The 144,179-nt window shown below is 33.8% G+C and overlaps 1 protein-coding gene across 3 annotated transcripts; it reads right to left on the bottom strand.

Annotated features, from left to right (window-relative positions):
* Positions 1–56,511: 56,511 nt before the first annotated feature.
* On the bottom strand, positions 56,512–129,765 carry HGF (hepatocyte growth factor). Of its 3 annotated transcripts, XM_012779509.3 has the most exons (19): positions 129,596–129,765; positions 129,204–129,365; positions 122,316–122,481; positions 119,002–119,114; positions 117,049–117,163; positions 111,301–111,443; positions 104,879–104,999; positions 103,218–103,336; positions 88,103–88,277; positions 84,432–84,559; positions 77,066–77,168; positions 74,309–74,442; positions 69,174–69,212; positions 67,863–67,959; positions 65,293–65,367; positions 64,293–64,439; positions 63,670–63,776; positions 63,399–63,544; positions 56,512–60,314 (listed from the first exon to the last, which is right to left on the bottom strand). In XM_012779509.3, the coding sequence occupies exons 2-19, from the start codon at positions 129,289–129,291 to the stop codon at positions 60,138–60,140; spliced, it is 2,193 nt and encodes a 730-aa protein (XP_012634963.1). In that variant the 5' UTR covers positions 129,292–129,365; positions 129,596–129,765; the 3' UTR covers positions 56,512–60,137. The 3 variants fall into 3 exon arrangements, with proteins under 3 accessions (XP_012634963.1, XP_012634960.1, XP_012634962.1); XM_012779506.3 differs by lacking the exon at positions 129,596–129,765 and having other exon boundaries at positions 129,204–129,497; XM_012779508.2 differs by lacking the exon at positions 129,596–129,765 and having other exon boundaries at positions 111,301–111,428; positions 129,204–129,497.
* Positions 129,766–144,179: the final 14,414 nt, after the last annotated feature.

Raw genomic sequence — 144,179 nt, 5'->3', positions numbered from 1 at the left:
GGTCATGGTGGGAACCCTAGCCTTCCAACTTGCTACACACATTGAATGCTGAACAATAGTAAGTACTCATGTAGAGCCCTCAGATGTGCTCCTGTAAAGAACAAGCCTATTGCAGAAATTTACCTAAATCAAAGCAGAAGAAATCTGCACAATGATCTACATAATTATCCCAGCTCTTCATCTAAGAATATAAACAAAGAGCCAAGGATTATCAGACTTTTTTTTTTTTGAAAAAAGAAGAAAATGCCTAAATCAAACAGATCCAGATAAACTGAACTGGAAAACAAAAATAGTTCAAGGAAAAAAAGAAATTTGTTTCAAATTTTCAATTAGTATAACCACAGATTATTAAAATAATATTAACATTAATTGTGGGCTTACTATGTGAAGGCCACAGTGTTAAAGTGATTTTTCAGTATTAATACATGTAATCCTCATTAAAACCTTATCAAAATAGAGCTAGGCGCTATTACTATTCATATTTCACACAAGGGCTACAACTTCTTATGTTTTACAGTTTGGATTTGATTATTTGATAAGTGAGTCTCTTAACCTATATTTATGTCACATCTCTTAAATAAAAACAGACTACTATGGAAAAATAATGCATCAAATAACTAGAAATATTACTAGAAATTAGAAGTATGACTACTAAAATTAAAGAGAAATAATGATGAATTGTATAACTGAATGAATCAAGTTGTTGATACACAAGATAAAATCTAGCAATCCTTCCAAACAAATCAAAGAGACAGATATGTAATATATTTAAGAAAATTTGGAAGAAGTAGAGGATAGATCAAGGAATTTCAGAAGTTCAGAGTGTCAGGTCTGATCTCTTGGCAGACTGTCGTCCTGGTTCCCTTGCTTGGAAAAATCACAAGCAGGTCCGACACAATGCAATAAATGCAGGTAGAAAGCAATTCCACACAAATAGCTTTTATTGCAGAAAAGAAGGAAGCTACACAAAGCAAAAATATGTTCCAGAAACAGGAACAGCTCAGTCTCCACAAGTAGAGAAAGAAGTTAAGGACTCCCAAGTGGTTTCCTTTCATTGGCCTGGTCCAGGGGAAGGCTTATGGGAGATGTGGGATGTTACCAGATGATTGTTATACATGATTGTCAGGTGTTCTGTGTTTTCCTGCAGTCCCTTCCCCTGACTGGTACCCTCCCCAACACTCCACCCTCCTACCTCCAGGGAACCTCCCAGCTTCTCCTTAGGAACATCCTTCTTGCCTGTATCTGCCACCTGACTAACAAGAGATAATGTAGGGGAGAAAATATTCAAATAAACATTGTACTACTGAATGAGATTGTCTACAGTAAAATGAATTAAAATAACCCACATCAGATGATTAGAAAAGTACCTCTCCCAGCCCACTTAACACTCCTACTCATATTCCCCCAAATTGTTTCTTTTTGAATTGCTTTTCAAATATAGTATATACATAAAGTGATCACCTTAAATATAAATAATTAGTTAAATATCTTGTGAAAGACATTTAATGTCACCTTTGAAATTAATAAAAGATTAAGTCAGTTAAACATACAGAAAAAGCCAAGGAATCATAGTAATATTCTTATCAATATATAACATATCCAAAAAATAACAGTGAGATCATTTTGAATTCAAGGAACAGCCAGTAACAAAAGAGCAGCATGAGTGAGAACTTCATTATGCAATATTTTGTTTGGAAACATCAAATCTCAAAAGATAAAGATTAAATGATTTATAAGAAATTCTCCATAAATAGCTAATTTTATACAGGAATCCTTCCATGCATACAAAATTATATGTTCTTCTGTAAATTCAAAGCAAATTTTTTGATGTAAATAGTATTCAAGTTTATTTTCAAGCTAAAATAATACATGGTTTAAAAGGGATTAGATGTAGCTAGGGAAAAATAGTTTCTTCCAAATAAAATATAAACATCAGTTATAAAGGGATCATTCAGATGGATCAATTTAAACATATGAGATACATTTTTATTACAAGAAAATTTCAGATGTGAGCAACATATAATGAGATTAGAAAAATTTCATTGAATTATAGATTTGGTGTCCCCTTAAAATTTGAATGAAATCAATGAATAGGAAAGGAAAATATTCCTAACCTCTTATGAGAATTGCTTTTAAATAGCATTTTTAGATCTATGATACTTAAGTTTACTACTTGGAGTAGTAGAACATGAAGCAGGCAGTGATATAAAGATGGCACATTGTCCTAGAGTGCTTTTTTTTTTTTTTTGCAATGCATGGGTGGGTGCAAAACTATATTTTCTGTTACATCTCATCAAAAGGCATATATCATCAAGTTGTTCCCATTTTAATGATGTTAAGATTGATCAAGGGAACTGTGAAAATTCTTGAGACCCAAGTGCAAGCAATATCAATTAAATCTGAATGTCCAGGGTTGGCTGCCAGGCATCAGTATTTTTTAAAGGAACTGAGGTGATAACAATATGTGTGTGGCAAAGTTTAGAAACCATTGTGTTAAGGTGATTCTAGGCTAATCCATCCATCTATATAATTCCCCATTAAACTTTTAGTTAATAGTTTTAGTATAATGATGATTGCTTAAATCCATTATTTCATTAGGTGTGTACATGATGACTTATCAAAATTCTGTCATTTCTGAGCTCATTAGCTGGGCTTCTATAAATAAATTTTTGTTATTAATTATTTAGTGAGCCTACATATAATTTTTACAAGAAATACAAGATAAAATTGTTTTATTCACCTTCACTTTATTTTAAAAGTTATATTAAATAATAGTCCAGGTATGGCCCAAGGCCTCTTTTTGTATGGCCCACAAGCACAGGAGGAGGAGAAGGAGGAAGCCATAGAGTCTGACATGGACCCCAAAGCCTAAAATATTTCCTATGTGGTCTTTCACAAAAAGTTTGCCAGTCCCTGGTTTAGCACAAAGAGATTGTGTCCTAGCAAATTTTCAAAGGTAAAGATAACTAGTAAGTGTTTTTAAGCAAATAATCATAAATTTTAACATAACTTATGGTTTCAATCATTGCAGTTATTATTTTATTTTGATGCTGTAGTTCTCACATATATTTTAGATATGATTTAATGTCGTTTTTTAAATTTTGTGTAGTTTTATTTTGTATTTTCAATTGCACCCCAGAAATACTTGATAGCTTTCTTTGTTTCTGGCACAAGAAGTTCCAGGACCATCTTACACTTTTCCTGCCCCAGACTTGAAACCAGACATTTCTTAAAGGAGTCCTGGTTCCCTTTTATGAGAAATCGTATTTAGAAACCATAATCTGAGTGATAGAGGTACTAATTGCTAATGAGTTGTTTTTCCTTATAGGTTAGATTTTTATTATTCCTATGCCTTTAAACTATTAAATCTTCCTGATATTTCTAAATCACATTTAAGATTATAGAGGGTTCTCTTATCTCATTTGATTTTATATCTCTTTTATGTTAAAATCTTAATTTTAACAACATTAACATAACTTACTTGATTTATTCTATAATATATTACAATAAAAATAACATTATTAATGAATTCAGTTTCAAATTACATAACTTTGTTTTATATAAATCTGTTTAAAAACAGATTAAATTATATTATATTATTTAATATATATTGTTGGTTCATTATGTAGGGACCCAAGGTCCTTTGCCCTCTGAATATTCACCAAAAAACTGCTAACATGAGACAGATTGATTAGTAGGAGAAACGGCATACAAATTTATTTGAGCATAGTTTTACATGACACAGGAGGCTTCAGAATGAAAACACAAAGATGCCGGAGAAATTGTCCATTTTTATGTTTAGGTTCAATAAGTATAGACAGCCATGTAGAAATATGATTGGATAAAAAATATATGATCTAATGTTAATAGACTGAGTTGGGGGACTCAGCAAGGCCTGTGTGCCTAGATTCTTCTTGACCTCTCTGAGCATACATTCCTTCCTTCTGGGTATGGGGCAGGGCACTCCCTGGAATGGGGGTCCTATGACCTGCAGTCAATAAAGGTACATCAGATAATTTCTTTAAGGCTAGTTTTTACACAGAATATTTTTAAGCTTTTGCTGGCTTGGGGAAATGGCTTCTGGTTTCTATTGACCTGCCTTGGTGAAGAGAGATTCTAGTTTCTATGGCTACCTTAGGGAGAATGGGACTAAGAGACAGGAGCACAGGAGGTCAGAGAAAAACTTTTGCTTCTGAGGCTGTTTCCTAGGCCTTCATTTTGGGGTACTGTTTTCTGGGCCCAACAATTAACATTGAGCCCATGGCCAATAGCACTGTAACTCATGCCTGAGGGAAGCTTACCTAACACATGTATATTTTCTCTCATGGCATATCACAGCCATCTTGCCCTTAGGAACCCTAGACAGCACTGCAGCACCATGCTTGAAAGCGATTTTAAACAGTGAAATTACCACACAAACCCACAAGAATGTGAAAAATATGGTATTAAATAGACCACAAAAATGATACTGTTTACAGTATGAGTATTGAAACAAGAAAGCAGAGTCCCTTCTTGTTTAACATCTGCTGGGAACTAGCACCTTGGGCAACTCAATTTTTCTGCCACTCTGTGAAAGTCTGCAAATGACTGTGAGAGCTTTGTGAATATTGATTTGGGGGTTACAAATAAATTTTGGTGGATTCTCAAATATGGAATCGGTGAATTATGAGGATTGGCCATATGTGAAAGATTCATAGGTAACATATATAGAGAGAAAAGATATGATGCTGGAAGACTAAGGAAGGGTTATGTCAGGCTGACTTCTTAGCTTAACAGTTTTAACTTAGAGGAATTTGGGCATAAGATAGGGGCATTCAAGGATTTTAAGCTGAATATTAATAGTGTATATATGTTTTATAATGCTTTCTCTGTTTATGTGCTGTGGACAGAGGGGAGTGTTGTGTGAGGGAGAAGTTGGAGACTTATCACCGGGCTATAGCAATAATTCTGGTAAGAAGTTATGAGGCCTGTCCTGAGGAAGAGGCAATGGGCCAGATATGAGGGGGCTGGGCATGGTGGCTGATGCAGCGTAAAGGATAAATGAAGGGGAATCAATGTTGACTTTCTGGGTAATGGAGGTGTCATGTACTGGGATGAGAATTAAAGGAGACAGAACCAGTTTCAAGAGGAAAATAAATGAAGAATTAAGTTTAGCTGGGTTGAGTTTTAATTGCCTGTAGGATATCTAGGTGTAAATTTCCAGAAAGTATTTAGATATAGGAATAAGATTGTAGATGAAATTTAAGCCATCACAAGAGAGCTGAGAATTGAATTAAAACAAAATAAAACAAAACCAAGGTAAAACTATGAGGTTGAAGGAGGTAGAAGAATATATGAAAAAAAAAAAATTTAAAAAGTAGCCAGAATGGTAAGAAAGAAATGAAGAGTAAAAAATTTTCATGGAAGCTAAGCAAGAGAGAGTTTCAACAAGGAAGTGGATAATAATCTTAATTATGGCAAAGAAGTAAAACAAGATAAACTCAGAAAGACATCCAAGAGATTTGTCAATTAAGAAGGACTGGATGACCCTCACAAAGAGAGTTTCACTATAATAAAAGCCAGATTGGTTTACATTGAGAGGGAAACAGATGGCAAGAAAGTCTAGACACTCCATTTGTGATTAAGCAAATGGATCCAGGCTTGTAGTTGTTTCACATTTCAATTCCGCCACTGGAAAGCTGTGGTAACTTCTGGCAATTTACTCAGTGTCTTTCTGTTTTTGTTTTGTCATCTGCAAAGTAGGTTTGATAATAGTACTCAAATAATATATTTGGTCGTTTTTTAAGAAGAAATGAGTTAATGCATGTGAGATTTAAAATTAGAAACTTTAAAAATGTTTCAAGCCTAAGTAAAACTAAGATGTGAAATATCATAGTGTATGGTATGGTATAGAATTCATTTTAAAATAATAATGCTAAAGTAGAATAAATAAAAGAAATGTTATAAAGGCTCTTCAAAAGGAACAGGATTTCAAAGTTAAAAATAGATATTTCTTTTCTGAAATTGAATTATATAACATAAACATAAATTAATATAAAATTTAGTAAGATAAAGTTCTAGAGGCAATTACCTCGCACAAAGTAACAATAAACATTAAAAGAGCTACACTCTGATAGTATATTTTTATGACAAATTTACTATAAAAGATACACAACAATAAAAAGAGTATGTTAGCATATCTATAATTTTGGATCTATTCACTGGAGAAGAAGGAAGGCATATAATCTCTATTAACATCTTTTGGAGGTAGTCCCTCTACATACCTATTAAAATAGCCAACACACGGAACACTGACAACACCAAATGCTGGTGAGGATGCAGAGCAAGAGGAACTCTCATTCATTATTGCTGGGAATGCAAAATGGCACAACTACTTTGGAAGACAGTTTGAAGACTTTTTAGAAAACATCCTACTACTTGATCCATCAATTGTACTCCTTGTGCTTTTACCCCCCCAAAATTGAAAATGTGTCAACGCCAAAATATGCACACACTATTTATGCAGCTTTGTTCATAATAAGCAGCCAATACTTAGGAACAAATAAGATGTCCTTCAGTAGGCGAATGAATAAACTATGATACATTCAGACAGTGAAATATTATTCAGCTCTGAAAAGAAATGAGCTATCGTGCAGTGAAAAGATATGGAAGAAACTCAAATGCATAATACTAAGTAAAAGAAGCCAATCTGAAAAGGTTACTGTATGATTCCAATTATATGACATTATAAAAAAAAGAAACCATGGAGACAACAAAAAGATCAGTGATCACCAGGGATTGGGTAGGTGGGGAGAATGAATAGGCAGAACACAGAGGATTTTTAGGACAGTGAAAATGCTCTGTATGACTATAATGGTGGATATATGTCATCATAAGTTTGTCAAAGCCATACAACCTACAACACCTACAGTGAACCCTAATGTAAACTATGGATTTTGGGTGATTACAATGTGTTGATGTGGGTTCATCAATTGTAACAAATGTAATCCTCTGGGTAGGCTGCACACAGGGCAAGGGGTGTATGGAAAGTCTCTATAATTTCCTCTCAATTTAGCTGTGAACCTAAAACTCCTCTAAAAAATAAAGTCTTTAATAAAATAAAATTTAAAAATTAAGGTAGTCCTTGTTTACTATTAAGCAAAAACAAACTGTAGAATGCTTAATTGTATTATATACTTGAATTTCACAAAACCAATGTTTATTTTTAACTTTGAAATCATATTCCCTTCAAAAAGGCTTTATAATATTTCTTATATATTCTCAACTTTAGCATTACCATCTTAAAATGAATTCTATATCATACATTATGATATTTCACATCTTTTTTTTACTTAGGCTTAAAATGTTTTTAAAAGTTCTGAATTTAAAAAATTAGTAAGATGATAAATTGTACCTTTATTTTATGTGATTTCTACTTTAATAAAAATGTTATGTTTCATTTATTTATCCTTTAACAACATGAAGTGTTGAAATTTTTTTTAATGCTGTGGTTTTTCTGGATGCTGCATTACTGTGAAACTGCAATGTTTTAAGTGTGAAAGTATTAAAGTTTCAAGTTTGGTTTGGCATGAATATTTTTCTTTGGCAAACCTTCAGCCTTAAAGACATACATGCCTATTTGTGGTCTCTTATGATTTTGAGCCTCTTTGGGGGGAAAAGAGATTGGCTTAATATGGTTAAAACTATCTCTGTGGGGTGCTGGCAGGTAGAAAGAAAACACGCAAGAAAAGACTGACTAAATGAAGGATACTCCAATGATGTCCCAGGAGGGAAAAAAGTCATTCTTTTAACCATGTTAAACAAAATATCCATATTAGGTATAGTTCATACTTGACAAAATTATGCTGGATATTTATTTTAGCTAGATTTGCCTTGGTATTAATCCAAGCTATTCAGTTTTCTATTTTTGGAACTTACTGTTAGATTGGCCTTACATTAAAAAATATGTCATCTCTCCTGAGCAATCCACAGTTGTCCCACCAGAACCTCAAGCTTAGTTGACCCAAATATATAATTATCATCTCTCTTCTACCATTCCACATCCTCTTACATATATGTATTGTCATCATTACGGGGGCTCAGGATCTTTTTTATTCTTTCAGCATAATAATTAACAAAAAATATTGGGCAGTTAATATGTACTGCACATTTTCTATAGGTACTGATGACAGAAATGAAGAAAATCTATTCAAAGATCCCATTACAGGACATTCAATCTAGAGAGAAGTCTAAGAAAGAATAACTATTTGAAATAATGATAATCACACCTTTTCAATGAGGCATGATGAGAGTAATTCATAAGCATACCTAACTTTCCTGAAATTAGACAGCAAAGTTAATTCTGGAAGTAAAAGCAGAAATAGTAGGTGCAAAGACCATATGGTATAATGATCTCAAGGTGTTCAGGAAGCTATTACAAGGCTAGTAAGACTAGAGCTAAAGCATGGTTGGCAGGTGGGGAGTTGGGATGATTTGTTGAGGTAAATATGGAGATAAAGGTAGGGGTTATATCATACTAAACTTAAATAATTAAATATTAAGATATTTATTGAACTTTCTAGGCACTGTTTTAAATCTATTATTTAAACTCATTTAATCTTCACAATAATCCCATAATGCAGATACATTTTTATCCCCATTGTACAGAGGAAGAAACTTGGCACAGAGAGTTAAATAACTTGCCCAAAATTACATAGTTAGCAAGCAGGAGATCTAGGATTTGAAGTGACTCCAGAGGATGTTTTCTTAGCCAAAGAGTTTTATAGTCTCACTAGCTGGACTGTGGGCAATGCTAAGGATTTAACATTATTTTAAATTTACGTTATTCTAAAAGCACTATAAAAAATGGTGTGAGAAGCTACTGTAAAGTTTCAAGGAGAGACGTAAGCAACGTGATAGTTTGGTATGAAAACCACTCTGATGGTTTGTTGGTGAGTGGATCCAAGAAGCTCAATTGTCTTTGAGTGTCTTTTACAGTTTTCTAGAGGTGCAATAGTGCTGGCTTAAACTTGGGTTATGACACCAGAGATGTAGAAAAGTGGATAGCTCTGAGAGCTACTCAGGATTTAAAATTTAAAATTGTTGGTGATTTTGGTGATGGAGATATCATGAAAGACTCCTAGGTTGCTTTGATAAATAATTTTTATTTCTAGATTATAGAAAATACAGGCTCTTTGCTCCCCAAAAAGTAAATATTCTAACACATGGATATTGTTTTCAGACTTTATGGGACTAAGAACTACATAAAGCACATGTAATGAAGCTCAAGAGTTCATGGATCTCAACTTCAGAAGTGTTGCCCTATATATTCTCTGTATCACAGATTACATGATAGTTACAGACTTCTTGAAATGAAAACAGAGCCAAGTTTCAATGCTTAAAGAATACAGTAAAGAACTGTATACAACTATATTGTGTACAGTTCTTGACTGCATTTTTTAATTTCTGTAATCACGAGAAATTTTTCCAAATAGTGAAAGCAGAATTGAAGGAGAGTTGAAGTATGGATCTGATTCAATAGCAGAAAACACCTAGTCTAAGCAGAATAAATCCAAAAAGCAAATTCCATATTTAAGCCTACAAGAAAAATTTAGAAATCAAATACTGTGATTCCAGAAGTTGTATGATTGCTGTGGCAGATACCCGTGAAAGTACATGTTTGGGTGCTCATAGGTTTTCTTCAATTCTTATAGACAACTTATTTATTCTAGTATCATAAATTTATAATCAGTTTATAAAATTCTTCTAAAAAGTTACTAAAAATTTAACTCTCTTTTCTATCTCTACTGTGACTGTCCTTTTTTACTATATTATAAGCTTCATGTTAGCAGAGATGATAATCTGTTCCTAGCACCAGACCAACTAAATACTTGAGACAACAGCACCCCATGCATCAGTGTTATGACTATTCAAATAGACTAAATTATATCTACCTTCACTTTCAGCATTTCCTACTTTCCACATGAGACACCCATTGGTCTCCCTTGAAGAAGACCAACTAAAGGCTCATGTCAGAATTATCCCACAGTGTGGTGAGTAGAGGTGACATGGGATGGTTTATTGGTTACAGGAATTAGGCATCTAGTAGCTTTGTACTGTCTGCCTTTGGTGTAGGGCATGGTAACAAAGTATTTCAGATTTTAATGGATGAAAACAACTACTGCTTGTTTATGTTGTTGAAGATCAGCTGTCTGATATGGAGCAAGCACTCAGACTGAATATTTGGCTAAAACTTGGCCACTTAAAGGATAGACATCACCTTCATTGGCCAACCTGTCTCTGGAGTTCTGGTCAATATTGAGGTATCTTATTATATTATTATTAATATTATTAATAGATGTTTTATTAGCAGAAATGATGTTGTTCTGAGAGAATCTGCCTAGTTTGAATATGCAGATTGCCCAGTCCTGATTCAGTAAAGCTGACAAATGTGGAATATCAATTAGTCTCTGTATTTGATCAGCATTTTGATCCAGCTTTATAATTCTTATGTAAGAAGGTACAAGATAGCTTTGCACTGTGAAGATTTATCACATAGTTACACTTAGCACTCAGTATACTTAGCAGTTTTTCTCAGCCTCCCAAGGAAGTCATGTGGAAATTTCCGTAATGTCTCTGTGCCTGATATGAATCTCATTAGTATGTTGCTGGAAGAAAATGATCCTGACACAATATTTTCAAAGGTACAAACATTTTGTTGAGATGGGGCCTCTTTCAATGATGCAGGCCGGATACTCTTGTGATCAGCATAGAATGATCAGTACTAGTGAGCTATTCTTGGTTTAGATATCAGCTACTACTTCACAAGTTCCAACCAGGCTAGAACTCCATGTTTTTCAAGGAACATATCAGGGAGATAATAAGAACACTTTGGGAATTTCAGAAACATGGAACTCTTATGTCTGTATGTTCACGAAGCCACACCAATTGCCACCAGGAAGCCAGAACTCCTTCAATACTTTCTCAGGACCCTCAAAGGAATAGAAGTTCCCACTATCACCAGAATGGTTTCTTGGGACCATTCAGGTAGCTGACACTGAAGAGAATTCTTAAGGTTGTGCTCAGCTTTGGATCTACAAAAGGAAGCTATAGATACCTCTATTATTGAGATGAAAATTCTGTGCCATCCACTATGGTTTGAACAGAAGATACTATCTAATGTCTGATTTTCATAGAAAAATATAACATTACACCCACTGCTATTTGGACCAATTACTGATAAGAATATAAAAATCTTGTGTTAGTTTATTTTCACTAGAAACTAAAGACTGGGAAAAATTTCGAACCTGTATATGTTTGATTGCTAGTGTAACAAGCACTATTTCAAGATGTTATATGAGATCTGGAAAAAATAATAGAGGAAGTTGTTTCTCTGGTTTATTTTGTTTTGGGGTAAGACCTGATAAGTGTGAAATGCCCTCTAATCAAGGTTTTCCTTGGTAGAAATCCTCAGTCTGGCATACTTGTTGATAGCATCTGTTAGGAAGAATTTAAGTCAAAAGTTCAATTGTGTAAACTGAGTAATATACTTTTAACCTCAGCTGTAAGTATGGTTTTTTTGTGTATAACAGATTAAATGAAAGTTAAGTATATTTTAGATTCAATGTGTCTTGCATGAAACAGGCTACAATTTTGATTTGGGCCTTTATGAGCAAGTACCATCAAACTATGTGAAAACTTTTTATCCCCAGAATCTATGATTTTGTTCACAGTAATATTATGCAATGCTGTTCCTAAGAAATATGATGAAATATCTGTATATAATATAAAGGACAGGGCTGGGTGTGGTGGCTCATGCCCGTAATCCTAGTTCTTTGGGAGGCTGAGGTAGGAGGATTGCTTGAGCTTAGGAGTTTGAGCCCAGCCTGATCAAGAGCAAGACCCTGTCTCTACTGAAAATAGAAAAATTAGCCAGGTGTTGTGGTGCACCCCTGTAGTATCAGCCACACGAGAGGCTGAGGCAGGAGGATTGCTTGAGTCCAGGAGTTTGAGGTTGCTGTGAGCTAGGCTGATGCCATGACACTGTACTCAGGGCAACAGAGAGAGACTCTTGTCTCAAAAAAAAAAGAAAGAAAGAAAAGAAAATATAGAGACCAGTTTTGTTGTTTATACCTGAATATAGTTTTCTTTTTTGATTTCAGTAGAGGAATCAGATGATAATTTTCTTCCAATGGAGGAATAGCAAGTATTTTAGCAATAGGATTTAATCTTTTATTTTTAGCAATTAAGTATGTAAGGTTTCATGGAAATGTTCCAGGAATGGATAGTGTTTTTCAAAGTGGGCAGATCAGCTTTAAAATAGGATATTTGTAACTAAAAGAAAAAAATACATGTAAAAATTTATTGTAGATGTTTTTATGTGTTTGCAAAGTTATCCATCTCATACCCTGTGTTATTAAAAAATTACCCTTGTGATAAAATGATGAAGGCAAAGTTATAATGTTTCAGGCCAAAACAAAGACAAAATCCCAGAAAATTTGGTTAAGCAGACATCTTCTAAAGGAGCACTCAGGGGAAAAATTACCTTTGATGGAAGCATAATAACTCAAGGAGGCATAAGAAATATACAAAAGGGAGAATAGATAGGCAAATCAGAATTAACATTAATCATATAAAACAATAATAATCTAAGTATCACTTTATCTGACAAAGAAGCACAAAAGAGAAAAGAGAAGTAAAAGGAAATCTAAGTGATCCAAGGCCCTTATATTGTCTTGGAAATGATGAAAACACCAAATGATGAAAACACCAATAAACCACATTGCAGTAAGTCAGGGATATATATTGCTATCCCTAAGGTAACTATTAAAAATTGAAAGAGTATATAATCAATAGCTATCATAGGAGAGAGAAACAGGATAATTAAAAGAAAACCAATTCTTAATGCAAGATGAAGTACAAAAAAAGAAAAACAGTTGCAAGAAAAACATGATGCAAGGAGATGAAAACACTAAAATGCTATCTGGAAGACTAACTTGTAATTGCTTTTCAATAAAATAGATTAAAAACTCCAATGCAAAGTCAGATTGCATTAACCAATCAACAACTACATGGTGCTTATAAGAAATAAACATTAAATCTAAGAACACAAGCATTTAAAATTTTAAAAATACTTTAAAATTTCTCATGCAAACACTAGCAACAGCTACTGAAGCTTGAGTAGCTATCCTAATACTAGACAAAGACTTTATGGTGAAAAAGATACTAGAGTTGGCTATGGATATAGAAAAATGGTAAAATTGATCAATCCACCAGAAGATATGAAATTCTAAATTTGTTGACAACTAATAATATAGTCACAAAATATATAAAACACAAAACAAAGTAATTATAAACAGAAAAATCAATAATTTTGTCAGAAATTATAATACATATTTCAAATAACTGATAGAACATGTAGAAAAAAATCAACCTGTGAAGATATGGGAGACTTAAATGACAACATTAACAAACTAGCCCTAATTGACATGTATAGAATTCCATGTCCAATAATAGTAGCAAAATCATAATTTTCAAATGCAGATGGAATATTTACCAAAATGCTAGAAGCAAGTCTCAAGAAATTTCTAAGTAGACAAATAATACAGAGTATGTTTGAAACCAATTAAATTAAACAAGAAAATAATAGTAATAAAAATATGAACTAAGCAAACTTTTGAAATATCATATTAGAGGGAATTTAGAACTTTATAGGCATACTTTTAAAAAAAAGTACAAGGATCTAAGTATTAGTCTAATAAATTAAAGATGAGCAACCATGTTAAGGAAGTGGAAAGAAAAATAATAAATTATAAAAAGAAATTATTGAAATGATAAATAACTATATAATAGAAAAAGCAATAAGCCAGATTTACTTTATTGGAAAGATGAATTAATGTGATAATTGCTTGAAGACCCAATTTAACAAAAAGAGAGAAGGCACATATTAATAACAGGAATGTAAATCTGGACATATCTAAGCTCCTACTAATATAAATTCAATGGACAAATTCCTAGTAGAAAAAATGTATGTATATACACCAAAATGATACAAGAAGAAAAATAAAATCCAAATTGTAAATAAAAACTTTTCTACATAGAAAATTTCAGATCCAGACACCTTCTTTGGTTAACTTTTCCAAATATTTGAAAAAGAAATAACACAAATATTATGTAAATTTTTCAAAAACTATAAAAAGGAGGGTCCAACATTCTTTATGAGATCAGTATAACCATGATACCAAAGCCTGACAAAAACATCACAAGAAAGGAAAATTATGAGTCAACCTTTCAAATCTTTCAAAGAATTGTCACAAAAATTCAAAACTAATATTCACTAATTGAATTCAGTAGGTATATGTATGTATACATATTCAGCTATCTATATACAAGCACACACATATACATATGTATTCAGAAACAAGCAGTTAAAGAGTATATTTTTAATCTGAGATTGGGCATACAAAAAACCTATGAAAACATACATACAAGGGCTGTCTGCAAAGTATCCAGCCATTGCTAATATAAGGAGAATGGGTTACGTGACATCGATGTAACTGGCAGCCAAGGAGAGTGGACTGGAATGCGCATGTGTGAGCAATGACGTCATCACTGTACTACTCAGTGGGGCGCTAGTCTGTTGCGTGAGCACGTGTACCGTGTGGCCCTCACAGTCAAAATGACTGAGCCAGTAGAGCAAGGAATCTGCACCAAATTTTGTGCTAAGCGTGAACATTCCTCCACGGACACTACTCGGATAACTCAGAAGGCTTCTGGGGAAGACGCAATCAGTGCAGCACAAATAAAAATGTGGCACAAATGTTTCAAAGATGGTTGAGAATCTGTTGAAAATGATCCATGTTCTTGGAAGGCCTACAACAAGCAGAATACCTGAGAATGTCGAACATGTACAGGTTAGGTTAAGAGACGCTGGGAGAACTGTGTGAAGTTTCCAGATGCCTACTTTGAAGGGGACTGAGGCATCATTGTCCTGTGTACAATGTTTCTTGTATCTTCTTTAATAAATGTCTCTATTTTTCATATTACGTGGCTGGATACTTTCCGGACAGGTCTCGCACTTATGCCTGTTTTCAAAAACATACATATACACTTATGAGATGTTGAAAGTGTCCCCCACACCTCAAGTTTAGAAATGAGACAATTTCACCCATTATCACCATTTATATTTATCACTGCACTGAATATCTCAGCTAGTAAAATAAAATACAGAAGGGAAAAAATAAAATGTTCATTATTTATAGTTAACATGACTGTGTAAGTAAAACAATTAAAAGAATCTACAGAGTATACTATTATACCACTTTTCTACAATTACAATTTTATTATTAGAATTACTATATTAGAAAGACTGATGATACAGGACTAATGAAAATCAAATATTCTATGGTATATTTGTAAACAATTAGAGCACAAACTTTAAAAAATGATACCATTTAAATCATATCAATACAATATCAAAACCTCTACATTAAACACTATATTATTGAGAAAAATTAATTACTCTGGATTTATAGTGCTAATAGATATATTTAATAAGTAACAGAATGGTCATATTTGTTTCCTTGCCTGTGAATTAAGGACTATTATGATAGGAAACAAAAACTGGCATCCCCTGAAACTATTCCCACTCCAACTCCAGCCAACACTAAGTCAAAAAACAAGAGCAACACCACATCTCTGGATTGTGCACGCCAGCATTTAGATTGTATTCAATTCCCACATGAGCTATAGGGCACTGTGATTGAAGTTTTATTTTCAATTATTAGTGCCAGACTTGGCAGGCAGTGTGAGACTAACCACTCCAAATTCCATTCTGTGTTTTAATCCAAAGAGAAATGCAGGAACTAAAACCTTAGATTCAAGTGACTTGGATTCAATGAACTTAGATTCAAGTCCATTGGATTTTAAGGTTCACCTTCTACCTTATGGTATCTAGTGGGCCCTCGGTTTATTAATTACAAAAATTCTCAAAGCATTCTGGAAATCAGAGACCTAAATTTCAACTTCACCCAGAGAAACATGGTAGTTTTTATCAATGAACAAATGAAAGGAAATGCAAGCCTATATTATAAAGATACATTTTCTTGGGTTAAAATAGGACTAAGAGAAATTATCCAACTCAAATATAAGAAAGTAAATAAGCAGGACTTTGATGAAAACATTGTACCTAAAAATTAAGTTTCTTTAAAGAGAAAATGTGGTGTTTGTAAAACGTGTTTTGATATAAAAAGAGTGGCTAATAAAAACTTGAAAAAGAAATAATAATAATTAAAAGAAGACAAGGTGATTCTAATGTAAGGATAAAGCAGAAAACGAAGATCAAGGTCAAAAGTGCCTACGTGCAGCCATTTCGACCTATGCAGACCCTAACCATCCTGGACAAGGAAATCACCAGCAAGTTGCTGGCCCATAGTCCCCTAAAGATGGATGAATTATTAAACCAGATGCTTACAAACTGTTTGCACTTATGTTTCTGTGACAGCACTTTATGATTCATCTTTATGGCCTGACCTTAAGACAATGCTGGTCATGTATGGGGTTTTTGAACATTTAAAAACATTACTATTGCCCCATAAGGGGTCCCCCTCTTACTCGGGAAATGACCCCTACTCTGTCTGTGGAGTAGGATCTGTTGTCTGTCTCTGTCTCAAAAAAACTTCCTGTAGCTAGTTGGCCTCCTCTTGAATTCATTCCTGCATGAAACCAAGAACCCACTTGGTGAGTTCAGGAGGCCTTCCTCCCTTCATTTGGGCACCTCCTGCATCAAATGCATAGGAAAAGAGAAGAGATACCATTTGGAAAAAAAAGATTGACATACAAAGTTTAGACTAGAGATATAAACTGGAAAAATGGTATGTTGAAGGAAAAGTTGATGTTTCTAGATCTAACTACTCTTAAAGAGATAAATAAAAGAGGAAAAATGTGTTAGCTGTTACCAGATCATACATACTGTTGTTAAAGAACAGATTGGAATCATTTCCCCAGAGCAAGCTAAATACGATCCAGGAAATGATGGAGAATGTTTCTTGAATTTTCATGGTAAGAGCAATTAGGAAACTATCTCTTTAAAGTCTGAGACATGTAGGCCACATGATTACAGAAAATAGCTCACTGATTTGAGATGGGAAGACCATGAACATTGGAGTAAAATATTCAAGGGATTAGAAGGATTTTCAAGATGACATAATAAATATAGGTACAGATACAGACATTCTCTATACCTAAGAGATGTGTAAAATCAGGCCTCTAGGGGGAGGTTCCAGAAAAAAGAGATATGTTGAAGCTCAGAGGACAGAGAAGGAAAGACAAAGACAGATTGACTCCAGGCCTTGATGATGTTCCGATGGGAAGACACCTCTAGATGTGATTCTTCCAAATTAAAAACTTGAAGATGGATAAGATTCATTTAAAGAGGGGGTGGTTTTGGAAGTCCCTGAACTAATTTTCACTATTTATCCTGTGGGAGACAACACAAGACAACACATAGAAGATTATGAGGGTCAAGGGGAGGACAGATATTGGGGCAAGAAAGAAGTGGAAAGGGAATGAAACAAAGCATTCCCTGTTCCAAAAATCAATCTGAGCCCAAGCCCAGTAAAGATGAAAAGGAAACAACCGAACCTTGTAGGCATTCAGCTGAGCCTTCCTAAAAGAGATGAAAAGTTCAGAGGAATCAAATACTAGAGGCATAACCCACTACTGCTAAAAATGATGTAGCAGACAGAATACAGCTCAGGACCATAAAGCTACACAAGCCCTTCAAAACTGAAGAAATATACATACATTGTGGAATGACTAAATCTGAAACCAAGCAGTACCCCTCTGAGGGGCCTGCCAGTACTCCCAAGCATGGAAATAAAGGCAAATCTTGAATTCCTTAAGAAGTTCTGGATACCTGGTGAGTCTTGAAAGGTGATGGACAACCTGATGAGAACAATGGCCCTTTAAGAAAGCCAGAGTCAGGAGGTGTTTTGATTACATAAACTAAAACATGACATCTTAAAATATGTTCTTGGGTTGTTTTTCAGAAACCCTCACCAGACAAAAAATGAAGATAAGAGGGAACTGAGGAATTGAATTCTGACCATCTTTTTTTGTTCTAAATTCCCCCCCGGGGTAACTGTCATACTCATCTTAACATTCAAAGAATCTCTGAATCCACCTACAGCCCTACCCCCAACTTCAGGATATCTCACCTTTTGTGGCCAGACCAATGTGTTAATATAACCTCCATGTATTGGTTTGAAATTAAATTTACCTGAAATGTACCCCTGCCATTAAAACCCCCGACTTGTAAGACATTGGGAGTTTGAGTTTTAAGCATTAGCTGCTCCTTCTCCTTGCATGGTGCCCTGCAAATAAAGCCCCCTTCTGCTGCTGCTACTCACTCTCAGCTTCAGTGTTTGGCGTGGCTGTGCTGAAAGAGAGAACTGCAGTTTGGTTCAGTAACAATCTAGCTAGCTAATATATGCATTACCTCATATAGTAGCTCCTATGGTTAACATCCACTCTCATCATTTTTTGCACAGGATAAATACACAAAATTTAATCTGTCAATTAAAAAATAAGTGAATAAAATAATAAAAATAAATAAAATATCAGTGTAAAAAAAAAGCTGAAGAAATGCAATGCCTTGGGAAGCACACATTCTGACTTGATGTTTTGACTTGACGTCTTCTTACATTCAGACCTTACTCACTCATTCTGACTTGAACAATGGGGCCCAAGTTCCAGAGCATGAGCTACAGCCTCGATTCAGAAATCTCCTGAGAACAAACATACATCTGAAACAAATATGGAAATGAGAGAGAGACTTTCCCTAGGAGGCAGGTATTAGCTGAAAGCCCGTGGAAGCTGTGTCATCCCTGGAGGCCATAATCAGCACAGGAGGGGCATATTATGTAGAAGAATTTGAATGTGCTAGGCAGGTGCATTTAGTGCAGGCTGGGCCAAAATGCCAATCTCTGAGAAAGGAGGGGATATAAATCAATGACTTTTTCCCCATCAGAAAAATGCACAATGTCAAATAGACCACTTGAAAGGAGAGTCTTCTGAGTCTTAAGTCTAAAGCTGTGAACTCTGGACAACTGGTACAGACACAATGACATCTTTTGAGGCAAAAACAGATTTTTCCCTGTCTACTCTCTTTTTCTGAGATGCTACTGAGTCTCTATATTTTGCAATCATTTTGGAGTCCCATGTGTGCCTGAAATAACTGCTGGATGGACTTTTTGTTTAAAAATAAAAAGATTAGAACCTTTTTGTTTTTATTTATTTGTTTATTTTTCAATTCGGTGGGTGATGAGCCAGTGCTGTGCTCATCTTATTTACCCTACTAACTCTTCAGCTCCTTTAAAAGGAGATACATGAGAGACTAATTAGGACTCTAAGGTACTGGAAAAACCACAGTGATTTCCATGGAAGAAAGCCCAGGCTACAGATGCTTAAAGATGCTCACATTTACCCAGGAATTGAGAATGTCTTTGGCTGAGGCTGAGCAGAATAAAAAATCAGAGAGATGAGTTTTAGATTTTAATTTCTTTGAATCTTACCTCATGTGGTCAAAAGCATTTCATTTTGTTCTTTAGTCATTTCTACTCTTTGAACAAGCAATTGGAAACTTGGCCAAAGTCAGCCACCTAGGGCTCCAGAAAAATTGGCCAAAAATAAGTTTTACTCTTGCATGTTTGTGATAGAAAAAGTTTGATAAAGCATTAATAACCAAAATTAGGACATTAGTTAGAAGAATAATATTCAACAACTGAGTGACACATACACACACACACACATATATATATATATGTAGGTTTATATAACTATACACATAATATATTTTTATAAAGAAGATAGATAGTGTTTAGGGCACAGAGAATGATACACCAAAGTATGGTGCTTTGCCATGCAAAGCATGTTGAATTAAAATAAATTGGATGGACTTAGAAGCTGCCTCAGAACCATGGACATTCTGATCTCTTATGTCCCCATTCCCCCAAACTTAGGGTAGAACTCTCTGGAATTTCCTTATCTGACTAAGGGAACTTCTTTCCAAAAAATATGCAATTGTCTTAAGACCTCCTCCCCAAGAATCTTGTTAAATAACCAGGAAATATTAACCGCTGGATAAGAGAAAAAACTAAAAGTATTTCTAAAAGAGTAAGAGAAAAGATTAAAAGTCATCATTCCAAGGCAGAGTTTTCATCTATTCTTCTGAGGGCAGCCTGGAGAGATTACCTGGGAAACTGTATTTATTGGCATAAAAAGAGGACCTTTGTTTACTGTCAAGTTCCAACCCTGCCTTATCAAAACTTACCTCCATTTTCCCCAGAGCTCAGAGGAACATTTCCCCAGGCCAGTCGTCTGTTCTTTGGACTCATGCATTTATTTCCCTGAAAATAATTTACAACCTACTCATAATTACCTACATCCCCTGTTTTCCATTTCCCTTATGAAGATGGCATTCAAGCTTCCATCATCTGGCCCTTCTTTAAGTCTCATATTTGCAGACTATTGTGTTCATGTGTGTGCAAATAAACGTGTATTGCCTTTTTCTCCTGCTTATCTGTTGTCATGAAAGTTTTCCCTCTGCCCCTACAATACACAGATACATACATTAATCAGTCATAGTGATTGTCAGGTTTTTGTCTGAAACGTCAGTTCTTAGTGTGCTCAGGGCCAAAGAATGACCAGACATGCCAAAGTAAGGCAAGCACAAAAATGAGGTTTACTGGGGAGAGAAAGATAACATAAGAGGGCAAGAGCAAGATACACTGTGTTTCCCCGAAAATAAGACCTACCCATAAAATAAGCCCTAGCAAGATTTCTAAGCATTTGCGCAATGTAAGCCCTACCCCGAAAATAAGACCTAGTGATGGGCGTGACTATGCAGTGTATCTGCACAACCCATGCATTTCCTCTCAGAGTGGTAAAGAAGAGGAGCAGCCCTTCTTATCTGCCCCATCATGACAGCTACTATCCCAGAGGTGACTGGAAAGGTGCGGGCAGCCCCACCAACAAGGTTGGCTCCCCCTGTCAGTCCTGGCCATCCTGTGTGTGCTGCAAACTGAGGCTTTGAGGGGAAAGTCTCCTCAGTGAAGTGAGGAGCAGGATGCTCTGCTTTAGGTATTGTGTGTCCCCAGGCGGAAAGAAGGAAAGCTGTGGCTGCCGTTTTACTATGATGATGTTCCAGAAGAAGATGAGTTAACTATATTTGAATAAATGTAGATTGTTGTACCGTACTTAAAAATAAAATAACACATCCCGTGAAAATAAGCCGTAGGGTGTCTTCTTGAGAAAAACTAAATATAAGACACTGTCTTATTTTCGGGGAAACATGGTATGTTTACAGAGCCTGATATATACGCCACAGATGACGACCAAACCCACTGTTGCAGCAAAAGGAGAGCAAAAGAAAGGGCACAAAAAGGGAACTGATTATGGTCTGCATCTTGTTTTATAGTGCCCAGATTGGGACCTTCCTTGTGGTTCGGATGTCACCATGGAACCACTTTGATTAGACAGTTGGGAGTTGCATTACTATGCATGTGGTTCATTCTAGGTCAATTTCCAGATTCTATGGTACTTATGCTGCTTGGCCTGTGGGCTACAGAGTCTTCTGCATTCTTTTGCAGCTGGCATGCTAAGTTATGATTGGCAGATTCATAGGGTATTCCTTCCTTCCCAGATATGGCATTCCCTCAGGAGATTACGGTGGGACAGGACCAAGATGAGGGAGTTTTTCCCAGATAGGGCAATTGCATCAAAGCAACAGCACCCATTTTTGTCCCTAGGAGACCTGGACCCCTACCTAACACTGATTATATCATAATATGTTAATAAAAGTTACCTCTAGGTGAGAAATATTACCAATAGAAATTGTGACTTATTTTTTGATTTCTGATAATTTAAGATATACAGAAACATGAGCAAGAATTAGGGCAGACATGCGCTGTTTTGGGAGGATTCGATTTTTTTCTGCTAAAAAATAGTTTAAAAATCAATTGCGTCTCTTATTTCTGCTTTTCTTACCTATTTTTGATATATATGAACAGAACAAACCAAATTTGTTCACTTCTAAAAGATTACCAACTGGACATACTATATTTTCAGTGCTTCCCTAACACTAACTTGGAAAAAGAAATATAGCTGACTGGAATTTAATAAAATAATAAATATTTAATAAAATAATACTGAAAATAAGGGCTAAGATTTTTAAGCACATTAATTTATTATACACCAGATGCTGCACTAAGATCTTTATAAATCCTAACTATTTAATCCTCATCATACCAATATGAAGTTTACTCTATTATATGAGATTAAGCATCTTGCCCAAAGCCATGCAGGTGTTTCTGAGAAAATAATTGTTAGAGTTGGGACATCACTTTTGCTTTGCAGAGAACTTGATAAAAGACATTTCAATTTTCAGAACCTGGCTGGGCATTTCTGACAACATTTTTTTTTATGTTTCTTAACTTTTTAATAGATTGTCACAATAAGGGAAAATCATCCAAAGTGATTTCATTTGCACCTGGTCTAACAAATTACTAGTTATGGAATCTTAGCAGACTCATGAATTTGATATTCATTTCATTAATAAATACTTATATACAAGAAGGTGTTCTAGGCACTGAGGCTATAGTTGTGAAAAGACAGAGAAAGGTCTCTCTTCCTGGAGACTACGTTCTAGCCAGGGAGATGTATAATAGTCATGCAAACATAATACTAAGTAAAGTCATTTTAGGTGGTTAATACTGCTTAGCTTCAATTTTCTTTTCTATGAATTAAGAAAAATATTACCTATTTCAGGGCTGTTGCTGAGATTTAGTAAGATAATATGTGGAAAGCATTTCATATAGCAACGTTTGCAGCTCTACGGTGGCTACTATAGTAACACATATTTAACTTTTCTTTGGATCTCTCTCTGTACATAGTTCTTTTCTGCTTATAAAACAACACATGTATATTTTAACAACGTTTAAACAATATAAGCAATTTTACTAAGTATTACACAATAGGATCTCAGTTTATTCTTGAAAATCTAGGCCCTCCTGTGTCCCCATTGTGAGCAATATACTGTTCTCTGTTCAAAATCTTTGCCTTTATTAGTAGCTTTAAGGAATTTAAGATAAATATTTGCATAAGAAAGAGTTTTTATTGAAATGATCCCAAATCAACATATGCTTTGTCATTTGCAATATTCTCCTTAGGGAGTAGAATGAATAATAAATGGCCAGCCAGATGTAGGATTTATTTAAGTACTTAATAGAGAGTTTATATTTGAGGCATTTAGCCATGACCATACTTCAGCTGTGTTTTTTTGTCTTAAGACATATTTTTTCTGACTCTGTGAATACAGAGAGCTTCAAACATCTACTTTGACTCTCTCTCTTTTGGCTCAGAGTTGGGTAGTAAGAGTGTACATAGTTAAAGCATACTAAAGAAAATTCAATTAAAATTATTTTAATTTGACATGATAAATGGCATTGCTCACAGGAAACTACCTATAGTTCAATGGTTGATGTATTATAAATATGAAAGCATAGTGAATTGTAAGATATGCCTCAAGGCACTTTATCCTGGTCAGAATTATACTAAGGACTATAAATTTATACATTATAAATACGCAGATAATTTTACTGTACATTTTTAAAAAACAAATGTACTGAAGGTTTTATTTATTAATTTAACAGCTACTTTATGGTACTTAGTGTGTGTTAAACCCTGTTTTAAGCAATTTACAAACATTGGTTTAATATATTATAAGAATCTAATGAAGAAGGTTTTAATATAGCCCCTATTTTACAGATAAGGAAACTGAAGTCAGAGAAATAAACAAATTTCCCAGGATTGTGTAGCTAGTTGGTGGCTCCAATACAGATTCAGCCCTAGCAAATGAACTACTGAGTTAAAGATCTTAACCATAGTTAGTCTTCGGCTGCCTCTCATTTGAAAAGCATATAGATAGAGTAACTTATGCATAGGAAAAGAGAAGTCAAAGCTGGTTTTATTTAATATCATAAATCCCTGAACTTTTGCTAGCCCTTATTAAAAATATTATTTCCAATAATAAGTAATAGTATTCTATGATAATTCTTGTATTTTTCAATGACTATCATATGATCTATTCAATTACTGAACTCGGCATGATGGTGCAAAGTAGAATGAATTGTAATTTTCTAGGGAGCATAGATACAGCCACACTAATTAGAATGTCCAGAAATGACTTTTTTACATTCTTAAAGGTAAGACGAAGAGTTTCATACATAACACCAAAAACAAACGCATTTTGTAAGACTTGGCAAACAATATCACACAGTGTACAAATAATATTTACATAATATGCAGAAATTTTCCAAAGATTGTATATACTTGGATATTGACCTTTAAAGTTCAGGTCTATCTTTTTTTTTTTTTTCAATCTTATGGTTCGTCACAGTTTCCTAGCAGACTTCAGCTATGATGTGTAACTATCAGCAATAACCTTACGAGAACAATTATTTATATTAGACACTGGAGAGTTTTGTAGCCCTGGTCCACATATTAATTAATTAAAATCTCTGGAAAAGAAGAAAAGAAAAATGTCATAGAAAAGAAAGGAGGCATATTTCAGCTAACTAATAAAGAAAGGAAAAGCCGAGGATCACCAAATAAATTACATTTCACATGAACTCTGCATAATTTTGCCATTTTATAAATCAGAATGAAATTGCTAATAACTATTAGTATCTTTGCATCCTTAACATAGTAATCTAGATACAACCATTAATTATATGTCACTATTTTTCCCTTTGGGCCATTCATGCTCTGCTCTATCACAATTATGTAATATATGCTTGTCCCTCTTTCCAGGTCAACTGCTTATCAGAGCACAAAGTCTTCAGACTTGACCAATAAAACTAATTAACTCTAGATAGGGACTTAGAAGTTTAATCTTGAGTTCCTCTTGATGTTTATCAAAAATTTAGGCCAGGCGCGGTGGCTCACGCCTGTAATCCTAGTACTCTGGGAGGCCAAGGTGGGCGGATTGCACAAGGTCAGGAGTTCAAAACCAGCCTGAGCAAGAGCAAGACCCCATCTCTACTATAAATAGAAAGAAATTAATTGGCCAACTAATAAATATAGAAAAAATTAGCTGGGCATGGTGGCGCATGCCTGTAGTCGCAGTTACTCGGGAGGCTGAGGCTGTAGGATTGCTTGAGCCCAGGAGTTTGAGGTTGCTGTGAGCTAGGCTGATGCCATGGCACTCACTCTAGCCTGGGCAACACAGTGAGACTCTGTCTCAAAAAAACAAAACAAAACAAAAAAACAAAAAGAGTTCATTAATATGGGACAGTAGCTGATGAATCTATATCCAATTCCCTTTTCTAAGTCTGTCCCTGAGTTAATCTAGAGTCTAGTTGATCAAAGAACAGCCTACTGAACATCATTAGGAGCATGTTCCCTCTTGGAAAAGTTTCCTGAAACATTTCTTATGCAATGGTATTAGTTTCGGTTTTAAAATATTGTAAAAAATAGGCCCATGAAACATCATCAGTACAAGGACTTTGAGAAAGACATTGTTCATTACTTTATGTCTTTTCTAACAGCATACTTAAAACAAATTTATTTCTGGTCTTGACATCAAAAAGAGTTGTGCCTCTTCTGATTAATTTTTGACATTGTAAACTGTGTGGCTACCTATATATCCCTTTTTGATGTGTTTGTTAAGAAGTTTAAAAAATAGCTGCCTCCTTGCATCGAACTAGGATGACTTGAGGCAGAGTTTTGTAGGCTACCCTCATCTTTGCTCACTGTTACATTCTTATCATTGCTTTCTTTTGGAATTCTCTCTCTTATCCACTTCTAATTTATGTCATTGTGATGGTCCTGGGCTATCACACACATTTATTATCATATTCCCCCGTTCTGCTTTTCACAGGGGGACCTACCCTGCAAGCTGCATTTCCCAGCTCCTTTCATCCAATTTTCCACTGTGTTCTGACAGCGAGAGGCCCTGTTGAAAGGCTGGTGTGCAGAGGATGGGAGAAGACAGAGTACTTCTCCCCATCCTTCTCTTTCTCTCTCTAGATATATAGTCAGCAACTTCATCTTCCCTGAGGCCCTGGCTATCGCCAGATAGGCATGCAATGGTTCTAGCTTCCATGGGGAAACTTCAGTCCTAAGATCCGATCCACTAACACAGCCTTATCACTTTGTTCCTTCAGCTGAGGGATGGCAGCTGCCTCCTGCTGTTACTAATTTCTGTGTTGCTTCACTGTCCCCTATTTGCCCTCAGCCCTAGTTTATCACCCATGTAAACAATTTTTTTCTATTAAATTCTCTCTATTAAACATGATTGGAGCAGTTTCTGTTTTTCTGGTTAGACCCTGACAGTTATCTTGCTAAATTTCATGTATTTCCATATAAGCTATCTTAAATCCTTTTGGAACAGAGCAGGGAGTCTGGATAGATAGGGAGAGAGGGGAGGGGAAGACAGAGGGAAAGCGGGAGACAGAGAGAGAGAGAGGAGAGAGAGATAATGTAAATAATGTGAGTTTTTAATGATTGTAAATAGATTTCAAAGGCATAATTGCTTTCAAAGTTGCATCTCTCAGACTGTCTCTTTGCACTTCATTCAGGGTTTCAAATTCACTTTTGCTTTCTTCATGTTCTTTATAAGATTTTTGTGAAAGAATGTTAAGGAATCTAATGTATGAAAAGAAACGATTAGCTATTTTTTTTTATGACTGTGAAAGTAGCAGCAATCTTTTAATACTTTTCATTTCTCACTTGGATTTATTTTAAGCATTCTTACAGTCTTGCCTAAAATAACATTTCTTACTTAAAGGCTCTTACATTTTAAGTCAATTCAAAAATTATGTGCAAAATCTCATTTTTTTCAGAGAAAGACACACTTGTTTTCTTTTTAATGTCATTAATATTAATCACTCCTAGAAGGCCCTGACATTAACATGTGGGAAGTATAATGTAGATATTATAAATCTGCTTAACCTTACAACAACCTAACAGCTATCTTAGTCCATATGTGCTCCAGATATTTTTCCAGAATCCTTTAATGGGACATACTTGTATTATTATGTACACACACAATTTTAATGTGTTTGTTAAGAGTTTACATTTTTAAATTTTTTATTTTTTTTAAATGTTCCTTCCTGACATACCATATGTCAAGAAAAAGACCCATAAGTTGTAGCTCTTCGGTAGCAGCTGCATGTTCATGGGAGACCTCGGGTTTCCTTTTGTTAAATATTTATGTGACATTCACACCACAGAGCTAAGATCTCAACAAGCAGCACTGATGTTTCCTCTATACAAACCTTTATTTAATAAATATATTGGCAAAGGTAGTTTTTCCTCATTATGCCAAATATAAATTATTAACATAAAAATCAGTTATTATTACTAATTATAATTTAAACCTTTAAGACAAAGAATCTCTCCTCCCTCAAAAAGACGGCTAACATTTCACAGATTGGTAATTATTATTTCTGTTAATAGTTATAGTATGTATAACATTATAACATTTATTTCTTTTTTCACAATTAATTAACTTCTCCCATCTTAATTTACTTATGATATCATGCTCCACTCACCTCCAATAAGATTTTTGCAGGAATAAAATCAAGTATGAAATAAAAGGTTAAAACATTATAAAATGTAAAAATAAATTTAAGGTTACAGTTAAAGCAGTTGCCAAAGCTTGGATAAACTAATTATCAATATTAAGTGATAAATATGCTTATGGATTTCCTAAAAATTAAGGCCAAAGAAGGCAAATGAATATTGTCACTCATAGACAAAAGTTGCCAATTCACATGTAAAGATACATTTCTCCTCAGAATTCAACTACAAATTTACTCACCTTGGCATTTAACAATTGTGTAGACAATATTCTTAACTACCACAAAGTTATCTTAAAATTGATTTTAATTATTTCAGTAACACCTGTTTAAGTAAAAATTTCCAGAAGATGTGAGGAGACAATATTTATATGGTTAATTTTTAAAGCATCCTTCTATGCAGTGGAAAATATGGTATTAAGTCAATATAGAAGACTGAGACGTAAAGTTCAACACTTTGTTTTTTTAACCTATTAGTTAATTTTGAAATAGAACTTGGAAAATGTATTCAAATGGATTGTAAAAATGTCCATTATGCTATGCTGAAACATCAGTGTCTTAGAAGAGCCTGGCAGGTGCTGGATGGCAGTCAAGACATGATGGAATCCTCTATTTCACTTAGATATGTTGGTTAATTGAAATTCATATGCTGTATCTAGCAGCAACAAGGAAGACAAAGTCCTTATTATACTTTACATTTTGAAGAAGTACATATTTAGTCTCAAAGGCAATTCAAAATTCATACAGGCATTAGGCATCAGCAGTTAAACCTAAGTTTGTACTCAGGAAAAAGTTTTGGATCTTTTCAAGTTCTTTGAGAGTATGTCAAAAGTATGAACTTTAATACCATAGGAGATATGACAGTATGAAAACAAAAAATCAGGGAAGCAACTAAGTCCTATAAAGAATTGTACCAGGCCATGGTGAATTAAACCATAAAGCCGAAAGAAAGATTTGATGTTATTATTTAAATTTACTGGTTTGAATGTTGGAGAACACATATGGCATGTGATCATTTTTGATTAATCAGAATTGATATTGAGATGCCTTTCTAGGTGTTCATCAGTCACCAAGCCCTAACTCCACTATCAAAATGCATCAGTGATGCTTTGTTTTTGTCTTTTTATAGAGGAAAAATATTTATCTAATCCTCTAGAAGATTAACGAGTGATTGTAGAATAAATAACAAAAAGATATGAGAAAATAGCCATTTGACAACATATAAGGTTGAAATCATATGTGTGTATACCTGACATGAGAATATACAATGTAAAGATAACTATTAAATAGTAAAGGTTAAAGAATGAATTAAAATTCGTGCAGAAAGAGAGGAATGAGAAAATTAGAATCAATGTTTAAAGAATCATCTTGATAAATTTTCATCTGTTGGTTAATCCAGGAGATTAGTTCAAGGGATTTTGAGGCATCATAAGAAGGCAGAAGATAATAACTAGCTCGTGGTGTTTCCAAAATTAAGTTTGGTTTAAACTTGAGGCTTTACATGATAACTACCAAAAAGTGCCTTATTTATTAAGCCCTACTCCTAATTGGTTTGAAGGCCTAAGAGAAAGCAGACCAATCCGTTCATTAAATTGGATAAAACTTCTGAAACTATACTTACTTATTCACAATTTTTCTCTATTTTGTGATGAAGTAATTTTTGTATAATTAATACCTACTAAGAATATAATAATTCAAATTATGGAGGCAGATTTTTAAGAAAAATTAAATCCTTTTGTTGTTAGTTTGTTTTTTTGATGCCAGAATTTAAAAAAAAAACAATTCTTTTAACAGCTTAAATGGTTGCTATTATTTGGATGTGATTTGTCCCCACTAAAATTCATGTTGAAATTTGATCCTCAGTGTGGCAATGTTTGGAGGTGGGGTCTAGTGGGAGGTGTTGGGTCTTAGGGGCAAATCCCTCATGGACAAATTAATGCCCTCCAGTGGGGGTGAGTGAGCTCTTACTCTCATGGGAATGTATTAGTTCCTGTGGGTTTTTAAAAAGGAATCTGGCTTCTTTTGTTTCTTTCTCTTGATTCCTCTCTTGCCATGTGATCTATTTACACACACCCACTCCCCTTCTGCTTCTGCTGTGGTGAGGCAATCTGAGGCCCTAACCAGATATACAAACTTTCCAGCCACCAGAATTATGAGCAAAATAAACCTCTTTTCTTTATTATTAAATAGTTACCCAGCCTCAGGTATTCTGTTATAGCAACACTAAATGGACTAAACAATGATGGTGATGGTAAATTTCAAAGACTTCCTTTTGAGACTTATACTTTACTTTTTCTCACTTAAATTTAATTATTTTGCAGTCAACTTCCAATTATCTCCACCCAATCCTACTGATTCCAAAGTGCCCTACCACTTCACTGCCATCTGTTGTCACTAATAATTCTAGTTGGACAAATCATAACTATGCAATGAATGGTTGTGCCAAGAAAAATATTTTATGATATTAAATTCATACTATTACTTTAATTCATCTATTATATATTTTTATCCTATGCAAACTAGGACCACAACTAATACGTGATAGCAAACACAAACTCTTATTCAAAGGTTGTAGTCTCCCAAAGGACAAGGGAAGGCAAATTGACAACTTTAGTCATGACATCAACTATGAAGAAGATTAAAAAATAAATAAGAAACAGCTACATTAACCCACAAAAATACAAAGTAGAAGTTAGTCCTTCACATGTACATGCAGAATCTTCACATTTCAAATGCCTAACAAAATATAACTTTTATTTTAAAGTAAACTTTGAAGTTAATTGAAGATAAAATGTGTGTCTTTAAGCCAAAGTTGAAAGAGTTAGAATGTGCTACAGGACCTTAAAAGTCAAACTTGGTGACTTCCTTTCTCTGAAAGGACTGAAAAATGATTCTTTAGTACTTGGATTCACAGAAGTATATTCTCTAGTTTTAGGTACCTTAGTTTGAATTAACACTTACCTAATGATTTGTTTTAATATATAAAAAAGTATATTTTAAATCAATTTCTTTGTAAAGGGAGATAATTTTTGTTCAACCATGGTAATGCTCTCTTCTACTCTGAATAAAAAATCGAAGAAAGGAAAAGAGGGAGGAAAGAAATTTAAAGTTCTGCTAATGAAACAACTTGAAAATATAACATATTTTATTATAAATACTATATGACAGCCTAGTATTTGTACAGGGGAAAAATTGTTGCTAAAATATCCCAAAAGATAAGCATTAAAGAAAGAAAAAGACTCAATTTGTGTCCGCAATTCAACTAAAAAAGTCAGAGCAACAAGAGGGTTACATCAGGCTGACAATTTTCAAATTTAAAATGTAAACTTCTACCCCTCATAATACAGAGACACTGACTTCTTCACTGCTAGCACTGACTTCTTTACTGCTAATATTTATCTTCTCTCTTTCTTTCATTTTCCCCCCCTGTAGTCCCTTGTAATAAGGGAACAGGAACTCTGCTCTGGAATTGCCTTCCTCCATTAGGAGCCAAGAATCCATCCTAAGAACTTTCTAGGGAACTCCCAGTTGCTGGACCATAAATTAAAATCTAGCAAATGGACTTATCGATTGTTAAAAAAATAATATAGAGATGTTTATAAGCTTAATAGCCTGTACTACAACATTACTGCTACTTCCTTGATCATACTAATGGAATAGACTGGACACTATTTCAATAACCAACCTTAGTTCTAAAGCCAAAAGAACTTAATTTTTAAATGGTCTTATAACAGATAAAAGTACACTACAGCTGCATTTGTACTTTATTGAAAGCTACATGGACTGTATGTCATTCTTTAGAGAGAATTTTACTTTTAGATTTATTTTTTAGAAAAAACAAAACAGCTGCTTTTAGTTTAAATAGTTTACTGTTGCTAAAAGCGATGGCAGGCCAGAGACATTTTTCTATCAAGGTTTATCTCCACTTGTTAAAGTTTAGATAAGGGACTGCCAGATTTTCTGCTTCAAAAGAGATAAGAACAAATGTAACCACAGACTCTGCTCATTTATCATTAACATGTATGGCTTTACAGAACAAAGTAAAAATGCATCTATCTTTGCTTAGAGAGAGGATACATTTAAATTAGACCAAAGAGGAAACATCAGATATTTAATTTGGAAAGATAGTGGTACAGGTTTTGTACAAGAGGAAAAAATAATTCATATCTAATGCAATAATGAAATTTTAGAGATAAAGTTAATAAATTAGTTTTGAACTTCACTAGACTCAGGTGTTTTTAAGGGTTTTTGGAAAAGACTTATGTTTTAAAAGTCACCCATGATTATTCTAATGCTTACAATTAAAACATGGTGATTTTTCTATCCAGGAAGGTTTGCAAATATTTTTGATACCTACATGGTATCTTTTTTAAATTTAGTAACTAACATTAATATGTACTTAAACAAGTATTGGACAAAATAACTATTGGGAATTATAGTGCAGATAGTATAATCTAGGCATGCTAAGCACAGAGTATTAATAGGCAACAAAAATAGAATTCCAGAGGGGGAAGACATGCAAAGATACAAGTAATCCAAATGCAAAATGATAGGAATTATGGGAAAAAATGAATGAGCAATTTATGGACAAGGCAAGATTCATGGAATAAGGATATTGGATCTGAAGAAGAATTATTGTAGAAGAATAATCAGGATTATTTCAAGTAAATGATGAGAAAGGGAAAAGACATTCTATATAAAGGGCAGATATAAAGACACCGAATCATAAAAGAATATTAGGAATTTGAGAACAAATATAGCATGACTTGGTCATATATCATCAGTTGTTGAAATAATGTGGAAGGAAATAATGCAGGAAATACAGGTTTGGCCCAGGTTAATGAAGATGATTTAATTGAAACTTCGGCAAAATTGCATGATACAGGTCTATCATGGCAAATAGGTAACTATGGCTAAAATATGCGGTATCTTTGGATAGCCAAGGAAAAACAGAGGCAGATAAAATGACTGGAGAGATGTGTATATAACAAGTTGAGAAGGGTCTTGCATATTGTGCTAAAATGCTTGTATTTTAGCTGTAATCAAATGAGGGGTCACTGGAGTCATTTAAACTTGGAAATGATGTTATGAGTTCTGTCACTTGTGGTAGCAGCGATAATACTGTATGGCATGAGAATGTGAAGGAACTGATTTGTGTAAGACCTAGGTCATGTTAATTTTGCCTTCCCATAGCTCTTCCTCTCCCTTCTGGTGAAAACACTTTCTTTCCCTTCTTTCTCTTTTTTGGTTCTAGGAGCAAGGAGCACCCTATCACACCTCAGCTGGGTTAATCATGTGGATTACTTATAGCTGTGGTCCCCAACCATGGCTGCAGACTGTTACCGGTCTGTGGCCTGTTAGGAACTGAGCTGCACAGCAGGGGGTGAGTGGCAGTGAAGCATCATTTGTATTTACAGAGCAAGGGTAGCTTCACCTGTATTTACAGCTGCTCCCATTGCTCACATCACAGGCTGAGCTCCGCCTCCTATCAGATCAACAATGGTATTAGATTCTCATAGAAGCACAAACCCTACTCTGAAGTGCCCATGCCAGAGATCTAGGTTGGACACTCCTTACGAGGATCTAATGACTCATGATCTGAGGTGGAGCCAAAGCAGTGATGCTAGTGCTGGGGAGCAGCTGCAAATTAAGATTATCATTAGTAGAAAGGTTTGACTGCACAGTGACCATAATAAAGCAATTGCTTGCAGACTCATATCACAACCCTATCAGTGAGTGGCAAGTTGGCAAGTGACAATTAAGCTAGACTCTATTTGCAGGAAAAAAAAAGCTCAGGGCTCCCACTGACTCTGCATTATGGTGAGTTATATAATTATTTCATTACATATTATATGTAATACATATTATATATAATAATTTAGTAATTATTACATATTATATGTAATAATAATAGAAATAAAGTGCACAACAAATGTATGTACTTGAATCATTTTGAAACCATACCCCTGCCCCATGCCCTATCCATGAAAAAATTGTCTTCCAGGAAACTAGTCCCTGGTGCTAAAAATGTTGGGGACCGTTGACTTTATCCCTGGCTACAGGGAAAGAACAAGAGATAGGTATGTATGCCTAGCAGGGTTTCCCCTAGATATTTTTTTCAGAGTTGCTGCTGGGAAAGAACTTAGTTTCATTGTAAGCACTGATTCACTTGCCTTTTTAGAACCAGCCTAGTGGGAATAACCGGCCTGAAAATTATAGATTAGAACTGAAGAGAGGAAGAGAGACAGTGACTGATTGCTGATAAATTGTTTTCCCCTATTCACTCTTCTGCAAGACCAGCTCCACCTCATTTCTAAATTTTATTTATGTGATTACAGTACTTTGAGTATAAAAATGGTCCCCATTCTTCCCCACCCTTTACTTGTGCCCTTTGCAATGTGAGTTTTCAGCTATTCCCATCAAGAAGTATAGTATATTCTCTGTCCTTTGAATCCAGGATAGCCAACGGAATGAGGTGCAAGTGACCATGGACCCCCTCTGAGCCTGGGTCCCAAGAGGCCTAGGGCCAATTTGTTCTCTTGAAACCCCGCCAGTGCCATAAGAACAAACCCAAGCTAGCTCTCTGGAATTTGAGAGACTTTGTGAAGGCGAGTTGAGTCATCCTAGCCAGATGGTAGCTGACCTGCCAGCCTACCTCAAATAATGATGCTAGCCCAGTGAAGTTTATCCAAATCCAGTTCATATTAGCAGATGTGCTCACCTAACCAATAGACTTACAGAGCAAAATAAATTTTTAGAGTTATATTCCACTGAGATTTCGTAGCTATTTCTGACATTGTTTGTTGTGACATATACTTGACAATATATAATGGTGATAGTATATAATCTATAAATATAAAACAAAGAATTTTCCCTTTTTTGAATAAATTAGGTGAATTTGTGATTCTGACATAAAATTAATCCTCATATAACCAGTCAAGAAGGCATTTCAATAGTCTAGGTGAGAGTTTATACCCTGAAATACCATGGGATGCACAAGCATTTAACATTAAAAGCAAATTAGGAAATCTAAAATTATTAAAATAGATCTTAAAAATAAGTCTTTTAAAAAACAACAAATTAGATGGGTAATGCGCAAAACTTGTTATACAATTGGATGTAGTTTGGAAGTAAGGGAGCTTTATTGACTAAAGCTTAATATGTTAAGCTTTCTGTCTAAAAAAATTGGGTGCTTGGTAACTAAAATGTGGAATAAAGAAGCAGAACAAGAGACCAGGAAAACAATAAGCAGAAGTTGTCCTAGGAGACATCAAGACAGAAGTCAGGGGAAGAGTGGACTTAAAAAGGAGTTAGCATTTAATGTTTTGAATTGTTATGGAAAGGTCAAAACGATGGAATCTAAAATTAAGACATTGGATTTGATAATTAGCACGGCATGGTTGAATTTCCCAAGGCAATTTCAGTGAAAAAATAAAGTGAAATATAAGAGAAAATACAATCTTCTCAAATCATTAACAACTTATTTTTTTATGTATCTATTTTAAAGTATATCTGTGTATATATATTTTGAAAGGTAAGGATACATATGCATTTACTCATTCATTCATTCAACATTTACTTATTGCCTGCTTTTTGCCATGTTTATTGCTAGGGTTGGGGATAGAGTCTTTGATTATAATCCAGTGAAGGAGATAACATGTAGATATATATATGAAATACATAAAAAATAAGATGATAGACATTTAATAATATAAACCACAACTTTATTATAGAAAGAGAAATAATCAACTCTACCTTTCAGAAGACTTTCTGAAAGATAACATATGAATTTAGTTTTGAAGCATGAATCTAAATTCTCCATATGGTTTAACAAATATATGACCATCTAGGTAAAGGAAATAATTTGCTAGAATGCACAAAGTTGTAAAATATATAGGGTATGATCAAGGAAATTTCAACAAGTTGATGAAGCACATAGTGTGCTGGGGAAGTGGTGATCCTTGAGGTTGGGGACAAAGGCAGGGGTCAGATCATGACGAGATTTGTGCATTCTTAAGATTGGGATCTGTACTGCAGAGAAGCCCGAGAGTTGAAGACACCTAAAGCAAGGAGGCTCCAGGATCAGATTTTTGTTTAGAGAGATAACTCAGAAGAAATAAGAAATTGGAAAGAATCAGAGAGTGAGGCTAGGGTAATAAGATGGTCCAGATAACATATTTTCCAAACATCAGTCATTCCCATAAAAAGTCATCATAATTTTTTGCATATCAATGTATTACCTATATATGTTTTTACTTCTTGCTTTATTTTATATCAACTTGCTTTATAATTCGAGACTATTCATTCAGAACAAAACTAACTTTACTATCTTAAAATAGAATAAATAACTTTATTTTTATGGTTTATTCTTACATGGCATCTAAAATAATCAAAAACAGCGCCTCTGTCATCTATGGTAAGGAAAAGGAGAGGATAGAGTTGAGAGACTCTGAGAGGTATTCACCAAGGCCTGGAGTTTGATTGGGTGATGGTAATAATACCAGATAACTTTATATTAAACATTTCAAATGTGCCGAACACTACTGTAAGCACTTCACCCTATAAGAATACAGTGAATTGTCTCTATTTTATGGAATTATCCATACTTATAGATGGGAAATGGGGCATAGAGTCTAGTAGGGTGGTTCTCAGGTTTCTCATCCCATTGTTTTTTTCCTAAAGATTCAGCTGGATGGGATAAAGATTCACTATCATTATAAATAAGCATTTACTGGACACTAATGTATCATTATTAGATGTTATAATAGAACTTAGATGGTGCTTGGTAATATTAAGTCCAGGGACAAAAAAAATCACCATATTCTCTCCCCTGCTCATCAAAACTAACCTCCCATTGGCACATAAATTTTCCTGTGGAATTATTCTTAAAGAATGTCAGCAAATTGAGGATTAAAGTGCCAGTTAATTAAAAGCTAAGGTAGTCTTCCAGATCCCAATGGAGAACTCTGGTGCAAATGAGTTGGAATGTATGTACCTTCTGCACATCTATCTGATTTTTTTTAAGTTATTTGGTAAATATATGTTGAGTACCTACTCTGTGTAAACTACTGGGGTTACAGGATTGAACAAACACCTCTCTACCCTCTTGGAGTTTATATCCCCTTGAGGAAAGAGAGATAATTAACAAGCAGATTAGATATTTAGTATGTTAGACGCTCATAGGTAGCTTGAGGAAGCAAATAAAGCAGTGAAAAATGACAGCGAGAGCCAGGTTGGGAGTGCAATTTGTAACGGAGTGGACAAGAAAAGGTTTCATTGAGAGCTTTGCACTTTTGACAAAGATCTGAAGGAAGTAAACCATGAGATAACTCAAGTGAAAGCATTCTACACAAAGGGAACAGCAACAGAAAAAAGCCCTTTAATCTGGACAGGCACAGGGAAGATATGCTCAGCTGGGTGAGATAGAGAGAGAGCTAGAAGGCTTTGCAGGGTTTTATCCACCCAGCTGCCTAAGAAGAGAAAGTGGAAGAAAAAGAAACAGACAATGGCAACTACCTTTTAGGTTACAGTGACTCCATTTGCCAGTTACTGTGGATTATTATAGACTTGAGCTCTGATCAGGCAAATTGGCAACTAGTTCCTCCTTGCGGAAAAGCTAGGAATGGGTTTAACAGAAGCAGGAATGGCATGAAAAAAGGGCAAAAGTGTTCTCCCCAATGGTAGTGTTAGATTATAGATAGGTAATAGAGTATCTTTCTTCAAATAACTCCATTCCATGCTAGCTTGTGTTCAAACCATTGCTTTTCCAAACTAGATTCCTTGTGTTATCATCATGTATGAATCCACATCATTTTTATTCATTGCTGACATAAAGTCAATACTATGCTTAAATACAATAGCTGTTTTCTAATATCTTATGGAATGATTGAAGGTACAAAGTTTAAACATCATAATGCAATTAATAATCATGTGTCTAGAGTTCTCTCACTTAAATGTAATCATATTTGTAGTAAACTATTGAATTTCAGTATATAGAAATCAATACCTCATTTGAAATGATTTTTATAACAGTATAAATGTGCATGTAACTAGTACAGTTGCTCCTGAGAAGAGAATGACTTCCAAATATAGGATATTATTGAAATGGAAAGATTGTTTCTAACATTGTAAGAAGAGAAGGCTTATAAAAATAAATTGAAAGCAGCCCAAATGTCAGCAAAATCCAATAAAAGAGCCACTAGAATGACTTTCCAATGTTGACTTTACTAGAGCTAGGAAATTATAAATGGAGAAGACATAGATATCATGAAGTCACAGAAGGCTCTGGCGCCTTAAAAATGAGGCCAGGGAACTTTTCCCTAGGTTTTCTTCTTGTGCCCAACAAAACAATATGCATGATTTAGACCTAAGATCATAACTTTGGCAATATCTGTTAGATTCTTTGAATTGTTCAGTAATGAAGAGAGACATTTGTCCTATACTCTCACCTTTTTCATATCAAACCTAGAGTAAAATAGGCCACAGTAGTGGATAAAGTTTAGGACAGAATTAGTATCATCCATAGCTACAAAAATATCCACCCTCAAAAATGCAGATTTAGATTAAGGCTGATCAATATCTTTTTCTACAAAATTACATTTTGTACGTTTTTTACATTTTCTACATTAATTACATTTTAAGTGATTTAGTAATTTCTCATTCTGTGGTCAGAGTAGGAATGTAACTTCAAGTTAAGTATTCTGTGGTCTTTATTAACTCTCACTTTTTCAGCACTATTTACCAGCCAAAGAGCTAGACTTGTTGGGAAGATAAACAGAATCCCAAGCACGATCTTACTGTCCAAAAGTTTGTGTTCCAGTGGAAATAGAACCATAATTGTACTATATTGTGATATGATATGTACTATGGTAAAGGCATGTCTAAATTGCTATAGCAACTCATAGAAGGAAGTGATTATTCCTCCTGAGGAAGTCTAAGAGGGCTTCTCAGAGATGGTGATAATTTAATTAGATGTAAAATATGAATATAAGTTTGTCACATATAGAAGGGAGGTGTAGAAGCATTTGAGAAAGCATATGAAAAGTAGTGAAAACATGTTTGGAGAATGAAAATTAGCTTTGTATGATGATAATATCAGGATGCAGGGGATAAAAGCATTTCAATGGCTTTTAAACATTGTCAAGGATTTAATACTACATCCTTTAGAGAATTGGAAGTGATTGGAAGTTTGTTAGTAGGTTATTAAATTTTATTTTTAGAAAGATAAATTGTGAAACAATATAAAACAAATATTAGTCATTAAAACACTTAAATTAGTTCTGTATTGATACAGACATGTTCAAATACCATCAGAGCCATTTATCACCTTTAGTTTTTAACCTCTTGGAGTCAGTTTTTCCTTTCTTCTAGAAGATGGTCATAATATATCTAACTTGCATGATAGCTAGACAAAATTCACACAACATTAGGCATAGGGTAGGTGCTCAATAAATATTTTACCAGCAAGGGATTTTATTCATAGGGTTGTTAAAAGATAAAAATTAATTTAAACATTTTAAGTTTCTACTATAAATCCTACCATATATTAAGCACAATGTTTCATTTCCCTTTCTTTTTAATTGAAACAAATGGGTTTTTGATATTTATTTTTATGAGAAATGAAAAACATTACTCATTTAAAAAATGCCATAAGAAAACCTTAGGCAGTATGCAGTATATTGGGGAAAAAATAGCAATAATAAAGTTATATGATATCCATTCACACACACAAAATAACAGCTTTCAAGTGGAATGCTGACCTATATATATACTACTAAAGTATAGAATCATTTCAGATATAGAGGATGAAAATGGTCTATAAATGTGATCATGGAAAGATATATGTGATACAGTGTTAAGTATAAAAATAAAACCATAACCAAACCCATATCTATAGGCTGATCACATTTTAGAAAAGAAAGTATATATTACCTTATAAATAGAATAGTATTTAAATAATATATGCCAAACTATTAATGTCATCTCTGTGATGATGTGTTATTTTCAATTTTACCTTATATTCTGCATTTTTTGCATTTTTCACAGTAATAGGCATGTATTACATTTTTATTATAAATACAAAATGGTAATAAACATGCATACCTCTCACTAAGCTTTTATTTTGCACTAAGATAATACACACAAGGTAGCATTAAAGAACAAAACACTAGCTCCTTTTACACAGGGACCCAGCACACAGAAATGCAGAGGGGAAGTGGTAGCTTTGCCTTAATGAAGCTAAAGCCGACAGTGAGAAAGCGCAGGGGAGGGTAATTGAAGAGCCGTGCAGAGGTATGCCTCCACTCGCAGTTACTGACTATCAACACTGCTGTTGTGCGTGGACAGTCGAAGCTATCTCTGAGGCTTAGAATTAAGTAAATAAAGATAAATCTCTCCCGTTATTCCACACAGAATTGGAAGCAAAACGGATCAGGGACTGTGGCGATAAACAGCATAAAACTAAACCTCAGCATATGGCACCTACCACCATACAGGATATGTTTTCTGAGACTCCAGCTAGAGTTAAGAACAAAAGTTTGTGTCATTTTTAAATGACACATTGAACATGTAGAATTATGAAATGAATTAATATGGAGTCATAAGGAGGCTCATTCTACATTGCACAAAGAAAAGTTAGCAAGGGGGGAAAATGTTATTTTTCATGTGCATGAGAACTCAGATTATCTCTTTTAAATACTTTAGGAATATTTTGTATTTGTATATATTATGTTTTCTGCTTAGATAATCCCAAGGCTGAGAGGGAACATTTGGAGAAACATAAACTAAAATTACCTGCTAATCCAATACATCATGTTTAATTTTTTTCTCCCTCAATTAAATCATGTTTTCCTAAGATCAACCATAGAACCCTGACTGCCAAATACTGTTGGCCATAATTTTTCCTATATTAAATGGATGTGTACATACACTATTGAGTGATAAAATTTAGTAAAGTGTAGAAAAAAATAATTTAAAATCACTCATTTGTCCATCATCTTATGGCTATAAATGTCACATTTTGATTTCCTGCTATTCAGCAATTTTCTTTCACTTTTATTTTTACTATATTTTTCATATATATACATACACACTACACATACATACGTTTACATACTCACAAATGTATAACAGAATTATAAGTATTTCTGCTCAACAATATAAAATTTTAATAGCAGCAAAATATATTCACGAGTTTGTACTACATATTAAACCATTCTAAAGTTGGATATTTAGGTTGTTTCAGGGTTTGAGTATTATAAAAATGCTATGATAAACATGTCTGCATATTTTTTCCTTTCTATATATGATTATTTTCTTAGGCTTGATGAGTTTACCTCCTCAGCCTTGCTCCCAAGGCTCAATAATAATACTTATAATGATAAATAAGTCCCCAACATCACTCAGTCTGGCCCAAACCAGAGTTGCCAGTGGCAGGGCAACTCTAAATCAACACCTTTTCATTTGGAGTTTCTCTCTGTTTAAATTTTAATCTTGGCCTCATAAAAGAAACCATGATTTGTTTTCACATTCCATAGAATCTTAATGCTTATTGTGTGCTGTTACTGATTGACCGTCATGTAGGGGTCTTGGTGTGCCTTAGTTTCAATCTTCTGAAGTGTAATTATAACAGTCAAGATAGCATAGGTTATGCCATGGTGATAAACAACATGAATATCCTAGTGGTTTTCAAGATAAAAAGTTTATTTCTTTGTACACCATATATGCATTATAGGTAGAGAGGGCATGAAAAATAGCTGTCTTCAGAGGTAGACAAACACATTCAATTTCTAGCTCATCTTGGAAGCTTATGCACTAGAAAGCATGGTCTATTATTGTATATTAAGAAACTAAAATACAAATCACGAAACAAACTACTAGTGATGCTCCCTCCAATGATGCCTAAATTCTCATATATTGTTGATGGGAGCTTACACTGATGCAACCTTGTTTTGGAAGCAATTTGGTTATATGTGTAAAGAACTTTAGAAATAATCATCTCCTTTACTTTAGTGATTATTTTCCTGTACCTTTAAATAAATAAAAGGAGATTTTGACCTGTTCGGCTGATCTGTTTGTTTCAATGAAATAGCTAATTTTTTTTTTTTTTTTTGCAAAAATTGAGAAAATGTGTTTTAAATAGTATGATATAAATTTTGTTATGTAGAGTATATAAAATTCATTTGGGTGTCCCAGAGAACCCTCGGAGTAACAGACAGTTACTTATGGTAGGTTGTGCGATTATTCACAAATGTTCCCTGCCCTTCCCTTGGGGAGAATACATTCTGGCTCACTGACGCAGGCTTGGCCATGTGACTCACTCTGGTCAACAAACTGTACACAGAAGTGATGTGTGCCGCCTCTGGGCAGCAGCTTTAAGTCCTCTCTGCAATGCTGACAGGCTGTGGCCCAGAGTGAGGCTGTTCCATCAACCTGAGTAACCAGAGCTTCCTGTCAAGCTCCTAATCATAGCCTACAAAGCCTTCCACAAGGGATCTGGGCACCATCTATCTCCAAACCTACCTCTGAAGCTACTCTTTCACCACTCTCCAAACTCATCCAGTCTTTTTCTTTTTTTTCTTCTCTGAAGCCCTACTGGGAAAAAAGTTTTTAGTTAATATTTAAAATTGGAAAAGCAGAGAAAAAGTGTTTACATATATATCATGGATTATCGCATCTGCATTTCTATTTTAAGTGTAAGTGATTTAACTCTACTAATTCTACAACACATCTGGGACTACCAATTGTCAAAAAGCAATGAAACCTGCTTCAGAGAGTCTCTGATACAAAGGAAGCATCACAAATAACTAAAAAGCTTTTCCCAAGTCAGGTTTAAAAGTTTCCAAAGTTCAAGATAATGAAATTTTATTAAGTCAGCATGTTTAAAAGATGTGTCATAGGGGTTGAAAAAAAGGAGGAGGGATTAAAGTAAATACATATATAAACAAGTAACTTTTAATGTTGCTAGGACCAAAATCACCACTTGGGGATCTGTGTTAAGAGAGGAGAAATGAACACCTACCGGATCCAGTTAATTAAGAGGAGGGAGGAAAGGAAGTGGATAACCACACATGAAAACATAAATGGGGTGGGGGCGGGGAGCTGGAATCACCTATCCAGAACCCATAATCTAGTTGGTGATGAGATGAGGAAATCATACGATTCAGACACAAGGACAGGAAAATGATGTCACTTAGCAACTCCACAAGTGAACCTCCAGACTCTGGTTAAGGGGATATGATCACATACTCTGATCACAGAACTCAGGGACAGAGAGTATCGTCCCCACACAGTGCCCAGAGGGGAGGTGAGATTCACCCCTACTCTGGGACTAGGAAGCAAGAGCCCTGAGATGCACCCCTAAGGGGAATCAACAGCTCCGCAGGCCAGGCCTTAGCTAGGCCAAGAGCCGAGACAGCCCCAAAGTCCCCTAATTTCTGCCAGAGCTGCCTCTGCTCCCCGCACCCTCTTCCCCAACACACAGCCCCCCCTCCATGATAGAGCAGCTGCTCCCCATCCGGCTCTGGCCCCTCGCCAAAGCTAGCACTGGCGGACTGAGACTAGTGAAGCAGGGGGATGACATCTGAGGGAGGGGATTTGAGGCAGTTCCCCACCTTCCGGAGCTGGAGTGTATGATCTGTGCACTGTTGTGATAGTCTTCTCCTCATCCAGTCTCGCAGACCTTCTTGTTGCTCTAGAATTCTCCAAGCATGCGCCATGTCCATTAATCTTGCCTTCCCTCCCCATGGAGCAGTGTTTTTTCCTTCTTGTGTTTTCTGTCTCAACTCATATATGATCTTCATGGAGAGGAAGTTCTTCCCTGATTATAGATTTAATTGATCTAAATCAGGCCATTCCTCTGATTTATCTCCTTACCTTTTTTTTTTTTTTGTAATTTTTAAAGCTGTTGTTTTTATTATTTATTAAATGTGTTTACTCACTTATTGCCTCAGTCATTTACTGCTGTGTTCTCAATGCTTAGGAAAGTACCTGACGCATATCATCTATTCAATTAATATGTGCCAGTTAGGCTGGGTGTGGTGGCTCAAGCCTATAATCCTAGCACTCTGGGAGGCCAAGGCAGGAGGATGGCTTGAGGTCAGAAGTTCAAAACCAGCCTGAACAAGAGTGAGACCCTGTCTCTACCAAAACTAGAAAAAATTAGCCAGGTGTAGTGGTGCACATCTGTAGTCCCAACTACTCGGGAGGCTGAGGAAGGAGGATGGCTTGAGCCCAGAAGTTTGAGGTTACAGAGAGCTATGATGACACCACTGCACTCTACCCGGGGCTATGGAGTGAGACTTTGTCTCAAAAAAAAAGTGCAAGTTAAACTAACAAGTTTTATAGCTTAGATCACAGTAGTGTGTTAACTTGCTGCAGAAATTTTCATAAATATCAACAAGCAGAAAATGAATTAACTCCTTAAAATATATACTTAAGAACCACAGAGGAAGAACACACAGATATAATGATTACATTAGCATATCTGTCAAAATAGACATTTTGACTATTTCTTCCTGATATTATAAAAGAATGAAAATAAAATGCAAGTCATGTGGAGCAAAACAGAAAATCTGTGGCCAAGACTGAAGATTGGACACACATTGCTTAATAATGATCACCATGCCTAGTTCCTAACTTTTCATTAACTTGTTGGTAAAATGAAGATATACAGATTATTATAGAAATCTATGTTCGCTTCTTTGTATAGTGTCTTTCACTCAATAAATATTGGCTGTTTTATATTATTTTTAATAAATATGTTTAAATTGTGAGTATATAACACATTATCATTTAGAAATGGATTACCTAATCATAAATATTTTTCAAATACAAAATCTATTCAATAATAAAAAAGTAGGCATTACATTATTTATACACTTTAACTTAAAAAATGGCCATTATAAACTAAATTCTCTTTCCTCTTAAATATATGGAATCCATATAAGAAATTCCTATAGAATATTAGGTTTTAGTGGCATTTTTTAATGTATTGTCTTTGTATCACTGGAATATAAAAGTGTTTAATTTAAATTGAAACAGTTGCTAAAAAATGCATAAAAATATCACTTTACTTTCTTGCCTGTATAAAATCCAACTCTTGTAATTATCCAGTGTATCATCAAATCATGAATGTTAATTTGAAATACTCATGACCAGATGTTAAATACACTTTTGTTTTCATAATTTCAACAAGATATTGTTTAGTTTTTTCCTTGTTTTTTTAAACATACTGATTAGTTGCATAATACATTTTCTCCCCATAAAGCATACAAAGTTGGTTACAATAAAATCATTCATAATAAAAAAAGCAAAATATATTAAAAAATGAAATTTTAGTAGTGTGATGAGATGAAAACAGTAGAAAATGAAAAGAGGAGAAATTTGGGGATGAAAGTTTCTTTATCACGAGAAAATACTCATTTCACAGGAAATACTCATTTCAATCCCTTACAAATACCTACTTGTCCCTTATGTAGCCTGACTTTGTCATTTAAATAAAATACTATTATTACTAGGTGGGTTAAATTGTTTATGTCACCACTCCTTCCAATTAGAGAAATATTATAATAATTCTAGTTTCTTAACACCCTCACCATCTACACCCTCCTACATGAGGAAAAGAGAACTATATGCTAAATTTCCTCCTCAAAATTATAAAAAATTCTGAATAACTTGGAAGAAGGGAAAAGAAAGTCTTTAAGTTTTTCTTTAGAAAAGTAAATAGCCTTTATCAAAGAGTTTTCTAGTGCTCCCTCAAATCCACCCTCCACTTCTATGTTAGTAATAGAATGCCCAATACTTAGCTGGACACTTGGAGCCTAAGTCACCCTTTCATGGCTAGGTGTGGCCATGTAATTAAGTTATGGCCAAGGGAATATAAGTGGAAGAGCCATGCTTGGGTTTCTGGGATGTGTTAAATGAAGGGTGCATTTCCTTCCTTTTCCCTTTTCGGTTGTATGGAACACAGACTTGATGATGAGACTTCAAGCAGCCATTTTGTACATGAAATGGAGCTGAGCATTGGAAATAATTCAGTAACAAAATAAAAGATGTCTGAGTCCCTGGTGATTCCTGAAGCTACCATGCCAACTCTGGATTCTATCCCCAGATTGTTTTGATATGAAAGAGAAATGAAATTATTATTTTGAATCTTTTGTCAATTATAGCTAAACCTAATTCTAACTGATAAATCCATATCCATAGGATTTTCTTTTATATTAATAAACAACATACTTAATATCAGAATATTTAACATAGCAAACAAAAACAACAACAGCAAAAACCCACAAAGGTACAGATCTCTTTATCATACCACTGCACTTAGCTAATTTTTCTATTTTTAGTGGAGACGGAGTCTTGCTCTTACTCTGGCTGGTCTCGAACTCCTGACCTCAAGCAATCCTCCCACCTCAGCCTCCCAGAGTGCAAGGATTATACGCATGAGCCACTGCACACAGCAATAATTATTTTAAAACGCCTTTATGTGTACATTGTTCTAAATTTCATTTTATAGAAGGGAAAGCAAAATTATCAGAATCCGTGGTTCAGTGATAAACACCTATTTCCCCTGCAGTTAGTGAGCACACTAGACAGCACTTGGTGTGGACATTGAAGCCCTGAGGAAGAGGGACCAACATTGAGAACAATGTCTATAGGATTTTATATACAACGGTGTTCAAGCTCTAAGCAGGCTAAGCCCAACTAACAACTACAGAGCTGAAATCCTGTTGCTTCAGGGAAAGTAGGTCCTTTAAGGATATCCATCTATAATAAAAACAGATGAAACAGATCTAGGGCAGTGTTTTGTTCCCAGACAATAGGGCTGGTAGGAACTAAACAAGAAAAGCAGGACCCAGCCGGCCAGCTGGTTGGGATAAAGGCCAAGAGAAAGTTACAACTAGGGTCAAACTCAAAACCTAAGTAGGATTTAGAGAAGATGGTAGACGGAACTGCGTCACGAAGACAGAGCACTATGAAAATGTTATTGAGGCAAAAAACAAAGGAACAAACAAAAGCAAACAAATGCCAAAATAAAATGCATCAATATTCATTCGAGAAACTACCATGCTATCTCTTTGCCTGAAGCAAAGCTAACAAAGGGGAAGGGTGAGGGTGAGCTCTGAGGTCATCAAGAAGTTTGGGGTCTATATCCTGGCAGATGGAGAGCTCTAGAAGGACTGTCACTCAGGTTGCCTTTTTCACATGTGCCTTTTAAATAGATCATTCTAACAGTATGATGGCCTGAGGGAGAACCAATTTGGATTTAACCTTTTGGGACACTGCAGCAGTGAAGAGAAATAATGAGGATTTCAGCTCAGGCAAAGAGGCAAACAGGAAGAGGAATGATCACTTTCAAGGCATAATTAGGAAGCAAAATTAGAAGCACCTAGAGATATGACATGTGGAAAAGTGAGAGAAGAGGAACAGGATGAGCCAGGGCTCTTACAGCAATGACCAGGTCTCTAGTTTTGGTGGTTTTACAGACGATACTGCTCCAACTGGAACAGAAAATATTAAAGAAAACCCAGGTTTTGGGGAAATGACATGATCTGGGTTTGGAAGATATTATTTTAACATCCAGGTGGATAGATGTGCAGGAGTTTGTCTTCTGAGTGAACCTCAGAGCATTTTGGACTCCAAATACACTAAACTCTAGGCATGACACTCACTGTAAGATGGTCCAAAAAGTTCAGCTGACTAAAATCTGGGCCACATTATTATGATGGTAATAAACACAATGTTTTCCAGGTTGTTTTTACTGTCACATAAAACACAAAAGTGAAGGTAATGCAATTGTTCCTCACTGACCACATACTTAAGTGATCAGGATATCTCATTTGCCAACTCTCTCTTTTCCCCAAACAAGACTATTACATGAAGAAAGAGACTTCAGAGGGATCATTAGACTAAGGAGAGCTTTTCTAAAAAAAAAATGGTTTTAGACATGTGAACGTCGTGTTAGAAGTGTTAGAAGTATTCTAACTTAGACGTGTTAGAAGTATTCTTGAGAATACTCATGATATTCTATGGTACATAGAGACAGACAGAATTTGAAGAATCAAACGTATGAATTAAAGTTACTGAGAAATATGTAAATCAAGTGCATGATGTAGAGAACTATAAACACTGTTTAATAAGCCTTTAATCCCAATGAATAATTCTGTATGTTGAGAAATATAGAACTATAATTTCAAATTGGTCTATTAAGAACTTTTCTTCTCATAGGTTACACAACCATAGAATGCTCTTGGTCCTATATGAGTACATGAATGCAATTCTAAACTTGCAAACAAGGCCAATCTTCTAAAGCTACTTTACAAAATCAAATCATCTCTCTAGGTCAGGAACTCTTGCAGTTTTCTAAATTGGCAGAGTTATTTCCCCCGTGGTTGGAAAGAATGGACCTGCACTCATTATTCCATTTTATGCTACTGCTTGTTAGCTTGTCCTCTTACTTGATTTGCATTTCAACTCCATTTCTGCCAACGAATTCATCCCCCAGGTTTTCCTTGGAAAGGCTTCTCTTCCCAGTCAGGGATAGAGTCAGATCCCAAACTGAATTAGGGAAAGAAAACAAGTGAAAATCCACCTTGGCCCACGCCTTATGTAGGAGTTTGCTAGAACTGCACCTGAGATCTGTCTCTCTGCCAGGCCTTTTTCCTGATCCCTTTAAGCTGTGACGTAGATTGAGCCTCTCCTTTTCTCTGACAATATTTCAAATTTTTAAGTAATCAGTGTTTTTAATTCGTTAAAGGATCTTTTGAGATTTTGATTAAATTTTAACATGTACTTTATGATATCAGTTTAATAATAAGTAAAAATAAAACTAAAGTTTTGAATTAAAAATGGGGTAGATCTTGTTTCCAGGGCTGGCTTTGCCTCTAGCTCTGTGACCCTGGGCAAGTCATTATACTTTTCTGTTATCCTTTTATTCTTTGTAAAATAAACAGATGATTTTTAACATGCTTTTGGAGTTGGCAAAGTCTGTGAGTCCATGTAACATAATGCAAAACAACCCTATGCAAAAGATTATATTTTCCTTTGAAGGCATTTCTCTCTTTCATAAAACACCGTTCACTACCTGGAACAAAGGGCAAGAAACATTACTGCTTTACTTTGTTTCAGAATAAACTCTATTTATTAAATAATTTTTTTCCCATCAGGACCCCTTAGAATTCATGTTTCTTCACAGTTCTTACCATTTCTATCTCACACATCTCTTGCTTTTCTTTATAAAAAGCTATATCCCCTTCTACCTATTAAAAATAAGGAAATCTCCTCTGCTAAACTAGCCCTTACCTGCTAACTTTCAATTCCATGGTAATTAGCATTACAAGCAACTCATATTTTAGCCAGTTATGTTCAAAGATGAAGAGGACATATTCCTTTAGCTGATGTCTCACAGAGCTTTGGGTGTTACGCCTATGCCTGAAATGCAATTTGACCTCTGAATACCTTCTTGCTAATATCCTACACAGATGATGACAGCATTTTCTTGTTTAAACATTTTCTCCTCTTCTTATTTTTCTGGAAAATAATTAAGTCAAATGTTCAGTAGACAAAAGGGTCCAGTTGAATTAATATTGAAAATTTGCCCCAAATGTGTTCTTATAACAAATTATTTGAATACCTCCTGTTCTCTAAAATGGATAAAGTTATTGAACTTGCCTATATAAAGTTGTAATGATGATTAAATAAGATAAAACAGCCTGGCAAACAGTAAGCACTGAGTAAGTTTTATTATCTATTGCTATTAGATCATCTTCAAATATTAATATAATTAAAAACTTGTGATGATAAAACATTTGTCAGTTTCATGCTAGCAAAACAAACTTTTGTAATCCCATCTCTAAAATTGCCAGTGTTCTCACCATCTGAGTAAGTACATTATTTTCTTGATAATAAATGGACAGACATCTCTGAATCTACTAAGTGTGATAAGATTTTTGGGAATGTAGGAAGAAGGGACAAGATTTAAAAGATTAGGAACCTAGAAGAATTGAACAAAGAAAGAGGAAGAGAAAAGTAATTCTAAACTTTGTTAAATAATCAGTAATGTGATAATGAAAGTGTTCATAAAATAGAAAAAATAATATTTAAGTTGGCAGGATTTAAGATCATCATGATATTGAAAGATTAAGGGAAGATGAACTAAAAAGCTCAGTAAAATCTTGCTGTGTACTCCAGAAGCTATTTGTATTTCTCAGTTAATACTTTCATGGCCTTGTTTCCTGCCGGCCTCCCAGACTTGTCTGTCTTTATAGGAAGGGTAGAGACCAAGGTTTATTTATTCACTGTTGTATTCACAGTACCTAGCGTGATCATAGAAAGTTCTAAATAAATATGTACTGATTTAAAACAGAAGGTTATGACAGAAGCCTGTAGAAACCATGTTCCCCAAAACTACCACCAAGGAATTTAGAGATGTCATTATTTAAACATTAATAGTAAACAAAAGTTAAAGATTGTGAAGTGATGGTATTTTGGAATTGAATAGAAAAAAGGAAAACTACAAACAGTTAATTACTGCCACATTCATTTAAAAATGTTTATTTATCATGTAGTACCTAGCCTCACCCATGTTCTCGTATAGTTTACAATCTAGGACAGACAATATTAACATATATGCAAGTAACAATTTAATTAACTGAGGTAAGTGTTCTGAAAAAGAAGTGCGTCATCTTTTGAAATGTTTAAGTGGGTCAGAAGGTGGGTGGGGGGACAATTGGTGACATTTAAGCTGAATGATGAAGTAGGCATTAGTCAGGCAAAAACTGGTGGGTGGGGGGATAATTCCAGGCAGAAAGAATAGCAGATGCAAAGATTTTGAGGAAAAAAGAGCTTAGCATAATCTCAGAACCGAAAGAGTCCAATGCAATTGCAATATAGTGGGCAAAAGAAAAGGAGGTGAGTGATGAGTTGAGCCATCAGCGACAGTTCATTTATTGGCCAGCTGATGGGAAACCACTGAAGGATTTTAAGTAGGAGAATGGCCCAGAGTTACATTTTAAAATGTGTACTTAAGAAATTGATAGAAGAGGGAGTGAATGTAGAGAAACAAGTTTTGAGATTATTGCAGTAATAAAGGTAGAAAAAACTTGTGACATGGGCTAAAGAGAAGGTACACTGGAGATAGAGACATGTGAGAGATTCAAGATGTACTTAGAAGGTAAAATTGAGGTCTTGTTGATTCTTTGGATGTAGAAAGAAAGACACAAGTAGGTAAAAAATGACTTTCTGGACTCTGGTTCGAGCAAATAAGATGGATGTCCCTTTTATTGAGAAGAAGATTGAAGGGCAAGCAGGGATGGAGGTTCAGTGTTGGATGCATTCAGTTTAGATGCTGAGACCACATCCAAGCAGTGATGGCAAGTGGACCGATCAGCCTTTGCCTTTGCCTCCATCTGGCGCTTCAGTTTTTTCTCTTTGGCCTGCTTTGCTAAAGTGCCAGCCAACTTCAACTGTAAGTTATGGCAGTGGAAAGATTCTGAAGCATTTGAGAGTGAGAAGGGAATTGTAATATTTTAGAGCATAATTTTAATATATAGATAAAGCTTTGTTTTTCATTTTTGTTGGTTAAAGGTTACAAACCTTCAGTTATAAGATGAATAAGTACAGGAGACGTAATGTACAGCATAGTGACTATAGTTAATAATAATACACTGTATTTGTGAAATTATTTGAGAGTAGAAATAGTGTTCTCATCACACACACACACAAATGATAACTATATGATGTGATGGATATGTTCATCAGTTTGATTGTGGTAATTATTTCACATATATCAAACATCATGATACATATATCATATATCTACATATATCATATATATTATATATGATATATCATATATATCATATATAATATATCATATATACCCTATATCCTATATACATATATACATATAAACATATATCATATATATATACATATATCAAACATTTGATACATATATCAAACATCATGTTTTACACCTTAAATATATATAAATTGTATCTGTCAATCAAGCCTGAATAAAGCTGGAAAAAGATGACGTTGAAGGAAGTAACAGGTAAAAAAAGGAACAAAGATAATGAAAGAATAGAAATGGGACATTGCGATTGTGGAAGAACTGCATTCATGCTCTGTGCTTGTTAATTTTAGGATGACTCATTGTCTTTAGTTTATAAGTGGATTTGGGAAATACAAGTGATTGTGATTAAGGAGGAAAGAGACTAATAAAGAAGAATAATGCCTTAGATCTTTTTGTTGACCTTACTTCTAAGGAAATGTAAACGTCTGCAGAAAACTTATCCCAGCCCTCCTTTACTTTTTTTTACAAAATTTTTCTTTACTTTTTCTTCCCTCTTTCCTTTTATAATCCTTCTTCTTTTTCCTTAGTTCCCCACTTCTAATGCTAGAAAATTCAGCAGGTGAGGAGATATTCTAAGCACTAGTAAGATGAGGGAAAACAGGCTTTTTTAAAGCTTTGTGGTATTAAAATAGGACTAACTTCATATTTTTATGTAATCAATTTTACATTTATATTAAATCTTAGTGATAGGAAAGGTCTTGTAGATAGTACACATATGTCAAGAAAAATATGCCTAAACTCCTCCTGTCTGACTTTTACTTGAATTGAATAGAAAAAGAGTGAATAATGCAAAAGAAGATTGATCTGGGAAAATTTGTGGAACAGAAAGATTTACTGGAATATGTTTTTGTAGAGAAAAAAATTATTATAGATTATAAAAACAGAAGAAATCTCAAACCATGTAGTTATCCGTGACTCCCATTCAGAAAGTAAATATGTAAATCAAGTTTTCCGGGACTGCATTAAGCAGAAGAGTGCCTAAAGATGAAGTGACATACTGTGTCTGTAATTTTAAGGGGGTTCTATAATAAAGTAAATGTGAAGAACATGCCATGCCATGTTCCCTCATGGAGCTTCAAAATATACATGGACATTCAAAGGCTCTTAACTATTCTGCAGCAAAATGGCCTATATAAAGCTTCCCAGCATCTCCCAAACTTGCTCAAACCCTGAACATTTTGTTCTTCTCAGTACAGCTTTTAAGTGCCCTACAAAATGATATTCCACAAAAGACCAGTTTGGGTAAGGCTTGCCTAAGTCATTGGAGAAGTATTTCCTACTTTAGGAAATGTCCATCGTTAAAGATTTTATGAGTTTTCTTATTCATTCATGTATTCTGAAGCTTTCACAATTGGGAAGTAGTGCCTGATTCCTAAACTATCTGGCTGAAATGTCAATTTTAGTTTTCACAAATTCTTCCTTTCTTAACCAAAAGAACCGGAACATTTCCTCTCAGAATGATTCTTTGGACAAGCCAAAAAATATTAAATCATATTTTTACCTTCTCTTCTCTAGTCTGGAGATCTTTAATCACTTTTATCATTTCACAGAATCAACTTTCCACTTATTAAATCATTCATTATTTTTTTTTATAGGATGTAAAATCTTGTTTTAGAGCATAGTAATGTATTCTAAACTATGACTACATTTGGATTTTAATCTAAATATAAAAAGTCAGAAGTCTGAAAACTGAACAATATCTTTGTAAAGCTTTAAAAATATATGGAAAATTAATAGGAAAATTCATCTGCCTTTTGTCCACCTCATTTCATTGCAACATGCATTTCCATTAAGATAATTCATCAAATGAAAACCTTTTATTCATTAAGTAACAATATTGTGAAACTTCTCAAAGCATAGCAGATTGCATATTTGCACATAAGTAATGAGTAGAATATTGTTGACTAGGTATTTTCGCTATAATTTATATCATCCCTTCTATTTCAATGTTGTGACATCAACCCTTCATAGAAGAAACCTGGATGGGAAAATGTTCACCAGCATAATCTAAACTGTATTAGCTTGATAAAGTAAATCCATTTATCCATTAGCAAGCTAAAATCTAATTTTCCATTTTTATTTTGTAATAACCATATTTACAAATATAAATATATAAATTATCTAAAGTAAATAATTCCTATATTTTCCAGCTGCATGGTCTAGTGTATGAAATACAATAAACCATTTGCAAATAGCCCCATTTACTAATTCAAATCTAAATAATGCAATTAAATATTATACCCTAAAATTCTTAATCCTCAGGGATAGTTGCAAAATTTTTATAAGAATTACAGATCTCTTATTAACATTGATAAGCCTTCAAAAAGAGGGAGAGTTATAGAGCATTAATAATTATAATATATATTAGATACCATTATGTGTGAAGCATTGTGCAAAATAAAGAATGTACAAATATTGAAATAAGATAATGCTGATGTCTCATAGAAGCTCAAACTGATTGGAGGTGATAGCACATTACAAATAAAGCAGAATTCAACATAACTAATCTAATGCAGTCATGGGCAGACTATTGTAATAAGTGAAAAGGAAGCATAAACAACCACTGCAGCAGGCTAAGGAAGTGATGACTTTTGGATAGGGATGTTGACTATACAGTCACAAAGAAAATTATGTGACATCGGAAGGTTTTTAAGTGTTGAAGATAAGTTTGATATTCACAGGGACTATTTGAACACAGACATGGAGTTTCAATGTGAACACATGTTCAAAAATGATGAAAATAAAATAATGGGCATTTAGGAGTATTTGGAGTAGATGAGACTTCAAGGTTAATTTGAAATGAGATTGATAAGACATTTTTTTTTAATTTCAAGAAAATATGAGAGAACAAACATTTTAGTTGCATTTTATATCTTTGCCTCTCCCTAGCAAGGATTAGAGATATGCCCCTCCCCTCCACAATGCTCACTGCATCCCTCAGATGTGGGTCTGACCCCCCAACCCCCGAATCCCTGGTGAACGCCACCACCATTTGAACACCATGGTGTTAATCAGTCAGTACCATTTTATATATAAAGACATCTACACCCGAATATGGCAGCACAATTCAGTATTGCAAGTTCGTGGAAAAAACCCAAGTGCCCATCAATTCATGAGTGGATTATTAAAATTTGGTATATGCATACAATGGAATATTACTCAATTTTAAGAAACGACAGTGAGCTAACACTGCTTATATTATCCTGGATTGAGCTTGAGCCCATTATCCGAAGTGAGGTGATAAGTCTTTTCGTTTTTGTTGGTGTGTTTTTTTTATTATGTTGTTTACTTTTTGAAGCATAAATACACATATAATCTATAATCCCATATTTCTTTTGAATTGTTTAACATATTGACTGCCATGTGAGTTGTATTTAACTCAGGCTAGTTTTGAGCCCAGGACTACATGAATTAAAACCCTGAAGTTGGTTTGTGATAATCTTACTTGATGTTCTTATTGGTAAATTAATATTGACAATTTAATTTCTAAAAAAGTAGATTCCATTGCATATAACTCCCACACAGAAAACAATAATAAATAACAAATTAGAAAGTTTGTTTTAATAAAACACCATGGCCCCAGGGAATAATTTTTTTCTAGTGTGGCAGTCAATGGGTTAAAGTAAAAGTGAGGTTTTTTTCCTTTGTTGGTAATTTCTGTCTTGTTTAGATGTGCTTTAGGCAATAATATATTCTTCATCATACTGCAAACTCTGCCCCAGTTACTATAAATATTCCTTTTATGTTGAAATTACTTTTAAATTTCAACTTTCCTAAAAAACATATGCAGTTCTGATATTTGTAAATGTAAGGGATAAAAGAAAAATATAGGCTGTCTAGAATAAAACTGCTAATGTGAATTTTACATGAAAAGTTTGTAATTCAATGGAAGTGCTTTTAGGATTGTATAGGTTAAGGATAGTACTTGTGTAGGAGAATAATACAATAGAATGAGTATAGAAATCCTGGACTAGAGGAAATGAAGACCAAGTTGAGTAGAGGAAATGAAGACTAGAGGAAATGAAGACCAAGTTGATTTTACTCAAGATATTGTCAAATGGTGGCTAATTAGGGCATCACAATTTATAGGATTAAATAAATAAACTATATTGAGAAACCAACATAAATATTTTCCTAATGTTAATGATCAGGCCCAGATATTTAAACAGCTTGCTCCCTATTTTATTGAGGACCCTGTTCAAATACCATCTCTTAAAGAGGCTTTCTAGACTATTCTACTTAAAATAGCAGCAAATAACTTTAGAATGGAATGGAATTCAAGAAAATAGAGAAAAAAATAAAAATTTAGAAAAACAAACAATATATATTTGAAATACTCTACCATCATCATAACTGAATAAGTACATATCCTGCTTTAATCATAATCTTTAAAAAGTTCAGATATTGTAATATGGGCTACAGAGTTAGACACATTAATCACCACTTCAGATCACTATCTATCTATGCCAGAAAAATTAGTAGAGCAACCTTTCATGGAGGAGAGGCAGTAGAAAAAAATTTGAAATCATCAATGTTGTTATAAAGCTCTCCTTGGTTAAATCATCGATGATTAGTTCTTCCAATTTGAATCAAATTAATCCATTTGATTTGTATTTATTCTGAATTTAATGCATATTTTAAAGAGATACCCCAAAGTGATTGATTAAATAATTTAAAATCACCTTTGTAATATATAGCGATATGACAAAGGAAATTAGGTGATAATTTGTGACCCTTTGTATATGTTGGCAAATTATAGCATAGCACCGTTTTGGCAAATATGAAGAATAACTAGATAATATTTTGCAGTGGGAGAAACTGAAGTGCACAGAGATTAATGGTTTACTGAAGACCACTTATATTTCCATGAAGTTGGAATAAAAGAATAAGTTTTGTCTTAGTTCTATAAACAAATTATATAGTTCTTGCAATAAGTATGTATAATTTATGTCAATGACATTACTGTTGTTGCTGATTTCTGCATTCCTAGGACAGATACAATCATGCCCATGTAAATAATTATAACAGAGAAGAGAAACATTTTGATAAAATATTTTATTATTATTATTAAGAATAATAATATAATCACGGTTATAAAAATAACAACTTTATTAACTACAGAGACTTATAATACAAGTCATAACCACAGTGTTCCCTTTTTTGGGTAAGCATCCAGCTATACCACTCAATAGGCAGCTTATCAATTTCCTATTTACACACTAAGCAGTCATAACGTCCACAGTATTTCATTTTCAGTTTCCTAAAGATAGAAACTTTCTGTGCAAATGGAAATGAACCTACTTAAAAGTTACACTGTCAAGATTTATATGACCCAGAAAATCTTAACTTTTTTTGTATTAGTAAATTCTTAGTTTTAAATTCAGTTGAATGTTGAAAGATAACTTCTTTTTGGATTTTATCTTGAAAGGTAATTTATTTAAAAAATTGTTTATTTAAAAAAGACAAAGACTATGTCTTTTTTACTCTGATTTTATTTATCGAATGAATTTGTAAATATTGGATATAATTAATTGAAAACAGTTATTTTTGAATCTCAATAAATCAATTTGAGAGTTCTTAGTATGAGACCTTATTAAAATTCTTTACCTCATGATCTCTATATTGCAGAACCAGTATTTCTCTTTTTAAAAAATGTTTAGAAACAACAAGAAAATGCCTGACAGCAATTTCCTACTTCTTGACAGTGTTCTTTTCAAGAGAATGTTGTGGCTATAACATTCACTTTGTACAGTACCATTGGTACCAACAAGAAATATTCACAGGAATAAGTGAAATACAATTTTGCTATCACATGCCATTATTGTTATTTTTCTTGCCTTCCAGTGTCTCACATTTCCCATGGTTTGAAACACTGAGATAGCAAGCAAGAGCTTGTTAATACTAGAGATTGACTCGATATAAACCCATTTACTGAGGACCTGCCCACAGCCAATAGGTAAAATCATTACACATTTTACAATAAAATTAAAGAAGTATACAAAAGGATTATTATCCCTTCTGCACGGCAGAGGCATTATGACAAATATTTTAATTTTACATTTCAATTCCTGGTAGACATCAGAAAATGTCTATAATTATAACAGCATATAACCATTATTCAAACAGCCAAAACAAAAATAGCATTGAGAACTTCTGATTTAAAAGGTCCTTTTGTCCATGACACAAAATAAAATGGATTATTGGATAAATTAGACTTTTAAATTTTTTTGTAGTTTATTCAGAAAAGAACACCCAGTAAATCATCTTTCACCAGAAAATAATGACACGATTGCGCCCTGTCCTACTACCTAAAATAACATGGATCTTATTCATGTAGCTTTCATTGTCAATTCCACCATTTTCTTCTATCACAAAAAAAAACTTCCCAAAGAAGAATTACTTTGTGCACCATGTTTGATTTATTGGTGGTGGTGTTAACTCCTTAATAAAAACAAAAACACTGTGTTCAAAATGTCTACAAAGTTAGCTGCATCTGGTATTTAGGTAATCTTATCTCTCCTTCCATGAAAATTTAAAGGAAAAGACATGGAAGTATTTTTAAAATGTATTTAAAAGTATTACAATTTTTATGAAAGTTTTACAAATATCATTAATATGTGATAATAAAATTTGGCTGGTTCCGCAAGAAGAAACTCTGAAAAATATTTAATATTTTGGCAATATGCCTTGGGAATTGTTATGTGTTTTCATGAAAATGGCATCTTATATAAGGGAAAGAAAACACAATCTGATTAAGATGATATGGACTGGCAACTAGTTGGATCTCTTTTGTTTTCTACTGTAAGTTTCTTGATACCAGCCAGTATCTTATTACAAAAAAAAAAGGCACAATTTGTAAAAACATTTCTGGATTTGGTGCCCTACACTCCTTGGACTAAGCTCTCCAAGTAGACCTAAGACCACTTTACTCCAGATTGAACAATATCCTAGAGAGCTTTTAGGGCATTGTTTTGAGACTTGGCCTTAATAAAGACCATTCAAGAGAACCAAGTCAGAGAAATGGGAATACTGGATTCAAAGCATTCAAATAATTATTTTTAAAGATGTTTTGTACAGTAAGATTTTGTGAAAATTCAAAGCTTTTCCTATTACTCTTTGTTAACCCATTTCTCAGCAAATATATGCTCTTTAGCTAAGTATGACAAATACAACAATAAATACAATGATTTAGCTGTTATTATACAGAATACAAAATTTAAGTGAATATTGATTACCAATGGCATTAGGAAGATCTTATAAAATGAAGTAAGAAAAAAATGAATATATCTTGATAAAATATCTGATTCAGCAGATGCAACTCTACTTTTAAAAAAATAATTGAATAAAGAGATTAGATAAGCTGATTCTTTTCCTTTTCTTTTACAACTTTTCTTTTATTTGAATAAATGTTTATTAGGCTAAAAGGCTTCCAGGTTGAGAAAAGTATTTTCATTTTTTCTCCGATATATACTTTAATGCATGATTTGATGAAGGGCTATTTACAAAACTCTGAAGACATGGAAATTTTCCTCTTAAATATTTTTAAAAATTTAAAGAGAGAGTGGGCTAGAAACCAATTACAGCAGTAAGTCTTAAAATTAGCCTCTGTAACTACATTTTTATTGACTAAAACACTTTTAAACTTTTTCAATTAGACACTTATCTGAAAATTTAAGAAATGCTTTAAGAAAATAGATCTGCAAATACCTTGCATAAATACGTGGCACTAAATTTGGAAGAAAGAAATAACACAAATAGACCCATTATTCTCTTTCCTTTAAGACGTAGAAACTACATGAAATAAGTAGGACAATAAATACATGTGAACACCTAAATTAGGTGTTATTTAACTCTGTAGGTCATGACAACACCTGAAATGCCAAACAATGAAGGTCATCTGCAGATTATGTACAAAAGATGAGCTAGTCATTTCAATGTTGTATCTTTCTGACATATTTCTATTTAGAAATTTAGAAATTTCTATTTTTAGAATTTTCTATTAGAAATTTCTATTTTTTTGAGGAAAATCTATAGGTACACACTCCCAAAATATTTAGTGGTTACATTAGGTACACCACAATTTAAACTGTAGCACATGCGCATGTATACTCAGGCATGAGTACATGATTAAGTGTTTTTGTAAAAGTGTGTTTGTGTACCAGTATTGCAGGATACACAGTGAGGAGAAATGAATGAACCATAACATATATGGCATATAAAATGTAATATAATTTAATACAGAGTTACAATTTAAGGACCTAAGGTGTAATTGTTTTGGTGAGGTTAAAGTTACATTTAACTTATGGTTTATTCATCATTAAGAAACTAACCTTGGAAAGCAGCGCGTGGAGAGATTAATTGATCTTTTCTATTAAATCTTTTATCATCCAGAAATTATACCTTTGCATTTTTTAATCCATTCAAGTATCTTCAGGAAATATGTTACTACACTTGCATGTACCTTAACTCATTTCAACATTTACAAAATAACACTGACAAACAAAACAACAGAAAACACCCACAAATATTAATGAGTATTTTAACAAACATGACTCTCAAGTAGTTGTCTTAGGATTGTTTTAAGTGACATTTTAATTCCACATTCTCTGAAATCTTCATGTAAAAGAGAGCTGTATTGATGGATGCTTCAGACACACTTACTTCAGCTATGACTGTTGTACCTTATATGTTAAAATAATTTTGTGTATCCATTTTGCATAATATGCTACCCGGACAAAAATACCGGGACGATTTGGAATGGCACATCCACGACCAGGAACAATGACACCAAGAACCAATCTCATTTTATGCTGTTCACAAACAAGTGGGCCACCATAATCCCCCTAGGAAGAAGACATACAACAACAACAAAGTATTATTAGACATAAAAAATAATAACAACAATATTATCCTATAAAGATTTGCATCTCAGAGATACATATACACACAAAAAGGAATAACTAGAACTGAAATATGAAGATGTAAAAATTGGTGCACCATTGTTTGTCTTTGTATTTAATTAGTCAAGTAAGACTAAGGTAAGCACAAAGTTTAAAGTGTTCTATCATATGTAATACTCACTTAAGAATGACTTGCCTTTTCAAAAATATTTACTCACCTTTTAAAGTGTGCTTTGCCTTTATTGAATTCAAATTAACACATAACCATAATACCTCCTTAATAAGGTATAATTTATATTTATTTTGATCATATAATGTTCAATATATTTTATATATAGAAAATTTGAAAAATGTAGAAAAATACAAGTAACAAAACACCCTTGTAATCATATAGTTTTAATGATTAAATTGCATTAAATTTTCTCTTATTTCTAAAGCTTTTTTTCATTTTACCAACCCTGCCCAAGATGATCTTAATATGTTAAATAAAAGACTTGTAGTTTGCCGGGCGCCGTGGCTCACGCCTGTAGTCCTAGCTCTTTGGGAGGCCGAGGAGGGCGGATTGCTCGAGTTCAGGAGTTCGAAACCAGCCTGAGCAAGAGCGAGACCCCGTCTCTACTATAAAAATGGAAAGAAATTAATTGGCCAACTAAAAATATATACAAAAAATCAGCTAGGCATGGTAGTGCATGTCTGTAGTCCCAGCTACTTGGGAGGCTGAGGCAGGAAGATCGCTTGAGCCCAGGAGTTTGAAGTTACTGTGAGCTAGGCTGACGCCACAGCACTCACTCTAGCCTGGGCAAATTGAGACTCTGTCTCAAAAAAAAAAAAAAAAAACTGTAGTTAATAAAATAATTCTATTTATTATTTGGGAATTGCTCTTCCAGGCCAAGAATGTTCCTCCACTTACTGCTAGCATTAGCAGTTAATATAGTTATATTCATATTTTATATCCTCCTTCCTAGAGGGTAGCCTATGATTTCATGGCATTTCTTCTATAGCAACCTTGTCATATCACCAAATAAAGATAAAGAGAGGAATAGAAAGATTGATAGATTGATTTCTGTGTGTAAGTATGCACACAGAACGCATATATTCATATATAGTTTATTTACCTATAAATAAATATAAAATAAATAATAAATAGAATATATTATAGATAACATACAAATGTATAATAAATAAAAATGGTATACATATTGTTATATATAACCATTACTATTATAACCATACTACATCCCTTTCATGTACCAGATAGGCTACTAAGGATGCAGCGAATGGCTTTTGATGTCATTATATGAAGAAGAGTGTTTAGGACTATCTTAATTTTCCCCCAGCAGCAAATAAAACTAGGTGAAATAAAACTAAACATTGCAAAATTTACTTTTGTGATACACATGGAAAAAAGATAGTCATTGACACTCTATGATGGAGAAAAACCAAGGTGAGGGTGAAGTAGAAAATCAAACAGTAAGAAAAAATAGTTTATTATAAGAGACTTTGCATAAACTATGCCACATAGGTAATAAAACTGATTTTTGAACAAATGCACCAAGGATTACTGACATGATTCTTCAACGTGATTCACTTTGGAGACTTGCACTAAATGTGATATTATTGCTATTTTACAAACATTTGGCAGATTTCTTTTTGAAATTTCTTTCCGTGGTTACATTACCTTGATTTAAATGTCAGTGATATATATTTAAAAAAACATTCTGGAGGATAAATGCATTTTTGACAATTGGTAGTTGAAGTTAAGTCTTATCAATAAGAATAAAAGTAACAAATATGGAATTTGAGGAATATATACTTCAATGCTAAAGTATGTAAATGAAGAATGTGTCATTGATAAACCAGATTAAAGGCTTTTCTTGAAAAGTAGTTGTCAAACCATTTTTAGTAATGGCAATAAGGCTGAGCTAAGTACATAATTTCCAAGACAATCTCTAAGATTAGGCCTCACTCAAACTTCTCAAACTTCTGTGCTCAAGGGGCTCCAATTGCTTTTAGAAAAAAATACACATTTATTTATTTCTCCTAATAAATTTTCCCTTGTGGTAATGAACATGGTAATTCTGATTACTGGAAAGATACCAAATTTGAAACTGGTTATAAACACATAATCTATTTCTAACTATATCATTTTAAAGCAGTTCTAAAAATACTAACTTAGTAATCATTTTGTCTTCTTTCCAGGAATAAAATCTCAGAGCAAGGTATAGAACACATGCATTTCAATACATATTATGCTCCATACTTAGGTCATGCATGTTCCTACATATCAAAGAACACTTGACTATTATTAAACTCATTTCATGCTTTGCTACACATAGTATCCCATAATCCCACAGCTCCAAGGCTTGGAGAACACATTCAAAGTATATCTAAAATAATAGTTTAACAGTCTGTCTATGTAAACTATTGATAGGAACACTGCCAAGTTGAAGTAACGGTTGCCTAACAAATGAAAATAACCAAGCTCTTAAAGTCACAAACTTTGACCTTGAGGTTTTAAAAAATGGAATGTGTTTAAATACACAAACCCACACACACACACACACACACACACACACACACACACACACACAGACCAGCTTACCCAAAAACAGATTTAAAAGTTTAAAGCCAGGCATGTATCTCTTAATAATATTTTAATGGAGTTCATTTATGGAGAATTTGGGAAGATCAGATAAATTTAGAAAAACATCAGAAAAATGCAAGCTATTTTATCAGACTGATTTGGATACCTAAATATGAATAGTTTTCCCTTAGAGTTCCGGCTTTGTTCATTTATTATTCTTTTGGGAGACAATTGTCATCATAGTTTGCTGCTAATAAAGCATCAGTTGCTTTCCTGTTTAAAAATACGCCCAAGGATAACACAGAGTTACTTTGCTCAATTTCTCTCTCCTAGAAAAGGTTTGTAAATGATAATTTTGACTTGAGGAAAATAAATAGAAAAGAGTAAACATGAAAAGCTAAGTTATCAACCACATACTCCTTATGAAAGCACTTCCTTTTTACCTCACACGGTCCTGATCCGATCTTTTCAGCCCCAGCACATATTTCTGACTCATTCAGAGTCACCTTCCCTTGATGATGCTGGCTGCATTTCTCATTTCCCATGATGTAGAGATGTGCTACTCGTAACAAACCATCAGAGTTGATCACTAGAATAGTCCAAATTAGAAGCAGTGAGTGAATACAGAGTAAGGTGAGAAAAATAAGAAACAAGATAAATGTGGTCTTTTTTCAATAAAATAAATATTGCCTCATCTTTTAAAAACCAGCTTACATCCGGTGTAGCCCCAGCCATAAACACTGCAAGTGGTCTTTTCAGGAATTGTGCATCCATAATTAGGTAAATCAATCGTACTAACAAAATCGTCTAGAACAGCAGGCCTGAAAAGAGAAAATACAATGGTAAGTATTCTCCACTGGAGTCAACACAAAATTAACATTAAAATGTAGTGTTCATGTTTAATATGACATTTACTGAGAATGAATCTTGTTTCTCAAAAAACTGGAATGTCTAATATATAATGACAAAATGTAGAATAGTAGTAGAAAAATTAGTCAAAAATTAGTCATTTGGTAATATTAAGTGTTTAATGATATTTTTTATTTTACATTTTAAAGTTATCAAATAACTGCTCACAAAGCTTTAGTTTTTAAAGCAGACTAATTAGACTGTTGGTTCAACTTCATTCATTTTTGAAAATTTTGCAAATACCTCTCTGTCTCTCTCTACACAAAGAGAGAGACCCATACACACATATGTATACACACATATATATGACATGTGACATATTTTTTTATAATAAATCTATATGAGAGAGGAAGAATAGACATGCAGCTGAGGAAAATGCTTCAACAATTTTAGTCTAGGTTAAAAATACAAAATCTAAAGTAACTAACCTAGCAAGCTTTAGTAAAACCAGATCTGATCCTTCGGGTCCATATACTAGCTGGGAAACATTGAGAACCTGTTTGCGTTTCTCATCTCCTCTTCCATGGACATCATGAATTCCAAGCCAAGCTTCATAATCTTTCAAGTCTTTGTTTCTAAGTAAAAAATTTAAATGTAAAATATAATTCCAAATTATGTAATATTATTCCTATAATATGAAAACCAGCTTACATCCAGTGTAGCCCCAGCTATTGCTATTTTAGCTTATAAGGGCAGATAAACAATCTAAATTTAAAATGTGATTCAAGTTATAATAAATGGGAGATTCTGAATATTGTAAGCATACGTAAGCGAAAAGAGCTTTTAAATTGCTGAAATTCTAAATGGCTATTTAAACATTTGATTATGCTTGCTGGAGAGTAAATCACTTGTGAAAAGTTCTCAGGTAAAGCATTTTACTTGAATTCTAATTTGACTGCAAATCTTGTTTCATTTATCTCAGGTGTGTATATATTTGGTTCGGTAGTGGAGACTAAAGTTTTATACAAACAAAATCAAAGTGGCCTTAATGAATGCTGCCTCCTTATCTTTTCCTTAAGCTAATTTTCATTGAAAATTATGCCCAGAATGATTCTAAGGTTGATTTTACAGGGAAAGGAGAAGTTAAGATTAAAGTAGTCTGTTGATAAAAGAAAACAAATTTCTCTTTAGAAATACAGGGTGCAAGTAGCAGGTTAAGATACAAATTATTGACATAATTCTAGCAAATTTTCCTCTAAGTGAGAGTAATAATAATTTTGAACAGAGGTGAATTGAAATAGTGCCCCGTAAGTAAATATCAGTGAAGTCAAAATATGTTTTATAAGCTAAGTTTTAAAAAGAAATTAATATATATTCACCCCATGCTAGTGAACCTGTACAATGAATACACATTCTAACCGTAAAAGCTATATAAAGACATGTATTTTTAAAGGCTCAAAACAAATATTAGTTTCAAAAACATTTTACCTAGAAGGGAAACATTGTCTTGCGGTTAGAACCCAACTTTCTTTTATCAATGATCCTCCGCAGATATGTTTATTTCTATGAGAAAGAGGAAAGAGAAACAAGTAACATCTGTGCAGAAAGAGTGATTGCCAATTAATGCAAAACCTATGGCTCCATTTGTTAAAAATAAATCCACTGGAAAGGAAAATGTAGAAATTAACCTAACTGGAATACAAATAGTTCTTTTATCTGAAGGGTGATATTTGGTAATTGTAACATAAACATTTTTTTTAATGTGATTATAATTTTATGAATTCAATTTTACTTTTGTCTAATTTAAAAAATCATTACACACCAATATCCATTCCCTACAGACACATTTATGTGTATGTGCACCTATACTTGTGAAAGAAAGTACGTGCTACAAATATAGGATAAAAAAAATTGGACGTATTTGAAATTCAGTGTTTGATCATGAGAAATGCAAAGTTTAGTTCTTATTTAAATCCTGAAAACCATCCAGTGGTAGCAAATATTGTTTGTACACTATTTCCTACTTTTGCTACCGTTATTTAGTTTTGATATAGTAACCTAAAATATAACTGAGTTTGAATTTGTTGATTCAGTGTAAAACTGGTAATACAATATTTCCTTTATAAAAGTTAAACAATTATGAAAGACAAATCATCTAGGAAATTGTAAAATGTTTTCAAAGAATTATAAATACTAGTGCATTTATTTCCTGATATCCAAAATTTGTAAATCTATTTTTTTTGGCAGAGACATGGAAAACTTACAATTTTTCACAATTTACATTTCCAAACAGTACAGATGTTCAGTGCTTCAGAGAGTAATACTAGAATATTCCCAGACAAAGACCACAGTTATTTATGGCCTTTGCCACACAGGAGGATAAGAGTATATATGGAGTTTTAACTTCTATTCCTCTCAGTATGTGTTTTGGAAGAAAAACTAAACAGCTGTTGTTACTAAGAACTTGGATTTAAAAGGAAAATAAATTTCTAAAAGTTTATAGTACTCTGATCTGATGAAAAAGGGTTTCATCTGCTTCTCCAAAAATGAACATTACCAAAGAAGTATTCTTGTATATTCTCTTTTTGGTAAAAATAACTTAGAAATATATGGCTTTTTCCCCTGTGGTTATGAGATTAGCAAAGAATCACCAATTAACTCAGATATGTAGATTTTTGGAACATTTTCAATAATAAATAAAATTAAACACTCCAAAAACTCCTAATCTTTATTAAATCTTCATATTGCACAATCAGCTTTATATTCTGGTTAATTTCACAATTCTATTTCAGTACTACATACCTAGGACAGCTACACTATAATTATTGGCATAAACATTTATAAGATCTAATGAGTTATTCCTTGAGAAAAATGAACTTTTGGCCATATTTTACAACATTATGGTTATCTAAAGTCATATATATCAAGGGATGTCAACTGTTTGTTACGAATTTGTTTATTCATAAAAGCACTTCAGTTTCAAGTTGTCTCAATTCTATTTTAATGTTACTATTATTTAGTGGTATTAAAAGATATATTTTCCTCCTCTATTCGAGGACGCTAAGGTAAATGAACAAGAAGCATTTCCTAAAAGAGTAGATCTTTAAGTTGAGATTTGAAGAATGAGAAAGAATTTTTAGGCATTAAACATGGAGGCAGAAAGCCACAACATGTAGTGGGAATGACAGGAGGGAGAAACTTGAAACATCTAGAAAATAAGAGAAACTGTGGCTAGAATTCAGGTATATTTTGGGGTATTTTGTTGTATGATGAGGTTCTGATAGAGATAAATAAAAACATAGATATTTTATCTTTCTGATTGCTATACAGAATAATATATATAATATATGAAAGGTTGTAAGATTAGATTTTAAGTTAACTTATATTTTCAATATTTAATTTTTATGACATAATTATTAAGTTTAATTTTATTTAACAATATAATTTGCAAAGTGATTTTATATACAACATGCCATTGATTCTTAAGAGCACTGAGAGAAAAATGTCAAGAATTTTTTATCCACATTGTTTATTATAACATCAAAACCAACTATAATAGAGTTTTTTAACCTTTTTGTAATGATAAAATATTTCAGATTATAAAATGGCCATTTTTCATTTGAATGACAAGGAAAACATCAGAAATTAAAAACAAATATAAAATTTCTGACATGATTATACAAAACATGTTAGAAAATAAACTCATCATAGATTGGGAACTTAATAACATGTATTACAACTTCTATCATGATATTATGGTATAAATAGGTTTTCTGTATAGTTGTTCTTTGCTTAATCAAAACCAAAGTGTCCCTTGGATTCGGGGACAATGCCGACACAGATGGGATCTTTGTGAACATTTTCAAGCTCACTACCTCTGGAAGCACAAATTGCAAAGTCCAGAGCAAGCAGAATGTGATCAGTCCCCTCATTTATCTCCTCAGTGGGGTGCACTGTGGAGGGCACAACCTTAGCAACCCACATGTGACCATACATCTGGGAATATGACTTTTGCAAATTGTTTTAATACATTTGATTTGGCATCTATTAATAATTACCTGTATTTCAAACTAACCATCCATCCCACATTTGTTCGTGTTGGAATCCCATTTACAACTCGCAATTGTTTTGTTTTGGCGCAAGATATTACAGGATCTGAAACCAGGACCAAACATAACATTTTGACATAACACTTCAAAATCATCAGTGCCTCTCAGCTTTCTTAAATACAGTGATAACTAGACAAATGTAACTACTACATTGTGTCAGAAGGACATTTTGGAGAAAGAGTAATATTATAGGACCACAATACCATATCGAGCCTCCAGCTCTTATTGTCCTCATATAAGGAGTAGAATGACATAGAAAAACGAATCAAGTCAAGGCAGACAGGATTGCTGTGATAGTGACAGTGGCTTTGCTCACTTATGCACTAAGAACAAGTTCTGCAGGCCTAATACTAATGCTGTATTTGCCTCAACATAAAATGAACCAATGTTATTTATAGTTGTTATTTCTAAATGTCAATAGAAATCAATTGCCTAAGTGAAACAGAGTACATCATAACTATATTTGGTTATTTTTTCTGAATTTGTGCAGTAAGAATGTTAGAGCTATTTCGAAACATATTACCAACATTAAATTTATTGAAATTATATCCAAATGACATTATTATATCCAAATTATTATGTCCAAATGACATAACACAGAATTCTTTGGAGTAAATGTTTTCCTAACCCTTCTCAGCGTTCCTTGCCTTCTTCTTTCTACTTCTGCCCAGGGTCTAGAATAGATTTCCATTCCCTTCCTCAGCCTGGGGCACAGCAGGTGGTCTTTTAAATCAAAACACTTGGGTAACTTTGTTCAGCCCAGGAAATATGTGAAAAGCAAGAACTAACAGCTCCCAATAGATTCTTAAATTGAGGATTAACTGAACCTCTCAGATTGTATCGTCTTTTGCCTAATAGACTGTAGGGTGAGCAAAGAGCTTTAAAGATAGAGCAGAATAGAGACACTGAGTAACTTTCCAATTTTCTGGTTTCATTCTTTTTGACTTTAGCATTCCAATTTTATTTAAAGGGTAGTGTATATAAAAGCGATCCATTATATACATTGTGCCCCAAATTAGAAGTATAAATGCTTTTTTCAAAATTACATATAGATTTTCTGATAGAGAATTAAATTTTGATATTCAGTATGCAGTTGCCTTTGAAATTCCTTCATCTACATATAGAAAAAAAAACAAATAGATTAACTTACTCTTCTGATGGAAGTTAATAAAGTATAAGGCAATTTTTTATGAAAAATAATGACATCATTTCTGACACATAGAAAATCAGATATACCTTATATTTTGAATGATTACTTACGGTCTAAATTCACTATTGTAGGTGTGGTATCACCTTCACCTGTAAAAATAAATATATAGATAAATATAATTCATACATAAATATTTCTATTATATAAAATCAAATTATATATTAAAATTCAAGTATTCATACATCTAACAATTTCCTAAGATTCTTGACATTTTATTCAAAGATAAAATGTCATAGTCCTCTTTTGAGTAATTATGTATTACTTTTATTGGATAATATCGTAGGTATATGCCTACCGGTACTAGGTGATGTGAGGAGAGCCCAATTTTATGACTGTGAAGGTTCTCAGGTGTGTGGTTTGATGACTATTGGTAGCTTGAATTTCACTGCTGGCATCAAGGAGTCACTTTATTCTACCAAGATGCCCAATATTGTACACAATGAGCATTTCATTAAATGGAACTAATGAGTGTGTTTGCTTGGACCAGGGGTTCTCAAACTTTTTAAACAGGGGGACAGTTCATTGTCCCTCAGACCGTTGGAGGGCAGGACTATAGTTTAAAAAAAAGTTTAAAAAAACTATGAACAAATTCCTATGCACACTGCACATATCTTATTTTGAAGTAAAAAAACAAACGGGCAAAAATACCCGCATGTGGCCCGCGGGCCGTAGTTTGAGGACACCTGGCTTGGACCCTTCATAGACAGACTATTTTGTCTTTACTGTAATTTGAATCATTTAAATTTTTTTCTGAAAGCTCTCATTCTTAATCTTTGCAAGAATTCTGGATGATAGAAATTAATGTCACTAATGGGAAAAGGGGATAACAAAATATAATTATGTTTTGTTGTTAGAATATTTCAAAGATTGGCTTTTCCAGATGCTAGTAAAAAATGTATGGAAAAAAGAGAACACTGAAAACTACAAATTAATTCTAACTAAAACCTCATAACTTACTACTTTTTCATCTCTACTGGGGTTTAATTGCTGCAAAGAGAAAGGCTTGGAAGATGCTAGGATTTGGAAATACTTATGCAGTAATAAATGAGACACAAGACATTTCCTGGAGCTTAACATTTGACTGTTCAGAATTGATGGCATAGAGTTCAGTCAGGCACTGTTTAGACCCAGATGGTTGTTAATCCCTGTAAACGCCCTGAGCTCAAATAAACCAGCAACAAAACAACAATGGCATATGGATACAAATTTGATTGTTATTTGTGAGGATAGGTAAGGGAATTAATACATGCTTATTTATGTTCATTTTCCAGCTCTAGATATTTTAAATGAATAGGAGTAAAGGTGATTATAGAAATTCTATAACTTCCTTTTCCTCTTAGCTTATACTGGGGGAGGGTTTTGTTTTAGAGTCAGCTGAGATCAGTATTTTAGTTCACAGTACAAATTAAGATTGAGGCAGACTATGGAAATGAAACATTCAAGGATATTGTTTTTTCCACTCAAGTCAATTGCTTGAAAATGTTAAAGTAAATAAGTAGATATTTATTTCTTATGTTGTGATGAGAGAGACTAAATTATTCATTCTATCCTTAATTGCATATTTAGTCTCTTATTTCTAAGCACTAAGCTAGTAAGTAAACAAAGTGCTTCGTTCTTGTACCTTACTAAAATATTTAAAGTTTTAAAAATCTGTAGATATTATGAATGTGGTATTTTAATAATTAATAGTAATATGTATGTTTTGCTTCTTCAAATCTGATATTTCTCACACTTCATAATAAGCTGAAATACCATATGCAATCAGATTTTGGAGATTCTAAGCAGGTGGCTCAATTCTGAATTTTTAAAAAGCATTCTAGTTTCTTCTGTTGTGTACTTTGAGCAAAACTTTAAGAAACTGCTCTGTAGGCCCTTTCCATTTCACTATCAAATACTATTCTCATCTCTCCTTTTTTACTTACCCCACTATCTCTACAACATTATTCATGTCTGAAAAATATATATGATACAAATCTTATTTGGTATTGTTTCAACTTAAATTTGAAGAAGGAAAACATGTCAATGATAACTGTTTTACCTGTGGAAGAGTAGATGTGTGTGTATGTGTGTGTGTGTGTATGTATTTGTATAGCCTCAGAACCAAACATGGGCTCTTACTGAAAACATAAAGAAATTCTTTCTTTTACTGTATTTTTAAGTTTCAATTCAAATTCAAAACTCTATGAACATCACATATTTCTCCAGGCACATATCTATGTTCCCATTCTCATTTTATGTATTAATATTAATATATATCTATTACAGGATTATATTGTTTTATGGTTGTTTATATAAATGTCTCCTCTATGCTGTAAACTATTTGAAGAAGCAGTGTGTGTGTGTGTGTGTTTATATTTTTGTAACCTAGCATATTATATAGGGCTTTGCACACAATAGCAGAGCAATAAAAAATAACAAATGATTCAATAAATAAAAATAGGGATGGAAGGTGGATTTTTGAGTGTGTACTATGCAACACTGTTCACAATAGCCAGATATGATAGGTATTTTTATTTTACAATTTTACAAATACAGAAAATGATTCATAAGTAGGTTAAATAACTTGACCATGGCACTTAAAAAGTGATGAGTCTGGAATTCTTAGGAAGTCAGAGTTGATGCTCTTAACAACTACATTCTCACTAGTTAATATTTTTCTAAGATATACTAAGTGTGTGTGTATATACAAACATATAGGCATTTCTACATTTTTATGTTTGCATATTTGAAAAGCTTAGAATATATTGAATATTATTTTGTAAGCATTTTAGAAAAACATGAATAAAAACTTTTATGTTTTGTAAGATAAATAAATGTATAGTGTGAAAATGATTTATATAGTCTCTGCAGTTATATAAATAATAATAAATCAAATCTTCTAAAGATAAATTTTACTAGCCTTTCACCAGAGAGAAAATGTAAATAAATCCTGGCTATAAATATTAGTTGGAAAAATGACTGCAAAAATCTTTATTGAAATTAATGTTTGGTATACACTGTAATAAAAATGAGTTATCTGCAATAGCATTTAATCAAATACTAGAAACACCATGAAGTCTTTCAACAGCAAATTACCAACTTTTATTTTAAAAATATTAGTTGGAAAAAAAATACTGAAAACTTTTAAATTATGAGAGTCTTGTCTCCCTTAGTTAGACTTATAAACCAAATCACAGTACCCTGAGATCTACAGAAGCATTTTACTCTAAACTACACATATGTGCTAGATGGAGCTGCTATGAGTTTTACAAATCTGTAATTCTGTAGTGAAACCAATATAACCTGTTTTATAAGCCAGATCACTGACTTTTTCTTTCTTCCTAGATCAGTGTATATTTCTATGAGCCTCCATTATTCTTAATCAGGGAGACTTCACAAAAAGATACAGTGATACAAAACTAACACTTAGAAAACATACTCCCTAATCAGTTTTTCTTTTCTTTTTATTTTACTTATTTATTTGTATGGCATTCTGTGGACAGGTAGCCTTGTTTGTTTGTTTTAGTGTTAAAATGTGAAAGACATCTTTGCCGGGAGAACATTTTCAGGGCCTATGCAAACCCAAATATGAGGAAAGTGTAGAACATCAGGAAGACACTAATTAATTTGAAAGGCTATGATCATGGCTGATAAAAACATAATCATTGGAAATACCATTTCTTTGCAATTATACAAGGTATCTAATTATTATTATAAAGAATTTCTGTATTTTTCTCTATTAAAAAGTAGAGCCATTCCAACTCTTAATGATAGGTATATTTAATTAGCATCACTCTTAATAAGTTTGTCTTTATGCTACAATTTCATGAAATGCAACTAGTGATTCAACTTAAGATGAAAATTGCCTCTTTAATTGGACATACACTCTGGAAAAATATAGACTAGTGTTTGTATTTCATTTTTAAAATCAATATCATTATCTCTCTTTTTAGGGTGGGCGTTTTTGCTGCCACTCTCAAAGTACTCACTACTACTAGCTTGTCTCACAAGAAAAATATTCTTAAAATGAGGTTCTTTTTGAACTTATAAAAGTACATTCTTTCTAAAAAGAAGGTAGTTTAACATCGTGGTTTGCTGTAAAGATCCAGCTATGATACAAGTGTAATAAAATGGTCTCTCACTACTCAAACGGCATTATAAAAAGGCTTTTTTTACTCAATAACATGTTAAAGACATATTTCTATCTCAATACATATTAATGGTTCTCAGTGGGGGTGATTTTGTCCCCCAGGAGACATTGGCAATGTCTGGAAATATTTTTGATTGCCATGACTTAGGCAGGTGTGGTGCTACTGGCATCTAGTGGATAGAGGCCAACAAAACTACTAAACATCCTACAGTACACAGAACAGCCTTCCACAGCAGAGAATTATCTAGTCACAAATGTCCGTGTGCCAAGCCTGAGAAATCCTGATGTGTATCAGCAATATTATTACTTCTGATAATATTGCCAAACTGACTTCCAGGCAGGATTTTCAATTCACCCTCAAAAAAGTAGCATAGTATTGAGAAAGCCTTATTATTCAAGCCCTCACTAATATTAGGTATTAATAATCATTTTATTTGCCAACATGATAGGTAAAAATGATTTCTCATGCTTTTTAAATTTCATTGTTTTCTTACTAGTAAGTTTTAATGTCTTTTCATTTATTTATTAAATGTATTCTTGAAGATTTATTTTCTTCATATTTTTCCTGAGTTATCACATCTTTTCCTTATTGACATGTAGGGGCTTTTTTATATGAAGTATATAAGACATGCATTTTATATGAAGTTTATCAAACATGTATCATATGCTTTACATATATCTTTTACTTTTTGCACTAATATCCTTTTAACAAAGCCATCTTGGATTCAGATAAGTGGATAGAAATCTCCAGGCTCTTCTTAGTCTTGGGTTAAATAACTGAGAAGAAGATGAAGGCACCAGCATTTCAGGTCTATTCACGAGCTTTCTAGTGGACTGGGGACTTTGCAGAGAGAATGAGTGGTATGTGTGTGTGTGTGGTGTGTGTGTGTGTGTGTGCTTTTGTGTCCGTGTGTGTTGCTCTCTGTAGGACATCCTCATTTGGTGATCAACTCCAGACCTCGGATATCATTTACAACTCTGATGAAGGTATCATTTTAGAGGAGACACAGTATACTGAAAATATTTCACATGAAAAAGATGCCTAACTGTACTTACAACGAGAAATAGGGCAATAATCCCAGGGAATGAGCGGATTCCCCGTGTAACACCAGGGGCCGTGGGCATCATCGTCGGGATTGCGGCAGTAATTCTTATTCAGCTTGCTAGCATCTGGTTCCCAGAAGATATGGCTGCATAAACAACAAGCTTCAAACATCACAAGACACTCACTCCATCCAAGAGAAACAACATACTTCAAGAAGATATAATCCTAGCACATTACTTTCAAAGCAGATCCAGCACAAGCTTGTACTTGGGGTGAATTTTACTTATTTTGTTTGATCTTTATTTTGTTGCTGCTGTTGCTCTTACAGTTTGGTAGCACATTTTATAAGTTGGAAATATGGAAAGGAGCTCCATAATTAGCATGTACAAAATCATGAGGGATTTTGTAACTGCCTCTATTTAATAATTATGGTGGAAGGTAACAATACCTCTGCATAGATATAGGGAAACATTGTCTAGAACAAGCAGATGGCAAAGATCAGAATTATAAAATGCATAGAAAATACAAGCTATTGTTAAAGTATTTTTTCACATTTAAGGTACAGATAAAGCATCACTAGCAATATGACTATGATAAAAACAGGCAGATACACTGAAAATTAATAATTTATGCTATGGGAATGCAAAACATAATGTAAAGTATAAAAATAATGTGCTAATGAAATTCTAAAATTTTACTGGTCATATACTTACAAAATATGATTTTCTGACTGATAACTAACATTTCAATCTTTCTAATTTATATCTTAATTAAATTTATTACCAAAAAAGCAAAAACATTATATGTTATAAGACCAAGCCCATTCATGGAACATCAATATTTAAATTTACCTCAATAACATTAACGTAGTCAAATTCTACATGGCCACTCTGATCAAGTCATGAAAACCAGACATCTAATTAAATTGATCTTGTGTTATTAATTACTACCATGCTTGAATATAATTAATATATCATTTTAAGTAAAATTGCAAAGAGCTTGAACATGGAAACGTGTACCATTTCCAGACTAAGTTTCATTTTATGGAAAAAGAAGTTCTTTACAGACGTAACCTTAGATCAATCTTTTGAAGCAGACTTTAAGATTATGCTTTATTACACTTAAGGAAATTGAAATCTCCAAACAATAATTAATTTCATTTTCAAACACTTTAACATTTCAGTCTTTGCACTTGCTATTTCTTCTGTCGAATGTGCTCTTCCTCCTCTACTTCTCTTGGCCAATTCCTACTCATCGTGTATGTCCCAGCTAATCCCCCTCCCTTTAGGGAGCCTCCTGACCATCTAAGTCTGGGTAGGCACTTCTTTGTATTCCCATAGCATAAAATATGCTCTCTTTCATATATAATACAGTATTGGCATTTCCTGTTTGCTTGCGTCCCATACTAGAGCGTGAGATTCATGAGGGCAGAACTCTGCTGCTCTCTGAAGTTCTAGACTCCAGGTAGTAGCTTCTAGTCACATGTGGCTACTGAGCAATTGATATGTGGCTAGTCCAAATTGAGAGGTGCTATAAGTGTAAATATATGCCGGCTTTTGAACATGTAGCATAAAAAAGAATATAATAGATGTCGTTAATAATTTTTATATTGAATACATATTGAAACTTTTAAAACTTTAGATGTATTGGATTAAATAGAATATATTAAAATTTGCCATTTTATTTTTATTTCTTTAAAAGTGACTTCAAGGAAATTTGAAAGTACATACATGTCTTACATTTGTGAGTTGCATTACATTTATACTAGAGAGCATTGCTTTAGAACTATCATATTTACTTGTGAAATAAATTAATTGAAATGATATCATCCACTATTGAGTATATTTTGAAAGAGAATAAGGGATTTAAAGTAAGACCGAAGCAAGGTGACTCTGAGCCCTTAAATTCCTATCTGCATATAGAAATGTCTTCTATATAGGATTGTGGTGGTCAAATGACATAATTTATATCAAGCAGCCATATTGTAGGCATTCGATCAAATGACACTTTTTTTTTTCTTTTATTATAGTGCATATATTCTAGAATGTTCACTAAAAATCTGTTTGGGGTCACAAGTATGTGTCACACTTAATTTGTAATTTTGTAGACACTATCACTATTGCTAGGGCCCAGTGGATGCTACCTTTGTGAATATGTCCAATATAAGAACCTGTAATGCTTTGAAATATGTATTTTTTCAATTTGTATATACATTCCTATAATTATTATAAAATTTTACATATTAAAGCTACATGAGGAAACCTGTCTCTATACTTTTTAGTAGTTAAGTGGATATTTTAATTATATATTCATATGAAAATGATCACATCAATTTTTCAGAAACTACTAATACTAAATATGAGAACATAATAATCCTCTAATATACACTATTAAAACACCAGATTTGCCACTACAATTATATACTATCTTATTAAGTTATGTAATTGTTTTGTCAATGTGACCATGTCCTCCTTGAAGTCTGGAACTAAAACATGTGCCCACTTTTCGTTGATGTTACCCATGGTACCAATTACAGTACAGACTACATAGTAAATGTTCAATAAATGTGTGCTAACTTGAATTGCATATTCCAAAGTTTGCTACATGGAGAGACAATGTTATGAGTTGTATAGAAAAATCAGTCTAGTGTTTTTATTAGCTTACTATGATACATAAAGGAATAGAAAGATATAGCGATGTATGTGTATGAATATACAATCTGTTGTTATGACTACATTCTATATGTTGAAATATAGAAATTTACACACCGGTGTAAATCTTCCATGTTCTTGTCCCACATTGAACACGTTAGTCCAGATCTTGTTTTGGATAAATTGCCCATATAGTTTTTGCCATTCCCACGATAACAATCTAGATATAAAATACATGGAAAGAAGACTAGTGAATATTAGGGAGGATAAGGCAAAAACATTTTTAAAAAACATATAAAATTATGAAAATCAACATAAAAATTAAAATGAAGCACTCTGAAATCTGACAAATCACAGAGTTTTAAATATCTCAAAATATCTTTTAATGCAATCTCTTCTTCATTGAGATAAGGGCTTATGCAAATTCAAATATTACAAGTAATAATGTTTTTAATTAAAAAAAAAGAGTGGCCCTTTGGGACACCAAAGAAATGAGAACTTTTAGAATAACACATATATTTCTCAATATATTATTCTGAAAAATTTCATTCCATAGAAAAGTCTCTGGAATAATATACCAGGCACATTTCTTGTGTTTTGATTTTTGCCTTTCATGACACTGACATTGTGAATCACCCAAGACAGCTTTTTTACAAATACTCTTTAATTTCAATTTGATTATTTTCTCATGAATAAAATCAAGTTATATTTGACAGGAATATTTCACCAGTGATAATTCATCCTTTTCAGAGTATCACATCCTGTGACACATGATGTCATTGGTGATGCATTTGATCACTTGGTTAAGTGGTATACAGGAAAAACTTCTCTTCATATTTAACAAAATCTGTTGAGGACTTTGAGACTGAATAAACCTCCTAGTGCCAAACAAATTTTCACTAAATGGCTTTAGGCATACTTTGGTGAACTTTGCATGAATCAGCTATTACTATGCTGGTTGTAAAATGGTTATTTTGCTATTTCTAACATTTCTTTATATATTTATTAGTTGGCATAGTGTAAATAAGATTTTTTTCTTCTTCCCCTACCTCTTTCATTTAGGTATTAGAAGTAGAAGTGCTAGTACTGGTGGCAGAAGTAGTTATTTAAATGTGGACTTGTGGATTCTATTTTTATTCAATGTGATATATAATCTATTCCTGTTATTCATTTTTATGTTCAAATTATTGCAAATCTATGCAATGAAGCTGCTTTAACTGACTCCTATGTCTCCTACCATGTCCCATGAAGTTTTAGTTTCCCTTTTTTAATTGAGCTATTTGTGTTCTACTAAATATTGATAGAAGTGTTGATATTAATCAAAAGAAATGTAGTAATAATAAATCAAGTTCTTCCAAAAATATGTTTCGGTTCTATATTTTAAAATAAACATTATTCTATAATTTTAAATAATAGCAAATATTTAAAAGTGACTTTATCATTAAACATTTTTAATCTGAATAAAAACCGTATATTTGACTATAAAATATTATCTACAAATGTACATCGAGATTAAGATTACTCTGTGTTTTAAACTTGGTAAATCAGAGCATATTGTAGCTGATTTTAAAATGTGTTACGTGATTATAATAAATGATAAACAAAAATTTTAATAAACTTGATTCATTGATTAATTTCATCATTTGTCCAGGAATCAGTTAACACGGTGAAAAAGAAATATGTATAGTAAGTATATTCAATTGTCATGTGTTCATATCCTTAGATCACATTGCAATAGCACTATAAGGAATTTGAGCTTAAATGTATTAATGAAAATTCAAATATAATCAGATTTAAAACAGATAAAATAGCAGTCATTACAGCACACCAAATTGTTTGCAGAAAGCATAAACTTGTAAAATCCAACACTTGCACACTTGAAGAATATACCAATTCAGAGAAACATTTTTCTCTGGTAACCCTATCTTTTTTCTACATTAGGAAAGTCTAAAGTTTTGATTATTGGTAGTAAATTCTTTAGATGTGCTTTTACTAATGAAAACAATTGTGCAACACAGTGTATCAGTACTACTCTTGTACATTTTTGGTTTTTCCACCTGTGTTTGGTTGAATATGTTATTTGAAGAGGTCTTTCCTGCCACCACCACAACCACTAGCCTTTTATTTAAACATGGGCTACGTGCTAGGTTTTTCTTAGTAAACTTTTTATTTTAGAATAATTTTTGGTTTAAGGAAAGTTGTCAAGATAATATAGAGAGTTCCTATGTATCATGCAGTTTCCCCAACTTTCAACATGTCATATTAGTAGGACAGATTTGTCATAACTGTTGAACTAATATTGATGCATTATTATTAAAGTCTGTACTTTGTTTACACACTCTTAGTTTTTACTCAATATCCTTTCTTGTGTTCTAGGATTCCATATCATACCACACTACAGTTAATAATAGTTGCTATTTTTCCTAAGTCTCCTCTAGATGTGATGTTTCCTCAGACTTGTTTTTGTTTTTGATGACTTTGACAGTTCTGATGAGAATTAGTCAGGTATTTTGTAAAATGCCCCTCAAGAGGGTTTATCTGATATTTTAGTTTGATCAGATGTGGGTTACGGGTTTTTAAAAAGAGGAGGACATGATTTTCTGAGCACTTCTTAATTTCTATTTCCTTTCATTTGATGCTGCTAGGCAACATGTGTTCGTGTGTGTGTGTGGGGGGGTGTATTTACATCTATTTGTTATGAGTAACTACTGATTCCTCCTAATCTAACACCCAGAGTTCTTCCTTTCTTCCATTTCATTTCTCTATTTCCTTTTTCTCAAAGTGAGAACTCTGACTCCAGGTAATATCAATTATTAGTATGAATAGTAAATTCTTTTATTTACTACTATTTAAGAGTATACCAAGCATAATTTCATGCCTAGCTTTTAAAAGAATTAACCATATACCTGAAAATTATCCCATATTAGTTCATAGAGAGTCTTCTTATTCTTTTTGCAAGTTCATAGTATTCCATTGTGTGGCTGTGCCAGAGTACATTTGGGTTGTTTTGCTATTACAGATAGTGCTGCAATAGAAAATTTTGTGCATATGTTTTTGCATGTTGTTGGAGCTGTATATTCAGGTAGTGGCATTGTTGGGCTAAAATCTATGTGGTTTTCTTTTTTACATTCTGATCTTTTATCCATGTGGAATCTATTTTCAGATGGAGTACAAGGTGTGGTTTAATTTTATTATTTTTCTAAATGACTAACCTGCTGATTCATTATTTTATTTTAAAAGTTCATATTTTACCCAGTGGCATATATTGCCATATTTTTAATATAATATGTTTCCATATGTAATTGGGTCTATTCTGGACTTTGTGTTTTGTTCCAGTTTTCAAGTTATTCCTGTGCCAGAACTATGCTATTTTAATTATAAAAACCTTATAGAATATTTTAATATCTGATAAGGTTAATTCCCTCTACTTGTTCCCTTTTTCAAGGTTTGGTTATTATACTTACATGTTTATTTTTCCAGGAGAATTTTAGAATCAATTTTTTTAATATTAGAAACAACTTATTGACCTATTTATTAATAATATCACATTAAATGTATAGGTTAGGTTAGGTAGAATTTATATAATTTTGATATTGAGTTATCATATCAAGAACAAAGGAAGTACATATTAAAGTACATTTTTGTGGCTTTCTGGAGTGACTTAAAATTTTTATCATATTAATATGTATATTTCTTTCTAAGTTTCTTCCTAAATTTCCATCATTTTTTTTTGTTATCATAGATGTTGTTTTCTCTTTACATCTTCCAGCTCATATATAAATGCTAGTGATATTTGTATAGTAATTGTACCTTATCCTTCTACCTTAATGAATTTTTATTGATTCAATCCAGGTGTATTACTATTATATAATTTGTGTAAATAGAGATCCTTTACTTTGTCTTTTCCAAATCAGTATGTTTTTTTGTCTAATTACATAGAATAATATCTTCAATACAATGTTAATGAGAAAAACAATGTTCAGTTATACTTATAATATTAAATAGTAATGGAGAAAGTAGAAAAACTTGTTTTCTTTTTGACTTTAGTAAGAATGCTTTAATATTTCCCTATTAAGTGGTGATTTTATGATTGATAGGTATATATGTGAATATATATATATATACATATATATACTCAATATATTTTATGGAAGCATATATGTGGTGAGTACATGTATGTGTTTATAATATGCATATGTTAAAATGTGAATATAGATGTTAAGGAAGTCTCTATATATGCCTAAATGGATATATATGAAGATTTGGATATGTATATGTGCATATACATAAAACCCATAAATTTTTATTTAATTGAATACCTTTATGAGGATGAGTGAGTTTTGCCACAGGAATTTCAGAATCTGTTGAGATTTATCATATGATTGTTTTTCTTACATTCAAAATAAATTTTGTTAATGGGTTTCCAGTGCTGAAACACTTTTGTATTCTTAGACTAAACTCGACTCAGTCATGATGTATTGTTTTCTTAATTTCTTTATTGGGCTATTCATTCAAATTTCACTTAAGATTTATATATTAATATTCATAAATGAGGTCCACAGTTGGTTTTTTTTCTGTGCTATCTTTATCATGTTTAGGTATCAATATCATACTTTCATCATAAAAATACTTTGAAGGTTTTACTGTAATTGGTAAAATTTGGGGCAAGTTATTTATGTAGTATTGAGATTATCTGGTCTCTGAGTGAATCTGGACATGCAGTATTTTTGATAGAATAATACTTTAATAAATTTCTATATTTCTTCTGTAGGAATTGGTCTATTTAAGCTTTCTTTCTCTATCAGAGTCCATTCAAGTAACTTGAATTTACCTAGTAAATTAATCATTTCACCTACATATTCAAAGTTTTATATAAGGTTGAATAAAATGATCTCATAGTTCCTAATTTTCCTGTTTTGATCATTATTTTATGTCTTAATAACTATTATATATTAGTGCTTTCTCTTTCTTGATTCAGTTAGCTGATAATTATTTATTTTGCTAATTTGTTAAAAATAAATCATCCTTTTGATTTGTTCACTAGTTCTATTCTTTCCTTTTTTCTCTCCTATAATGTGTGCTTTTATCTCGATTATTTTCTTTCTTAGATTTCTTTTGGTTTACTTTAGTCCCAACATTTTGAGTTGGAAATTTCAATCACTTGATTTCATTATTTTAAGATATTGACATAAAATTTAAATTACAAATGGTCTTCTGTTTATTGCCTTAAGTGTATCTTATATAACTTACTAAGGTGTTTTATTGGCATTTAAAAAAATTCTGCAATTTCAGTTTTCATTTTTCTTAACAGTGTTATTTAACATACAGTGGGAAAAGCATTCATATATATATACTAATTCAGATATTGCAAAATTTGAAAAAAGATTTCCAACTCATCAAACTATGTGTGGAATTTATACTTTCTGTTAAGTGAAGAAAGATAACAACATCCTCTCATACATAATCTGTGTATGTTTAGACACATATATATATGTAACTATAGATATATACATAACAATGCATATATATAGATTTATATGTTAATATATATGTATAAAACAATGTATACCCTTAGCCTGGCAGTATCATACAATGGCAAACTTTCAGTTTAAATTTCACAGTTAAATGTTGAATTGTCTAACAGTGTGAATAGAAGGTCTTTGCCTCCTTCATTTTTAAATTGTCCCACAGAGTCTAGCACATATTTGCATGTATCAAATATTGTTAAAGAATGAATCAAAGGGAGAAAGCATGAAATAATGGAAAGGTCATTGTAAGGAGAGTCAGATTTAATTCCAACTGTGCCAATTTGAGAATTTATGCAATTTATTTAATTCCATAAAACTGATTTCTTCATCTATTAATGATTATATATATACTAGATTTATTAGATAAGCAATGAACATCTACTTAAACTCCAGAATCAAAAACTTTTATATTCTATTACATGATCCTTTTTTAAGTGATATGTATGTATATAAAAATAACACACACCATAAGCTTATAAAACAATTGTTCTTGTTTCCTTCCATCACTCACAAATTATCAGCAATTTTTCAAGTAATTGAGATAGAAACACAGAAGACTCAGCTGGTACCAAACTTCCTTTAATCATTGGTTTCAACTTTATTTCCAACTGACCTTTAAAATCTGCCAAAGAATAGTGAAATTGACTGAAAAGGACTCATCCCCTTTCCCTCTACAACTCTATTTTCAGAGTTGCTCACGAACAATGGCACTTTGGAAAAAGTAAAAGGATGAAAGTATGCATAGGACAATAACTCTATGAAATGGAGCTTTAAATTAGGCTTGGAATTTGTAGGATGATTAGGACTGACCATGACCATGACCATCACCATCATAATTAAGTTTATGTAAAATAGAATATGATCATTTAAATTATAATTCAAGTTATTATATACCAACAAATGCCCAGGGCTCAACCTTATTATTAATCTTTAACAAATAATTTATTTTTTAAATCTATTTCAATCTGACTTTACTACTGCTCCCTGGGACAGTTATCTTCAATGGCATCTAGGTTTGCAAGAATATAGTGATTTATTCCAAACCCCACCACTACACATCAGCTCCACTGATAACACCCAGGTCCAAGTCACATTCATGTCTTGCCTGGATTATCAAAACAACCACTTCATTGGTTCTCCTGTTTTAACCTTTGTTGAGAATAATGGCTATTTTCCAGAATGCAGCCTGAGTGATCCAGTTATAATTTAGATCAGATCACATAACTTCTCTTCTCAGAGCCCTACTACAGAGTCCCTTTTCTTTCAGAGAGAAAGTGCAGATCATTACAATTCCTACAAGGCCAATGCAATGTTAGCCTAGTTATCTAACTTCATCTCCTGCTACTCTTCATCTTGCTCACTCTGCGCCAGCAACAGTGATGTGCTTATTTCTTTAACTTTTCAAGCACTCTCTCATCTCATGTCATTTGCGTCTGCAGTTTTCTCTTCCTTGAACGCTCTTTACACATATATGTACAAGGCATATCCTGCTCCCTCACTTCCCCCAAGTCCTCCTTAAATGTCCCTTAACAAGTAAGATCTTTGCTGACCATTAAAGCGTAAAATAAAAGCACCCCTCTCCTCCTTTAAGATATTTTTGTCTCCACCACTTCCCACAAACTAAAATAACACCCCCACCCTCATTTTTATATCGCTTCTTTTCTGTATGTTAGAAATTAGCTCCATGAGATCAAAGAATTTAGTTTTGTTTACTGGTGTATCTCCAGTGCCTAGAAGTTTGCCTAGCACTAGCATACATGCAGGTAAATCAATCAATCTATCAATATTGAATGAATGAATATATTAAAGAAATCCAACTTCAGACTTGGTGATTTTTTTGCTACCCAGCAAAAGCAGTGCAACAAGAAGTAGATCTTCTGCTATAAAACATGTCCTCCCTTTAGGCATTTCCCCTCAATTTAACCATGCCCATCCTGCAAAATGTCTGCTATTACCTTGTCCACTTGACGCATCACAGTTTGGAATTTGGGAGCAGTAGCCAACTCGGATGTTTGGATCAGTGGTAAAACACCAGGGTGACTCAGCCCCATCTGGATTTCGGCAATAGTTTTCTCTTAGGTCCCTATTAAGAATAAGCATGTTAATGTAAATTGACTGAGTTTTTACATTGGTGCAGTCAGTCCTATTACATTTCTAGAATTCCAGAATGTACGCATGTTTATAAATGGAGTTCTAAGTTTTTGGACCTCCGATAGTTGTAACAATTTAGAATTCAGTAGACACAATGGACACTGCCCAATTCACTGACATAAACGCTGTCAGATGTTAGCAGTTTTTTTTCTCCCTTCCACAGGCATGGAGTTACATACAAACATTACTGCTTCATGAAAGAGAGAAATAGTACCACAGCAATCTTCTAACCATTCTCAAAATTTTGACTTGTAATTGGTACCATTTCAAAAACTGGTCTGTTACTTGTTATATTTTTTTGGCCCATATATAATGCAGAAAAAACATATCTCTCTCTTCAGAAGAAGAGTTATAGTCATTAACCACTCTCATTTAAAATGGAAGTTCAACCTATTCAAATATTTGCCACAAAAATAGCTATTTTTTCCTTGAATTCTATATTTCTTTGATTTGTTCAATTTCCTGCATAGATATATTTTAGTTACAAAGCAGTTCTTTCTTGATTTGAGGAAGTTATATAAAATCTTTATAAATATTTCTGTAAAGTTAAGGCCTAATTATAGTGCAGAAAACAACTATATAGTAAGCTGTCAATGTAATACATGTACATGATTCCTACTAAGAAAAAAAGTCTGTGCTAATATTCTGTATACATAAAAGGATTTTGTTAGTTTTCTATCTTAATATAACATTCATATTAAATAAAATATGGAATTTATGATAAATAAAATGAAATATTTTTTTAAATTTTAAGTTAAGCATATACTTTCTTTTAATAGATCCCTGGCTAATAATTTAACTAAATTGATATGCAATCTATTGGAAACCACAGTGTTTGTGTCACTTAGGTCCAATTAGAAGTACTACAATTTTAGTAGTACCCAAATGGACCACCAGAAATAGAGAAATTTTTAAGGAAGAAGCTTGCTCTTGGTTAGAAAATCAACAAATAATAGTCTATTTGGTTAAAGCAGGTCCTGATACAAACTGTTATTTAAGGATATTAGGATACTGATTGCCAGGACTTAAAATCATTATATAGTAAATGCTCATAATTATAACCCGTATTCACACTTTTAGCCTTCTTATAAATTTATTAGCTAGAAGAGATGAAAAAATCCTTTTATTTCCTTTAAACCAATTTATACTTATGTTTTAAAACTTTATGGCAGTATAAATATGGGTATTAAATTTTATACAAATTTGCAATTTTAGTTGAATAATTATTCAGTTAAATCATTTTAGATTGTTAATTTAAAGAAAGAAAAATAATTAATTAAGTGACAATCTATGGCTATCAAAAGTCTTAGTTAGGGTCCCTTTTTAAAACTTATTTTTAGAAGCACCTCATTAATCTAGATTAAGCAAGAATGAAAGCCAGGGTTTGCCCAGATATTTTCCCTAAGGCCTTACCCTTCACTTGAAGAAAGAATTGTTTACAATTGCTAAAGTTAGTTGATGATTTTATGATTCATGTAGATTCATGGCAGGACTGTTCAGTGACAGTGTTTCAAAGATTGTCATTTGTAAGGAGTCTCAGTAATAGGGCAAGTGATGTTTAACAGAACTACAGATACCTGACCAGCACAACCCCCTCTCTCCCCCCCACACCCCACCACTAGATCACAAATAGTAAATAATTAATATCCTGAGCAAAATGTTAAGTCCAGTTTTATAACAAAGCACAAGCTTTGTTTCTTGATATTTATGTTTGGTTATTTTGGCCAAATAGCTTAATTAATAAAGAATGGTTTAAATTCCAAATTCCAATAAGGTATAACAATTAAACTTTTGATAATTAAGTTTTAATTGTGAAGCCTGTGACTTAAATTTTTGTAATCATTCTCTTTTTCTTAAAGATGAAGTTTCTGGGGTATCCACGCATACACAACTTCTTCTTGGTTATTACCAGTCATTAGAAGTTAACAAAAAAGTATGAATGACACTGACACAGACTACTTTGTTTCTTTTAAGTAATATTTTCTCATTTTCTTTGTTTTCTCTAGTTTGATATTTCTGGGTGTGAAACACATGGATCAAGAATAGAGAGTGAATTGCTGTGAAGGAAATGAGGGAAATAAACCCAGAATAACAACTATATGTTTTGTTATTGTAAAATAATGTTTAAAAAATCTTAGCAGACGAATATTTACTATCTAAACAAATAAATTACTGAATTAGCTAAAACACACACACACACACACAAACACAAACACACACACACACACACACACACACTAATATCTCCCCTCTTCTCCAGTGGATGAGGCAACTCTAGCTCATAGCTCTCCACCCTGAAATGTTAGGCTGTCTTATTAAAAGCCAATTACATAAAGTCAATATATGTTATTTATAGGTGCTATTTCAGCAAAGCCACTATGAATGACTCGTGTGTTATAAATTTCAAAAGCAATCATTTTATGTTCCTCATAATAAAGTGGACAATTTAAAAACACATGGTGTTGTGGCTCTGTCCAAAAAAAGTCAAGTAGTGAAAAAAGGCAGCCGTAGAGAATGTACAAAACAACTATAGAATTGATACTCAAGGACATGATTCATCCAAACAATTGTTTTTACATCCCCATGTTTGAAAGCAAATCCAGGAACAAAACATTCATTTAAACTTATAAAAATAATTTTGTTCATAGATCTTTAAGGCTGAAAACTCATCAGCTTAAAAAGTTTTTTGTTTGATATCGTGGGGGTTCTTTTGGGGGTTTTTTTGAGTTTTTTGTTTGTTTGTTTGTTTTGAGACAGAGTTTCATTTTGATGCCTAGGCTGGAGTGCAGTGGCATGATCACAGCTCACTGCAACCTCCAACACTGAGACTCAAGCCATCCTCCTGCCTCCAAAGTAGAAAGGACCACAGGTGCATGCTACCACACCTGGCTAATTTTTTTTTTTTTTTAATTTTTTGTACAGACAGGTGTCTCTCTGTGTTGCTCAGGCTAGTCTTGAACTCCTGGTCTCAAGCAATCCTCCCACCCTGGCCTCCTAAGGTATTTGTACTACAGGGGGAGCCACTGCACCTGGCCCAGTTTAAAATGTTAGCTGAAATCAAGGTAGGTCTCTTCTTGTAAGAGGAAAAAAATATGTAATTTCTCCCAAAGTTAGTAAGGAAAATTAAAAAGGGACTAGTTTGAAACAAGCCTGGTTATCATTACTATTAATTGATTTATTAAATAGAGCAAAGCTGTGATCAGAAACAACTTAGGGATGTGCTTTTCAAAGCACAGTGAATCAACACTCTGGATCAGAATCACCTATTTATTAAAATGCATATTTGAGGACCAAATCCCAAAACTAAGGAATCAATATCTCTGAGTGGAGTAATAAATTTCCATTTAAATCCTGATTGTCACTGGGCACTCTAAAGTTTGAGAATGGCTAACATAGAAATTAGTAAAAAGGAACCACTTTACCTCATTTCTCCCAAGGCCTGCTGAAATTTATAACATTTGCCTACTTTACTCACTTGCACTTGAAATTTTCAGGAGTTATGTCATGCTGGTGAGGATACTGAGAATCCCAACGTTGACATGGAATTCCGTTCCAAATGGTATTGATGGTGCCTCTGTAACCTTCTCCTTGACCTTGAATGCATTCAGTTGTTTCCGTAGGGACATCAGTATCATTTACAGGACTGTGAGCTATAGGTAAAAAGAAACATAAACTTAAACAAAATCTTTGAACATGTCATTTACCTCTTAGAGTTCATCAGCATTTCTTGGAAAGTTCTTTAAAGGCATTTGACTACCACATAATGCTGAATTTATAGTGTTTCCGAAATGACTGTGCAATTATCCCTAAAATCAAGTAGCTTAAATACATACAAAGGAGGTAGTGAAATTAACCCTGATTTTCTTCCAATATGATAAATATATTCTAAGCTGGTATGTTAAATGTCTTTTTTAATCATCTTGTTTAAAATAAACAACAAATCAGTTGTTTTTAAGAAGATCTATTTCCTTCTTTTTTTCCCTAGTCCAACTTCAATGCTTATCATACTTCATGAAGATCAGTAACTGAGTTTAAAAAAAGCATAAAATTAAATTTTTATCACAAACTTGGACTCTCTATTTTTGTGTTTAATGTTTACTCACTTAATCAAAATATAACTCAAAACATTCTGGAGCAACTAAAAAATATCTTCTCAAGACATACATGAAAATGTTTATGGTTTGGTGGAGTAACATTAGTATAAAATCTTCAACTACTTTTACAGTCTAAATGATCATTCAGGATGCCTCTGGATGAAACTCAAGCTGACACCCTGTAGGATAGTTTGAGATTTGAATAAAATTCTTTGATTTATCCCATTAAGGGGATAAATCATTTTGTACCATGTCTACAAAGGAGAGGCCAAAATTAGACATGCCTTCAAAGACTAGGGACACCTATGAAAGTTTTCTATATTTGACAGTGTAAATTTTTTTAAATGGCTCTAAATTTTACTTAAATTTGTTTCTCTCATACAAATAATAATTACCTTATGTGACTGAATGCTTTATTTTATTGCATTCCATGAACTAAGCTTAGGCAAACTAAGTTCAGTTTAGAGTTATTCCATAAAGCTTTCTGAAAAAAAAGGGGGAAGAATATATTAATGACCACCCCAATCATCGGAATATGTTGTACACACAGATTCCACTAACTTCCTGTTAATAACTTCGTTTTAGCTCATTTAAAAACATGTTTCAATTTCTTGTATATCTATTTTAGAAAATAGAAATATGGCTCAGGAATATCCTAAATTAAAAAGAAATTCAAAGAAGATGAAAATGTCTATGGATTGGCCCATAAAGTGGTAGTCGAGAGTTCACAGCCTAGAAAATTAATATATATTGATATTGGTGATATATATAGGTTCGGGAAGAACAAAATATGTTGGACTTTGGGAAATAACTTGTATAGAAGTTGATGCTGGTTTCTCATTTCTTTCATGACTATAATATTATTAATACCTAAAGCCCTTTGATGAAATCCAAAATAAGATGGATTTCATAGATCCTAAGGGACTACATTTCATCAAAATAAATACCATTAAGCTAGTCTATTTCTGATGATTTAACTGTTAAATGATTTGAGGAGACTGAATGTGTAGAGGAAATCTTTAAAAATGATGACTCTAAAGCAGGTAAAATGTCAAGCTTGTACTGATATATTTCATATCTAGTTATCAAACTATAATGAGAAAGAAGGCAAAAATCAATGTCCTCAGGAATCCATCAATTCATTAGCTTAACATGTTAAGAGAAAAGTTTTGATTCCCCCACCTCTTGGGCACAAGCTCTTGTGCAGAAAACATATGACCTCAGTAAGGACTCAGTCCTGACAAGAGAAGGGAGTTCAGAGTTAGGGCAGCCAGTATAAATACCCTTCCACTAATCTTCTCATAGACTTCATTGCCTGCCTCCAGTACCTCAACTCTATTACTCTCCTATTTAATTAAATGTGGTGTTTTTATGTTTTACTGCATAACCATTCTTCTCAAGCACTGCTCTGGTACTGAGCACATGAAACCCAAGATTCAGTCTGGATGAATCCAGAAGTCAATCAGGACTATAGTTGGCTAGATATGGGGCCATCACATCTCACTGAGAAACTAGTTCAAGACTGAGCCCATCAGAGCTCATCTGAGCTCATCTGAGCCCATACTAGTGTCTGTTCCTTGGACACTAATATGATTTGCCAGACATCAATCGAAACAATTTTTAAAAGGAATATAATATTCAGAGATGATTAGAGATTTAGCCATTATTTGATGGAATTTCTAAATAGTGGAAGCAACTTCAGGTGGCTGTTTCCTCTCTATGGGAAGGTAGTTTCATGTCGTAAAGGTACACTTGTGTGGGAATGAGAGAGTAAAACAATATGTCTACTATGTCAATGTAGGATTAAATATCAAGTATCATTTCTAGAGCATGTAATTAGACAAGGGGGACTGGAATTTCAAAGTAATTTTTTCATAAATAACTTTTTAAAGAGTTATGCTCTTTTAGAACTGACTCATGGTAGCTAAAATCTGAAGCAACACATAGAGCCTTGAATTAAAAAATGAGTGGAAATTCACTTTATAAAAAGGAAGATTATTAAGGGAGACGAGATCATTAAAAATCAATACCTGGAAGATGCAATAAGTAACTGTAAGAAACTACATGATTATCTGGAAATATTAAGAAAAATGATAAAATGTAAATACTCATAAAGGATAAATAGTTTCCTAATTTAAGGGCAAAATTTGAATTTTAGGAGTATCTGTGAAAAAGAAGCTCTATATTACAAAAACTCTAACAAAGAAAAGACCACTTGTATAAAAATATTAAGGAAAATATTTCACTGCTGACTTGTCCACTAAAGCTTCAGTGTCAAGTTCAGAGGCCTGTATTATTAGTGTTCATTCTATACCCCAACTGTAGAGGTTTAATTTAAAACCATATTTAATTTAAAAATCTTTCAATTTTAAAAATAGCTATAAAAAAGTATAAAATCTTATCATTCAAACGATTATGAATATTTTTTCTAAACTTTCATTAGCATATTTTAGAGCCCTTATTATCTTAAAGAGTTACTAAATATTCACTAAAAATAACCCAAAGTATGTTAAAATGGTAAAATGAAAATGAAAATTTTGTATTTGGATTGAATAATTTGAGTTATTTAATAGATTCTAATTTGGAGGTAGAAAATAAAACCTTTGGGAATTTCCAACATTACAGAATACAAAGAATGACTGCAAATTAATAAAAATATAATATTCTACCAAATAAATATAATTTTTCATTAGGCTTACTCAAGATGGAAAGAATCTAAATAATAGCATTATTGTTTGTCTTTTATTTTAATAAGTATCCATAACTTTAAAATATGTAACCTTAAATAACTTGACAGTTTTACTTTTTCTTGTGTTTTAATTCATCGAAATAGTTTCCATGATTTTAACCACAGAATAGCAGTATCTAGCTAATATTTTTCTTTAACTCCAACATTCCCCCTAAAGTTAGTGCATTGTATTTATCCCCTTTGACATTCAGCTGCTAGAAGTGACCTCATAAACAAAAACTACATAATTCTGGTGGCAATGTATCGTCGAATGAATAATATAGGCGAATAAAGATATATTAGCACAAAAAGGTAACTAAATAGTTTTCATCAATAAATAAGAGTTATTATGGGACTCCATGAAGCTGTTTAATAAATATTATCTGATGAGGAACATGATGAATGATTTTTCCATAGACCATTTAACTGTGATATAAATGTTTGATCTTTGCTGCTCACATAGTTACTATTCAAACAAAATGAATTATTCCTGAATGGCAGTAAAATAAATCCCATTTGCTGCCCTACTATATAAATATCAAAACTGGGTGCACAAACAAAACAAATGTTTCATGACAATTGCTTTGGGAAGACCTATTAAATGTTGGGAAAGCCATTCCCTTCTACTTACTACTTTAACATGGAACCTGAATAAGAGAAGGTTTTTGAGAGTGTCCAGTGATTAAACTAAGTGTCAAAGAAGTACAGAAACATCCCCAAACATTGGCTGAAGCTGATCAAGTTTAGACAAAGCAACAGATTTTTAAAAAACAGCATCCCCGCATATACAAATATTTTTGCAAGTATGTCTACCAAGTTCACACTGAAAATACCAGAAACTCTCTTCTGAGAGTTCCTCACAAATAAAACATTTTTTCCAGGGGCATCAGTCGTGGCCACACTTTGGAAGCAAATGCAAAGATATTTATAAAATCATCTATGGTCTATGAGTGAAGGAATGTTTGCCTTTGATGACTGACACAAAGTTTTCTGTTTGGGAATGCTCTAAGGAAAACAACATTTGCTATTGAAAATTTTCACTGTCTTGTTAGGCATGATCAAATGCAATGGGTGCCTTTTGGAACATTGATTTCACTTTGCTGGTATGGATGTGCTGTAATATGATTGCTATAATATTTAGAAGGGAGTTTTATGATTTGAATAGATTTTTTGAGAGAAATAGTATTAACTGTTGTCTAAACCAAGCATCCTGCCTTTTAACAGAAAGAGACCAGTAGAACAAGTTCACTAATAAAATATCTGATCAATTTTCTCTGTGAAGGACTGGTCAAAGCTTTGTCTTGAGGCCATGTGATCCTGATGGAAGTCTGTGAATGACATCTGGAGAGTAGGAAAACACAAGTGTATTATATATATATATGTGTGTGTGTGTGTGTGTGTGTGTGTGTGTGTGTGTATTATAAAGAGCCACACTCAAGGCTCTGTAAGCTTTATATGAATGATGAGTAAATCCTTACATTTAAAGTCACTCATTCCAGAACAAAATACAGATTTTCCAGTAGAGATAGGCTATTGCTATTCTTTTTCTTATATCTAAGAACAAGTTGCCTCACAGGCCAGTGGACAAGTACCTGTTTGTCTTTTGGAATAGTTCACCCAACCCACTGCTTCTTATTCCCAGCTACTGAAGAGCAACTGAAACATAGGATTTACTTTATGATGGTCCCTGGAGATTGAGAACACTGTGTAAAGCCACTCTCTCATCAACAGTACTTGTGCTCTTGGGCCACAAAGGGCAGGATCAGGCTCATTGCAAATTTATAGAGCTCCATGTTTTAAAACTGACATGAGAAAGTACTAAAGACCTCCAAAGTACAAACCTCAAATTGCTTGCACGTTTGCTTTCCTTGTGAAGCCAGGATTCATATCTGAAATTTTCACCTGGACTTTATCCAAGTCTTTTCTGGTACAAAATGCTCAGGAGACAAGACTTTCATGAAAGGTCTTCAATTCTATAGTCTTATTCCTTAGAAGATGACTTGGAAAAGACCTCCAAATACAAAATTTTTCCCTTGAGAAAGGGTACTGATAGCATTGTTTTTTCCTGACTCGGAATACAAGATTTTTATTTCTATTAATCTCTATTCTGGCCTTTGATAAATTAATAAAATTCAGTGAAACAATTAGCTTTCTTTAAGAAATAAGGTAATTTCTTAAAATTATTTTCCAACATACAAACACACTGGATTTTAAAAGATGACAATATTCTTTTTAAACAATGCCAATGTTCATTGGTTACTAACAGGAAGGAGCTTTTGTATTTGTTACCAATGGTGACATACCTACATTAGTCTGCTCATGCCGTCATAACAAAACACCACAGACTTGGTGGTTTAAACAACAGTAATTTATCTTCTCACAGTTCCGGAGGGTGGGAGGTTCAAGACTAAAGAGTCAGCCAGTTGGGTTCCTAAGGAAGGCTCTCTTCCTGGCTTACAGATGGCTATCTTCTTGCTATGTCCTCACATGGTGAGACAGATGTCTCTCTTCTTTACTCTTATTATAAAGCCATCAATCCTACCAGATTAGTTCCCACCCATATGACTTTATTTAACATTAATTATCTCTTAAAAATTTCTAAATACAAATATAGTCACACTGGGGATTAGGGTTTCAACATATGAATTTTGACGGGAGGACACAATTCAGTCCATAGCAATATCTTGAAGAGAAACCTTAGGTATCAAAGATCTACCTAGGTCTTACTTATAATATGGCTCTGGACACTTAGGTACAGTAGTTCTTCCTTAATTGAGGTCTTGCTTTCTCCCATTTCAGTTACCTGTGGTCAACCATGGTCCAAAAATATTAAATGGAAAGTTCCAGAAATCAACAATTCATAAGTTTAAAATTGCTCATCTTACTTCATTTTGCATGGGACAAGGAATCACCCTTTGCTCAGAATGTTCATGTTGTCTAAGCCACCTGCCTGTTAGTCACTTAGTAGTCATCTTAAATATCAGATCACCTCTCAGGGTATCTCAGCACTTGTGCTCATGTCCTCCTTTATTTTACTTAATAATAGCCCTAAAACATAAGAATAGTGATGCTGGCATATTGTTATAATTGTTATATTTTAATATTGTTGTTATTAATCTCTTACTAAACCTAATTTATAAATGAACTTCACTATAGGTGTGTATGTATAACCAAAAAAATAACATCTATAGGGTTAGTTACTATCCGCGGTTTCTGGCATCCACTGTGGGTCTTGGAACATATCCCCCGCAAATAAGGGGGGACTACTTTATACAGATATTTAAAAATAAGAAGCAGAAGGACAAGGAGGAGAAAAATAGAAGGAAAAATAAGACGAGCTCCCTCTATTTGAGATATAAAAAGAAAAGCCATCAAGACAACCAGCAATTAATGAACATAACTAGCCCTGGAAAGGATAAAACTTCAGGTGATGGGAAGAAGGTATAAAGTAAATCTCTTTAGTAACATCTGAAAAAAAGCTAGGTTTTTATATGAAAATCAAGAAGCATAGAAGAAATATGAGGAGGTACAAAAAGAAAAATGAAAAAACTATCACTTACTAGAATGGTAACATTCATTCTTTCAACAAATATATGTTGGCCTCCTGCAATGTGCAAGGCAATGTGTTAAGCACAAGAGGATAAAACACTGGCATGGTCATTGCTCTGCTGGGGCTTATAAATTCTAGTGGAGAAAGCTATTACCCAGAAAATTTCAAAAATAAATGTAAAACCCAAGACTCTGAGAAGTACATAGGAGGAGAAGTTTATGGTGCTATGAATATATACCTAGGCTACGGTGCCCAACACCTGGGCAGACCAGTACCAGTCCGTGGCCTGTTAGAAACTGGGCTGCACAGCATGTGGTGAGGGGCGGGTGAGTAGGTGAAGCTTCATCTGTATTTACAGCAGCTCCCCATACCTCGCATCACCGCATAAGCTCCGCCTCCTGTCAGATCAGTGGCGGCATTAGATTCTCATAGGAGCCTGAACCCTACTGTAAACTGTGCACATGAGGGATCTAGGTTGCATGCACCTTATGAGAATCTAATGCCTGATGATCTGACACTGAGGTGGTGATGTTGGCCCTGGGGAGAGGTTGAAAATACTGATTATCATTAGCAAAGAAGTTTGACATCACAATAAATATAATGTGCTTGGATCATCCCAAAACCATCCTCCCCAGTCCCTGGAAAAATTACCTACCATGAAACTGGTGCCAAAAAGGTTGGGGACTGCTATATATTTTTTTATTATTATTTTATTTTTTTCAGCATATTATGGGGGTACAAATGTTAAGGTTACATATATTGCCCTTGCACCCCTCCCCCCTTGAGTCAGGGCTTCAAGCGTGTCCATCCCCCAGAGGGTGCGCATCACACTCATTATGTATGTATATACCCATCCCCTCCCCCCCACCTGCCCGACACCCGATAAATGTGGGAACCGCTATATTAAGGGATATGAAAAGGGATCTGACCAAGTCAGGGAAATCAAATGAAGAACTGGTAAGTGAGAAAAAGATAACTGAGTTGAAATTTGAACATCAGTAGCTGTCAACTAGCTGAGGAAAGAAGAGAAAATTTTTCAAGGCAGAAGGGATGGCAGGAGTGGAGGAACTATAATGAGAACATGGAAAACATGAGGCATAGGAAGAAAACCCTTGTGGCTAGAACAGAGAGCAAGAGAGCATGGAGAGACACGGGGTGGTATATGAGGTGATATGTGAGGTTACAGACATAGGGTAGGGGGTAGAAGATGGTTTTGTTTTGTCTTCATCCTAAGATGAAAGGAAATCATTGAAGAATTTTTAATCGATGGGTATGTGTGTGTGTAGTATGTGTGTGGTGTTCTAAGGATGAGGAATGATACATTAACAATCATATTTTTGAAAGCATTGTTTATAGTGTGGAGAAAAAATTGGAGGGGAAAAATAATGGATATAGATACAACTTAGAAAGTCATTCACAATGAAAAATTATACTCTCTTGGATAAAGGAGATAGTGATGGAGTGAAACGACCATATTAGAGAGGCACATAGAAGATAAAATTGATAGGATGTGGTGACAGATGAATGTGAAGAGCGAAGGAGAGGACCATTTCAAGGATCATTCTATGGGTTTGCATTTTAACCTGGGCAAATGGTCATACCAATCATGCAAAAGAGAGTTTAAAAAGCAGAATAGACCTTTCCCCCACAGGAATAATGAAGAAAATCAGGGAAAAAAGATAATGAATAGAAGAAGAGGAGAATTGCTGGTGGTAAGAGCATGAGGACAATTGGAGCAGCCAGCAGGCACACCCTAGTGAGTGACTCTAAGGTCACTACATCAGCTTGACATGTTCTGACACATAGCAAAAAGTTGTTCTCAGAAGGTTTAGGGAAGGGACATCTGAGGTTCCTTAAATCCTTGCAAGGGTACAGGATATCAAAACCATTTTCATCAAAATGTTAAAACATTTATCCTTCATACAGTGGAGTTTTCAGATACCATGTAATATGTGATATCCTAAAAGACACAAGGCAGAAGCAAATACAAGACACCCAGTTGTCTTCAATTAAGGTGACATTAACAACCTTTGCAAAATTGCTAAATTTGTACAAAATCTACAATGCTAGTTTTCCCTATTTTTCTAGAAAATATAAATATTTGTTATTAAAAACATTTATTAACATCTAATGAGCATATTACTATTTTAAATGAATTAATAAATGCTTTTACATTTTTATTTTAATTTCTAATACAGTAAATATAGATTCATATAACCCACACAGAAAATCTGGGGTTACCAATAATATGAAAGAGTACAAAGGTGTCTTCAGGCCAAGAAGATTGTGAACTGATTTAAATAACCAGAGATTGTCTAAGAGATATCAGTCACAAGAGAGCTTTTCAATTACCAGAGACCTACTAAAATTTACTTAAGAAAAATAACAATTAGTTCCAACAAATATTAATATTTCTTCTGGAAAAGCAGTGAACTAATATATAGAACAAACTGTTATTCTGAATATGAAGTTATTAGAAGGGAAAACCATAAGAAAATCAGTACTTCATTCAAGCATTATACAGTACTTCCAGTCTTGTTATATATTTGCAAAGTCTTAAAATTCCATATGCCTGGAACTCTATTAAAAGTCTTGTAGCCAGAATATTTGTGGGTTGATGACATTTAGACAGATGTCCTGTCCTGAGAAATATAGTGTGAAGGAAGACGAAGGCGGCCTGCCCCAGAGGACCCCCGGCACACATATGTCAGACAGTGACCAACATTCATCCTTCACTTTCAGTGATACATTGATTATAAGACAGAAGCTTGGAAGCAAAGGGACAAGAACAAATATGTAGTTCATTCAACTTTCAAACAAATAAAAGGAACTGAGAGCAGTATTCAAACTTTGGCTCTGAAAGGCGTAAATATCCCATATCAAGGCAGTGTCATCTTTTGCTTTACTGGTTTGCGTGAAAGCTGTCAAAGTTCAATTTTGTTATAGGCCTTGCCTTGGTGTTTTGTTCACTTCTGTATCTCCAGCATCTAGAAAAGTGTTTGACATAATAGCTGCTCAGTAAATATTTATTGAATAAATGTTAGGAAGAGAGGGGAAAACAACTTTCTGTTCTTGATACATTCATCAGGATTGCCTATGCCCAAGGCTCTTGCTGTTCTCATGACTTTCCATGACCTTCTAGAGATGAAGGAACTTAGATGTGCTATAAATACAGACACCAAGCATCTAATGAGCTTATTGTTATTTTATTTTATTTATTTTTTGAGACAGAGTCTTGCTCTGTTAGCTGGGCTAGAGTGCCGTGGCATCAGCCCAACTCACAGTAACTTCAAACTCCTGGGCTCAAGCAATCCTACTGCCTCAGCCTCCCGAGTAGCTGTGACTACAGGCATGTGCCACCATGCCCGATTAATTTTTTCTATATAGTTTTTCAATTGTCTGGCTAATTTCTTTCTGTTTTAGTAGAGACAGGGTCTTGCTCTTGCTCAGGCTGGTCTTGAACTCCTGACCTTGAGTGATCCTCCCACCTCAGCCTCCCAAAGTGCTAGAATTATAGGTGTGAACCATCACATCCACCCCTTATTATTATTTTAAATGAATAATAAACGTTTTTAAATTTCTATTTTAATTTCTAATACAGGAAATATAAATCCATATAACCCACACAGAAAATATACTCAGATGTAAAATTGTTATATATTTCCTCAAATTAATAGCTCTCTTATATATGTATCACCTACCCAATAACTTGGGAAATATTTCAGACTTTTTCTTTCCTTATTTAACTTCCTAGTATATCTACTTTGTCACTATATGCAATGCATTCTACCCTTTTAATATTGTTCACATCCTCCCTTGTCTTATTTTTTTTCACTGTTTAACTGCCTTAATTCACACTCTCTTTATTTCTTACTGGCCTGTACTTTATGTATTTTATGTTGAAGAATCTTTTATTCCTTGCCTCATCACACTTCTCTGAAAGATTTTCATACATTTAAATTAAATTTTTAAATTTCTGTGACCACAGGATTCTAAGAGATAAATGCACACGTACATTAACACACAGAGACACACAGACACACACACAGACATATGTATACATATATATTCTGGATAGAGCTATAATTGTTAGTAGTCCATAAATGATAAACAGCATGAATATATGGTTAGTGTATTTTAAAAGATCTCTTTGTTTAGTGCCCAAGGTTTTTAAACCCTTGGGCAATGCACTCCAGTAAAATTTAAGAGGGATATGGAAAGTCTGCCTTTGTTTAGCAAAGTCAGAAAGGGCAGTAGTGAATGGAAATGTAGGAGTGCTGAACAGGCCTGACTTCTGGAGAGAACAGGCATCTGAGGCAATCTTTCTTTGGGAAATAATTATATGGAAATAGAATAACTGGAACTGGAGCTATCCACATCAAAGACCCCTATGGCAATCTTTGTGTTCCACTGAGTTTCATGGACAACGGATTGGAAACCACTATTCTTGATCACAAACGAGATAAGATCACTTCCCCTGCTTAGTTTTTCAGTGTTTCTCATGGCAGCTGAATGGGCTACTCTTGAAACGTACTTGATCTGCCCTATATCGACTTAACGGTTCTCATCTTCTTCCCATTTTTCTGTTTTTGCCCCATATCATACCCATATTAACCTACTTATCATGTCTTGAATACTACCCAGCTAGTCCTCCATCCATGTCCTTGCACCCTTCCTCACTGGCCTAATCACAGCCATTTTGTAGAATCTAAATACAGATTATTAATACTAGATGGAAAGCACCTTTTGTAGGTATTAAATAAATGGTGGCAATTATGATTTTCTAATATAATTATTATATAATGAAACAAGAGTTTAAACCCCCCCTCAACTTTCAAGGGAGTAAGTGACATAATCATCAACTTATTCTTTTTTCATACATATTAAAAATCCAGAATGAGTTCAGCTGGACCAGACTAAGAGATAATCAGAAAGTTGGCCCAAGACTTTAATGGTACAAATAAAAAGTGATAATCAATTATCTGTTACAACCAGTGCAAGTAAATATGTGTGTGATGCCCAAGATCTCCACCCACTGATGTACACATGCCGTGTAATCCCGTCCCCTTGGGTATGGATAAAACTTTTGAATATGGTGAGAGAGTCATTTGTGATTAGGTTATATTGTAGATCAAAGGTGAAGAGGTTCTATATATGTAATTAAAGCCCCCAGTTATTCACTTTAAGTTAATTAAAAGGGAGATTGACCTAGGCAGGACTGACCTAATTAGGTGAGCTATTTAAGAGTGTCTAGAGGTCAAAGGCTCAAAGCAGGAGAGATGCTATCCAGTTGGCCTTGAAGAAATAAAGTGCCATATTGTGGAGAGGATCAGGTGTCAGGGAACATCAGGAAGTCTCTAGGAGAGCACAACCACAGCCTACAACCACAAGAAGGTGAATTGTGCCAACGACCAGTGAACTTGAAATGTGACATGGAGTTTCAGATGAGACCACAGGTTTGGCAGCCACCCTGATCATGACTGTGTGAGACCCTAAGCAGGGAACCTATCTAAGTCATTCCTGAACTCCTGACACACAGAAACTATGAGATAACAAATGTGTATTGCTGTAAGCCATGAAGTTTTTGGTAATTTGTTGTGCCACAATAGAAAAGTAATACACAATTAAAACCACCACCAAATTCTTGGTTTTGCACTACTGGCTTTATATGTGTAAGCTAACACATTTGAAAGAATATTCATACAACATTATCTCTTATGCTATCCAGAATGTCATTTTTATTTTATTCACTTAGCCATATTTATATCTCTATCATATTTTTAAAACTAGAAACTGTCCTTTAACAAAATTTTTTTCCAAAATATTCCCCAAACCCAGAAGATTATTTTAATCTGAATGATATAGATTTGGCTCAAAAACTCCAACCTCATTTTGTTAGAAGTAACCACCCTCTATTTAACAAAGCCATAAGAATGCATGTTATTTGCATAATTAGCCAATTCCTTTTTGGACAGAAAAAAGTGGCACCAGCTTTATTTCCACATCCCCCAAACACCTGAGGCTCCTGCCCACTCTGACCCCAAGCAGGGCCTCCCTGACCTTCTGACAGGACACAAGAACAGTGTCCCTTGGGGACTAAGGGGCTTCTAGCCCACACCCACTGACTCCCTGAAGACTGTCTTCATTCCTGGAACGAATCTCACGGGGAAGGCTGGGAGCCAGGGAAGAGAAGCAGGGTTCGGCCTCGTGTGCTTGCTGAGGGTCCCACAGTGCAGTCCTGATAAGGCCTCCACTTCTTTCTCCACCCCTGCTGGTAGCACCCCCAACCCAGAACCTTCCTGTGCTACAGGGGAGTGAGCTGGATTCTTAAAGCCTCCTGGAGAGTAGGCTAGAGGCTACGGCTGCAGAGCAACACCCCCAGCACCTGGACTCCAGGGATAGGAGGCTGTTCTCAAGGTCTAGGCCACATGGGGAGGTGGGGACACCACCATTAGTGCATGCTGGGGGCTGGGCCTCAACCACAGGAGGGCTCCAGGGCCCTGCAGGGCTGGAACCTGCTGACTTACCCCCACCCCCACCAGGACCTTGTCCCTGGAGAGTGTCACCTCCCATTTCCAGTATCCTCCAGGGCTGGGGCAAGAGTCAAGAGCAGACAGAGCCAGGCCTGCCTTCCCCAATGATTTTAATAGTTAGAAAAAGTCATATTCGTCCTCTTTCCTGTCTCTCCCAATCTCTTTAAAAATATGTTTGGAACTGAAGATGAAGGCAACACTTGCATTTCTTGGTGTATGCATGCCAGCTGAAGTGTGAATGTGCAGGTGAGTGTGTATGTGAGAGAGAGAGGGAGGGAGGGAGGGAGGAGAGAGAATGTGTGTGTGTATACTGGTCTTATTCCAGAGAAGATTTATAAGAATGCCTAAATCACAAAAATAGAGGGGAAACAGTTGGTTTATTGTGCCTATCTGGTCTACAGTGATGGAAAGATTAATAAGATTAAACAAGTCAATGAGTGGAACTAACCCAATCTATACAGAAAAACACTGTCACAGGAGTCATCTTTTATTTTAAAGGACAAAACAGATGATTCAATTTCCTTGGAACATTGTGTTTCACTCTGAGAGGCTTCCAGATTCTGCAGGCATTTCACATATGCCAGGCACATCCCCTTTCTATGGGCTTTATATGAGTTGTCAAAAACATTTATTTTTATTAGCAGGTCTCACTGAAGTTTACCTTGGCAGAACCATAGTCTGGATAATATTGAACTAGATTTATTCAGAAGAATGTCCCCATTACGCTGCTATAGGGAAATATGCAAAAAATCTATCGATGTTTTTATAATTATATATGCTACTCTGCATACTGGTACCTGATCTTATATAGATCATTTATCTTTATAGATCTCTCTATATATACATATCTTTATATTATCAAGCCAATTTATAACATCATACCTTCCTAATTTTATGCAATTCTATTGATTTCAAAGAATTTTAGGATCCTGTTGAAAAAATAAGACCTGTATTTAGAGAAATAAAAACAGTATGCAATATTATTTCAGAAAAGAGTGAAAATGTGTGAGTTAGCCATGGAAGAGAGGACCAAGTATACAGATTTAAAGGGACACCACAAAGCAAGTATGAAAAGAAGCTTTTTATCTTAAATTCAGGAAAGCTGAATAAGCATCAGCAGATAGAAAAGGACTGCAGTAGGCTGAGTTCAAGGATGGCCACAGAGGTAGTGATCGGCCACAAGAGATTAACGACATCTGTGAGAAGCTTGTATTAGACTTATTATACTTCACTATGGCCTCTGTCATTCACCAAAAGAGGTTCACAGTCAGTTGACAGTTCATGTTATGACTCTGGGGAGGAGAGGTAGGGAAAAGATACAGGATTGGAAGGTAAGAACGTAAGGCCCTAGCTTTTACTATCTTAATGACTTAGTGATGCTGTACATATTTTCAATCTTTTTTCTCTCTGTACAGATATTTTCATTTTCTTGATAGCATTAGAATGTTTAGGAGTATAAATATTTCTTGTGGATGTGCATATTTGCATATTTATCTCTTTAAGAATAATGCCTCTCTGAAAATTCAGATGATTGGGAAGGATTATGTAACACATTCTTAAAATATTAAAACCTGTACACATTAAAGCATCAAGTAAAATAGTTGTTAACCTGCCTCACCAATAATCGCCTGCTTAGATCCAGTCTGGGAGAGGAAAAGGAAGCAATAAATTTGACCCTAACTTACCACACATTTTAATTGCACAGTACTCCCAGGGGGTGTCAGGGTCAAGAGTATAGCACCATGGCCTCGGCTTGCCATCAGGATTGCGGCAATAATTATCATCAAAGCCCTTGTCGGGATATCTGCAAACCACACCAAGAAAAGTGTCATGTAAATCTGCCTAGAAACACCACCCAGCCCCCAGCTCACAAAATAACTCCACACTTAGGTTGGATACTATTAGCTGGGGAAAGAGGAGGTTTTCTACGTTTTGTCTCACAAGGACTGCTAATCCCTGACCATTGAATCTACTAATTTACATATCCCACTAAGTATGGAGTTTCATAGCCCTTGCTAATAAGTTAGGTCCATTTGGTATCTGCCCACCAATTGAGGCTCCAAACTGAATCCCTTTCTCATAGAGCCCAATTAAGAAGAGATTATATAAACATGACCTTGTGTAGAATGCTCATTAAGAAAACAGGTCCTCTTCTAGGGCAGGCTTAAAGTTCAAACTGAAAGCTAGATTTCAATAGCTCTGTTACTAATGATAGCTCAATTTTGGAAATAGAGCCTTTCTAGGTCATGCCCTCACCTCCACCAGAGCAAGAGACAAACTCCATCACACCACTTTCTCCATACCCCATCTCCCTTTAAATTAACAGGGCCCTGAATTGGTGACTTGATTTTAATTGCTACCATATCCCTTCCGCTCTCACTTAAAAGATAAAAGATGCATTTAAAAAATAAATCAAAAATAAATTAAACTCTTTTAATTTCATTTAAAAGAAAAAAAACAAACAAACAAAGAAACAGAAAGAAAAAAAGAAAAAAACATGTTCCAACAATTTCTAAAGAAAAGTGGGGATGGAGATTCCTTTGTAATTATTTGTATTTTTATTCTTAATAATAGAAACAAAAAATTTCTTTCTTTTTCTTTTTTTGACTTAAAGGTGTCATGTGAAATGGGCAAAAGTAGACATAATATTTTTTTGTAGCTATTTAAGCTAAAAACCTATTCCTGGAGGAAAAGGTAGACTTAGATGTTTGAATTCTCCAAATTGGCTGTCCATATTGACAATTTCAAAATATACCAAGATAAAGCAAGTGAAGAGTTGTTTGTTCCATGTTTCATTCCCTTTCTATGTCATGGTGTTACGTGTGAGTACCTGAGTCTCTGAAGATGCTTCTCTAGAGGAAATTTGCTTGTATTTACTAATAATGCCTCCACCCACAGCTCAGGCCTGTCAAAGTGGTCATTTCACCAAAGTGAATTGGTCTTGTCTTGCTCCTCACCCTCCACCCCACTATGGGAGAGAAAGAGGAAGCTTTTATTAGTACTTCTACTCTGCATTAATATAAGCTTAGTTATGTCCCCCTCTGATGGTTCTATGTTCAGGCCCATCCTGATTTTAGGAATTCTTAATCCAATCAGGTAAGACTAGTTAAAGGTGTAGTAGTCAGTGTTTCAAATAATTCATCATAAATACTGCCCTACTACCACCTCCTCCAAACATAACAGCTGGCAATTCTGTCTGAAGAATTCTGAGTCAGGGAGTTCTAAATTTTATGTTCATGCTCTATCAAGAAAACATCATTTAAAGAGAATTTCCATGGCAGGGTGTCATGAAGCGAATAACAATTTGTAAAAAGAATCACTGAAGCACAAATCAGTAATATTTTACCTTTCGGGTAAGAATTTGTGCCGGTGTGGCGTCTGATGATCCCAGCGCTGACAAATCTTGCCTGTTTCTGTGTGATCCATGGGCCCTCGATAACTTTCCCCATTGCAGGTCATGCATTCAACTAATAAAATTAAAGTATGGCAAGTTAATTGTTTTCTGACAACAAAATCAAAAACACCACTGTTCCATTTAAAGAACAGCACCTGGTTAGCAAACAGATTTTTAGAAAACCCTACCCACCATTCTAACTTTAAGTTAGGGCTGAATGTTCATAAATAGTGGCATAAAACACATGCTACAGAACTTTTCATATAGTTTAAATGTGATTTTTGTGATTAGTGTTATACAGATTTACCCTAGGGCCAGGATGCTGCCTATGTAATTTTTCGATAACTGTCTGAAAGGTACCTAGAAACTGGAAATATTAAGATAGATTCTTGGGGATTTTTCCTTTTTGAGTAAAATCCAAGTCTGTTAGTATCTGTATTATCAGCACACTAGTGTTCCTCTGTCGACCTGCCCTCCAAACACAGACACAGAAATTACACAATTTAAATTGAGTTAATGTCATACTTCTCTGATTAATGCCATGGTCAGGACCACATAGATTTAGGATATTGACTTCTGATAGAAATCTGGTACAATTCAAAGAACATAGATATTTTTTAAAAAGGAAATCACAATTCCTTTCTGTTAGTGAACACTCATGTTAAATAGTTAAGTTGAATAGGCAGACTTACATTCCTATCTAGCTTAGAAGATGACCCGCTCTTGAACTCCTTATACCGACCGACTCTTTTTAAAATGTATAAGCTGATCTAATTATGCAGGATCTTAGTGATGATTCTGTGAGGTTAATGAATTGTTCTCTCTGGCTGGCCTCTTATGTCACACTGAAAACTCTGAAACACATCAACTAGCTGAAAATGAGACTTCTCAAACAGACAGGTTGATTTGTAGCATAGCAAGCATCCTGTGGAATAAATCATTGCTTGGCTTTTCTACGAATCCGGCAAATTTCTCCAAACACATCATTTGTATCTTGTGATTACTGATCGTGTAACTTTAGCAGAAGTGGAAAGAGATATCAATGTGTAGTTTTATCCATTGGAATCTAGACTAATGAGTATTTGTAGTAATTTGGGGTATAATATTAGAATCATCACTTTTGAATATTTGATTCTTATAATCCAATAAGACATTAACTATTCATTTTCTGACACATGCAACCATTTAGCTTGATCCACCTACTTTCTTTCATGAAGCTTAATCCATGAACTAAGACAAGGGACCAACTCAGCTTGCCCTTGTTGCATACTGAGATTCCCCAGACTACAGTCAATAAGCACCTGAACTATAAATAAAGAGCATATTGATAAAGGTGCTCAGCTTGGCCAAGGTCATTTCCACATTGAAATGTCAAATATAGGTTGTGCATCATCACATTTCATCTTTCCATTTGAATAGAATATAGGCTTATTTAGTTCGCTTTTTTAAAAGAACATAAGGTTTGACATCTTCAAAGAAAATGATGTAGCACTTATCATTCTTGTTTGCTTCTCTGTATTGAATGAAAAAGAAGAATAGAATACTATGGTCATACATAAAAATATAAGTACCCACATATACAATTTTTACTCTTGTATAGTACTCAAGGATAAGAATATATCTATTATGTCTCCTTCAGCAAATTCAGTTTGTAATAGTATATTCCTTTCTAACAAGAGTGAATAGAATTATTTTCTAGGAAGCAGTACAATGAGCATTATAAAAATTTCCCCCTGACTTATAGAAATATAAGTCTTATTTTTAATACTCTTATGGAAAAATAGCTATACAAATGAAACAGATAATCTTATAAGATGACTACTTTCCAGTATGAGTGTGGTAGATCAATGTTTCAATAACAAGCTCCCAGGGAATGTAGATGCTACTGGTCTTTGGACCTCATTTTGAGTACCAAGTTGTAGATAACGTGATCTATTCTGAAAGTTCTATGTATTTGGCAATAATGATTTTTTTAGGATTTGATTTGGACCTTGAAGAATGGGTGAAAGTTGGATAAGATATAAAGAGACAAAATAACATAAAATGGTACAGAAACATGAATTAGTATATTATATTTGTAGTAAAGTGAAGAGAGAGTTGTGGCTGTAGTTGTGGGCCTAGTGAGATAAAAATAAATAAATATAAGTTAACAAGAACAATGTTAAATTTTGGAAAGGAATGAAAGTTATAGTTGGGTTGTGAATTAAACATGTCTTGTGATAGATATGAGATGATAATATATTATAGTTACATATTATTTGATAATTAATTCCATACTTTTAACATATAAGAGATCATTCGTTTCTTATAATGAGGAAAACAAAACTCACAAAAGTTTTAAAGGACTTACCTAAAAACAGAAAATGTCAAACCTGTGTCTGGAACAACAGGTCTTCTGACCCAGAGTCAAGAGTTCATTGCATTTTCCCAAATTGTCTTTTTGATCTACATAGTTTAACATCTTTGCCCCACATTCTAACTGGTCATATTTTAAGATAGATTGATAGCAAAAATTTTAGAAATTTGATATCTCTGTCCTTTTCAACATTTTCCTCATTGCCCTCTGCCTTCTTGTTTATTAATACCACAGGAGGTTGCCCTCGTGTTGGATTCTCACCTTTTGGAGGTTGGACAAAGGAGGCCATTGGAAAGCATCTAGACTGGCCATCTTATCCAAGGTAAATGGCTGAAAAGCTGATTGTTTTATCATTGAATCAAACCATCAAGTTAGTCATAAAAATTACTTCAAGAAAGCTAAATTTTGAACTCATATTTACTTTTCAAACTTCTGGAATTCTCAGAATCTTCTAAATTTTCCTAGCTCAAAGGCAAGCAGTTCATCTGGAAATCAAGCCCACTTCTCAAGGAAGCAAGTAAAAGTCTGAGCTATGTAACAGTGCAGGGGGTGAGAAGTGCCTCTGTGGCTTGTGCCCTTGCTGCCAATGCATTATTTAACTATGCTGGCAAGTTCTTCTCTTGAAAAATAGAAAAAAAAAAAAAAAAAAAAAAGCAAAATACTGTCCTAGATCACAAAAACAAAGTAATAGTTTCTGTTCAATATTTTTTCCAACTATAGTTCTGTACTAAATGATAGTTGAAAACTACACAAACTAAAGATAAATTAGGATTGATTTAACATCTTTCTCATCACCAAACTCAAAATAATGTTCCATTTTTCTTGATCTTAAAATCACAAGTGATGTAAAGTTATAAACTAAACCAGATTTTGAAAGTATCTTAATATATTTTTAATCAGTGTTTATTTTATTCCAGTAAAGGTAATCTCTCAAAAAAATCCATGCAGGACTTTACTTCAGCAAAACTGAATATTTAAAATATGAATAGTCTCACGAATTCATATTATTAATTAAAATTTTTATTTAAATCATTGTTCTTAAAAGTCTTTCATCAGAGTATGAAATTACATAAAATTATGTAAATATTATTTAGGATGTTAAGTGTAATATGTTTAAAAATAATGATTATGGCTTAATTAAAATATATTTATTTGAATATTTGACAATCATTAAAATTGACATCTGCTCCAATGACTAATTACTGCTTTATTTTAAATACTAAGCAAATGCTAAACCAAGAAATTGGATTTTACATATCTTGCTTTCTATAATTTTTGAATTGAATTAAGCATCAATTGGTACTATTCTTTACATAATTATGTAAGTTTTTTTAATTGTCAGATAAAATATGTATTTATTGTGTAACAACATGTTTTGAAGTATATATACATTGTACATTAACTAAATCTAGCTAATTAACATATGCATTACATCATATAGTTATCATTTTTGTGGTGAGAACACTTAATATCTAGTCTCTTGGCATTTTTTTAAAATACTATATATTGTTATTAACTATAGTTATCATGTTGTATAAGAGGTCTCTTGAACTTATTCCTCCTAACCAACTGAAATGTGCTACATGTGATAAAATAGTATTCATTTTCTTTGGGAATGATTAATGTATTTGAAAGTTTTAAATTATAAGAAAATAATATTAATCATTCAATATTAGACATAATTCTTTTATGATCCAAAATTTTAGACATATTTCAGGTGATTATTTAGCCAGGAGTTTAATATAGGAATTCCAAAAAATACATACTATTCTATGTGTGTGTGTGTGTGTGTGTGTGTGTGTGTGTGTGTGTATCTTTTTTAACAGAACAATCCAGATTTTAACCATAGGTATTTAAATATACAAAATGATCTGATAATTACTACCTCATCCACAGGGATGCAACCTTGATAACTTTACATTTAATGAATTGATATCCATGGATAGAAATGTCCTACCCATTATACTCTTTAAGCATTCTGGATTTTGAGGTTTCTCCCTCATATGTTTATTTTAGTAGAAATTTATATCATATCTACATTATTTTGTATATTTTGCATTGTCCATCCTATCTCTGTTTTTCTCTATTAATGCTCAGACAATGCTTCTTACTTTGGATCTTCTTTATTCGAATCCTGCTAAAACATTGTTCATTTCAGATTGAACTCAAAAGATCACAGTTCAATTCACACTCTCTAAAATATGTTTAACTTACAGAGCAGATGTTTGTTTCCTTCTATCACAGGAGAGTTTGTCTACTATTGTCAGGTTTCTAACTGTTTCCAGAAAAAACATATCTGCAACCTTTAGTGCCATGGTGACCAATAGCTTCATGTGCCATTAATACGAAGGAGCAATGCCCTTTTATAAATGAAATGTGATGATTTCAAATTAGTAAAGGATATTAGAGAGTTATAGTCTAATAATGTATGGATAACTGAAAATAGGATTTTTCCCAGTTGCTTCTTTTCTAGCACTTTTAATCTATGTCTCCCATCAGCCCAGATCTATGTAAGTATATTTTGTTGAAGGTTCTTCTCATAATCCAGGAAAGGAAAAATCACATGCTCACAAGGACCAAGCAGGCAATGTAAATGCTAACCTATTTAAAGTATGACCACATTACCTGCCTTTGAAAACACTTTGCGAGGTCAAAACATAATAATAATAATAAACAAAACTCTTTACCAATGATTTTCAACCTCAGAACACCGTGATAGTGGAGATTCCCTACAAGTAGGATTTTTTTCTTCCATGTGTAAAGATAAGACAAATATTAATCACAGACTTATTCATACAAAACAGACTTGTTCATAACGTTATCACAGATAAGTTTATTATTTTTAAAAGAAAAGAAAACAATGAAGAAGTTCTAGGGAACAGAATATGATATGGAATGGAAAGTAAGAGTTTACAAACAAAGATGAAACTGGCTCTAGCACATAAAGTCAAGGATTTTAAATTAACCAACAACAAAAAAACAAATTCACCTTCTCTGTGACAATAAGCTAACAATGGCCTTTACTTTTCATGAGATAAATGTCAACCTAAAATTCAATGGATATTTCCTAAGGAAATATTATTAAAGAAATATTTGGTTAATAACAAACAGCTAAGATATCTTACTATAAAACTTGGACAGCATTCCAATAGTCCCTTCCCCAAATACTTCAAAATCTTAATAAATTTCTAACAGAATTTCATCCACGTTTCACTTAGACTTTTGGAAATTTAGAGTTTCTCACAGAACTAAAAAACCCAGCTATTCAGTAGCCAGATAACTTAGAAAAATGAAACCATAATCACTGCTGAAATGATTACTCTTCCATCTTGTCAGCCATTCAGTTTTCCACTGCAAAAGTAAGGACAATGTCCTTTTATGCTGTGAGAAGAGGTAAAAACACAGACATGGATTTAAGGTGCCTGCCTTTAAGACAGCTGGGGATCCATTGCTTAGATCTCTTTAGATACTATTCTGAATGGTGCACGGTTCCAGTCTATGTGTCAGATTTGGTTCTAGGCAGCTTTTCACCAAAACATATATGGAGAGAGTGGGGGTGGAGCTTCCAGCATTCCCTCTCTTATACTGTATTCTCTTCTGGATCCATATACCCTTGTCACACCACTTCAAAGTAGTTTTGACAAAATTTCTGTGGAAGTAGGTACTAGATGAACACAATTAGCATTACTAATAAAGGACTAAGTTTCATTCTGCTCCTTCCAGGCACTGTATAGGAGCTCAAGACAGTAGGTACATAAACCTACTCTTTTACTCTCCCCAGAGGGATATCTCAGGCTGTGTTGGAAGTCAAATGGTAACTCACTCCATTATTTTGCAAAATCTGGTGATAATCAGTTTCAAAAACATTGTGTAAAATGCTCAAATAATTATCTAGAGTTGCATTTGAATGAACAACACATTTATTGTGATCGATTTGTTTCTATGAACTTTCAATGTGAGTTACAGTTCTACACATAGGGAGAATAGAATGCCCCACATGGCATTCAGATTCATTTACCTTCTGAACACTGAGGAATGTCACAGACTTCGTAGCGTACCTCTGGATTGCTTGTGAAACACCACGGTCCCCCTTCTTCCCCTCGAGGATTTCGACAGTAGTTTTCCTGTAGGTCTTTACCCCGATAGCTCGAAGGCAAAAAGCTAGTTTTAAAATGATAATCATTACAGTATAAGAGCATGCAACTTTATTTTTGGCCTATTAATTTTACTAGTTAGTGGATATGTTTGCTTGAAAGTCAAGAAAAGCTTTATTTTATCTCATATGCCTTTCTATATTTTAACTTAAATTCTGTTATTTCCAATCATTTTTAAAGTACTTGAATTTTATTAACATTCATTTAACTGAATTGCCATATTCAACATCACGTTAGAAGGATTAGCCTTCAGATCTGCCAAGAGCCAAACATTCTAGAACATAATTGATGTTTGTAACACAATTTCAAAGCTCCACTCAAGGGTAGCAAATGATTGAGCAAGTCCCCTTAGGAGAGAACTGAGAAAACGCTGCAATTGACTGAAATCTCACTATTTATTACATTCCTTATCTGAGATCATTACTTGCTTGTTTATTGCTTTTCTTATGAAGAAAAGCCCCCTTTTTTCTGCACAATTGAGAAACAGATTGATGAAGTAACATGAACAAAGGGTACAGAATCAAATTAAACCTGGACTCAAATTTCAGCACTTTCTCTTACTGTGAAACCCCAGCAAGTAATTTAGCCTCTTTCATCCTATGGCTTACCTGTACGCTGAGCATAACCACAACCTATACCAGGGGTCCTCAAACTTTTTAAACAGAGAGCCAGTTCACTGTCCCTCAGACCATTGGAGGGCCGGACTATAGTTTAAATAAAACTACGAACAAATTCCTGTGCACACTGCACATATCTTACTTTGAAGTGAAAAAACAAACGGGCAAAAACACCCACATGTGGTCTGTGGGCGGTAGTTTGAGGACACCTGACCAATACTATCTTATACCTTATAAGCTTGTTCTGAGAAGCTCAATGAAATGATAGTGTAATTGATACTTAACAATAACACTGATAACCTGTGATTAAGCACGCTCCACTTTGTGATCTCTACTCTGTCCTAATAAAGAACAGAATTGGTTATTCTCCTCAAAAATTTTGATAATTTTGACTGTGGTTTGGTGCTCCCAGTTTTAGTTTATAATAGTAGGACTTTGGGTGCAGTAACTGTGATACTTTACCTTCATTTCAAATATCTAATGTCCTAGTCATAGTTTTGTTACCAGCATAAAGTCTTTCATCGCAATCATAAAAGCCAAGCCTTTTTTATTCTTTTGTATTGCTTATGGTATTGGACTCAAGGATGCTACATTTTTCTGCTAGACTGCACACAAAACACCATAATAAAGGATATACATCTGTAGGAAACACTAGTAAACATTTTTTTGAAAATCAGTTACATTTTCAATATTCATTTTGGTTTTTGTTAGAAAGTTTTATTTCTACCTTTACTAATCTCTGAGTTCTATATAGAACTGAAATTAGAGTGAAGTCCAAGGATTGTAAGAGCTCAGTAAATACATTCACATGTGTTCCCTACCCAACGAACTTCTAATAAACCATCATTTTTCTTTATGTTGTGACACAAATCAAATACAGACATGCATCAGGTACCAAGCAACATTTTGCAATGAAATTCTCTCATTTTGACATGATGTACACCTGAATTAAGTCCTAAAAAAATACAGATTATTGATCAAAAAGAAATAGTCTATTCTAAGAGACCTATTACTAACTAACATTTTCAAGGAACCGATTGAACATTGTAAACATTAATGCAATTCCTAAGTGTCTTTAGATAAAGTATATCTTTACTTCACTAGCATTTTAAATGTTGGGAAACGAAAAAAAAGACAACAGACCATATGACTGACAAAAACTATAATTCAATTAAAGCTCATCATATTAATAATTTCACAATTCCAAACAGTGATTTTAAAAAAGCTCATTTGTTTTTTGTCTTAGTTTTAGCCTGTCATTAGAAAATATTTGAGTGTATCTTTGTTTGTGATATTGCTTGAAATTTATTTTCTTTCATCTTTCACCTCTTCAATTTTTATGGTAAATTTATATGAAAATACTCATTTTTCTGACAGAATCAAAAGTGACTTTTGCTCTATATATTTTTACAAAGTGATGCACTAATCAAATTTATTTAAGAAAATTTTACTGTAACTATTTTATAAAAAAGCTTTGTATAGTGGAATGGTAAAAGTTATTGTTAATCATAAAACCTACATTGTTACTCCATATATATCACCCAACTGGTATATGATGTTAGACATTAGACAAGTTATTTACTCTTTGGGTTTCAATTTCTTCACTTATCAGATGAATGTAGTGAACCAGATTATTATACATTCCCTTTCTCAGTGTCATTTTGTGTGTCAAAATTTGTTAAGAAACCTAGTGGTTTTAGCATATATGCAACACACATATGTATATATTCAATAGCTACAGTTTTAGAAAGAATTTTCATCTCACACAAATACACTCAGAAGTACACACACATATACACACGTATACCTTTCCAATGGATTTGTAAAGCCAAAAAAGAAGCTGCGAAGAAGTAGTAAATGAATCAATCAACAATTTAGTAGGAAAAATGCAGGCAAAAAGGAAGAGAGATAAAGTAGAAATCAAAACTAGATACAGCTAAAAGATGCATAAACTTCCGTCAATGGAGTTAATAAAATCAGAAGGAAGAGAAAAGAGAGACTTCTTTCCACAATTCTGAATCAAACCATATCAAATTCCCCTCTAGGACATGGAGGTTAAAGAGCAGTCTGGGTCATCTTTTTTCTTCATTCCTGGGTGTAAATTACCTTTTGCCTAAATTAACTGGGTTTCTTTTGTGTCTCAAGGTGTTTAGCCTGCTTTGCTCTAGCATCCCATACATGGCCAAGGGATGAAACTTAGCCCTGCTCTTTCTCTTATATGCGTTCATTCAACAAATGTTTATGAGAAGCTCTTACACACAAGGCTTGTGCCAGTCAGTAGGCTCTGTAATAAGCTTTTATCCACAAAGATACTATTTTTGGTCCTCTGTCCTTGATGTTAGCCAGGCTTTAAGAGAGATAAGTAAAGAAATACTTAAGATTGGGTCACATCCAAATATACTTTGAAATATAAACTAGGTCTTCTGGGTGCTAGCCTCCCTCTCGTTTCTTTTAATATTAACTGTGTTTGTAGGAAACTTGATCTATTCTATCATCTGATTCATTAATGAATGCTGGGTGGCCAATGAAAGATACAGATGTAGATATCAGGTCACCTGATTTTCTGGTTAAAGTTCTCTACTAATTTCATCATCTATCATCATCTTCCTATTAAGCCACTTGTAAAATATTTCAATTTAGGGAGTCAACAATAAATCATTCCTCCTGACAAAAACATATTTCTTTCTCCATTTCCCGTAAAATTAATCTTTAGTCAACACAACTTAAAAGTGTTATCATGCAGATATTCCAATAAGTTACTAATTGAAGAAAAATAAATGTTGCTTCCACTACATACAAAAAAGGATTTGATTAATATACAAAATCCTCTCAGCCATAAACATCTGTATCACAAGGAAGTGTTCGTTGGTAAATTAGCAGATCAGACTGCGAGACCAGTTCCCAGGGAGATCTATTTCATTTACTCCTTTTGCAGAGAATCACAATTATAGAGAATTTGAATTGAAATAAAACCTCTACTAGGTCAGTTCATTGCACTCTCCTGGACCTGTAGGATTGATTTCAAATGCCATTCCTTTGTTCATGAAAAACTTAGAGCCATCTATTTAAATAAAATGGTTTTTTCACTATGCGGGGAATGACACCATGGAAACTCTTAAGGGAGGACATCATTTGTTTTTGTAAAAGAAGCATAATACTATATTTAGAGGTGTTCCTACATAATTGTAACTAATTTGTGAAAATTGTTTTCTATTATTGAACTACCATAGAGCTGATCAGCTTGGACACTTACTAAGCTGGTGTTAATTAGGCCAAAATCACCGATTTGATCACAGTGCAAAGCAACTAACTCTTTTTCTTTATATGTTGGTCAATAAACTCATGTCTGTTTACTAAAGTAAAATTAAGTTGCAAAATCTGCCCCAAAATGGAATGGAATAAAAAGTGGATTCATCAAGGCGCGGTCATCACCACTATTTCATAAACAAGCCACACAACACACATCCTACTGGCAGGCCAATTGTTTCATGCCCTGAGGTTCATAAAAACACAGGTTATAGAGTGGTAGTGGCTGAACTTGAAATCTGGCCATGCACTTACTAGTTGTGCATGACCCTGAAAGTGAACTAAAGTTCTTGGTGTTTCAGTTTCACCCTGTATGCAAACTAGAACTAACAAAACTACCCACTGAGTGAATCTTGTGAGGATGAAATGAGATAAACCAGGTAAACTGCTCAGCAAGGTACTGGCTTATGGTAAACTAAATCTTCTAATGCATTTACTAACCACAGGAGAGCTATGTTAAACTTCATTAGTTCCTATTGAAAGCATTTGTGAAGTAAGTCTTGAAAACTGTGGCTCTATTTAGTTCTCTAGATATAAGAGATTGGGGACTGCGGTCCCCAATCCCTGGGGTGGAGGACGGCTACCAGTCTGGGACTGGGCCTGAGAATTCTGCCGCCCCCACCCGCTCCCTTTCCCCCACCCCCACCCCCATCAGTAGAAAAGTTGTCCCATGAAAATTAGTAACAGAGGGGCTCACAAGGGGGAGCGGGAGGGTGCAGAGGGGACAGTGAGCCGGGGAAGCCTCATCTGTATTTACAGCCGCTCCCTATTACTGCTTGCATCACTGCCTGAGCTTTGGTCCCCTCCCCCCCTTTTGTGAAAAAAAATGTCATCCATGAAACCAGTCCCTCGTGCCAAGAAGGTTGGGGACTGATGCTCTAGTGGGTATTAAATATCTATGTTTTTCTTCCAGGATGACTAACACTCTCAGTCTCCTGAGCTTATGGATACTATGTTTACTCATCTTTAAATAGTATCCATCTGTCATAACGGGCACAATTGCCCTATTCAGTGTAGGCATTTCATTTCCAAGGAATAACAAGTTTTCTCTAGTCTTTAGGCAGTGGGTGAAATGGGAAAGCTGGTCAGTCTGAGGTGTGAACTTTTAGCAGTGGTTCTCCATGTTGGCTGCACTTTGGAATCACCTGGGGACCTTAAAAAATAATAGTACTTTATTCCCCTCAAACATTCTGATTTAATTGGTATGTGTTGCCACCTGGATGATGGGCTTCTTCACGGCCTCAAAACAGGTGATTCTGATGTCCAGCCAAGGTTGATATCCACCAAGGTTAGAGATCACCCAGCCCTCAGTAAGGTAAGAATCTGGTCTATGTCTGATTTTTCATAATCACCATCTCTAGCTGCATACTGCTGTACTTTCTCAAAGCCAAAAAAAAAAAAGGAATAAAAATATTTTTAAAAATAAATTTTACACTATTTCTTCATAAACATCAAGATCTACAAATTGCAGGATTAAGGTAAGAGAATGTTAGGCCACATTTTATTGATAAATTTATTAGTCTTTTGCTAAAATATCAGTCATGAATTCACATAAGCCTTAGCCTAATACAACTCAGCAAAGTTGGCTGAGTTATTGTAGAACTGTACAAGTATTCTGAAGGACTAATATGAGGCTGATGACACATATAAAAGAGAGGCTCCATCCTCTTTTCTTCATACTGTTCTTACCTGTGTTCGTGTGGTATCATGGAATTCCAGGGCTGGCATTTGATGCCGCTCTTAGTGATAGATACAGTTCCCTTGTAGCTGCCTCCTTTACCAATGATGCAGTTTCTAATGTAGTCTATTGAAGAAAGCAGAGAAAAATGCTGTAACGATGCAAAACATATGCTGTATTTATTGAAGTCAAAAAATAAAATAAAATTCCATTCAAACCTGTAAGTAATTAACTCTTGTAAACGATTTCAAATAATATTGAAAGTTCTTGCCTAAAGCTTCCACTAGTATTTTCAAAATAACACATTTCAGAATAATCCAAAACAAACAGACTATTGAGAAGTTTTAATTTTGTGAATATATGCCTGGATCACTACAGATAGTAGTCTCTGTACTTAAGATGGATTAGTCTATATACTCAACTGGCCAGGCAATTGTGACTTAGTCAAGTATATAGAACATATTAGGAAAATATTAAAAACAAAAATGAAGTAGCTGGGCACATTGGCTCATGCCTATAATCCTAGCCCTTTGGGAGGCTGAAGCAGGAGGATCGCTTGAGGTCAGGAGTTCTACACCACCCTGAGCAATACAGCCAGACCCTGTCTTTATAAAAATTTTACAAAAATTAAAAAAATTAGCTCAGTGTGGTGGTGTATGTTCATAGTCCCATCTTCTTGGGAGGCTGAGGTAGGAGGATTGCTTGAGCCTAGGAATGTGAGGTTGTAGTAAGCTATGATGACACCACTGCCCTCCAGCATTGGTAACAGAGTGAGACTGTATCTCAAAAAAAAAGAAAAAGAAAGAAAGAAAAATTAAGTGAGTTTTTAAAAACCTATATTGAATTTAGAAAGTTACTTAAAATAATATTAACTAATTTTAGTAAAATTGTATGGATTTTGTGTATATATGTGCATGTATAAACTAATTACAGCAGGCTGATTATTATTTTCCATACTTTTGCTAACATTTCAGCTACTAAGTTATAGGACAACCAAATTGTAACAAGATACATATTCCTATCAAATAATAGTAAATACATTTGTTAGCAAACTGGAAGAAAGATTAAATAAAAATGCTCTTATACTAGATCATGAATTATGTTTAGGATTTGTAGAATTATTGAGTTACGTAGAGACTATCTTATTTTCTACCATGAATTTATTTTTAATTTCATTTAAACATTTACCCTATTAACATGAAAACATCTTTATATAGTACCAACTGCTGTATCCAAATTTAATAGGATACAGTATGATTTTTAAAAAAATTAAGATTGAAATAAATGAAATGTTATTTACATAAGTATAATTCATAATTATTATTTTGTGATGAGAGATTTGGCTTATAAAATTAATATTTATTTAACATTCTTTGGTTATTTCATGTTATATAATTCTGCCTTTGAACAAAGTACATACCTTGTGAATATAACACCAGACCACCAGAATGGAGAAATTAACAAATAATATGTTGTCAATTCCTCTTTTAAAAATTTTTTTCAAGTATATGATTAAATATAGATCCAACTCATATTTGTAGAATCTATACATTTTGTAATTTACAGCATTTATCACTATAATTAGATTAGTTGTCCAACATTGTTAAAATATAAATACTATGGTAAACTCAAAATTTGCCATAATATAAGGTGTTTTAAACTAATGACTTAAGATAGCACTTTCTAAAATGAGCATAGAGAATTTCAGTTCTTGGAGATGTTCCTTTAAAAAAAATGGAAAGAATCTAGATTATTGAAAGTTTGGAAAAACTTTCTATAAAGTACCATACTAAAAATAGTCAAGGTACTTAATTTCATCTGTCTTAATTGATGAACTGACTGCCTAACAGATCCAGCATATCATAAAAAAAATCAGCAGGAAAGAGCACTATGGCAGGAAATTATAAACATTTATTTTATTATACTTTATTTTATTATTCAATATTTAGGGAGAAGTCAGTTACCTTTGTTTTCATAGAGGTCAAATTCATGGCCAAACTCTTTTCTCACTCCACTTGACATACTATTGAAAGGGAACCAGAGGCATCGTTTTCTTGTTTTATCAAAAACAAAGGCCCTGAAAAAAATATCTGAATGAAAAGAAGGAATACTACTATTTATACAGTCTTTAAAGAATGGGCATATGGTTAACCAAGGAGGGCAACATAAAAACAAAGGCATAATTACATATATATAATAAAAATACGAGTGATATTTGAAACTACTACTTTGATGGCTAAATAAGAACAAAATTAAGTTTTGTACATATAGATTTAAATATTAGATTAAATACTATTTGGAATGTTCCCATGTTATGCTAAATGACTTGTAGAAAAATAAGGTTTTCAACATGCAAAATCAATATGTAATACAACTACTTCAATTATTTCTAAAGACTTTATTTTTTTATAACTGTACAGCAAGTTAGAAGATTTTATTTGCAGTTGTATACAGATTATTATATTTGAGATATCATGAGTAATTTCTAAAGCTTGTATTTGTATCAAGTGCATTCTAAAACAACATTTTCTAAGGTACATTAGATAAATCCCCACCCCAGGAGATTCTCCTAGGAAGAGGAATCTGAAAACAAATATTTGAAAATATTTGCATATAATATACCTTAATGGTGAGTTTATAAAACCTTGATCCTTATTAAAGGCTGTGAAAATCTTGCTGAGGATAACTCTTTAAGCCAGCATTTCCTAAACAAATCTATTTATATAAGCATTTTTAATTTAAAAATATTATTCATATTAGAGAATATCCTTTTGATATAACATTGCAAAGAAAATTACTAAAGAGTGTCACCTGTACTATTATCATTCCCATAGCTAGGTTTTATACTGGCTTGTTGTTCACTGAAAATGTCTATGATAAATGATAAATACCAAAGAAGGTGACACAGTTTTAAGTGATTTCTTCTGAAAAGTACATAACAGGATTTCCAGTTCGCTAAGCTCGTTTACTCTTTTATCCCATCCCAATCATCTTTTCTCTAAGAAAAGTGTTTCTTTATATTATTTTGCACCTCCATGTGTAGTGGGTGGAAGCCATCAAATTCCATGAGTTGCGTCTTCCTTTAGGTTTGACTTTAAAAGTCTTCACATAAGCATTATTTTAATTATCGTATTCTTTTCAACATTTTATTTTCTCTATTTCCCAGTTTTTTTATGGCAAGAAGGCAATTCTAATATCAGTTACTCAGTCATGGACGGAAGAGGAAAGCCTCCTATTTTATTCTAAGTCAATTCATAAATTAGCAATTTTCTGAAGAGCTTAGGCTCAAGCATTCTGATCATCTTTCCTACCCAGCGAAGAACATCTTGAATCCCTATAAAATCAATATTGTTGATATTTCTCAAGAGGAAACAGTATTTGAGAGTGTTCCACCCACTCAATTCACAGATGCTTTCACAAAACTTTGTTGGTATTTTCCAAGTGGTTTAGTGTATTTTTCATTGTTTTTCAATGACTCTTATCCATACAAGTCTGCAAACAGGATCCTTTAATTCATTAAGAACTTAATTTCAGGGTATCAATTCAATTCCACATAGTTCTGTATAATTTAATGATCCTAAATACATACATACACACATATATGTACATGTATATACAGAGAGAGAAAGAGAAAGAGAGAGATGATTTCCTCATTTTCGGGCAGAAGAACCTCGGCTACCCATAGGTAATATTACATGTGGTTTTCTGTCCAGGTTGCCATAAATTTGGAGACTAAATATAACTCAACCAGAACATGGTAAGAAAGTATAAAACCTCATACACATGGAATATGTGAGTATTTAGTAATTAGGTCACATATCTTCTCCAATCCAGCAAAATAATTTCAGTTTATACTAAATAAAACAAGAAAGCGTTTCTTTTCCAGGCATAAGACTAACTAATGTGACAACTGAGGGGTAGCAATACTTTTCTTACTTGTGGTTCCAGAACAGTATATTTTCAGATTAAAAATCAACAATGATATATCATCCTGTCCTTCCCTTTGGCTTGTCCTCCCAACTCCAGCCTCCTCAATTGCCTGAAGAACATCTCCATAAGTCTTCAAACCTGAGATGTTGATTAAGAGTAGTTTTCTTTAATTTATTTTTAACAATCTCAAGGCTTTTATAGGGAAGTCAGGGAATAAAATAGAATTATCATAGCAATATACTTGCAAAGTCAATTCCCATACCCTTACCAGGAAATCTCCCTAAAAATGGCAATTTAGCTAAATAAATAGAAAAGAGAGAGTCTCTCCTCTTCATAAGTCTGATAAACACCATCTCTGGCATGTCCTTTCCTCTCAGGCCTATAACACTCATTTTTCTGAAAAAAGCAAGGTTAAATTAGGACCTCTTGCCACTGACATTGCTACACCCTGAGTCCCCATTGTTTGTCATTATCCAAATGCAATTGAGTAGAAGGCAAAATTTACAGAATTTTATGCACAATCCTGTAAAAAAAACAACAACATAAAATCTGGAGTGAAAGAGTAGGAAATAAGCGAGGGGAAAGAATGTTTATAAAATGAACTAGAAAACGCATCTTCTTTGGCAGTTTGGGAGACTACTCAGATGGAACTGTCACCTTCCTAGCCCAAAACTAAAAGTTTTATTGTCTGGGATCCCTGGCAAAGTAGCAAGGAATTCTTCTCTGTGAGATCACACAGGGACTGTCAAAAGATATAAAATGCTCAGTTTGAGTCCCCTCATGCCTCTTCAAATTGTCCCATTAATTTTCACCTGAACCCTCATCATCTCTATTCTCTCACTTCTTTTAAATAGCCTCTGCTGCTGACACTGATCCCTCTAGTTTTTTTTTTAAATCTAATTCTCTCAACACCTATTATTTAAATTCCTAAAGATGATGATATAAGTTGCAGTAAATTTTGGCTGTTGCTTAATTTCTATTCTGAAAATTCCTCTTTCAAGAAACAAAATAATGTTTACTCTGAATAGAATATTTTAAGAGAGATCAAAGTCAATCTAATTTAATTTTAGTTTCTCAAGTTCAGTTGTTCATAATATGAGAAAACAAATTTTATAACCAAAGCCACTGTGGATTTTATTAATAGAAGGTAACAGTTTTTGTGCTCTCCCTTACTCAAACCATATTTCCATAAATTGAGTGCTAAGTCTTCTGTTGTCATGAGTTAAAACTAGACTCAAGCTTAGAATTTTATGGCCAAATCACATTCAATGCAAAAAATCCACTATGATTATAATGTGTACATGTCATATTTGGAAAATTATCCTAAGGACAAAATGAAGTAACTTACTTGCAAGTGAAAGGAAGTCCCTTATTCCTAATACATCTATTAGCACACTGGTCTGCAGTGTTCATCTTTTTGGTTTTTATCTTCAGAAATGGGTCTTCTTTGATTAGAGTAGTCTTTGCTGATTTTTTGAATTCATGAAGTGTATTTCTTCTTTTCTTCTGTCCCTCTATTAAATACAAAAATTTAGAAAACATAAGCATGGGAGAAATGATTTTAAGGATCATATAGAAAAAATATCTGTAAGGATCATCCACAGAAAATGATTTTATCTGACAACATAGTAGACCTCCAAAGGTTGGGGTGAAGTGAGGTGGAGAATAGCTAAGAGCAATAGAGTCATATTGTAATCAGAGAAAAACAAATAACTTGTCATGTAGAGTCACTCATTTATATTCTTTCAAAGGAAGAAGCTTTTAAAAATTAGGACAGAGTTCACCCTAAAGAAATAAATAACATGATATTCTCCAAACAGCATGAAAGTGCCAGAGTTTATCATGTCAGGTCTTATAATTAGATTTTTCATTTCCTTCTACAATTGGTCCTTATGTAAGTTATAGTGTTAATTAGAGAAGCCAATTCAAAGACAGGTGAGAAACCTCTCATTAAAAACTGTGTAGTAGACAAATTCTTCTGACTTGATCTTTAAAAATCTTTCATAGTGTTCATATTTTAGCCCTTCTCATGTACTGCAGAAATGTTTTCTGTGCTTTTGGGCACTATTTCTTGGTATCACTGAACTGTTTGTTTTGAGATCAAGCCAAATGCGGTAGATGAAATGTATGTAAAACATCATCCTTTAAAGTGGGAATTTCATTTTGCTTCATGAAAGTACAAGGTCCCTAGATAGCATGGAGCCTCCTACTGAAAACCTGAAAAACCGAACTAAAACATCCTAAAAGACTTAATTTTATGGATAACTCTAGAGGACCAAGAACTTGCTTCTTTATGCTCAATGTGCCCAAGGTAGGCCTGATCTAATGATGATCACTATTTTTACAATGCCGATCAAGATGTCTAATAGATTGCAGCTATTGTAGATAAGGATGGATATGCTCATGCTCCTCTGCCTATCAATTCTTTTTGAACATGCTTATAACCAAGGAAGTAATGATACATTCTTTTTTAAGTCTAAGAAACCAAGGTACAGGGAAAAAATGAATTGACCATTTAGAAGGTCTCCGATTGGAAACCTGCCCGGCTTCAAAACCACTACTCTGAGCCACTTACCACGCCATCTCTATCTAAGAAATGCAAAGATTGTATGTGGAAATATGGTTTGTAAACCTTTTTCTGAAGATTTGGTTTAGACCTATCAATAGAATAAACTTGAATGGCAGAGCAGGAAATACAGTCCTTGTCTTTGTATATGGTCAAATGTCTCAAAAAGGGAGGGTGAAAAGTTTTGTGCAGAAAATTTGGAAATATGGCTAGCAGAATAAGTTGCCAAAATGGCATCATCTTTCAAATTTCCCAGCAACCATTGGCTCCAATTGATTTATTAAGCACACAGATGCTACTCGTTAATATCTGTCCTGATCCAAAATTAACAATAAATAAGAGAAAACCAGAGGTTCTCTAAATTTCTAGTTGTCTATAAAACTCCAAAACACAATCTTCATAAGACTGGTACTAATTCCTTTAATGATGCTTTCATTTTTAACTTTTCTTTGCCCTGTAAGATAGAATGGCTATGGTACAACAGATATAGTTTAAAAGACATTTTAACATAGAAATTAAAACCACCAAATAATCTATAAGATGTTATTTATTGAGTGTGGACCAAATGCCTTACATAATGTTTGCAGACAGATGATAATTCTGGTATTCTTATTGACTTGGCAAATGACTTTGTTTAATTACCTGAAATGTTAATATCTCCATTAATCTAGAAACTAAAAATTATATTACTTTAAACTAAAAAAGTTATTTAAACTATAATCATTAAGTAAATATTTGGGAATCAATTTGGATAAAAATATTATAAATATGCAAAGTTTTAGTTATATTCTTGAAATTTTATCCTTTACTTTCTGGTATAAGAGAAGAAACTGTTATTCTCCCAAGCAAAGAAGGCATAATTCTTTTCAAATTTTGGTTTCTATCATAGAACTATATTAATGGGAGATGAGTTTTTCCATTAAGAGTTTCTCTTTCCTTTGACCTTATTATGCTATTTCTTAGATGCTGTGAAATGGTTCATAGCATAATAATCATCTGATTTCCTATATAAATCTGAATATTTCTTAGAAATAAATAGTAGTTAATTGATACCAAAAAAATCTGTTAAAGTATCTACCAAAATGCAAGAATTTTATACATATATTTCTCAAATGAATTCTGTTAATTAAAAATACAGAATTAAAAATGGCCTGGTGTATAATGTGTTTATTAGACATGTTTAAGGGTTAGAGAAAACCATTAAAGTAAATTCAAAAAGTCTAAGAGAAACATTACATTTATAATGTATTTTAATAATTGTCAAATAGAATTCCTGGCCAATGTTCTGGTTTCTTTTCTCAATACCATGCAATATTAAGGCAATCTGTGGAGACTATTCTGGAGAAAAGAGGTCTCTGTGGAATTGTTGGTTGTGTTTAATTCTACAGATCCTCAGTTGTCCTATTGAAATGTGTTAATGTGTGGTTGTACCTCATAAAAACAGTCTACCCTTGCTTGCTGATAAATTTTCCATCCATACCTTTCATCTAAAGATCAAAAAGCATTTTGAAAAACAAATAAATCTATGATTTCCCTTTACTAGATAATAAATAGAAGTGAAAAGCTTATCTGGGGCTACAAAACTAATCAAGAACAATCGGAACCAGACACCAGAATTCCCTTCTCACAATTTACTTCTCAAGAAGACATAGAAACTTTATTTTATAATTCAGTCATTTATACTTGGTTGGTAACTAATTACTCAAAAATATGAAGTTGGAGCTAGTTGCACATCATGTAATCCATGCATTTATAAAATTAATGCTTTATTAAATAAAAGGAAAATTCAAAACAGAAGTCATTCAAAAACAGCATCTGAAAATAAAATGCCTTTGCTGAAAATAGTTTCAACTGTCTCTTCCATATGTATTAACAACTGATGCTTGTTTTACTGAAAACAGTTAAAAGCCAAGCTTAATTTGGGAAGAAACTCCAAAATATCTTTGGATCAGATTTTTCCCTACTATTTTTTTGTGCGTGACTATTAGTTGTAGTTTATAAACAAAATATTGAAATGGCATCAAAGGGTGACAGATCACTGCAAATTTGTCATGCTTTCCTGTACTTTAAATTACAACTCCTTTTCCCTCTTCTCCCAGTATGGGAAAACATTCTGGAAGCTATATTTCCTGATGAACCTGAAGTCTCTGTTTTAAAACTGAAATCATTAGGATCCTAGTGAAAACCTACAAACAGAAAGTAGGGTCAAATGTATCAAGGTGCTTGAAGAAAGACACATTTCTCCCTCTGGTCCCTGGGCCTCACACTCATTTCTCTCAGTACCTCATATATTTTCTTCTCTGTGTGGACTAACCATTGACTTCAAAGGAAAATCATGCAAGGAAAGGATTTGCAGGGTGTGGAAAGAAACAGGAGTCTGGTTCCATACATTCTGAGAAACCTACCCACATGATTAGTGATTAACAGTTTGAAGTGGCAAGATGTTAAGATGAAAGTATACAAATAATTAATGGAAGGGAATGGTTGGGACTGGAGATTTTCAACTCTCCAAAGACAAAAAAATCACAAGTAGAAGTCCAAATTTTCATTGTGATTGTCTAGGACTCCGATTTTACAAATTGACAATCATCTCCCCTTCTTTAGGGAAGGCAGCACAATATCACAAGATGTCAGGAAGAGTCATGTCAGATTTAAATCAAATGTTGGAATTTGAGAAGCAGCATAAATAATCTCTTCCAAGGAGATTTACAAGATAAAGTGATGTTCAATGTGATTTTAGGGGCCTCCTTAGATATTTCCCTCCTTCTATTTCTTTTCAGTTCCAGTTCAGGGTTTCATTGTTATAGAAGCCTCATCGTGGTCTCTGCCTTCACTGTCTGTTTCTGTCTACAACTCTCCTTCTACACAGCAATGGAAGCAACTGTACTGAAGTACAACTTCAAGTTGTACAACTTCAAGTATCTAGTCAATGCAAAAACTTTCAGCTGCTCCCTATGACTCATTATAGAGAATACATGGTTTAGCATGATGTTCAAGGCTATCAATCCTACCCCATCTTACTTTTCCAATCACAGGCCATATTTCCCCTTATATGCCCTATATACCCATCGCAAATGGTTGCCTTCAGTTGCTGTGGGAGGTACTTTTTGGGGCATCCATTATGATTTCTAACCTCTATGCTTTGTGTTCCCCTGCTTAGGTACCAACAATGCTACCTCCCATCTTTTCATACTCAACTTGTGTACCGTATACCCACAAGCCTGGTTTGATCCTCTACACTAGGAATAAACTTTCAACCATAGTATTTCTAACAGAGGATTATTTTTTTCATGTCACTTAGCCAAGTGACTTTTTTAAAGTAAGTTTCAGTTGATTTCACTCTTGGATTCAGTATAAATACAAGAAAATAAAGCACCACATATTTCATTCACATAGATTTAGGTAGAGAGCACTGTCCCTTAACTAACAAAGAAATAAGATAATTGAGGTTGTTAAGCCTCAGTTTCCTCATGTAAAATGAGTCCATTAATGTCCATCTTATTTGAATTAAATAAGCTTTACTTTAGAACTTGGTCCATAGCAGTTGCTCAACAAATACAGGTTCCTTTTTCATTTGTTCATTTTTATATTCCCCACAGACTCTTGGATACTAAGTGCTCATTTAATGCTTCTTTTATTACAGATGATTGGATATTTATTTCCAGTGTGAGTGGGAGTGAATAGAGGGTAATTCTAAGTAAACTAACTCCTAGAAGGATGGCTTAGGTTCACTATATAGAATATTTCTTTTAAAACTTTTAAAAAAATTGTCTCCATAATAGATTCTGTCCATAACTGGTTGTTTACTTATTATAGTATCCACTTCTATTCTAACAATGTGTTATTTTATAACGTACAATACATACAATATGTACAAATATAGAATAAATCAAAAAGTGTAACTAAAGGAAATAAGAAAAATAAAAGAAAACCTCTAAATCTTTAATATTAGATAACATTTAAAAAGGACCAACTTTCTTTATATGTTCTAAGAGAGCTACCCACATTTTCCATTTTGGAGGTTATTAAAAAAAAACTATCAAAATAAACTAGCCACCCAAACAAAGGCAGACCCTTTTTTGATGACAATTTTAGAATTATCCACTTCAGGAATTATTCACAGCATATTTGTAATTCCCAACTGGACCCTCCTTGCCTGCCAGCACACTCTTGGGCCGAATTTTCTCTATGTTCAGGAAACACAGTCATTTCTACATTAGCCAAAGCGAAATATAATTACAAATGTATATCTCCTGCCAAAACTTCATAATGCATGCCAAAAACAAATAGACATTGTCTATGGTTGATCTACTGTTTGGGTTTTCCACACTGTGTTCCCCTTGCATTAGCACAGATGATTTCAGGTAACCATATTCTACTTCAGAACAGCAACATTTTCATCTTTAAAAGCAAATGCCCTCAAAATATGAATCATGATTTCAAGTTATGCACAAAACCCCATAAACCAGCAATGGTCTTCTATAAATCCATTTTAACATGACATATCTCAAGCATGATAACCTTCTTGATTTGAACTTTTTTTTCTTCACCTCTTCAGAAATCTTGCCTAAATGGTTTCAAAGTGACCTTTCCCAAACAGAGTCATATTCCAAAAGGGCCACTTTGCAAAAGTGGGTTGAAACCAGGTGGGTTGAATAATTTTCCTTATCACTGAACAAGTCCTTGAAGTTTTTACTCTTGTATTACATCAGAAACTAGATCAGAGATCTGATAAATTTCAGATTCAACTTGTCTCCAAAGACATAGCCAGTTCTCTGTTTTTTATTGTAAAAGGCCATGTCTACCAATGTGGGCATTTGTTCCATTCTTTTATTCCCCTGTGCCCACCCCTAATGCACATTGCCTTCTCCTGTTGGCACCCCAGCCACTACTATGATAATACAACCAAATACAGATGTTTCCTCTTGTCCTGATAACAAGAGAAAACTTCCCCAAGCAGCAAATGAGATCTCTAAATTTCCAGGCTATACGAACTTTTGAGCAACTCCTCCCAACCTGCAAATCCAAGGGAGAAAGTAGGAGACTGAGAAGAGCAATCCTGAAGCTTTAATCAAAGTCATGCGATTTTTGTGTCCCCTGCACTGTAGTTTCACAAGGGCAGGCATCCATACCCAGAAAGAATGAGACCTTAGAAAAGAGGCTTTCTCTTTCATTTTTATAGCATGCATATTCCCAGAGTTTAATCTATCTCCTCCAAACAAAAACCTGTATAAAGTCAGAATTTGGCCCTGACTGTTAATTGCATGATGTGGAATAGTGGATTATCATGAAAAATTATCCTCTGGAAAAAGATGAGTCCCTGCTGGGCTGACCATCACTCTCCCCTGTTCAGACCCGATCCGTCAGCTTTAAATTTGTCCAAACCAGCAAAGTTCCAGCCAGTGTTAGTACTTCCTACTTATCCCATAATCCACAACTATTAAGCTAAGTGAGGTGGGGCTGGGTGCTGAGGGAATGTTAATTATCACTTTAAATGCTTTTCAAACAGAAAAAGAATGTCAAAAGAAAGCATAATGAGAGGTTTTAGGAACCCATACCACATACTGAGTTAAGGATGCTGAGAAGAGGGTAAAAAGAGTGTGTGAAAAGGGAAAGGGAAGGTTAGCAAAAGACTTAATTATAATAATAATGAAAAAGAAGAAAACTAACCTGCATAGGGGATGGCGATGGGAAGCAGAAGGAGATGGAGGAGGACATGCTGCAGCAGCAGGACTGGCAGAAGTTTGGTCACCCACATGGTGCGGCTGGACGTGCTGGCGGATCCCACTGGAGGAGATGCCCGGGTGAGAGAATCCTGTGCCGAGTCAGTGCCTAAAAGAGCCAGTCGGCTTGGAGCTGCTTTTTACTGCGATGAGCTAAGTTTGTTGTGTGATTAACTGGAAAGATCTAGGTCTGAACTCCCTCTTACGGTAAGAAACTGTTTAACAACAGCCCTTTACTCTCTTCCAGCCCCCTCCTTTCCTCACTCTCCCCCTCCAAACACCACCAAACAGATCCCACCCGCCCCTTCTCTACCCCCCCCACTTAGAAAAGAAACTTACAAAGAAAAGGTCACCTGGCCTGAGGCCAGCTTCAATTTGGAAGCTGGAGCTCCAGATCCCAGTGGCTCCTATCCGAGTAGGGAAGGGAAAAGCCAGGCTCAGCCCAATAGCTAAATCAAGGCACAGGCAGAGGACCAATTCGCTAAATTTAAACAGGAAAATACATGTGTTTACATATCTATTTGGGAAAAGAGGAAGGGGAAGCAGTATAAGAAGAAAGCAAAAGAGCTGTCTTTCAGCCAAATGTGCCCCAGCTCCTAATCTGTCTAGTTTCACCGCTAGAGCAATCTAGGGATTCAAAGCACTGACAAGGTTCCCCAGGGTTTTAGGGGGAGAGAGGAGGGAGGGAGGGAAGAAGGTGAGAGGGAAGAGCCCAGGCAAGTCCAGCCCAGGTAGAAAGAAGTTAGGTAAAGAAAGGGTGTGGTATTGTGGGGCAAAAACAAATAAACAAGTAAAACAAAAGCACTCAGATCCTCAGGTGGGGAAACTACCCCTACCCTGTAGGGGTAGCTCAGAGCAGGCAGCTTTTTTCAGAAGCTAGGCTAAAACTCCCAAATCACCACAAAATTTACCCAAAGTATACAAAAGAAACCTGTCTGTTTTATCTGGCGATACTTTCTCTTAAAGTCTAAGGGATAGTCACTGTCCACTGCCTGTCCCTGGCAGGTAAATATTCCGTGGACTAGATGTCCCAACATAGACACACTCACACACATGTGTGTATATGCATGTATGCACCTGCTGGGATTAACTTGCACTGGAAATCTGTCAAGCCGTTTCAATTTGTGAATAATTAATGTGGCTCTTTTTTCCGGCTCAGTCTCCCTGCACACTCCCCCCAGCCTCCCAAAGTCTAAGTGGAAGGGTAGAGCTTGCATGGGGAGGATTTATAGGTAGCAAGTCTTTGTGAGATCATTGCACAGATCTCTCATTTTATTCAGAGAATATGTCTGTGCACCTCGAGGTGGATGCCCTGATTATTTTAAGCAAGAGCTCGCTTTATTTCTAATGCATGTTGAAGGATAGTTGCCCCTGAGATGGCTGTTAAGTAGGAACCAGCATCTCTGTGGACAGAGGAAGGGAAAGTGGGCGGAATGAGTCGGGAGCAGTGGGCGGCTGCTAGAATTGGTCGTAGTGGGGCAAAACTGAAGTAATCCACGGAACAGCTTTCCTTCTTCTTCCTCCAGCTCCCCCATCCCTGCCTTCAGGGGGAAAAAAAAAAAACCTGCCTAATAAATCCCTGAGGTGGTGGGATTTCTAGAGAAGCTGGGGATTAAGAGAACTCTTTTTGAAGGATCTATTTTATATTACCTTTTCCTTTTGCTAATCCTTCCCTTTTATCATTTTCTCCTTACTTAAAAATCATTTGTCAGCTTCTCTCTGGTGTCTCAGTATGCATTTTACTTTCTTTTTAGTGTCCGTTACACTTTCTGGAAAATTTCAATTTCATTTCAGTGTATCGCCTGAAGATGACCCTGAATTGCTCCACTGCATCTCTTGTGCTTTTTTAGGGTGTAGGGGCTCAGAAAATGATACCCCGAAATGAAAGCTTTAGAAGCAGCTCTCTCTGACTTTCTCTTGCCCTCTCTTGTCTAGGGGCTGTCCTTACCCTCTACCCCCAGTAGCCAGCTATAGAAACTAGAATCCCTCTTTCCAAAGGTGGTTCACAGAAGCCCGAACCCCTTTACTCCAAAGCCAGCCATATCACCTAAAAATATTACTCTAACTTTCCCCTATGCCTTTCTGTGTAAAAACTAGCCATAAAGAAATTATCTGACCTTGTTTGATGGTAGGTCATAAGACCCCCATTCCAGAGACGGTTCTGCCCTATACCCAGAAGGAAGGAATGCTGCACAGAGTCCAAGAGGAATCTAATCAGACAGGCCTTGCTGGGTTTCCCCACTCAGTCTATTAGTTAGATCATACCCTTTTGTCTAATCATATTGCAACATGGCTGTCCATTCTTTATTGAACCTAAGCATGAAAATGGACCATTTCCCTTGTATCTTTGCGTCTTCATTCTGGAGGCTCCTGTGTCACATAAAACTGATCAAATAAATTTGTATGCCTTTTCTCCTATTAATCTGCCTCTTGTCAATAACTTTCAGTGAAACTTCAGAAGGCAATGGTGAAGTTTTCCCTTGGCCCCAACAGGGATTAAAGGTGTTTTAAAAGAAGCTAGATTTTTCTGTAAGTAAATTCTTGTAGGTAAGGAATGAAAGAGAACAGTTTATTTTTTCTCTCTCTCAGAGAAAGTAGAGTCAGGTCTGTAAGCATAGGTATTATTACGAGTTTGAAGGAAAATCAATCTAGGATAAGGAATTCGGAACAACATAAGAAAATTTAATGAATTTATTTATTAGGTCACACATTTTTGCAATTTTTTAATTGTCACATTAAATATGGTAAATACAACTTAAGCCTATTTAAAATTATGTATTTATGTTTCTTTTTGACAGAGTTGATTTGGTTTCTCTTCGTTGAAATTATAATGTGCACTGAGCTTTTAGTGTATCCTAAGCATCATGTTAAGAACTCTTAAAAATTGTCTAATTTAATCCTTACAATAAGCTTAAGAAAGAATCATTATAATTCCTATTTTATAGTCAAGGAAACTTAAGTAAATTATTTTTATTCCTAAATAACTTGTCCAAGATCCCAAAGTAATATTCAAGTGTGAGATTCAAATAGATTAGTCTGTTTACCATCCCAAAGGATGGGGTTAATTTCTTTAAATCTCAGGAGGAAATGAATCATGTGTTCAAAATTATAATAACCAAAATTAGTCTAAAACTGGACATATAGAAGATATGCAAAAATGTTTACAAAATAGGCCAATATGTAAATAACTTTAAATCTCCCAAAACTATAATGAAATATCCAAATGAAATGTATTATTAAGTATGCCATTAATTTACTTTGTCTTGATAATACACTCTCTTTGCTTTTTCTAAATTATAACAATGTTTTCTCCATGCCCTCTAATTACCTTCATACAGGAATACCTCATTATATTGCACTTTGCTTTATTGTGCCTCACAGATACTGTTTTTCTTCCAAATTGAAGATTGGTGGCAACCTTGCATTGCACTAAGTCTAATGGTGCCATTTTTTAAATAACATGTGCTCACTTTGTATCTCATGTTGGTAATTCTCATAAATTTCAAACTTTTTAATTATTATTATATGTGTTACAGTGATCTGTGATCAGGGATCTTTGATGTTACTGCTGTAATTGTTTTGAGGTGCCACAAACCATACCCCAAACTTAATCCATAAATGTGTGTTCTGATTACTTCACTGACTGTTCCCCCATCTCTCTTCTTCTTCCTGCGGCCTCCCTAATCCCTGAGACAGGAAAATATTAAAATGAGGCCAATTGATAGGCCTACATGGCTTCTACATGTTCAAGTGAAAAGAAGAATTGCATGTTTCTCACTTTAAATCAGAAGCTAGGAATGATTAAGTTTAGTGGAAAAGGCACATCCAAAGCCGAACAGTCAGAAAGCTAGGCCCCTCGTGCGAAACAGTTAGCCAAGCTGTGAATACAAAGGAAAAGTTTTCAAGTGAAATTATAAGTGCTATTCCAGTGAACACACAAATGATAAGAAAGAAAAACAGCCTTATTGCTGATACGGAGAAAGCTTGAGTGGTCTGGAAGGAAGATCAAACCAGCCGCAACATTCCCTTAAACCAAAACCTAATCCAGAGCAAGGCCCTCAACATGGAGGCAAGACCCTTCATCAGCAAAAGATTACAGCTCACTGAAGGTTCAGATGAGCGTTAGCACTTTTTAGAAATAAAGTATTTTTAAATTAAGGTAGTACATTGTTTCTTTAATATATAGTGCTACAGTACATGCAATGGACTGTGGTGTAGTGTAAACGTAACTTTTATATACACTGGGAAACCAAAAAATTTGTGTAACACACTTTATTGAGAGACTCGTTTTATTGTGGTAGTCTGGAACAAAATCCACGATATCTCCGAGGTCTGCCTGTACTTCTTAAATGTTAGTTAAACAGTTCGTATAAATCCCCCAAAAGATGTGTTTGAAAAGTTTTGATAAAGAATCTAACAAAGAGAATACTTTAAATGCTACAATTTATGTATTTACTTAAATACTAGATACTAGATACTCACTGTCATATAATTTCATTTTAAATCTGTCCTGTGATTAAGGTCTCTAGTATCCCATATAAACTAGATGGGTTGAATGGAAAATTGTACTTTATTGTACTTTTTGAAAGGCTGCCCTTGGTTAAACACGCACACACACATACAAATATCTTGTCTTCAAAAGCGCATGTTTCTCAACCGCAGGTTATGTTTATAAAAGTGTACATTGGGAATAAGCTGCTCTGACTTTGTGATCTGCAGATCACTAATGAGTTTTGTGTTTTTGGACTGGTTGTTTCATTTATTAAATGCCTGGCACATACCAGGTTCCATTGTGTTTGCTGCTACTGCTCCTATAGGCTCAGTTTAGTCATATGCCTGGTTTCAAATCCCAGCTGAATCATTTACTAAATCCACTACTAATTGAGAAAGGTAATTAGTCTCCCTAATGTTTCAGTTTCCCTACCACCAAAATTGGATAGTAGATGTCTGGTACTGTGGTAAACACTTCATATATATTATCTTGTTTACTCTGGCCTCTTCACATAGAAAAAAAAGAAGTATGTATATCTGAGATAAATATCTGATTTACAAATAAGGAAATCATGATTCTAAGCCATCGGCTTTCCAGATATCAAGACACTGCTATCAAACAATATGCCATATTGAAAGAGATCCAGATTAAGAGATATCAAACATTCCTTCCAGCTTTAAAATTTGATTATTCTATTTATCTAAATTCTACAGTGGTCACCATACTTCTAAACAATTCTTACTTTCCACATCTAATACAAAAGCACATGTGTAACCTTTGATATGGCTTATCTTTCCTACATAACCATATCTTCTCATTTTTTATCTCTTTGTTGGTCTTCTCTTTGAGTGGTCATTTTTCATCTATATGCCTCATCACTGAATAATTTGTATTGACTACACTTGATGTAGGAAATATTACACAAGTCATTAGAGTTTGAATCAAAAAACATTATAAAACACATGAAGTAAAAATTTAAAAATATATGATGCAAGCAGGCATGATGACATATTTATTTGCAAAATTATTGCAGAGGGTAAAATGTCCATGCAGAGACATAGACCAGTGCTGTTCAATATGGTAGCTGTAAGCCATGTATGGCTATGTAAATTCAAAATTAAATTAATTAAAATTTAAACTAAACTTCCTCTGTTGTGCTCAGTAGCCACACTTATGTGGTTGGTGGCTACACAGTGGAAAATGCAGATATAGACTGTTTTCATCATTGTAGAAAGTTCTACTAGATAATGTTGATATAGTGTAAGATAATCAATTGGTATAAATTTTATCTGAATGTGATTATGGCTCAACTAGAAAAGCAAAGCACAGCAATTACTGTTAAAGTTGTAAAAAGTGATTCTACAAAGTAATCTGTATGTTGGTAGCACTTTAGCTTGAAACCTCCCACTTGCTTTCTACCAGTATTTTATAGAGTACGAACAAGGATAACAAGGCTTTGATTACTTTGTCTTTTGAGCATAAGTAACAATGACAGAAGATAGCTCATTGTTTGGAGGATATGTTAAGCAGATACTACAGACACAATTCCAGAAAAACGTGGTTATGAGAAAAATGTTTTAAACAGTTATTTTTAACAAAACACCTGTCTACTAAGGAATGTGACGCAATCCACACAGTTAAGTATAGAGTCCCTGGGAATGTGGCAAAGTCTTGATCTATTACATAATAAAAATGGCCTAATTGAAAGCAACTGACAGGACTTTCGGACATATTATAGATGTAATGTGAAAACATTTTTTATTAATTAAAAATTGATTAGCCACTAACTGGACCCTAATGGTTACTTAATCAAATCATAGACTCAGCCACTCACCCATGACTTGTGCCACACTCCCAGGAAATCTGTTGCAGAATTTGTGGTGAGACCACAAAGCAACATCCAGGAAAATGACAGTAACAGTTAAAGTATATCATCACAGGGTAGGAATTGTCATGTGTATAAAAATAGCAGGGTTATTTCTTCTCTAAAACTATGCCATATATACTTATGCAGAAATCATTCTTTTCATGTCTAGTAATAGCATGGTGCATATTAAAAAAATTCTTCTCAAACAAAAAGGATAGTCATGACTTGAGCTGTGCTTTGCTTTGGGGAGTAAAGAGAAGATAGGCATTGAGAACACCAGGAAATCTGAGCTAAAACTAAACTCTGATGCTGCATTTTCAGTTTTCTTTTCTGAGACACGAGGGGCCATTTTCTGGAGCCAGGGGGCCTAGTTAACTAACACTCATCACCTTGGGCTTAGAGGCCAGCTTTTATGTATTTCCAGGTGTTGGCTGCTTTGTTAAATCTGGAGTACCCTCAAACTTATAAAGCCTAAGCACTCCACACCTGGTATCTTGGACACTGGCATATTAGTAAAAATGCATGAATTTGGGGAATCTATTTCGTTTTTCTCAGTTTAGGATCCAACAATGATAAAATCATTAGTGTACGAAAACTGAAATATTCACAGTAAGGGACTTTTCAAAGTAACTGTGTAATCCATTTATGTTGCATCTTAAAAGCCATGTAATAAAATTGAGGTTTCCCTTTTACTATATGTACATGTTGCATGTTTATTGTGGTCTTGGGGATAACTGAGAGCAATTCCGTTTACCAGATGGCACTCAATACCAGGAATTACATTTCAGTCCTGGGAGGAAAAGGCTCCACCTGGTGGAGCACTGCTTTTTTTCCAGGAGTGGGGGTGGGGGTGTTTCTTTATAATATACTATATCATACACAGCTCATCTGGTGTATTGGTCCTACTTATGAATTACTTAAAGAGCTATTTAATCCTATGACAACATGGCCCCATAGGATATGCTAATCTCAGTCAATTTTTAAAACGGCTGAATTTATATGTAGTTTATGCCTAATCAGGTAGTATGGTTTAGGTTTTTTAAGAAGCTTACACTTAAGTTCCTAATTTGTGAGCTGGGAATTCTTATGCTAAATGTCTATGTCTTTGACATAGATTTCTTACCTCTCTCAAGTTTGTATTAGTACCCACTGGACTCCTGGAGACTTCATAGAGCTATGGGACTATTGAATCCACCAGAAGCTCCCTTTTCTCTAGTCTTGGAGTGCTACAAATAAAGAGGCAAATTCATAGCTCCTAAACTGTATATTCTTTAATCTCTTTATTTATATGCTTTCATAGTTCACAATACTATTATGGGGGATATAGCAAAATGGAAAATGCCAAGTGTAAAGGACAGATGAAGTATGCTGCTCAGTGCTTTAATCTAATAGCTCTAGAATGAGCCTGATGTTCTCATGCTGCAAGTCTCAAACAGAATATGCCTCATGTATTGACTAGGTGATGACATTTAGCAGAACACCCACTGTGGAGAGCACCAGATTATAGCTATCCTTAAACTTCTTTTGTGCTTTGCCCTGATAGCAGAGAAAACTTTCATGGGGTTTTTGAGTCTATTTTGCATGGTTAATTTATTTGCTTTTTTTCATATGACTAAAAAAAATTGTAGCCTTCTCTCATAAGATTTAAGTGAGTAAAATATCCTTTTAAGCTATCTTTGTCCAACCCCCAAATAATACATTTATCCTAGCATTTCTTATGTTTAAAGGTGTACTAATATTTTTTTCTGTCTTTTTTCTAATGATTTTGTAGATCTCCAAAGTGCTATTACAAATTATTCGACTTTGTTCTACATGTTACTTATCAGAAGAAAACCTTGTGTCTTGCTCAATTTTTTAATTCTGGATTTCTGTACAATAAACAGCTTGAATACCCTACTAATTAACATTTCTTGTTATGGATTTATTTCCTTCCTAATGTACACAAGAGATAGCACAAAGTTCAGACCAGCTGGTTTAAGTCTTAATTTGTAACTGAGAAAATCTGAACAAAGTAATGCACTGTACTCATCTGTAAGATGATTATAATAAGGATTGTGGCAGTTATTTATAATTATATTTATTGTGTATTAATTATAGTGATGATTGGAGAATAAACATCCAAAGCAAAGGGGGCATATTTAGGAACATGATACATTTTTAGTTATTATTCTTGTTGATACTGAAATATTTAAGATATTCTTTTGGTCATTCAGTATCTCAAACAGAAAATACTTAAAATGCACAGTAAAGACCTGATCTTGGCATAATGATATTAGGAAAGCTCTTAGTGTTTAATAGTTATTTAATACAAAATATCTGTTCATATTTTCTATATGCCTTTATCTATTTACTAATGCAGGGATGCAAAAAAGTCACACAGAATTCCATGTTATAAAATATTGCTAGTGAAAAAATTATATATAAGTAAATTAATTTAATATTTTAAAATGTAAAAGTTTTGGGGTATGCTAAACTTTTCATTGGCAATTTGCCTGGATAAATATCATCAAAATAATTTTCTTAAAGTTACTTAAGGGAAATATAGCATCCAGAAACTAACAGCATTTGTATTTTGTTCCATTAAATCAGTACAAAGAGATTAAATACCAATATATTTTACCCAAAATATCCTTATAGATTCAACTTCTCAAGGCTAAAATGTTAAGTGAATTTTCCTTTTTCAAAAGAACTCAAGCTAGCCACTCATTAAACTCAAGCCTATAGAGTTAGTGCCTATAGCAGTGTTTGGCATATATTAGTGATGACCAAAAGATATTTAGACTCTGAATAGGCTTTATTAGATTTAGATATTTGTATTCAAATAGCATTACAAGATAATAATTTACCATTACTTTTATTCACACAAATACACATATACACATATGTATATACATACCTACACACACACACACACACACACACACACACACACAGAGGCATGGAAGTAGAATCTGTTCATCAAAACCACCATAAATTATTCTAAGCCAGTTTGCCATTTAGTAGATTGCTAGATTTTTAAGTGACCCAAGATCTATCCATTTACAAATGAAGAAATTGAAACTGAGAACAGAGTTCTATTTCCAGAACTCTCAAAGATCACCATTCCCTGACATACATCTTTATACACAGATTTAAGACAAAACCCAAGATCTATGTCCCTCAGCACTGTAGCAAGATTGAGTTTAGCTCTAATAAACACTATTCTAGATAGTATATGATTTGTAATAGGACTTATTAACTTAGGACTTATTAACATATATTGACATTAGAATTTATTTTTTAAAATTGTAACAACATTCAATAATAGATTTATAAGCATATACTTATAAGTTGTTTTTTTTTAAAAAAATGTTTAGAGACAGGTCTTGCTATGTCACCCAGGCTGGGGTACAGTGGCTATTCACAGGCATGACCATGGCATACTACAGCCTCAGACTCCTGGGTTCAAGAGATGCTCCTATGTCAGCCTCCTGAGTAGCTGGGACTACAGGCATGCACCAAATTGTCCAGTAGATTATAAATTCTAAATTGAAATCTTTAAATCTTTAGACTTGAAATAATTAGATATTACTCTAGCCAAAGCCAAGTAGTGATATCTATTTCCATAAACCCCAAAACACTTTTCTTCTATCTTTATTGTTTTATACATCTTTCTACTTATTTATTGATTCAAAACATTTATGGAGCACTCTCTAACTGTTAAAAATACTACAGTGATTTTCTGTGTTGTAGTAGGCAGAATCAAAGATGTCCAGGTCCTAATCCCAGGAACCAGAGATTACCATGCGTTTCATAGCAAAAGGGACTTTGCTTATGTGATTAAGGTTAACTCCGAGACAGGAGATTATCCTATGTTATTCAGGTATGTCCATCACATGAGTCTGGTAAATCAGAGAACCTTTCTATCTTCAGAGTGAGCTGTGAGTACTGAAGAAGGAAGGGTCAGAGAAACACAAAGCTGCTAACCTTGAAGGTGGAGAAAGGGGACCAAAAACTAAGAAATACAGACAGCCTCTAGACACTGAAAAAGGCAAGGAAACATTGTAAATGAACAAAGCTTTGCTGTCACCTTGATTTTAAACCAGCAAGACTCATGTTAGACTTCAGACCTATTTTAATACATTAACAATGATAATATGATTGTGTTACTTTAAGCCACCAAGTTTGTAGTAATTTGTTACACCAGCAATAAATACCTCATACATATGTATGTCTTACTTTTCTGAATACTTTATAAATTCTTTAAAGGTATTTGTTAATTCTTACATTTCATTGTATCTTTCGAAATTACCTATTTCTATGCTTAGCATTTTATAAGTATTAAAAGAAGGCTTGATACAATAAGGAAGTTTTCTGCTCTTCTTTTTTTTTAAGAAACTATTTGTACTGAATAGGTTATAATGGCAATCTTAACCTCAGAGTGGTTTTTGCCTTGCCCTGTGCTCTTTCAGAGAAACATTTTGCAATGTGCTGTTTATTCGAGTAATCAGGAGAAAGCACAAAAATTACACTTGACTTTGCAGGAAGATTAGCAAACAATAGTGCTGTTTTGAAAGACACAGATCTGTATCTTTGAAAAGGGAAGTTGCAAAACTGTCTTTTCCTTTATCTATTCAGATTCCTTAGGAAGGAGGATTTTACAACTAGTATTATCCTTGTTGGAGACTCTTTTATTTGTCTGGCAATCCTCCAGTCCAAGTTTATCTGATACCCTAAGGCTTCCCGGAGCCTCCTCTGGGATGTAGATCCAAAGTTTTTGTGCAAAATGTAACTGAAAAATTGATGTAGCAGTGCAAAAATATTGCCAAATAATTTATTTTAAAAGAGCAGAAAAAATAGTTATAGGAATTGCACAAAGTTTGTCAAACAGATGGTTTTTGCTAAAAATCCTGGCCACATCCTCTAGAACCTGTGGGTGTAAAGTGGGCAATTGAAAGTATTTTTATTCTCCCCCTCCTTACCTTATTGGCCCATTTACTATGGCTTGGATGGCTGTTGTATTTACACATCTTATTACATACATAAATCATATGTTAAAACCTACTCCAATTCTTGCACCTGCCGGGAAATGACATTAATAATCATTGAGTGCCCAATGTACTAATAGATATGAGGTCATTCAAAGAAATAGTAGACATATTCCCCTTCCAAAGAAGGAATTATCTTCTACCAACAAGCCTAACAATAATAACCTGAGTAGAGCCACTAGAGATTTTATATAATATATGTATTTAAAGTTATTTCATATAATTTTGAAGTTTGTGTTTCTATTCTTTGTATTATATTTCTTATGATTTTCTTTTAACTAAGTAGAACTCGGTTTATTCTCTTCCTTTCTTCCTCAGTTATTCTAGTGTTTGGTAACCGAAACATTAGTATATGGCAAATCTAAGACTGAAGCCCAAACATTTTGCTTCTGGAGTCTATGTAATTAACCTCTGGAAAAAAGGGAGAAAAATATGGCACAGCAGTCTAGAGACAAAATACAGGGGTTTTCCTCCAATTTGAACTTGAATTCAATGTTGGAAAATAGGGAGAAATCTATCCATGTGTAATAAAACTGACTTTTCTCTGTTGTGTAGGTGGCAGCATGGATAAGTTAATTGTCTCAATTATTACTCAGGACTGCCCTATTCCCCACTAATAGATATGAGGTCATTCAAATAAATACTATCTATAGTATTTTCTATTTTTTTCTGAATGCTATTAAGGGTTACAAGTTTTTTGGATATTAAAATAAATCATTAACTCTATTATAAAATCTGAGTTTACCCATTGCTGCTAACAACACCTTCAATTGATATTTATTTATCCTCTCTTGTTTCTTCAAAGACAGGACATTCCACCATCGTTTTAGGCAGTTCTTTCTATTTATTGAGCCATTGTACTGTTAGAAAATTCTCCTTCATATTGATATGAAATCTACCACCTTATAACTTTCATGCACTTGGTTGTGATTCTGCCTCCCAGAGCCAAAGAAAATAAGGCTACTCTCTCTCAAATGCATAAATATGTGTACTGTTTCATAAGGTGCACCCACTCCAGTCCTTTCAACTATTCATTCTCAACTCTTACTTATATTCAAATGCTCTTTTCAACCACCAGTTCCATAGGAGAATAGAACACCATAAACATGATCCAATCCACACAGAGTGCAGCTCTAATTATCTCTATTTGTCAACTAAAAATGCAAGAGATGTCAATTGGATTCAATTTGTATAATGTAGAACCTACCATCTATTGACAGGCTATTATATATCCAAAACTGGGAAAGAACTTTATATAACACCATATCATTTAATCCTCTTAACAACCCCCCGAGGTAGGTACTGTGCGGAGCAAAGCATAGTATTTCTATCCAGATGCAATTTTTCTTTCTCCACATTTTGTTCGCTGTGGTCTCTCAGTGCCCACTCAGTATCACTTCTTCAGGCAGCCTTGTGAAACTTTTCTTACATACTTCGTGGATATTTAGGAACAATAAAATATAAAATGTACATAAATATATTTTATAGCAGTATTAAAATGATGTAGTAAAACCATTCCCACATAATAAATCCTCATAAATGCAGTAATTTTGAAGTGTTATTTTCCCATGTGATCCGTTTTTTAACTGATGCTTATAAGGTTATGTCAGCTCATATATTTACATATGATTTGATTATGTAATATTAACAGGTAAACATTTGGTCACAGGATTTTTAGCTGTTTTTCAAAACTAAAATCCACAATAATTAGGAAAAAAATACATATCATCAAGAGAAAGTTGTTTGGAACATGAAAATAAAAGCAACTGTAACAAAAGTATCCATAAATCACAAAGAAAAGCCTTTGAAACATTTATCCAAATTTTTTTGTTTTTCAACTGGAATAAAATTTAATTACAATACCATTAGGATCAAGAATAACTGTCCAATAATGTGTTTTAAATTAACTAAATGACACCTTACACTCTTTTCATATCTACTCCAGGAAGCCCTGATTTTTATAGTTCACAAAAATATAAACAGACTTGTCAGACCTCACTAAATTTATTAAGATTTGGCAGACTGCCTACATAAAAAAAGAAAAAAGAAAGAAAAAAAGAAATTATGCTTCAGAAGGAGGTTTAAAATGAATAAGAAAAATAACCTCTTGAAGTCAACCAGCAGAGCAAAGCAGGTTAAAGCTAACTGATGAAATAATGAGTTCCCTTAGTATTTATCTATTATATATTTACCATTCCATTTTTCTTTAACAAAGTTCTAAAACAGATATGCTACCTCCTGAGCTCTATTCATTCTGGCAATAAAATCCAACCTTCACTGAGGTAAATCTGTGTCATGAAAATGAGGGAGAAAGATGAAAAGCATATTAACCAGGTGATGCTGTCGCCTACAAGGATGCCTTAAATTTGTTTTCACCTGGGTCTTCAGTTTATGTGGTACTTAGTAAATCAGCCCCAGATTATGTTGGTTTCACTAACATTAGGCATAAAACCTTGGACTGTGGCTACCTAAAAATAAATAATAAAATAATAAACAATAAGTCTTTCATAATCTTTATAGAAACAAAATGAACTTAAATCACCAGGTTTTGATTTCCTTATTTTATATGTTGTGATTAGCATTTTATTTCCCCTTAAGAAATCAAGGCAATATTAATGAAAAATGAGTGTGCACATATAAATATATAGTCATACAGTCAAGACATGTGCAGAGGAATTATAAATAATAAATTCACAAATATATCTTAAAATGATTAATAGTTTACTGTCATTACTTTTAGAGTCATCTTCCAAAACTATTTGCTTTTATTTACAAAGGTTTTAATAACCATTAAGAATTTCTGACATGGTAACATGGGAAATTTCTTAAAATTTAATGATAATATATTTGGTTTAAGAATGAAAAATAATTTTTTAAAATAGAGTATAATTTATCCCAGAGGCTTACTAATGTGGTATATTCATTGTGTTCATGATTAACCTAATTTTCTGCTACTGTGATTAAAAATATGTACAGGATCCAGTCCTAAAAATAGAGAATACAAATTTTCCAGGTGTATCTAGAATTTAAACTTATTGTTGCTAATGACAGAGAGGAAAATGACTTCTGAAACAATACAGTTGTTTTATAAATTCCTTATTTTACTTTAATTCTTGCATCAAAACCAAAGAAAAGTCAATTTTTTGCCTCCCTTTGAATATAACATTACAACAAAGACATTCAAAATACAACAGTCAAACAAATTTAGAGACTAAACTATTAAGTACCATGATTACTCCCAAGACTTATAGATTGTTTCACTAAAATTAAATTTAAATGATAATAATTAAAATGTAATTCTAATTTTCATCCAAGAGAAATATTGTTTTCATTCTTGCTAATCTTTTCCAGCTATTGAACTGCCTATTGTTATTACATATTTACTATACTATATGAATTTGATATAAAAAGACACATGCAAATTTTTATTTAAAATATCACATAGAAAAATTTCAAGAATGTCTGGGACCAAAAGCAAGAATGTCTTACTGTAATTTTTTAACTTATTACTTATTTTTGAATGAGTCTAAAAGTATA

The sequence above is a fragment of the Microcebus murinus genome, chromosome 9 (assembly GCF_040939455.1).
Source record: "Microcebus murinus isolate Inina chromosome 9, M.murinus_Inina_mat1.0, whole genome shotgun sequence".
Taxonomy (NCBI): domain Eukaryota; kingdom Metazoa; phylum Chordata; class Mammalia; order Primates; family Cheirogaleidae; genus Microcebus; species Microcebus murinus.
This window is presented reverse-complemented; position numbering and strand designations above follow the sequence as displayed.

Excerpts from the sequence above, each read along its gene's own strand:
- HGF (XM_012779509.3), bottom strand. The coding sequence starts at position 129,291 with ATGTGGGTGACCAAACTTCTGCCAGTCCTGCTGCTGCAGCATGTCCTC. Across the intron at positions 117,164-119,001 it reads TGACCTCTATGAAAACAAAG|ACTACATTAGAAACTGCATC; the intron begins GTAACTGACTTC and ends TTTCTTCAATAG. Across the intron at positions 69,213-74,308 it reads TTATTGCCCTATTTCTCGTT|GTGAAGGTGATACCACACCT; the intron begins GTAAGTACAGTT and ends TTATTTTTACAG.